A 125890-nucleotide genomic window follows, 5' to 3' on the forward strand; every position below is an offset into this window, starting at 1 on the left:
TTTAACCCTTTCTCTACCGGCACATTTTACGTGATTTTGGAGACCTTTTGACATAGCATTATCAAATTATTTCTAACCTTTTTATCCAAGGAGAAAGCTAGGCATAATGCATACCATTTTGTAGGGAATTCCTTAGAGATGATATTTCATGACTATTCAGATACCCAACAACTGACCTTATTAGTAGAAATGGAGGTCAAAGGTCAAATAAGTACAAAATTTTATGGAATTTTTCATTACTTTTTTATCTTCAAGCTAAAAATTAACAATGATGTATGTTGAAATAGGAAATTTGGAATATACTCACAAAAGAGCATTATACTGTACTACATGAATTACATAAACTTTTTTTTTCAATTCTGCATATATTGACTTTAAAGGGGTTGCTTAGCAACGGGGTATTTTTCAATTTTCGGACAGTAATTTTCGTTTTTTGCTCATCCTAGACACATTCATGCATTCCAGCACATTTTAAAGTCAGATATGAGGTCATAAAATTAAAAGGGATATACAGCAGATAAATGGTCTTAAAGTTTGACCTCATTAACACTATTTTTAGGAGGTCAAAGGTCAAATTAGTGCAAAAATTTCATCAACTTTTTCAACACTTTTCAATATTCTTGCTAAAATTTTACACAATGGATGCTGAAATAAAAAATTCTGAACATACTCTGAAGAAATCATCAGAACTGCAATATCCATACACCATTTCATTTCAAATATTTGTTAAATGACCTTTAAGTGGTTGCTTAGCAACAACATTTTTAATTTTTTGGCTGTATACATTGTATGTTTGTTATTGCTCATTCCAGACACTTTTTGTGTATTCCATGATATTATAAGTAAGATATAGGCCAAAATAATGTAAAGAACATTATTGATTTAAGTATTGATCTTGACACTTCTGTTCTTAGGGGGGGGGGGGGTCAAGGTCATATCAGTACAGAATTCTGCCTTAAATTGCAAGTATATATCAATTTTAAAATGCTGCAATCACTACTGATATATCATCTAATAGATGACGTAAACAAATTGTGAACAACAAAATCCTGAGAGAATTTTTTAAATGGCAAAAATCCATCTAAAATTTGTGAACTGAAATAAAATTTGTAAGATGTGATTGCATGTAATTCAACGTTAATGACACACATATTATAATAATAATATGGTAAAAAAAAAAAGAATTATCATAAATTTCTAATTTTTAACAGATTTCCTGTCTTTACTGAGTTACTTGTTAAAACAATTTTTTCATTTGATAAGCAGGAAGAAACCTCACAAGATGGACAATGGATGGAACTTGGAATCTCTTTTTCAAATGAGTGGCTTTTGAAATTACATTCCTTTCATTCATCTTATTTATGTGACATGCATTTGCTCATTTTTGCAAGCAAAGGATTCTGGTCTGCTATTCTTCTCATAAACCCTTAGCCTATCATGCTATCAAAAGTCAGGATTGTTTAAGTCACCTGATCTTGAATCACAGCTTGCACCATTCATAGAAATAAAGAGCATTTATAAAACGTGAAGTATCTGAAAAATAATTAACAAGCAGACATGTTTATTTGTTAGTAAGTTTGCAAGTCTTTATCTGCAATATAGGTTCCAGATTACATTATGTGCACATAATCTTCACGTTGGATGATATGCCATAGCAATTTCAAGAATGGAATGTTATCTTATGAATCATTGTTTACAAGGGTTTTTATTACTGAGACTAGAGAGTCAAGAAATATCCTGAATGAAGATATCGTCATTAACTATAGCACTTACTGACTGGTCAAATGATGTCAATAAACTCCAACCACAACTTGTGAAAATAATCCTGACTTTTGATAGCAAGATAGACCATGGGTTTGTGAGAAGAACAACAAATCCCTTCGCTGGTGAAGACGGCATTCACTGGCCATGTTTGATGAGAAACATTTGACTTGGTCTTTCAAGGCAATAATAAACTGACAATGCAAGTAATTAAAAATCAGGTTGTCAAAAATTTGAAGTACAATTTACAAGCAGGGTTTCTTGTGTTCTAAGTTTTTTAAAAAAAAATTCACAACCATAATATCAAGTAAATTAAAAAATAAACAGTACTTTCCACTAGTGCAACTTTGTTCCAATTTATGATGCATATTTACTAGCAAATTAAATTGACAGACCAACAGGTCCTATACATTTCATGAAAGATGTGGCTAATAAAGGTTTTTAAATTTTTTGCTCACTCCAAAAAAAAAATGGAAAAAAAAATGACAAAAAGGTCTGGCTAAACAGTGATGTAAAAATTACATAACAGTAACTACATATGTACAACATGTATACAATCTTTCTGTTAAACAAAAACAAATCCATTTTCTTGATGCCATTAAAAATACCCTATACTTCATTGATTTTCCCCCCGACTTTAAATTTAACAAGAAAAAATAAACTAATTGATTTCATTACAAGATTTTTCTGGTAACAGTGCTTAAGGGGTACAATAAAGACTTGACATGTCATCTTGGAGGAAAAAAATAATAATAGATGGCATTGGCAATATCTAATGCAAATTTAAACTGTTTAGTCAATAAGTTGAAAAAGTTCTGTTTTTATACAAATATACAAATCCAGAAATATTGCAAGCTGAATTCCAAATCAGACTGATTTAATCTTCCACAAAATGTTGAAGACCAGAGCACTTTTACTTTGTGGCCACCATTCTTTCATCAACTGTCATTTCTCTGAAAGACTGGAGGAATTTCTTTGACTTGTCTAAGACATGATCATTTTCTGTCAAGTACATGTAATCAGCTACTATCCTGTAAAAGATTTAAATATTTTGAAACAGATTATGTGAATTTACATATATAAAATTAGAATGCGACAATTAATACATTGATGTAATTTTCCTTTTAAAATCAAAAGTATATTTATGTGATTCATGTAGTTAAATGATTTGGTTAAGTCAATGTATCAGGACTGAAAAATCATCAGCCTAGTAATAAACCATCATGGTTGAATTATTGAACTAAAAGAAATAGCATACCTGGCTGTCAGGGTTGTTAAGAGAAAGGACACAATGGACTGAAAACTGTTACTTCAGGGCAAAATTCCTGGGGCAAGGCTGTTCATGTACATGGGAGTGTTGATATATAGCCATGCATCCAGTGAACATAGTTTGTCCATCCATGTATACATGTACATGATAATTCGAAAGTGACTGAAAAATTGAGAAAATGGAAATTCTAACCACATACTTTACTAGATTGAAATACCACAGCAGTCTATAAAAGACTGCTTGTTCCCTTTCTGGGCATAAATTTGAATAAATATTGTGTGTTTCAATAGTGTGTTTAAATGTATAATCATGAATCATAAATATCATGAGTATCACACACTTTTTTCAAAATATAAATCAAATTCTTATAAACTTGTGTGAATGCAATGTCAAGAGAATGCAATTAAAATTTCACTTTATTTAGAATTTTTAGAGATACAGACACTTTCACTAACAAAACAAAAATCCACCTGTTCGTTGGTCATAATAAGCACCTGTGTCCCCACATAATGATCTTTCTAGTGCATGGTCGGGTTAGCAATTGGGTCTTCACAGATGAAAGTACTAAAGCATTTGGTGCCAGTACCCTAAAAATTCAATGTGATAGTGTATGTACACACATACTGACAACAACTCTCCATTATTATGCCAACTTGATTTTACTTTGAAAGGGTGGTCGTCAAAAGTATACACTTCAAAAGCAACACAAAATTGGCTGAACTAGTTTCAATCTAAAATACGAGATTCAAACACTGAAACAGGGTAACGCCTAGATGACAGGAGTCAGCAGTTTTAACCATAAAACAATGTAAACACTAACCATTGAGCTTCGCGAGTGAGCTCGCTACGCTCGCGAAGCTCACTGGTTAGTGTTTACTTTGTTTTTTGGATAAAACTGCTGACTCCTGTGCCTAGATACATGAAGACCTAGTACATGTGTACATTTTGTTTTCATTTGAATGTGAATTAATGCGTTTTAAAGACAGTTTTAACTCTTCAGTCAATACTTACTCACCTCTAATACCAAAGGAAAGACCGTATTATTTGATGCATTGATGTGATGTTCTTCGTTGTAAAATAATCATGAAAACCTCATCATGTTGTAGTTTACTGCTACAGCGGAAACACGTGGTAATCTCAATTCGTATCAACTCTTACAGTGATGTGTCGTGAAAATGCGAGTTTTTGTGCTTGTTTCAAAGTTGTTAAATTCCGTGTCAGTATACATGGTATAGATCTAATTAAATTTCATATTAAGAAAATATATGACATACAGCAATATTAAATCTGATTTTTTTTTTTTTTTCGACGTAAAGACGTTTAGGGAATCTACATTTCGTATCAACATTACTGTACATGTAATATAGATAAATAAATTCATTATATTAAAAAATTAAACTTCACAAAAGATAGAAAGATAGTATATATGTTTTTCAAAACAATTATTTTGTATTTAGCATTTATTTCATTAAAAGTATATATTAAAATAATACTTATTATGTTATAAAACAATATTTTGTTCCGAGTAAGACGCAACAGAATCGACCTTGACGTTAAACATTGATTGTCCGTGATTTTTCTATAAAAATTATGCAAAGGTCACAAATTCAAACTATCGTTATAAAGAAAATACTGAGAGTAAGAAGATCAGTAAAGGCTTGTTGAAAAGGAAATTTTCTCTACTTTTACCAGTTTTATTTTGTTTTCCCTTTTTCAATACAGAAATACACGTAAACTTGAGCTTTGTTTAAATATTACTATTAAAAACGAGAAAAAACACATAAGTGCAAGAAAATTCTTGTTTTTACGAAATATTTTAAAGTAATAACAATAATTTTTACATATTTTAAAAGCAGAGAAAATATGCTTTGAGAATATATCACACTTTCTTTATTATGTTAATCAGGAAAAAAAATGTCAATCGTCGGGAAAATCGTCAATTGCTTTGGAAAATTGCGCCATTTTCAAAAAGTCATGTATGTCTTCAAAACGTAAAATCTATTTATTACCGACATTAAGACATAAATTTTCTACATAGTTTTAAAGTACAGAAAATGTCCAAAAAGATGATATATAGTTTATATACCTTTATGCTTTCATAAAATAAATACAGAGAATCTTATTTTCGCGAAGTCGTGTTTTAACGCGCCACCGGTCAAATTGACCGGTGTGGAAGTGAAGGAAATTTACCCCGTAAAGTCTTGCTAAGTTGTCAATATTTTCTCCATATATGTACATTTTTGTTTGTTTGTGACACTAGACCGTGTTTCCATTAGAAAATGCTGATTTTTTACATTCTTATCAATAAATATCTTATAAAACTGTGCTTTTTGTTAGATTTTGTCAATACCTAAAGGCAAAATGCCTAAAACAGAAAAAAAAAATTCTGTTTTGATTTTGGAATGCGTTATTTGCATTTTTTTTTTTTTTTTTTTTTTTTTTTGTTTTGTTTTGTTTTGTTTTGTTTTGTTTTGCATTAAATATTTTATTGATTAGAATTTTTCTCTGAGATTTACTGATATAATTGAAACAACCATTAAAATGTATAAAAATTGACACAGCGGATTCTACATCTAGAGCGTATTGCATCAATAATATGGTGTATATCGCTTTAAATTTTTATTACTTTTAAAGGAAAAATAAAATCATTAATACATCATTTTACTCAAATTATTAATTCATTTTTTTTTTTTTTTACATTTTCTCTTTTTTCTTCATTTTTCTTTGTTTTATATATAGCTGAACATTAATTTATCTAAAGCTGATTTTGCCACAGCAGTCTGTACCCCCAACTGCTGAAAAAATAATATGATGACAATGGTCTTTCCCCATAAATATGTTTTATGTGAGTTAGTTGAATAATGTTGGAAAAAAATTCTTTCAGAAATTAATCCGAGTATGGCTCTTACTTAAAATATATGTTTAAACGAATTTGTCTTTTTTCTTTTTTTTTTTTTTTTTTTTTTTTTTTTTTAAATAAAACGAACTTGTCTTTTTTTTCTCCTATATTTGTAACCTTGTACCTTTTTTGTCTAATTGTCTTTTTGTTTGTTTGTCGGATGTCCCAAAGACATATCAAATTCTTTTAATTGGATGTCGGTAACATTTCAAAAAAAGATGGGTGTCATGATTAAGAGGATCAATTGATATTGAATCTGTTTAACCTGGATGTTCATTTTTTGTTAAAGAGCCATAGCGCATTTTTGCCTGCTTAAGTAGAAATTTTAAGAAACATTTTTTATTTACAATACTTTCTTATACAATTTGAAGTTTATACTTCTGTAAACTCAACTTGCATAAAGTGATATATAATATAAATATTGCATGTAGTTGAGTGTAACATTGGAAAATTTCACTCCAAGAAAACCATTGTCAACCGAGGCACAGCCGAGGTTGACAATCGATTTCAAGGGGTGAAATTTTTCAATGCTACACTCAACTACAAGCAATATTTATTATATTATACTGAATGTTTTATCCAAATACATATAACAGTGAACTGTGCGGGTATAAATTCTGCGCAGTCACTTTTTTTTTTGGAATATCACCCGTCGTCAAGCATTGTTGACTGTTGCTACGCTGGAAGGCGTGGCTTCATCCATCATTCAGCTGGTAATAGTGTTTTTTAATAAATGTTTCTCGACGAATCAGATTCAACTAATCTACATGAAAGTATAATATTATTGTTTACCGTTCCATTATATGACGAATATGAAGATTGCCAATTTGTATGGAGTACATAGTAAATATTGAGACATTCACCTAAATAACGTTAAACTGATGCAAAAGACATCTTTTAACCAGAAAAATGAATTATTTTATTTTAATATGACTGCAATTCAGTAATTTAGATATTTTTGGTTAAAGGTGGTCATCTTTTTGAAAATGATGAAAATATATAATTGTCTTTCTCATATTGACATAAGATTTAGACTTTCCTCTTAAATTTATATTTTCAACATCAATGAAATTGCTGCTCTAGGGTTTAGCTGCTTGCCTTTCAGTGTACGTGTTTGAATTCAAGTTTGAGACAGGCATTTTCCACTCATGCCCTTTCTCCTCTTTTTCTTTCTGTATCGTATATTTTATGTTTTATAATTAACGCAATTTCAGAAAAGTTCTAATATACACGTTACGTTTTGAAAGTATCTCGGGAAAAGAAAGTTCAACGCAGCTAAGTTAAGGACTCCCATATATACCCTAACAAAAATACTATAGTAAACTATAGTTAACTATAGTACCAAAGTGAAAACTTTGGAAATTTGATTTACTATAGTGAAAACTTTGGAACTTTGATTTACTATAGTGAAAACTTTGAAACTTTGATTAAGTACGATAAATCCCATGGAATTATGTTTTTGATTCCCATTCTTTATATTTTATGATATTTCAAGTTTAAGATTCATAAAATCTTTACAGAACATTTTAAAAACCCGACCCTTCCCCAAAAAGAATAATGTACAAGATATGAATTTTAATGTAAAGGTTGTCGCTTGCGCCGATAAATAAGCAATATTTATTTCAATGTATTTAATTTAATGTTATGCAGATGTAACGTAAGTTTTATTTATGGAGAAAAAAATAATATATTATAAAAAAAAAATATGTCATTTAGAATCAAAATATCTGCTTCATCAGTTTCAGTCAACATGAATTTTTTTTAAATTTATAAATGTAAATATTACATTTGAATTAACTGCATTGTATATTTGAATAAAGATGTACAAAAAAAACCCCAGCCCCAACCAACCCCATACCCACCTCCTCCCCTACAAAGGCTAAATAATAATAATAAAATAATAAAAATACATAAAGTGTTAAACTAATGAAAAAAACTTTTAAACTTTGATTAAGTTTAGGGAAAACTTTGAAGCTTTAATTAACCATATCAAAAACTTTGGAACTTTGATTTGCTATGGTGAAAACTTTGGAACTTTGATTTACTATAGTAAAGACTTTGGAACTTTGATTTACTATAGTAAAAACTTCGGAACTTTGATTTACTATAGTGAAAACTTTGGAACTTTGATTTACTATAGTGAAAACTTTGGAACCTTGATTTACTATAGTGAAAACTTTGGAACTTTGATTTACTATAGTAAAAACTTTGGAACTTTGATTTACTATAGTGAAAACTTTGGAACTTTGATTTACTATAGTTAACTATAGTAAACTATAGTTAACTATAGTTTACTATAGAATTTTTTGTTAGGGTTCGTCAGCCATGCAGAGGGTCTTTTTAAAACACACTAAATACTTTCGTTTATCATAAATATTATAAAGATAAATGGATGTGCAACTTATCTTGCTTTAATAGCACTAAGCGTAACTATGTAGAATGAAAGCCAGCTTGATCTCGCTGTACCTACTGAGATGACGTCATTTCTTAGTTTGACACGCTGTTTCTCTGTACTTGAGGCGTGAATCAAGCTTTATCGTAGCTTGTAAAAATAAAAATAAATACGAAACTCGCGTAGTCGGACCAAAAGAGAGACATATTCTGAAATATATTAATCCACATTTTATTGTCAAACTAAATTGATAATGTGTAGACTTTATATAAAGCCATAGGGAGCACATTTGTACAGTAACGTGCTAGAATGACAGGTCCAGCCCCTCGAAAATATCAAAAGTTCAACGATATCCGCTTCACTATAAATTCTGAATTTTTAAACACGTGTAGCTATTATTCCTACTATTCTGAAAAGTGCTGGGAGCTGGTTGTGCATTGCTGATTTATTCCGTAATGTAACATTATTCCAATGCAAATTACATTTTTGACTGGAGTTTTTAGAAAGACGGCTAAGTTTTAAACAATTCCCGAGCATGATGAAATTGCTCCCAGCACTTTTCGTGTTAAGGAATTTGTCTCAAAGAAACAGAATAAATTTTATAGCGGAAAAACGCCCGTATATCGTTGAACTTTTACGATCTTTGTAGTAGTACATATATGTTCTAATTTTAAAACTGTCACGTGACAAACAGCTGATGTAAGCGATGTCGCTTTAGAAGTGCAAACACCACAAATCACATTTATCAAAACTAATGCTGTTAAAAAAATATTAAAATTGTATTCATTTTCCCTGAATATATTAAGGCGTATATTCCACGGGCGTCCTTAACCTAGATACGAACACTTTTTCAGTAAATTTTACAAATTCATATCTACTTCTTCCATTTTATTGATTTTCTAAACCTTTTTTTCCTCAAAATTTGAGTAATGAGCATGCAAGATGGTTATTATGTGATTAACTTGCACCCCCTATAAAAATATTACAAATATTATTATTAAATTTAGTCTCTGATAGATTTTGTTCTTTTTGTCTCTGGATAGACAATCAGTCTCTTCAAAAGAGATAATTATGTTTGCAGCCGTATGGTTTCATGACTGGCAGGGTTAAACTTACAGAGTGTCTTTTTAATGAAGCCAAAGTTTACAAGTGAAATCTTCCAGATTTATAAACTTATAATACAGTTAAAATTACTATAAAATATGTTTAATTCTTCAATTCAAAAAAAATCTTTAAATGAATGTTAGGCTAGGTACTTATATAGGGCTGTGTTGAGCAAAATATTTCAAAACGATACGATATGTTTTACGGCGATATGCTATATATTGGATTCTTTAACAAGTCTATCAAAAAAAGTCTTGTAAATCATTTATTGCATAAATTTGATAAAAACTGGGTGCTTTATTACCAAATTGGAAGTCCATGTCTCACTGTCTTTACAAAGTACACTTCAAAGTCAAACCTTTAATGACTGTAAAACTAACATGTTAAAATAAATTGTCTTTGTATTTTTAATAGTATTTAAGATGTGCTTTTTAATAGTATTTAAGATGTGCTTTCTCCTTAATGTTTATTTCATTATTGATCAGTTTTAATTCAAAACAGTTAAAAATAACCTTTGGTGACTGAATTTCCCAACCTTTTCACAGAATTATAAGAAACACTGCCTGCCCGATACGTATTGGAAGTTATTTTTTCAATACGATACTTTCCAGAATATCGATACGTATTGATTAATCGATATATTGACACAGCCCTAATAAAAATACAGCTATATATAGGTTATATAACTAGTACGAGTTAGTAGCCGAATTTTTCTCAAACTCGAGTTCCTTTTTTAACTTTCAAGAAGGACGAGGCTTGCCGAGTGCCTCTGGAAATTTGAGTTAAAAACTTAAGGAACTGGAGTTGGAGAAAACTGGTTATGGGACCTGTTCTCCAAAATTACAATTATGGACTTGACTGTTGTTTTAGTGAAATAGATATGGCGCAGAAGATCTAACCTATCCTGTCAGTATACGAGTAATTCCCTGAAAATATATATATATACTTCAATGATCTGTTAAAATGAAAGTACAAGGGAAATTTCAAAGAGTAAAATATTCCATCGTAGATGAGTACAATCATACTCTACACCTGCATTTTGTGCCAACATATCCATACACTTGGAGATGAAGTACCTGGAAAAGCAACCAATTAAAACCGCTCAGATAGGTAAATGACCCAGCTGTCATAGTAATTATAAATATGTCACGAAATTGTAGTACCGAGACTTTCCCGTATAAAAGATACACACGAGGAAATACAGTAAACTGTGATTTGCCATCAAAAATGATGAAATGAATTTTATTTATTTTTCTGCATGCATTGTCTGCCTCCTACTTCAATATTTACTGATTTCTACATCAGAAATATGCGAAGGGTAAGTATGAAAGAGAGTCTGAACTGTCTCCAGAATATAAAAAAAAAATAATGGACAATAAGACCTCGCTTGAAAGGGCATTATCAAATCGCATTAACCGTTTTTTAAACGAGGAATGTTTAGCAAAGACTTAAGAAAATGAATGGATGGAAAATACATAGTGTTTTTATTCAATTACTTTTTTGTTTATCTGCGATGAATTATGAACATATACTAATTGTTAATTACAATGTATCATACAGCTGGGTTCAAATATTTTATGCAAATATATTTAGGAAAAACGGGACACGTTGCTGCAGAGGATTTCGGTGGAATAAGACATTAAATAAATGCACACGTTTGTATCAAATATAGGATAAATACTATATTCTTGAATATCAATAACCTATAATTAGATTAAAACGAAAAAAAATGTCATTGCTGAACAGTCATGTATATGTACTAAATGATTGACTTGAATTTTCTTTACGTCTGTTTACAGCTTGCATGAACGGTTTTTTCGGTGAAGATTGCAGATATACTTGCCCTTTGCCACTATTCGGAAAGGGGTGCAAGTCTAAATGTTATTGTTCTAATGAAAGTTGCCTCCACGTGTTCGGTTGCAGAAGGAATTCATCATGTACCTAAGTATTTTGAATAGATTGCTTTGTTGGACGTAATTACCCATTGCAAAAAAAGGAAACTTATTTTTATATATTTATAGTTGGGTGTAAATCTGGAACAGTTGGTGCTAATTGTGAGCATCAGTGTCGATACCCAGGCTATGGAGAAGGATGCCAACTACACTGCAATTGTGCCAAAGAACATTGTAATCACATTAGTGGATGTGTAGGTATGATGCTGATATTCTCTAGGCATTATTTAGAATTGCACATATATACTGCTGAAATTAATATTTCTCATTTCAGTTTGCTTAGTATTAATTAGTTGAAGGAGCTCAAGTAATTGAATGCACATTACAAATTCCATTAAAATTTGATCCTTTGAATTTTAATTAAAGTTCACGATATTAAAGCATGAAGGATTACAAGCTTTGATTTTCCATTAATCATTAATATATACGTAGTATATCATAGCATCATTTTGCTACTCGGTAACATTGAAATAATGTCAGATTTTGTTTAATAATATTTTCTCTTTTAGGTTGAAGGTAGTATTCTTTCTGTCTTTTATTTTAAATTTAGAATCGACCTCTTCTTACTTTACCTCTCCAAAAGCATCTACAAGTTCCTTGTTAGAGAGAGCAGTATCAGAAAGAGCTTCTAAAGAGTCTAGATTGCGGACGAAGAATGAGGGTATTTATCAAACAGCGATTCATTTTTTAATGAGAAAATTTACCAACATTGCTTTTCATAAAAAAAAATCGACATATTTTAAATTGCAGAGGTAGATATTTAATATATGATATACCGTTCACGGTAGCTCAGTCGGTAGAGCGCTCGATCCGTGATCGGGAGGTCGTGAGTTCGAATCTCGGCCGCGACAGACCTAAGTCGATAAAAAATAGGTAGCAACTGTTCCTTCGCCATGCGCTCGGCACTTTGAAGTGAAAGTTGCGGGTTCTTCGGATGAGACCTTAAAAACCGAGGCCCCGTGTCACGGCAGGCGTTGGCACGATAAAGATCCCTCACTGCTCAATGGCCCTGAGTGCCGAGTAAAGGTCAAAATTTGAAGCCCTTCACCGGTATATGGTGACGTCTCTATATGAGTGAAAAATTCTCGAATGGGACGTAAAACAATATACAATCAATCAATTAATATATGATAACATTCCTGCATATCAAAAGAAACGATTTTTTAGAATCAAAGAAAATTGCTAAATATTTATTTTTTTAGTCACAGAAAATACCAATATTTCTATTATAGATGTCTCACAAAGAACAAGCGGTGGTAGTTTTTGTACAAAAGAAACAGGGCGTGTGAATCTCGACAATGTTGCATCTACCTTAATTTTCTGTATCGTTGGGCTTTTGATTGTGGCTGCTGTATTCTTATCAATACACATAAGCATTGTTTTATTTCAGCGCAGGATCCTTGTAATATGTAAAGATATAAGAATATGATATCAGCATATAATATTATGCATAAACTTTAGGCTTGCTTAATCTACGATACAAAATTTTTATTCATATTTGTGGTAAGGCTTGAAAATTATTTTTTTTATTGAAAATAGCTAATAAGGATACAAGTATTTTAGAACTCCTTATCTCACATTCACCTGTTATAAAATAAACACAGAGTTCTGCCTTTGTGTCTTATTTGAAACGAAAAAAAGTTGTTTTCAGCATGAATATGTTAGCACTCATTACATCAATTTCAACATTAGGTCTACGGTCCTTTGATATCATGATGCACGAAGAGCAATTTGATTTTATAAATTAAAATCTTGTTATTTCATATTGTTCTTTCAAAATAATTGGTTTTGTCACATGATTCAAAAATGACAATGATAACCATTTATGTCGTGTTACAAATATAACGAAGTCTTTAATACGCATTAATATAAGCATTGCAATCTAAGAACAGAATACCCAATCCAGTCCATGGACAATAACTACATGTACCAGGGTAATTGTTTTAAATTAATTTGTACATCGCTTTAAAAGTTCAATTAGAAACGTTTATGAAAATTTCATTTAGAAGTACCCTTGAAGTTATTTGAGCATCATACAACTCAAAAACTATTTCACATGACATGCTTTTGAAAACTATTTAAATGCACATTTTGAAAATAAATATATTGGCACTAACCAAAGGCGAAAACAAAATATTTAATGCGTTTTGTATTTGTAAATGTCTTTATAATTATAACTGAAATTTTTTTGATCACCTATTTGTACGAAAAATAGTTTTTGTGCACATAGGGTTGCAATTAGTTTCCACAGAACTTTATTTTTTTTTAAGAATTGAGCACCTTCTTTCTTGAGTACACTTTATATTATATATCTTTCAATCTATAAGTTGTTGGCATGTTTTGAGTAAAGTCGGGTCTTTTTTATTTCACTCACATGCTTTTACTTGGGATTGAATCGGGGATATTCCAATACAACGGAAGTATAGAAACAACCTTAGTCAGAAACGTCTTATCTTTCAATTTATCTTTATGAGCAAATAAGGGTTTCGCAAACGCAGTCAATTTCCTAAGTTGACTAAACCGGGAAACAATCCCGATTGAAACCCAAGATGAGAGATTTAGAGTGAAATTTACGATGGAATAATAAAACTTTGCTGAAAATAGAACATTAGGAATTCACTTCAACGGTTATAGTACTCAAATTCAAAAACGTTTACTCTGACAATGACTATTCATAGCAAACTTAATGACACGAAGACTTCCATTCGTGCAAAATGGTGGGGCAACTAAATACTGGAAAAGGAAATATCAGTCATGATAAAAAATTTTAATTTAGCAAAAATTGTCATATATTTTGTTTGCACCTTTGTTTAGTATCAATATATTTATTTCCAATAATGATGTGCATTTAATTACGTAATAGAATGATATCAGCTGTTTTTTTTTTTTTTTTTTTTTTTTTTTTACCTGTTTATTTTCTTGCATGCTAAATATCGAAACTTTATGACTTTGATAAATAAAACATGTATTACCTTCAAACGAATCAAAGTTTGGCAACCTTACTTTTCTGTAGCAATGCATCATATTTAATGTTAAATAATGAAATTTAAAAATCGCTATTCTTCAAGAATTCAAATAGAAAAAAAAATATTGGAATAATGTAACATAGAAAGAATATATGAACAATTTAATGAAACTTTTCAGGTTTTTAACACCATGACTTAACGCAATGATAAAGACAATGCTTTAATATTGTGTATATAAAAACATCAGCGATTAGCGTAAATAGCCAAGAAATGAGAAATTCGGAAAAACCTCAATAACGAATCATCTTCACGACTAACATTTGTGTACATTTTTTTTTTTCAAACCAGCCCCTGGGATATTAGATTATTTGTTTCTCATATATGTTACTTTCGTTTAAAAACTAAAATATAAGTATCTCCAGCAAATATAGAAAGTTCCTATGCATGCCTGTGACGAAATACGATACCAAGTTTGATGCACCAGATGCATATTTCGACAAATTATGTCGACAAATAAAAAAAAAATAAAAAAAATAAATAAATAAAAAACCTTTGAAGAGCTGGAAAAAAATCGTCAACCCAGAAAATCGTATCGGTGTTTTTCTAAAAATATTTTAATGTCCTTTGATCCAGTGAATCCTGATATACTGATCCAAATTACATTACTACAAGTTGAACCTACTTTAAATCTAGTTCGCGAAGTCCCAGCATTCATACAAGAGATGAGGATGACAAACAGCAATCAATTTCATAAATCCCATAAAAATGCAAGATTGTTTCTTTTTCATGGTCCTTTTTTCTCATTTTGAGACGCCGAATTACAAAACCACGTACTTCTGTGAACAGGGGGTGGGATAGCCTACTTACGAGGAGTTAGCTACCCCTATCGACCGGTCGCTGTGATCCCACTGTGTGATCAGATAGAGACTAAGCCGCAGAGCATTCCGAAGTAATAATAATTGATTAAATCATTAAATTGTGTAAAGCTTTGTTACATATAAATGTACTTTGTGGTAAATACAGGGTTTGCATTGGAAAAACGGCATTCTTAAGCTGTACCGCTTGCAGTGCTTATATGGATCGGACATAGCTGCTAGTGAATCTGATCTGCAGGGTTGATCAAAGGATGCAATGTGATGAAGTTTTTTTTTTTCAGAATCATTATGATGATGATGATGATGATGATGATGATTAAGGTCTTCCGACTTCCTTCGGAAGATCTTACTGTTTTTCTTCTGTTTCCTATTATTATTATTATTCCCTTTTCATAGTACATCGGAAACAAATCGACCAATTTCGAAGATTTTTTCAGGAATGATGCATTATTATAATATCTCCAGACATTTTTTTTTATATTTTTGAAAATTCAATTCCGGTCGCATTTTTTTTACGATTTTCATTTTTCAAATTGTCATTTTGTCCACGCTTTTTCTTAAAAACGGCTCAAGATAGAATCATGATTTTTTCAGAGGTGGTAGAACACCTCTTTGATTTGTTTTTGCCTCCGTCACTTCCGGTTAACAACGAAAGTGATATTTATTTCACGGATTTTTTTTTTTTAAAGAATTGAACAGTTTTGAATAAAGGCATAAAGAACTTAAGTTCAAATGTACAATTGACAACAAAAACCATCATTTAAAGTACTTTCGGTTTAAACCGGAAGTAGTTGAAAAATAAAGCTTTTCCTTTAAAATCTTTAGAAATGCTATAAAATGGTTTGTAATTGAATTTAAAGGTTTTTTTTATGGCTTTGAGACTTCCGACGTCAACCGGAAGTGACGTCATAACGGCCGGATAAGTCCGAATTGAAAGTTGAATTTTTTTGAAAAAATGATTTTTGGTCCTTTTATAGAAATATTTGCCTAAATTTTATCATTATTAGTATAAAAACTCTTTATATATTACTTTCGACGTCCGTTGTCCGTCGGAAGACCTACTCGTTGCTTTTCAACGAGCTTTGCTCTAGTTATTATTATTATTATTATTATGGCAACATGGCACTGATAATGATGTTTATAAAATGCAATAAATGATACAGTCCATTATTTGTTTTATTAAATTTCAAATCATATTCCTCAATTTTTATATCAGTAACCAAAAAATAAAAATAATGCATTCTAATGCAAAAACAGCACGTCAACCAAAGGTTCTTATGACAAAATTTGTCTTCTTACCCTACACTATAAAATATATTCTCCAGTGTATTGTACAGAGTAGAAGTGGTCGAGAAGAAAGAAGACAGATTGATTGTAATCAACAATATGAGAATCCCAAGAGAACAAATGTAACTCTAGTCAGGGTTAAAAAATCGTTCATATCTATTTATACAGAAATGTTCTCCATCCTTTGTCGTCATAAAACAAAAGTAGCTAATCTTTCTGCCTTTATTGCCAAGACTTAAAAACATTCATGACGTCTCCCTTTATTATTAATCTATGTATAATTTAACTATTTTAACTCGATCAACACTAGTTGGACATAAAAAGATACAACTGTCCACCAGTTGGATATCTAAATATCCAATTGCCCATATGTTGGATATTCAAATATCCAACTGCAATCGCAATTTCTTGAGTCTTTCCGACAAAGTGGAAACACTGCCTGAATGTGTTACGTAGGCGTCCATGACGGTACATGTCGTTCCGTAAGTAATGTCGCCGGCGACAACATGTACTTACCTTCACTGACCATACTGTAGTCCATCGGTATATATTGTCACTGGTGTCATTATGTTTTTTGGGGGGCATATTCATTTGGAGATTGCATGCTAACTTTTCTGTTCAATAGTAATAATTATCTAGATTATATTTTTGTGTGATTCCTGTATGTACCGAAATCACTGCTGCTGGGAAGAACATTATTTAAAAACCCTTTCATAAAATCTACTTCGTTAGATTTATATACATTTTAAATGCTTTTTCAGTCATATTGTGGAATTGGTGAAAACTTTTAGTGCACTGGGTATGTTCATATCAGAAGGGATTATTTTTTTTAACAGAAAGTGGGTGTTTGATTGAAGTTTCAGAGAGAGAGAGAGAAATAAATTTTTCTGATCCTTTTTATGAATTTATATTAATTATGTTATTTTCACTTTCTTCTCTTCAAAATATTACTTGTACTCATGTTTATTCAATTTAGCTGGAGTTGAAATAATGCCAACTAGACGATCTCATGAAAATTCAATGTGTACTTTTCGATAACATCATCATAATCATCATTGTCAACATCACCATCATCATTATCATCCATATTACAGTAAGTCTACCAGTGAGGCGACAATATTTGTAGTGAGGGTAGGTACACATTCTCGCCAGCAACAATACCATTACATTTCCTTGACCGGAGTTGAAATAATGCCAAAAAGCAAAATTTCATGTATAATTCTAATGCCATCATCTTTATTGTTAACATTATCACCATGATCCGTATCACCCGGTACTTAATTCTAACAGTGGTTCGCCGGAAACGATACGAACACTCGCAATCGCGCTGCAAGAAATAGCCTACAAGACGCCTCTGTTTGATTTACACACTAGGTACATTCCAAAAACTACCAAAAAATCCTAGCTGTGGGGTGACAATATTTTCAGTGAGGATGGACATGTAATGTCCACGTATAATTTTTCAGACGGCGATAGTATGTGTCGACAGACGGCAATGTATGCAGTGAAAATAGATGCATATTGTAGAAGACGACAATATATACCAAATAACAATAAGCACCGTCACAAACACCAATCGTGATGTTTAAAATGTACATCCAATGCACATGAATAATAATAATGCACACTATTAGAACTTTATCTTCAATAAAATATCCAATACGTTTTCAGTTTGTTTAGTTTTAATAAGATACTGGAGCTGAAGGAATAGAATATACATTACAATTCTTACCAAAAGTTGATACTGTGAATCTAAATTAAAGTTCCTTACATTAAATTATTATGGGCAGCACATTTTTAATTCTGCATTGTTTTTGTTTGACAATTAATTATTAATTAATTGATAAGTAGTATGTCTTTGAATCTTTATGCTACTCGGTAACATTAAAATAATGTTTAAGAAATTCAAAATAATATTTTATCTTTAAAGGGGAAGGTAGTATGTTTGTCTTTGATTTTATGTCTATAATCGACCTCTAAGCACTTTACCTTTTCAGAAGCATTTACAACTTCAGTATCTTGAACACGGATATCTCGAATACCACGGACATGTTGAAGTAATTGGGAAGTCCTTACAACGTATTTCTTAAGTATTTTTTCCTCGAAATCTCGAACATTCGGATATCTCTAAGTTTTTTTCTCGGTCCCATCGGGTTAGAGATAACCATCGTCAAATGACAATTAAATTGGAATTCTTTAAGAATAATAATTTCTTTTTTATTCAATGATGGAAAAATCTAAAACACATGATGAAAAAAAAAATAAATCCACTAAGATTTAAAATTTTGGTAAATCATTTAAAGAAAGCATGGTCACTGAGCTGAAAACTGTTTAAAAATGAAAATGAGAGCGTATATGAAAAGTGTACTTCATTGCATAAATTGCCGACAAACTCATATGTTGAAAGACTAGTCTTTAGGGCTAATTCTTTTCAGATGGGTTGAGAAATTCAAAAGTAAGAAAGGAGAGTAAATATATAGAATTCAAAGTGGTGGATCGAAATTCGTACCAATGATATCGATGCTTTGAGTAACATGTAATCTGAAAATGCCAACTTTGCATTGATAGACATTGCTAAGACACTAATCATTTCTTCATCATAAACGTTTATAGAGCTATGACAAAGGAAATGAATATAATATTATTTCTATCATATAGGTGTTTTAATTCTATACAAATGCCTAAAAGAAAACACGCGCTAAATGTGTAAATGGTCTATTTAAAAAGGAACCTTGCGTGATGAATGACAAAATATGGGTGCAATTCTTACAGCTGAAAAGAAAAAAAATTATAATCCTAAGTTGTGGAATAAGAGAGAAATCTGTCGTTCTATTATTGTAAAGAGAAGCAAGTACTCATAATTTTTTTTTTTATTATTATTACTTTTCCTTTTTTTCATGAGGTCAAGTTACAATTAAACATGTACATACACCCAAAGAAAGGGACCATCAATGGTAACATTTATGTTAAAATTCCACTAGGTCCCCAGGGTATTTTCCGGTACCTGACATTGCTCCTGCAAATAAGCATAAAGAAGTGAATGAAATTTTGAAGAAAGAAAGGTTTACAGAGCTTATCTGCCAAATTTGCTAAATCTCAGCCATTGTGAGATTTTTTTTTCCCAAAAACGCATGAAAACAATAAAAGAAGACTGCACAATTTCAGATATGTCATAGAAAGTGCTATCCATCAGTGTCTTTTGGCATTCCCAAAGATGAGTTTGCTGATTTTTTTTTTTTTTTTTTTTTTTTTTTTTTTTTTTTTTTTTTTTGGTCATGGGTACAAAGATTAAGACATGCGTTAAGAATAATAGGGGATGCTTTGGGGGATTGAAATTATTAAGAATGAGTTTTTACGTGCTTTTCTTATTTTTAGACGACCTTTTGTATATTTTATTGAAGGACCCTCGTACTTACTCGTTGTCCCCAATTTAAGTTCGATTCCTTATTTTATTTTATTTATTCTAAGAGATATTCGACTTGCTAAGTGTCCCTTAAAATTAAATAGATAAAGAACTCGATTTAGAAAATCTGATATACTAACTCGCACTGATTATGGAACATGTTTCTCCCTGTAAACAAACATGGATGTGTGTTTTGGGGGAAAACGGACATGGCACTCAGGAAGTTGCCTATCCTAACAGTATACAAATACTTCCCTGATAAAAAAAAATCAGTGATCTCAAAATAAAAATAATACTGGAAAAAAGTTCAATATTAGACCAATATTTACATATTGCACTGTCTACGGATTATTTCCGTTTTTCCCGATTATGACAAAGAGCACATTGAGAATGTGACCCGTCGGCAGAGGATTCTCACTCCTTCATGGCACCAGATCCCATCTCCGATGTTTTTGGAGGTCGTGTTTGCTCTAATCCCCATTTGTATTGTTTAAATAGACGTTGAGCTTACTGTTCTTTTTTTTTCCATATTTCATTCAAAGAATTAAAAAAAATAGTAGATGTGAACATTCGTTCATTGCATTTGCATTTTATGTCACCATAGTCAAAAAATTGGACATGAAGTCCCTGGAAAAGCAACCAATTAGAATCATTCTAGGTGTAAACATCAAAATCGTCTTAGGCTTTCTCTCAAAAATTAAAGAACACGGATGTGTTGATACTATAGCAGCAACAATAGAAATAAAGCATACATTAACCCATTAAATCCTATTTAAATAAGGTAAAGGACTCAGGGACACAGGGAAAAAACATGCCAAGGGGAGTGTAGTACAAATTTCAAAACATTTCCCTTATAACAGCTACACACGAGGAAATACAATATTCTGTGACCTGCCGTTAATATGTTTTAAATGGATCTTATATATTTATCTACGTGCATTGTGTGTTTTCTATTTCAATACTTTCTGATTTCTACATCAGAAATGTGCAAAGGGTAAATATGAAAAAGAGAACTTGAACTGTCTCCAAACGGAAACAGAAATACAAAGGACAGCAAGTCCTCGCTGAAAAGGGGAATGTTTAGCAAATACAAAGAAAGTAATATAATGATCAATATTAAGTTGTTTTTCTAAAATAATTTCTGTGCATCTGCGATGATTTAGGAACATATACTTAACGTTAATTATAGTGTATCACAAAGTTTGGCTCAACTATTTGATGTTAACATTTTTAGGAAAAACGGGACACTTTGCTGCAGAGGATTTTTGTGGAATAATACATTGAATGAATGCACACGTTTGTATCAAGTATAGAATACCACAATCTTGAAGTTCAATAACCTATAATAAGATATAAAGCAAAAAAATGTATTATTGCTAAGCAGTCAATAACATGTACGGAATCACTGCATTTTATTTGTTTACAGCTTGCATGAGTGTTTTTTTCGGTGAAGATTGCAGACATGTTTGCCCTCCACCACTATTTGGAAAGGAGTGCAAGTTTAAATGTAATTGCTCCGAAGAAAATTGTCACCACGTGTTCGGCTGCAAAATATTATCATCAGGTACTAAAGCATTTTGAAAAGATTGGATTGTTGAAATTAATTACACATTGTAAAAACAAAAAGAAATATATTAATGTATATCTAGCTCTTTAAGACGGCAGGTAGTATCCTTATTGTTTTCTTTTATATCTAGAATCGACATATTCACAATTTGCCTTTTCGAAAGCATTCACGAGTCCATTGACTAAACCAACAGCACCAGAAAAAGTTTCTACATCTTCTGGATCGCGGGAAAAAAATAAGGGTATAGTTCAAGTAAAGATTCATTTTTATGATAAAATTTACCTTTTGTGCATTTTATAAAACAAGAAATCTCCAAGTTTGAAATCGTGTTTTTATATATTTTATATATGATAACATTCTTGCATCTCAAGAAAAAAAAAAGATTTTTTTTTAAATATAACCAAAGAAACAAAATGCTAAATATCTATTTTTAAAGCAGAGAAAATGTTAACATTTTGATCTAATAGGTGTCTCACAAAGTATGAGCGTCGGTAATTTTTGTGCGAAGAAAACAGAATATGTGAAACTTGAAAATGCTGCATCATCCTTAATTTTCTGTATCGTCGGGCTTATGGTTGTGGCTGCAATATTCTTATTACTGTACATTTGCGTTGTTTTATTTCAACGCAGAGTTCTTGTGATATGTAAAGATATCAGAATATGATATTTCCCATGTAAGAATTATGCACAAAATTTTGTCTTGCATAATGCACGATACAGAATTCCTATTTTTATTGTCAGTAAAGCTTGATTTCTTTTTAATTTTGAAAAAAAGCCTATAAGAATATTTTAGAGATCTTTGTAATGATTCTGGAATTTTCAGGTTTGGAGGGCCAAACCAGTTAAGGCCTGCCACAGATGAGGCTGACCTCCAATATGGAGGCTAGCTATAGTTTTCTTTGTCTCGTCTGCATTGACTTACCAGTGCGTTCAGGCGGTTTTACTCATTGTCCGTCCTGAATAAGCCATCCTAAAATGAGCGTAGTGGTTGTAAGGCTACCACATATACTGTCCTGAATAAGGCATCCTAGAGTATATGCGGTAATCCGAGGGCGACTGGGCTCTTGTAGTAGGTTAGAACTACCAGTTTATTGTTGCTTGGCTCTGATTATTCCATTTGATTATAATTTACCTAGATAAGGTTAGGACGTATTTGTATATTTTGACAGATCACTAGCATTATACCAATAAGTTTTAATCAGTCACTATTGAACACCCCAGACCCTGAAATTTATTAGGTACATGTACGATCCCAGTGTTTTTATGTAAATACGTTTCGTCTTTATGCAATATTCACCTTTTATCATAAAGTAAACGCTGAGTTTCGCCTTTTGTTACGTTCGAAACAAAATAAATTGTTTTGAGCATGGCTGTTTTTGCATTCATTACATCAAATTCAATCTTAGGTGGCAATTCCATTGATATCATGATACAAGATGAATCAATGTTTTTATTTAAAATCTAGTTAATTTCACATTATCCTTTTAACAACATTGGATTTGCCTCGTCATGTCTAAATAGACAATAATATCCATTTTTATCGTGTAACTAACAGAATGCAGATTTTAATTCGCATTTGGCATTGCAATCTAACAACACAGACCTTATCCAGTTCATGGACAATAATTTAATGTATCAGGGCAATTCTTTTCATTGAATTTGTACAACAGTGTAAACCTTCAATCAGAAACTTGATATAACAAGAACAGATATGGGTTACTCCATATCAAAGATATTTGACTTTTAATTTACTTGAATTATCACTGCTCAGCTGACCTCTAAGGAAAAGACTGCACTTGTTATGAAACTGGTGTATATGTCCGTAGGAAATACTTTCACCAGTCTTGCGTCACTAGCAAACGTGCACACACCTGTGCTTGCAAGACCAAATAGCCTAGGTCTACACTTGTGCGATCAGAAATCTGTGCAGGTGTTGTGTAAACTACTCCGTCATTAAACAAAAAAAAATTAAACGCACACCCAATTAATTATAAACATTTCAGAAGAAATTGTATGATAATTAATGAACAATAATTATGAAAGTTATACGATTGATGAAAAATTGTCAATAGAAGAATGACCTACATATTTTCGTGAAAAAGATTGAGGAGGCAGCTAGCGTAAGAATATGAATACTTCTTATTTACATTCTGGGTAAAAAGTGATTTTCTTGAAAATATTTTGTTTTCTTCCACATATTACATACACATCAATATTCTAAACATTTGTTGTAATGTTGTATATTCTGATCATGAATGGAACTATAGTTTTTTTCAGAGCACCTGTGTGAAGAGTACCTGACTTTAGTAATATATCTTGAATAGATAGTATGCACTGATCGAATATATTAAAAATTTCAGTTAGATGTACCCTTGAAGGTATATGAGCACTACACGATTACAAAACTTTTAACCTGACATGCCTATGTAAACTAAATCTTTGAAGGATCCATCTGCAACAAAATCTCTTGAAAAAAGGACAAACAGTACTAGTATGTGCCAACAAGTTTATTGTAGTGCTCAAAAACAAAATACGATGAACACCTGCACACATGCACACACAACACGCACACCTACAGCACTTTTACAAATAAAAAAGCATTATAATAAAAATAATAATAATATATAATAATAATATATACTATAATAATAAGAATAGTGCCAATATAGTGATTAAAACATCGTTATACGCAACCCGAAAAACGTTTCATTAACATGTGCAAAGAATCCGAAGATCATGTGCAAATAATCCGACGAATTTTGTATAAATTTGAGCCATAAAGATAGGAAACACGGATTGGCGAGAACAAAGGGGTTAACCCAGGACGTTATCGTACTGTTTGCACACACATAGACGTTGGTTAGAGTTCATGTAACTACCGTTGCGACACTGTCTAATGTTCGTAATTCTCTCTAGCCGTCAACGACTTAGTACGTAGGGTTTCATCCAACGCTGCACAAATGTCACAGTATGCAATAATGCACACCTGCTACTTCAAACACACACATACACAGCTGGTCACCTATAATAACACATTATGTAAAGGTCGGGGTTTCCATAGTCGGTAATAAACGCATTCATACGGAATATTTGAATATGATATATATTCATATTTAATACATATGAAACGTTATAAAGTAATGATATAATAACTATGAAGTTCTCAAAATCACTGTACTGTCCACACAGGAATACTTCTCAAACACATATAAAACATTCAGGCCCAATGTACGAAGCTATTTTTCTCGCGACCACCACACATATTATACAACATTTTTACTTAGGAATGACACACCTTCTCACTTCTAATTCCTGCTCAAAACTAACTTACACGTAGACGAATTGTAAAAAAACAGGTCTGACAACCGTGACCAGCTATCCGTAACGACTACATGATGAGAATGAAACTATGATACACCATATCCAACATAATCAAATTGAACAACATTGTGACATAGGAATTAGTTGAACCACTATTTGCACGAATAATATCCTTTTTGCCATAAGGCATGCTATGAACTTGGTTTTAGAATTGAGCACCTTGTATCTTTTAATATTTCCATCGTTTGCACGATCACAAGGAGCACATGGCGCTTGTGACCGGTCGACAAGGGATGTTTACTTCTCCATGGCACCTGTTTTCACCTCTCCTGTCTTTAGAGTTGCATGCTTGCTCTTCTCCCGATTTGTTTTGTTACAATGATATTTTTAGCTTGATTACTGTTCTTTATTTCCGTAAGTTGTTAGCATGTTTTGATTAAAGCCCGGTCTTCTTTATTTGACCCACATGTTTTATTTGAATTTGATTGGTCCAAGGCAAGAAAAGTATATAAACTATTCTTCGTTTGAGAAACTCTCTCTTGCTTTTGGAGTTATAGTATGTTGCTGAAAAATACATACAAATTCTTTTTTTTTTCTGGGAAATTGAAAACAATGAAATCGAAAAGCGGAGCATCTTCCTGCACGGAGCATATCTATAAATCAAAACAGCATTAGAATTAAATTAATTACGAAACTTCCGTTTTGCACAAGGACAAACTAACACACACACACACACAAGCGCGTTACTATGCCCCCATTCCAAGCACACCTGGTTATTTATTATTAAATTTCTATTCATGGTCAAGAAAGAGTTTCGCAAAAGCAATCAATTTTCTACACTGATACATCCCGATTGAAATGTAGAGTAAAATTTGCAACTGAATAATAAACATTTAGTGAAAACGTGCCAACGGCTAAAAAGACATGAAGAATACACTTCAGCGGGTATGGTATTAGACTTTCATTATATATTTTGTTTGCACATTTATAATAAATAGCAATATTTCTTTCCAATAAGAACGTGCTTTTAATTACTTCGCAGAATGATGTTAGATAATATGTTGTTTGAGTTGTGTATGTACAAGTATGGAAATTATCGATACTTTATTTATCATTAAGTTAAATCTTTCTTATATATATAGAAAGTTGTTTGTTTTGTATACTACGTCATATATACATACATAAGTCACAAAGTAAATACACTTTTTTTTCTTTCGTGAATCAAACAATATCTAAGTTAAATGAACTTACATTGCAAAATGTACGCGCTGCCTTCAGTTTACTTTTATGCATGCCTGTGACTAAATGGAGTGTGATATGTTACAAAAAAAAACACTTTAGACTATTCTAAAACCAAATTTATTCCATATATCGAGATATTTTTTGTATTATCAGTGTAATTTCAATAACTATGTTATTTTTAACAAAAAAAACATTACTAGAGGCATTTCATTTTTATCAGCCCTGTAAACTAATAAGGTATTTGAAAATTCAGAGAAGTGAAATTTGTCTCTTCTCAAAAAATTGTATTACAAATAATATAAATTATTCATGATACTTTTTCATTGGTCATATTTGGAAATATTTCATTGTCAATATCAAAGTTTCTGATTGCAAAGCAACCATTTATAAAATATTGAATAAAATTTTTCTTAATATCCTTTTCGCTTTTTTTATGAATAACTCCATTTATTCTAAAAATACGAATGATAAATTGAAGTGTTATTTTAGTTTCTATGCGTAATATTTTTTTCCGCAAAGACTTTGTGTAAACGTAAATTTATATATTGTCAATCCAGGGAATCGTTTCCGTGCTCTTGATAGAGCATTTTCCGAAAAAAATAACAAAACATGTTTTGAATGATAGAGGCCGCAGCTTTAATAATTGTTACAATGTCAATAACGAATGTCAGACAAGCATTTAACAGTCATTGGGTGCCACACACCTAAATTGATGACGGGCGTTATGGCACCTTGCCTTCTAGGGTAATCCAAAGCAAGGCTAACAATTTGTATTAATCGACTCCTAGGGTACCCCTTAGAGTGTTAGCTGGGATATCAATGTAATTACCTCCTAGATGATTCCTTAGTGAGGCTATTGCCTGTTATACCGAACAGGTAAACCCACTATACCGAGTAAGGCAAACTAAAAACTACCCGTTATACCGAACGGGATACGATGTTACTGTTATACCAAACAGATCCCTCACACAAGCTCCCAGTGCACTCCATAACAAAAAATAATTTAGGCACGGCTTATGAGTAACAATTCCTACCAATACAGTGGAATCATTGTTCGTAGGGGTCAATGTTCGTGAATAACAAAATGTGACTGTTTCGTAGGGATGTAATATTTTATGCATATAAGAAATGCATATTTTGTTAGGATAAATAAATCAACTGTGCTAAAAGTATGTGTATCAATGTTCGCGGGGATATTAATTCATGGGTAAGGGTTTCCCACGAAATCAACGAACATTGGTCCCCCACGAACCATGATGGTTCCACAGTGAGCGAAATTGAAAACTCAGATCTGTAGAATCAAATGCACAGAGTATTTTGACAGGGAAAAGGTCAACCGTTTAGCAGAACAGAACTTCACCACAGGTGACACAATCGAAAGACTTTACGCCAAAATCCATCAATTTAGCACCAGTGTTTTCACCACTGAGGTCCCATAAGACATTGCTAAAATTTTTAACAATCATTTAGCATGTATATCTAACGAACTTCTCTTGCTGTGTAGATCGCACTCTGATTCTATAGTGGACCTCATGTCTTTTTACAAAGGGGGCATTAAGATAATTTTAGCTATACTAATTCATTGTGAATTTTCTAATCCAAAAAGTTTATAGATTTTCATTTTAATTAAGACTTTATTTTCAATTTCTACATTCTAGATTACAACGGATAATTCAAGGTGTATCTTTTTATCCCAAAAAGTAATAGTTTATATACAGTTATAGTACAGTTGAATTCAGGCATATTCTTTATTTCTGCATTATAGATCATAACGGATATACATATTTAAAGCTAATTCCATACTCTAACTTTTATAGGGCAGTTTGAAAACTACAATAATTTCCGTTGGGTATACTTTAAAACTATTGATAATCACAAAAACTGGTTAGTTCAGCACCCTTTTTAAAGAGTCTAAGATAAAAAAAAAAGAAGTATGTAATAACTCCCGATCATGACAAAGTGAACACTGATGGTGTGACCAGTCAACATGGCATGCTTATTCCTCCATGGCATCTGATCCGACCTCTGTGTACAGAAGTCCATGTTTGCCCTACTCACAATTTTGCTGTTTAATTGAACTTTTGAACACATGATTACTGTTTATCCCCACATTTTTTTGACAATTTACCACAGAAAGGTACGGAAACAGTATGTCTTGAACATTCTATGTGCTTGATAACTGACAGGAATCGCAGAATATGTTGTTATGAATATTTTTCTTCTACATGTATTTGGTTTTATATTTAGGAACGCTCATTTAATAATTTGTTGGGAATTGCCGTAATCCCCCGTGGGATAACTCTTACCTACCGTGTTTCTATCCAAACTACAGGGAATATTGTTGATCAGCATGAATTATGATAAACAGAACTGAGACCATGTGAAGGAATGCCATGTGATAATATGTTCAAAACAAGAAATGTATAACTTAACTTAACATGGTTAATCAATTCAAATATTACCTATGCATCACCAAACTAGTTAAAGTGAAATCCTTGCAGCTTCAACAGGAATATCAAATATTATTCAAGACAAGTTAATAAAAAATAGTATCAAATGGGAATATTTTGATGATGGAACCTATCGGAGATTAATTTTTTCACTTCCTCTGGCTTTTCACGATGTTCTTTGTTCAATTCCAGCAATTAAAATGGAAAGAATTTCTACCCTTCAGATTGCTACTGAACAACTTTTATATTTAACAAAACTGTGTATACTAAGGTTGTGATATATTCATTTGTACATGTACTTTATTTTTTGCAACTTTTTTTTCATTGGAAGTGCATTTTAATCAATAAAGGAAATGCTTAACAATAAGGCTCAGAAAATCTTATATTTTATTGAATTATATGCATTTCCTGAATGTTCAGAACATTGGATTTATATTATGCTTAATAAAATACATTAAATACCACTTATCTCCTCTAAGGGAATATAATGAAAAATTAATGAAATAATTATGAAATATCACTTTTGTATTTAAAAATTTGCAGAATTATGTTTTCTAGTCCCCTCAGACTTGAGCTGTAATAAAAATGGGATTTGAGACTAAAAAGTAAGATTACTTAAATCTCGACATTGCTAGCGCTTGATACTTTACTTTCAATAATGATATATTGATTTTTTTTGTTTCGTTTAATGTTCTGTATTTTATGAACTCATTGTTCTGTTCTTGCTTTTCAATTTGACCTCTACTAACAGATGTTTGGTGAAGCAGTCATCGGGAACAAACAAAATGCAATCTTCCGTACGGTATCAATGTAAATTTCCGTGCATTAATGGTAAAAGATCCAAACAGACTTCAAATTTTTTCCACCTTGGCAATTGAATTTCCAGGACAATGTAAGAATGGTAGTTTCTAAGTATAATATTCATAGTTTCACCATTTATCAACTATTTGTATAAAACTAATATAATCGAAATATAAGTCCCCTTATTTTTTTTATTTATAATCGATTCCAATTATTCTATCATCCTTGATATATCGCCAGCTTAACTTAAAGCTAGTGATATGCAACAAAAGTCCTCTTTAAAATGCACAGTGAACACTTAGATATCACAATATATCATCAAAAAATTGAAACACATTTTTGATTGTCATAGGCAAAATAAGATAATCAATCAAACTTGGGGGGGGGGGGGGATTTAGTAACATGTATATCAGGGCGTTGATACATCAAACAATTTTGTTATCAGAAAAAAAATTGCATGCATTTTTTTAGGAAGTCACTTAAGTTACTATGTATTATGATTTCAGTCGTGATATAGGTCATTCTATAATAAAAATAATAAACATTTGAGAGTAATTTTCTAGCTCCGATTCATTAACCTAAATGCTGGTTATCTTTTCTGCAATATATATATATATATATATATATATATATATATATATATATATATATATATATATATATATATATATATATATATATATATATATATATATATATATATATATATATATATATATCATTCAATGTATTTTTCATTTCAACGTTATGATCATTATATGATTTCCAGATTTACATATATACAGGAAGTTAAAATGTAAAATGTATGCATACCTCCAATATTTATAAGGAACATTCAATCATTTGCAGTTGTTATGGTTCTAAATTTAGCTTTAAAATCACTATTACACAAGGCAAAAATAGTGCAAAATGTATAAAGTATTATTCCTAACCTTTTCTTCATTATTGCTAGCTATTTTATTAGCTAAAATTACATGTTTGGAAAACCAAAAAAGTAAGTACATGTAGTTAATTGTTTTTTTGGTTAATAGGTTTTACTAGAAATTCTCAAACTTGTATCTTAGGTTGTCCTCTCTCTCTCTCTCTCTCTCTCTCTCTCTCTCTCTCTCTCTCTGTTGTGTGTGTTTGTGTAAGGTAGAATATGGGACCCTTCAGAATAAAAAAAAAATAAAGCTTCACATTTACTATAAGGATTATGTAGTGTAAAGAAATGTATGTTAATCAGTATATTTATTTTTTCCAAGCATGACAGAAATACGTCTCCTTATATAAGCACTGTGTTATAGAAGTGTGGCAAAAGTACATAATTGAAATGAAGTTAGCCCAGTAAATAATTAAAATTGAATAAATATAAGCATATCAATCCATAAAAGTTGAGATGTGTTTAGAATTATTCTTACTGTTTCATAATTTTGTTTCTTAGATTGCCGAATTGGATATATTGGTATTAATTGTACCCTACCCTGTCGCTACCCAAGCTATGGAGAGGATTGTCAGGCAAAATGTGATTGTGAAGAACAGTATTGTCATCACTCTAATGGGTGTCAGCTTGTCAGCCTTTGGGGTACCTATAGTCAATGTTTCCGTGATGCTTCACATTCTCATTGAATTGAAATCTTTCTTTAAAGCATAAAAACATTTCGTGATGTTTAAAATTCATTTGATAAATTACAAATTAAGAAAATCCAGTTAGAATTATTTTAAAATGCAATTGTTCAAGTCTGTCCTTTTTATTGATAAAAAGGGTAGCTATTATAATTCAAAGGACACTTCTGTACGTCAACAAAATGTAATGTGTATAAAATCATGAATTCCTTTTAAGGTAGCAATGAAAAACAGTTAAATATACCTATTATTAATTTTCCCTCATCATCATCTGTACGTTTAAGAATAGGAATAGTAGTTTCTGAGATCATGGAACGTACAGACAAGAAACATAAACACTAATGGTATGTTAATTATAGTAATTTTTTTGTAAAGATAATAAAGGATTTTTTTCATTCTCGTTTTTTCTCCAGCGTGTCCACCGGGTTACACAGGAAAGAAATGTCAACAAAACTGCACTTATCCGTCTTATGGTGTCAATTGTCAGTCAATATGTGACTGTATGGAAGAATGGTGTGATTATGTTACTGGTTGTGAAGGTGAGCAAAAAGAAAAGGGGCACTAATAAATCAAATAATGAGTTAATATGCACATGTAAAAAGGCACTTTATCTTTAGTATAACTCGATGGAGCGGACAAAATAATTTTCAAAAATGAGCTTTAGATTCATGACTCTCCTTTTCAATTTTAAAGACTTTTACTTTGAAAATTATTACGAATCAGCTGTAAAGCTATGTTATTCTTCGTACGAATAAACAATACAGACTAGTAAAAAATAAGTTTATGATGCAAGGGAATTTACTAGTAAAGTCAAATGTTGAATGCCATACAATTTGTTAGATCATTATTATCATACTAAATTGATTACGGATTTCCTCGTTAACGTGATCATGACTACGGGCACCCGGTGGGTGTTACTGTCGTTCGGGAATGTTTTCTATTTCATGGCTCCTTATCCCCCTCTGATATTTTCAGAGGTCAGTATTTGCTCAAAATTTGTATTGTTTCATTTTTTAGCAAGTTTTTCTTTTCGATCATTTTACATTTCATTTTATGCTCATTATTGCTCACTGAGTCACAGACATAATATTGTTTTTATTTAGAGTTAACATTTCTATCAAGCGTTTCTCTTATAGAAAGAATATTTTTAACGGAGGATAATATTATAATTTAACACTCATAGTTTCTTGCTGAATAGCTGGTGAAATTCTTTATTGGGGTGGGGAGGGGGTGGGGGTGTCGGGCTTCTATTTTACATACATATTAAAATATTTTCTTATTAGCAGGTTTGACGAAAAACTGTACATCAACAGGAGGCCTGAATAGAAGTTCAAACGCCATGCTATCTAGTACTGTAGCACTTGGTTTTATTGCATTCATTCAGTTTACCTTTTATCTGTATTTTTCAATTTTCTATAAACCCCGTTTGTTATTCATTACAAAGTTTTAATATGGAAAATATTTACATAACTCTATACATCAACTCTTCTTTGAACTTTAATATATTCAGGTAGAACGAATGTGCACCAGAAATAGGTCATTGCTATTTTTATACCAAGTATCTTTTTTTAGTTAAATTTTGAATACATTAAAAGCATGTAAATGATTGTGAAAATGGAACATGTGAATTATTCTTAATATTTAAGTCCATTTTTTATAATATTGATACAGCTGATACTTGCTAAATAGTAACTTTCAAACAAATAGTGCTGCTAGTGATAACACCAAAATTCTTATCGTTTCTTGATATATAATATATAATTTAAAGAAGAGAATATGTAAATGACAAAGTATAAAAGATTGAAATGTCTAATTTTGTGTAAAGATATCTGCTTTGCAGCTGGTACTTGGAAAATAGTTGATTCTAAGTAAACGGAAGTAATGACTGTTATCAAAATAGTATGAGTTCATACTTTGTTTGTTCTTGGATAATACATAAATATATTTAGAATAGGAAGAAATTTTTATCACAATATGTGATGCCCATATAATGCTTTCACGGAAAGGATCACTTCTGCATCAGATGCATCCACAGAGACAGTTCATCTATCGCAGAATTTATGCTGATTTACAGAAATGGTATCTTGCCTCTTTTATATACTTAATTATTGAACAATAAACCCAATGTATGCAGTTTATTTTTCAATAGACCTTACTCAATGTCGATTTGATTGAACAACTGTCAACTGAATAAAAGGACTGTTGTTTAAATTAAATTTGAAAGGAAATATAAATGATGAACATGCTTAATTTCTGGTATCACGAAGGCCTACATTTAATTAATTAGCATAATTACTTCCTGTAATTACATCGAGAAAAAAATATTTTTATCATTTTGAATGTAAAGAAAGAAATTGTTTTGTTTGGAGTATTTACTATCTGCTCTTGAGACACGTATTAAAATGCCTACAACGTTTTACAGGTCACCGTGGGATGTTGCTGAAAAGGGGATTTAATATTATTTAGTTTAAAGGAGGTCAGTTTAAAGATAACAAGTGTTTATAAATATGGGCACCGGTGGATGCATTACATCAAATATGCATTATGTTGAATCCCCAAAGCAAATTGATTTCTTTTCTTATTCATAATCCACATTTATAGAAAAAAAAAACTTTTTCTTGACAATATTGTTCTGATGATGAACTCGGTTTGAGTTTACATATATATGAAGCCCTGAAAGAGTATATCAACAACATAATTTTAGAAAATATTTCTGCAGAGTACAGTCTGGTATCAAAAGATTGAACTTACATACAAAGGGAGGGATGGCATAGCATAGAAGACAATTTATAAGCTTCATCCAATGACTTATATAACAGATAATGTGATTTGGTAAATATCTTCCTGCAGTTTCCTTTGTCCATGCCTCTTTAAACCTGGGACCTCCCACTAGCAGTAAATGACTAATTTTCGTAGGTCTCATTATTGGAGTTTGAGGGAAAACAGATTTGTGAGAAGTTTACGCAGTTAGAAGTTTGTGAAAAGTTTTGTTATTTAAAAGATAAACATGACTGCTACTTTCTGTACAAATTTTAACACTTTAAGACATGAATTTGTGAGTTTCTTTGTACTACAAAACAGCGAAAATTAAACCTCACAAATTTTACTGTAAACATGGACAATTTCGCCCCGTTTTATTTTCGCCCCTTTGCCCTTATTGCAATTGGGTGAAATTAAAACGGAGCAGGGGCTTATGGAAAGTGAGCACTGGGGTTATTGTTTTGTGCTAGCACTAACTTTCGTCATTGCATTCCAACCCATGACGTATAAATCAAGTCCCATCTCAGCAACTCAGATTACCTATGCTTTGGTGATTTCATACAAAATTCGCTCTTGTATATGCGTAAACTTATTTACGTGTGAACTGGTATAAGCCATTATTAACCAAGGAAGTCACCTAATTTTATATGTAAATACTAATAACTTGTGATATTGGTGGTAGAATAATAATTAAACATCTGATAACCACATTTAGTCTTTCAGTGTTTTCTCTATTAAATTTTCATTTTATACCTCATTCATAAGAAAATTGTCTTGCACCTTGCACTTTTTCATAAGTATATGTACTTTAACGAAGAGATTGCAAGGGTCCGTGAAAAAAAAATCCGCTCTATGAATTTTTCTCATTTTTACATATAATTTGTCTTACGTTAATGGTATCATAATATAAAATTCAACCATGATCATCAGGCTTATAAGGGTAATATGGTTGCAATGGTAACCACAGTTTTTCAATATTTTGATATTTATGTGGTGAAATTTTAAGTATGTCATACAGATATCAAAATTGAAACAAAATAAATAATTTCTACCAGATATTATATAATATGCTTTGTATTCTTTGAAAATAAAAATTGTACCGAAAACTATTGATAGATGAAGTAGTGCCACAGTTGCTTTTGGGAGTATTCATTGTAAATTTGCAGTAATATTTTCACCTCAAGAGCAGTTTTCAACGTCTCGAAAAAAATACCAAATGAATTTTCTAAAAACTAATATATTTTATACTAATTATTATTACTGACTTCTGGTCAAAATATGAAGTACGGTCATAACATTTGTTTTGATGCTACATGCATTTCAATACCCCCCCCCTTCCTAAAATATTAAAAGATTCCATAAATTTTCATATGATGGTTTGTTGCTGAAGCTTAAATATGCATAATCTGTTAAAAGACTATAAAATCATTATTTATAGATTAATAAATACTTTTTTCCTGAAAATCTTGCGGTTTTTATTCATTTTATATACAGAGAAGAATGATAAAAGTATATGTACACAAAAAATACCAACTTCCACATTTTTTTTTATTTTCCCATCTCGAAAACATTCATTTCATTATTATATCAATATAAATATATATATTCTAAACTAGTGCACAGTGGTCCATGGGCCAAACTGTTCATACACTCATCGAGGTCTCGATCTGCACTGTGACCTAGAATCGGGGGGGGGGGGGGGGGGAGGGGGTTTGTTAGACACTTGAACACGTTGAATGAATAGGGGCGAATTCATAGACTTGTATCGGCAATATCTATATAAAAATCCTATTACCTTATTTGGCAAATTATAATGACTTGCTATTTAATATTTATATTTGCAAATATTTTTCCTTCAGATTCATTGCAAATTAGAAAACGGTTTATTTTCTCATGAACTTGGTACATGGACGTGCAAGAATATCTAGAATTTCTCCATTGTGACATCATAATGCCACACCTGTTTCAAAAATAATCACTGAATGACATAAATTTGCGTTGCTTCATGCTTACGTGGTTCATGAAATATGCTGGCGTGAAGCATCTTTGTTCATGTCCTAGTGAATTTTCAACAATAAAATTCATTTTTCAAATATATTCCCATGAGCATGATGAGTTGATATGTATATGCTCAAAATGATTTTCCCTCTCTGGCATACCTCTGTAGTACCTCGATTGTCGGAGTAACCTCTCTTTATTTAGAGAAAATTAATATTTCGTGTGTCATTCTAGATCTTGCACGTGTATTTTTTGTTACCCGTATTTTTTTAAATTAAATTTGTGAAAACTTGCAGAAAATTTTTTTCTTTTCTGTCAGAAGAAATGTGTTGAGTTAATTTTTGACCAAATACGACACATAAAACATTTTACAATAAATGTTAACGCAATATATGCTCCGATGATTCAATGTTTACATGGTCGATGTAAGTGTTGAAAATTCTAGAGAAGACCTTACAAAGGAGAACAATTTCCTCAGCAATATTTTCAAAAAATACATTTATTACCAGCATGCAACCTCAAACTGGTCTATATACACGTATGTATCAAAACCGCATTCGTTCATCTCTGTTCATCCATATTCACGCCGCCGGTCTGATGCTTCTAAGAAATGAATATCTAGACATAGATGTAGATCCTATAAAAGAAACCGATTTCGAATAAAATTCTAACATTTTAATTAAAATTAGAGGACATAAAGATCCAGATGTAAATTAAATTCATTAAATTAAATGAAATAGATTTCAATTTTCAAAATTACGACAAAAGCTAGATTTGTCAAAACGCAAAACACGTGGATAAAAAAAATCATCAACACTCTGCAACGTCACATTTTATCTTATTCTTTCTCTGTTCTAGAAATATTACCACGAGGACCTTTTGTCATGGGCACAATCAAATGACTCTCCTAATTATTCCGGAGATGGTTACCGTAAACTTTCTTTTTTAAACATCACATGAGTCGATCACGTGACGCCTTGCAATCGCATCCTTCAGACATTCAGCATTTGGATTGAAGTAAATGAATACTGTTCGTTATCTTCAAATTTCATTCTATTATTTTCTCGTTTACACTTCATGTCCTCATTGAAAATATTTAATTTTCAGATTTCCAAATAAGAAGTAAATTAAATGTTTGCATAAAAAGCACTTAAGGATCCCATTTTTTACTGTGTAGAAACGGACTAGGGTAAAGTGCGTTACCCTAGTCTAAGATGGCGACAGGCAAATACGCTTCGATTATTTTGCACTTAGTTTACTTATTATGCAGGCTTACATTAAGAAATGGGTGGTTTTATTCTAAATATTTTAAACAGAAGTACGTAACTATTGCAAAAATTTTGCATAATCTGAGCTGATTAAAGCCAAATTGTATTCGTTCACAAGGTCGTTGTATCAACATTGGAATTTGCGAAATGTTGACTTTAAACGAGATGGTTGGAAAAAAAATTGTATTCAACCATTCAATAAATTTTAAATCTTAAAAAATCAGAACACTTAGGTTAAATCTCCTGAGCAACAAATTGAAATTCTTTTGTGATGGTAGTGTTTAGTTCGACTACAAAATTATATCATATCTGTCAAAGTCATTTTGTAAATAGATATTGATAGAGCTATGTCGTCATCATTGTACATTGTCAATACATTTACAGTAAAACTTGTCTAATCCGGCGACCAGTGGTTCCAAAATTTTTGGCCGGATTAGACAACATCCGGATTGGAGAAAATTGAACCGTTTAGCAAGTTAAACATTGCATAAATATTAACAAAGAGTGGTAAATAAATACTTGATCAATTGTGTCATTTTTTACGTTTCACTTGAAAAAAATCTTCAGAATTTTCATTTCTGTTTAAGTTTTTTTATTCAGTAACGGAATATAATATATATCTCTTGGTCATTTATTAAATTTGAAAATCGTTTAATGTTTTAAACACACTCCAAAACCTCATCGTAGCTGTAAAAATTATTTTGTTAGGGACAGATTCCTTGTTAATTTTTTTTTCTTTTAAAATTGATATGTTTGAATATTTAGACACTGTATTTTTGAATATCAAATGATATAGTGAATATTGGACCAAAATCTTCTGCCGTTGCAAACTAGCGACACAAAGGGAAGTAATTCGAATTCGTGCACGCAAAACGAAAGTAGAAAGGTCATGAATAAGTCTCCAATTTTTTCTACAGACATGCTACACGCAACCATCACTATCACTCGTTCTTTTGCGAGTTTTCTCGCCTTACTTGAGCCATTAATGTTTTTTTTTTCATCACGCTTGTTAAAATCTAAACTGTCGACACAGGATAGATCATTAACGGGACAATAATTACCCCATGCGAGACTTCTCTAATGACCAGCGGGCTCAGGTAAAAATAAATGGCCGGATTAGAGGATTAGAGGAGATAATTTGTACTAATTATGAGCAGTTAGTTCTTTAAATAGCGGCCGGCTTACAGAATAGGCAAGATCCGGATTGAACAACATTTTTTAAACATAAATTAAAGAGAAAATTCAAGGGACTAAAATATTACGCCGGACTGAACAACATGCCGGAATGCACAACATCCGGATTCAACAAGTTTTACTGTATATGTTTCGTTTTGTTTGCAGATTTAAGAGATTGATCAATGTTCGCTATCTTCACAATTTACCTTATAATACTTTAAAACAAAATCCGACACTTGTTTCTATGTTTGCGATCCAGTGTAAAAGAAGTCTCTTGCTGTTACCTTCACTTTTACAATTAGATATATTGATGATGTTTTGTCACTTAACAATACTCATTTTCATTCAATATTCGATAAGTCCCATTAAACTCAATAAAAGACACCACAGAGTCTGACACATTACATATTTGGATGTTTTACCCAAGAAAGACTTAGATAGTAAACTAACACCTAAGCTTAAAAGTTTACAATAAACGTGATGACTCATACTCTTCTATCATCAACTTTCTTTATTCATGTAGCAATATTTCATTTTCACCTGCATATACGGTTTATGACCATAGTGGATTCGATAAGCAAGAGCACGTTTTCGTACAGACAGTTTCTAAAACGGGACATACTGCTGACGCATAAGTTGACGACACAGGGGTATTAACATTTTTCGTTTAGAGCCAATATTTTGCAAATTCTATGGTCAGTGCAATGATCATGTTAGCAAACACATTATGTTGATAGCTCAAATGTTGACTTATTTCTCTCGTATAAATTGTTAGGTCATTATTTTCCGTTTTTACGATTAAAACAGAGAATATATGGCGGAAGTGACTGATCGAAAAATGATGCCTACTCCCCATGGACCTGACTCCGGGGGCATAAAACTTAGATGGGCTCATTTTTTATCTCAATCTCACTTTTAGAAAAGGAATATATAGAGGAAAAGTGAGACTGAGATCAAAAGTGAGCTCATCTAGGTTTTATGGCTCCGGAGCCAGATCTCACATCCGATGTTTTCAGAGATTCTTGTTTACTCTGCTCTCAATTTGTATCGTTTGATTCGAGTTTGATTACTGTTCGTTATTTTCGTATTTCAGTTGATAAAAGTTTATTTCAATTAACTGCAATGCAAATTTAACTTGGTCAAAATTCCGCTACTATCGAGTACTAACGATGCTACCAAAGCTATTTTCGATGATTTCGCAAAAAGTGGGGATTAAACGATATAAAGCAGATTTAGATTTATACAGGAAACAATTCGTAAAGATAAATCAAACAAATTGATCACATCATTTAAACATGTATAAAATAATATAACTGTACATGAAACTGAAAGTATAACGTTCATAATAAAATTAATATTTTGTATGAAAATTGTATTTATTAAAAAAAATGCAGTCGGCATGACCTTTTTGTGGAAGCAAAAGTTCAGGAAGACTTTTTCAACTATATTAATTGTATAAAGCAGTTAAAAAAAGTCAGTCAAATCGGGCACAATCGGGTTGTAGAATAAATAACTTTACCCTAGTCTCGAAAAAACTTTATCCTAATCGTAAATAAATAGTTCAGAAACTTTACCCTAATCTGCAGAAAAACTTTGACGTGCATTTTCTTTTTAATTGAATACAATCTCCAAGCGAGCATGTAAAACTGAAGCTGCCTGACAGATTAGTGCAAAATAAAGTAAAGCTTTACGCACGAAATCATCAATATTTGAAAATATGAAGCGTTCTTGACTATTGCCATCTTGGACTATTATAACGCACTTAACCCTAGTGCGTTTCTACACAGTGATTTTCTGTGACCATTTGCAGTTGTTATGGCTCTAGATTTAGTTATTTTAAAAATCACTATCAATCAAGGAACAATATACTAGAGCTATATGTGTCAAGTTTTATTCAGAGGCTCTGATTTATTATTAATACTTATTAGTTTAGCTGAAGTTGTATATTTCACAAAGCGAGCAGTAAGTGTCATTTTTGCTTCTCTCTCTCTCTCTCTCTCTCTCTCTCTCTCTCTCTCTCTCTCTCTCTCTCTCTTCAAAGATAGTGGTGGATATATTTAAATTAAAATAGTAAATCCTGGACGTAAATCAGTGATAATTCATTTTTGAAACAAGCAAAAACACCAATTATTTCATATCAGGCTGTGACTTAGGATATTTCGGTCTAAGATGAGAACTATCCCGTCGCTACCCAAACTATAGGAGGGAATGTCAGTCAGGGTGTAAATGTGACAAGCAGTACTGTGATCAAGTTAACAGATGTCGAAGTAAACTTATTCATTCCTTACAGATTGTATGGCTCGTTTTAAAAATAATAGAATCAGTGCAAAAATGTTCTGGAGGGGGGTTTTTAGTCGGTATTTCATTGACATTTCTCATTTTCACAGGAAATAAATTCCCTCGATTATATTCAACGTGAGTAAATTAACTAATAGATCAAACGAAATAAAGCTGTTTAAAATGCAACTCGACAGCTTTGAATTTTTCCAATGAAAGTGTGGATAATTCATTTTAAATGTCTTCTGCACATAAACAAAATATGATATATATAAAATTCATTTTTGGTACATATGAAAAACAGTAAAATACTAGTATAGGTTTGATTTATAATCTTACCATTGCATTATGTAAGTTAATCAACAGAAATAGTAATTTCAGAGTACTGGCAAGGCGCGGAGACAAGAAAAAAAACTTTTACGCAATATTGGTGTGTAAATCATATGTCAATTTTACTCAGGATCATTCATACGGAAAGAATGAAAGAACATTCTTTATTGTTGTTGTTTTTTTTTTGTTTTTTTTTTTTTTTTTTTTTTTTTTTTTGCCCATGAAGTTTTAAAACACTAGGATGTCAAACTGCACTTATCCAAACTATGGAGTCAATTGACATTCAATATGTGATTGTATGGAAGCAAATTTTAATTATGTTAAGGGTTGTGAAGATGAGCCGATAGAAATGGGGCACTTTCAATGCAGAATCATTGAATGACTTGATATATACGTGTTCACAAGACATTGAAACTGATTTACTCAGGGAGAGTTAAAAATAATGTTCAAAAAGTCTAATTTTAACTCTGATTACCACCTTCATTTTTCAATAATTTTAATTTGGAACATTTTATTCAATTGTCTGAGAGAGGGCTTACATGAAATCTAATATTACTTTCGTTTCATACATTAGGGAATCCAAAACTAAAAGAAAGTTAAGCAAAATAAAATTCATATCTCATACTGATTCTTGTTAGATGTTTATTTCCTTTGCAAAATTTTCCAGGAAACGCTTATCGTGTTGTAACGGATTTTTTAACAAAAGAAAATATAATTCAGTGTACACGATATATCATTCAAAATATTTTCTTAGAAATGGGTAGAACAGATACTTGTTCATCGACACAAAATAACAGAAGGTATTTAAATGCCATGATTTCCACCCTATTGCATTTATTTTTATTGCAATTATTCAATTTACTTTTTATCTGTACTTTTCAATTTTACACAAACCCCACTTGTACATTACAAAGTTTTGAAATGTTTTATTCGTAATTTGCTTGATTTATGTGTACAATATGTGCTCCAAATTTAACTCTACATATATATATATACAGACTTTTTTTAACAATCCTATTTAGATAAGAAGCAAGTGAGAAATGGATCATCACTATGATTAACGATTTTTATTCCAAGTTACTTTCAAAAATTTAAAAAGTGAATGGATTGTAATCATGAAAATATCAGGCCCCTAGCAAAGCTTTTGTGGGGCGGGGTAACCTCCAAGAAAATCTGACAAAATTAAAAAAATTAATAACCTAAAACAGTTCATAGTCAAAAATCCTAAAGGAGGAGGGAGAGGGGCTTTCTCTTACTTTTTGGCACATTTTTTTTTTTCGAATCCTGGAATTTGCCAGTACTTGATCTTCTTAAAACAACAAGAAGTAGGGGAACAACCAGCATCTAAAGGAAAATATACTATTTAATAGCAAAAGACTTTACTCAGTAGTAAAAGAAATGAAAAAAAAAAAAGTGGGGGCCGGACCATCCCTGACTCCACAAACCCCACTCCACCTGCTGATATATATACCTGTACTCGGCACTTACTGTCTTTGAGCAGTGTGGGATTTTTTTTATGCCAGCACCAACTGCAACATGGTACCTCGGTCTCACCCGAAGGACCTGTCTCCACGTTCGAACCCGCGACGTAAGGATCAAATCCTAACTCCGCGACTCTAGAGCAAACACTCTAACCACTGCGCCACGCGGGCGATGTTTGAAAAAATAAGATACAAGATAGTGTTACATGGTTTTTCCAAACTTATGCTTGCTTCAGATTGAATGTTATTATTTCTGTTTGGAAACCTATTGATAATTTCACTCTGTAAAATCTTATTAATACTTTAAAAAGAATAACTTGTTAGATTATTGATATATTTTCATTTTTATTTAAAGGAAGTTTATGAGTCCCGGGATTTGTCCTACACTTAAATATAATTTCCTGTATTTCATCGAAATATGTATCTTTATATGCTTTCTTTGCCAGGGTTAAGAGCTTTCAAGATCATATTGAGGAACTCATGATTTTTTAACAAAAGTAAATGTTATCAAGATACCCGTTCTTTTGTAAGTGTCCATGAAGTAGGGAATAATTATACTATATAAAGGAATTTCTTCATATGATAACCAAAACGAAAGTTGTTTTAGTCATTTTCAAATGACTGTTGTCTATATGGTGGAAATTCATTCAGTTTGGTTTCCTTTGCAAAACTAATGTAATACATGTGTATATATATATATATATATATATATATATATATATATATATATATATATATATATATATATATATATATATATATATATATATATATATATATATATATATATATATATATATATATATATATATATATATCATATATATATATATATCATATATATATATATATTTATGGAAGAACATAGATATGGCTTACGGATACTGTAAACAGTTTGTTATAATCCTTGTATTTATGTGTGCACGGGACGTTTTCAATCAACTATATCAACCGTAGGTGACATTTTCTGTTTTCCTTGTCTTAATATTTGTGTGTCATTTCCTGTCATACTTACCATTACGTCTCTCTCTCTCTCTCTCTCTCTCTCTCTCTCTCTCTCTCTCATATTGATATAATTTCATAGGATATGTTTGACTGTGATATCTTGTTTTATAAACCTACAATAAAGATTACTATGATTCTTTCTTTTCAGACTTTTCAGAATTCCTCACGGATATTGCATTTTTAGGATCGAGGGAGAATGTATTAGTATGTTCAAACAAATACGTCATTGAATGCGGCATATTAGTACATAAATTCATATTTGAGAAGGAATTATGTTTATGTAAAACAAAAACTTTAGAAAACCTGCATCTCTTTATTTGGTTACATCTTCAAGACCATTGAGAAAACATCTTGAATAATCATTATCTAATATTTGTGAATCGATAATTATTTTTAATCCTATACGAAAATGAAATCATATTTTAAGGTAGTCCGATCCCCCACGTTCTGAAAATCAGGCATTGAATAATTGAAAATGCTCACAAAAATGTCTCTGAATTCTCAAAGAAATGTGAATTTACCCGTGATAATTGTTCAAAGTTCATCATTAACGTTATCATATTATAAAGAAAAGAATAGTAAATCTCTAATAAATTTTCAAGAAATGCAAATAAAGACACCTACTATGCATTTTCTAATTGGAAATTGATCAACAAAAACATTTTAGAATAAAAAAAAAAATATAGGTATCCAGGCATTTGAAGAAAATTTCATGATTTTTATACTTATACAGTACTTGAGTTTCTTCTGTGTACTTCAATTATTTTATAATGCATAGTTTATAAAGTGTTTCCTATCATTGCAAAACACTTTTAATCATTTTTAATTTCATATCATGCTAATTAGCATTGGTATATAAGGTCAAATTAGTAAATGAAAAGTCGATTTCTTTAAATCTGTATTTTTAACATACTTATATAGGGTAAAAATATCAACTTTTTAAAAGACTCTTTCTAAAACTTAAAAGAACCTACCTTGAATCACATAGAGACACATAAAATGAAAATTGTTGCATGAAAATATTTCATATTTAAGCTTCATTTTGAGACTTTTTTGAATTGAATAATAAATTAAAGAGTTATATTTCCTGAATGAGGATCGGATATCCCTATAAATAATCTAAAGCATAGGATGACATTTTTCTTGAATGCATCAAATCTAAAGCTCTATTTAGAGTGTAAGAAGGGATACAAGGGCAGAAATTGTGATCGACCCTGCAGCTGTCCTACCTAAGGAAAGGATTGCCAATCAACGTGTTTTTGTGAAGAACAGGAAGAACAGTACTGCAATCATAGCACTGGATGTAAAGGTATGACAAGATAAAACAGTTAGTTATACTAATTCAGAATTTATGTACAATGTGTGTGTATAATGGTGAATGTGTATGTGCAACAAATCTACACTTTCCTGTTTCGAAATTAAATTATAAATTTCTGGTGAATATAATACTCTATTTCGAATAAAAATTGTTGCTTGATTCCTGTTGAATATCATACTGTTAACATTTTTATTCATGGTTACTAACAAATTTCAAATGAATTTTAAATAAAAGAAAAAACATCCTTCTTCTTATAAATAAAGTTGAAAAAAACATTCCTTATAGAGTGTGTGAAGGGATATAATGGTGACAATTGTGAACAACCCTGCAGCTACCCTACCTATGGAAAGGATTGTCAGTCAACGTGTTTTTGTGAAGAACAATTCTGCAACCATAGCACTGGATGTAAAGGTATGGCAAAATAGTTGGTAATGCAAACTTTGACAATATTAATTTTAGTTTTATATATCTATTTTTGTTTCTCTTATAAGGAACTACATTTATTTGTTTTATAAATATTGTGACACTCGGAAATGCCAAATATTGCGGTTGCCTACTTTCAAGTCGAAAGCAAATTAACAGACAATTAAATCGCCATAATTATCTTACTTTTTAAAACTTTTGATCAAACTATTTGATAATGCATCTTGTAAATGTTTAAAATCCACCAGCCTTTTGCGAATCTTCACTGGATCCATCGTTGAAGAGCCTCAATACAACTTAAAACACTCTTTCTCATTAAATGTCCATATTGTATCAAATGCGATAAGATATGCGTCAAATACACAAAAATGCAGGTAAAAAAGGTTCCACTGCAATTATTTTTTAAGAGTTTCTCTTTAGTGGTTGGAACAATCTCTCTCTCTCTCTCTCTCTCTCTTTCTCTCTCTCTATCTTGAATGATTATTGAAAAGTGTCTTTATCTTCTGTATATTCTTTCTTCCCATTTATACTATATGAAGATAAATATAGAAGAGACAATGCTATTCTTTATATTGAGGATACATTACGATACATTCTATTGCCGTTAAAACCAGTACAGTGAATCGCTTTTATATCAATTCATGCTTAAAGCAACATTTTTTACTCATTGCAAGAAAATAAAAACGAGTCGTTGGCTGGATATGATGAACTTGCTATTCAACGCGTTTTTCTCCATCTATCGTATTATCCAACGTATTGCACCAATGCGTATAGGAGGCTGTCCAATGCTTCGACCACAAGGACATCAAGATTCAAAGAGGTTCTTCGATGAAGATAGTGGGGGTTAATTGTGTCATCAGTGCCAATGAACACTGGTCTTCTGTATTGGTTTTCATTTTAATGTTATAAAGTAACGTACTACAATTTTTTTCTATGAAATTGAAAAAAATAAACTTAGTAATATATACATGTATTATGCAAATGATTGCATTGGAAAAGAATCGCTTTTATTTGCATAGAATGATTGCAAATTATTGATTGAATAAATGAAATTTAATGAAATTCGTGTACTTGATAAGTAAGCTGAAAGAGGTCCTAACATATTTTTTAATCATATTATTATTTATCTCAATTTTAATAATAAGTTTATGATAAATAATAATGCTACAACTACATGACCTTTGCTTGAGTGTTTTGCTGTTTTTCCATTTTGAAGGGAAATGACTGTTTTCAATTGAAAGAAAAAATCTTATTAGTACTTTTTTAAAATAACTTGCTTTCTTGCTTTATATATAATATATATTCATTTTGTTATTTAAGGAACTTATGTTCCTGAGCACCATTAAGCTCCTCTTGTCACACACACTTAAAACTTAATAATTTCTGTATTTCATAGAATTGAATAACCATATGTCTACTTCATCTTTTATTAGCAGGGTCAAACGCCCTGCAGACTATGGTTACAGGTTCCCTTGTAACTCTGACAATGAAATACAGAAACTGAATATATTTAGCATAATGTTGTTGTTGTTTTTTTTTTTTTTTCAGAAATGACCGCTATCATGATTTTCCATCATTCCGTAAGTCCATGAAATTGGAAATAAACAAATTATCTCAGAAAGTTTTTCATATATAATGAATTAAATGATATTCTTTTATAATTAACTATCGTCTACATTAAAGGAATCACAAGTTGTTTGCAGTCCTTTGCAAAATAAAAGATGTTTTACATATAGGAAAGAACATAGATATGGGTAACGAATACTGTCTGTCATGACCTTTTATAATATTTAAGGAAAGAAAGTTCCACTTACCAATCTGCAGTATCCACTGTAAGTGTCATTTTTTATTTTTCTTTATTTAGTTTTCATTCCCTTGTCCTCAGCATAATTTTGAGACAAATTAATTTATATTCCGATGATATGACTTCAACAATAAATGAGTACAAATTGCTTTTGAATTTGCTTTAAAAACTCTTTTTGAATGTTACTTTTATTGACCGAGAACAGCTGTACAAGTAAGTTGAAACAAATTGTTTTTTATACCTTTTATTTATGTGATCATATTTCCAAAAACACCGAATAGATAGTACTTTCGTAAACTTATTTTTCATTACATGAAACATGACTATAAATATTAAAGATTTGTAAGTCTTATGTAAGTTGTAGTCATTTTGATGGATTAAAATGAATTACTCGTAATGATTTCTCTCTCTCTCTCTATAATGTCCACCGGGTCTGAAAGGAAAAGGATGTCAACAGAACTGCACATATCCAAGTTGTGGTCTAAGGTGTCAATCCAAATGTGACTGCAGAGAAGAAAAGTATAATTATATCCATGACTTCCATATGATAAGAATGAAAATTTAAAACATATTGTTTCCCTCAGCTCCGTTATTTTTCAGTATGAATACAGAACCATGAATGAGTATTGTTGTAAATATGTCATTTATTAATGACACAAATGTAACACCTGAAATTCGGGAGATTCTATGACTCTACAATTTGTATCTACACCTGGTTTTTGGATCTCCCCAAAAATTAAAAGAACAGCATGGCAATACTAAAAACACAAATTTATCAAACACTTAAACTGAAAAATAAGTTGGCAACAAACAATAGGCCACCAAACAATTTGACAATTTAATCTCAAAATGTAAAACTACTACCAAAGGGTCGGTTGCACGGGGTGGCGGAGGGTATGTTTTCCTTACAAATTATGGCTTGCACAAAAACTTGCAGCATCTAACAGTGGTAGTGATCACGTGATATCTCCGTACGTTAACTATTGTCTAAACACCGCAATATCCTCGAAACCTGAGACAATGCATTACATATCATGGGATAACTCCGCAACCTGAGATGTACATTACATATTCTACAATAGCTAAATTCTAATTACAGAAATGGAAAAATACATATGAATACATAAAACATATTATTTCCAATGATATTAAATACTGCTTGTGGGGATGAAGATAAGAATATGTATCGTATATGTAACATTATCAAATGACATATTATGAACAAAAGAAATCTTTTCTGATTAACTGGAATGGGAGAGTTGTTGGGGGAGGGTAATTCACGTGATCATTTTATTGTTATTTTTTCAATTATAAAAATTATAATTAATATTATGAGGATTCATTTTTTTTTTTTTATTTTATAATTACAAATGATTGATTAGAATAATCTGCTATATATGAAATCCATCAGTATTTTGAGATTTAAGGCATAAGATCAGAACCAAAACGAAATGAACTAGCAAAAAACTTTCAGGCTTTCAGATTTTCATCATTTTTTGTACAGTCTTAAAGTTTGTTTACAAAAATTCTTAAAAAGTTGTATTTAAAAAACAGGAGAGATTTCTAAACAAAAGATTACATTTTGAAATATGCATAGCATTGCTTGGATAGAAGACTCCAAAATTATATCTTTGTTTTAAATTGACTGATGACTGCAATGATATAAGTTACATAGAAGAAAAATACTACGTCAATGTATGATAATATAATTTCAAAGCAAGCTAAACATACTTGATTATAAAAAACTGTAATAGAAAAAAAAATTGAATCATGTCATTCCATTGTTTAAAAAATGCAAATATTTATGCAGTGTAAAATGTAACCAAAATCAAGATGTAAATATTGCATTTGCATTTTCTTATGAAAGCTTGTTTCATATATTATACTTATTCCCAAAAATGAATCTTAATTTTTATAATGTGAAATTCTTATATCACATATGAACTACCCTACGTTTACCCAAGGTATGATGTCAAAGTCTGATGTTAAGAACAGTTTTGTGATCACGTTAACGAGTGTCAAGGTAATTTATTTTAATCATTTGTGATCTAAATAACATATCTTTCATGACCATTTCAGCAAACAAAGTATTCAAAAGAAAAATATCATTTATGTTATTCTAAGACATACAAGAAACAGCAGAATACAATTGTGCTCCGTTTGGTGGCGTACATGCACTTAAATTTAAAGAATTTTGCTGCCTTATCAACTGTGTTGCACAATAAAAAAATAAAACTATGTACATTGATTTGATGTTAAATGTTTTAGCATCAAAGGTAAATCATGGCTTTTTACTCTAATTTCGTGCTAAACGTTACATTTATAATTATTATTCTGTAACTTGTCCACCCAGAATAACACTGAAGCGTTCTACACTACATTTCTTTGAAAAATGTTAATTTTGCACTATATTTTCAAAGCAATATTTTCGGGGGTTTTATAGAATTGAGTATAATTTCGCTATGCAATGATGATGACAGAACATTGTTCATCATAGTTACACTCTTTACCTTTTTGTAACCAAATCCGAGCGATAAAAATACAATTTGGAGATAATGAACAGTATTGACGCTCAAAAGTCAAATTGAACAATACAAATTTGGAGCAAAGCAAACATGGTTCTCTAAAACATCAGAGTTGAGATCAGGTGATATCTAAGAGTAGCATTCTCCGTGCTTCTTCTCATGATCGGACAAACGGATATATCCGTAGACAATTCAGTGTGAAAATAACGAAACGTAAAATGTACGTTCTAAACAGCCTTTGATTTTCAATATCCATAATCCCAAATCCGATCCTGTATTCTGGTGTCGAAGAATCTAAATATGGATCTTCCTCTGTCTTTGCCTTTTCAAAAAGACCATTTGAAACTTTCAAAGGGACAGAGTAAAGTTGGTGCGAATGTGACAAACTGTTTATTTACAAAGGCAGTAGTGAATCAAATGGGACATCGTCTATAATTGGTTTATTGTGAGACCGATGTCCATGACTACTCTTACGTCTCTGCGCATTGCTAAAAAGTCCTATCACATTCACATTGCTACACTGTTGTCTTGAAAGACTCCCAATACTATTGACGTCATTATTGTTACCATTGGAGAGGTCATGCTTAGTTTCCTAATCCAGTATTCTTCTGGTGGTCGACGGAAAGGTGTACTCGGTGATGGGCTCTTAGAATAATGGTCAATATTTTCTATAATTCTTTGTCTCCTTGACAAAATATAAAGAATGATCAGATACTAGTGCTTGTAGAGAAGCTGCCCTACCCCCCCCCCCCATCATTGATTTGAAATGTTCGATATTCTTCTAAAACAAAACCTTTGTTTCTCCAACATAAATAAGCCCACAAAGGGTACTCGTGAATTCTTTTCAAGACGTAATTTTAAAACTTATTATTGAAACCTAATTTTTAACAAATAAGGAAACACTTTAACGATAGGTTTACCAAACCCTTTCACTTAATTGACTTAATTGACCAGAGTAACTATTTCCAGGAAGTGCAATTTGAAAATTTTATATTACATATATATGGGACAAGGAGAAAGAAAATGTTTTGCTTTTAAGGACACACGCAACGTAGTTTGAACTTTATTGTCTTTTTCCCTGGAGTTGAAGAGTTCCAATACTTAGAGGAACTGTGTGCTACTTTTTTGTCTAAATATGGTGTTGTACACTTCCTCTAAAACAAGTTTGGATAAACAAAACATCTAGAATATATGTTTAGCAATTTTTGTATACTTTTCTTTGAATTATACAAGAATTCTCATAAATTGATTTATTTTCAAAATCCCTGGTAATGCATGCTGATTTTTGTCTACGAACATCTGATGGTGCTATAACTTTGAATTAAGAATATCTTGAAGAATTATCAGTAGATAAGGTACGTTGCGTATGTCACTATACGGTTTTAATGAAAAAGCGACTCAGTATATTTTTTCTTTAAAAAAAAAAAGGGGAGGGGGAGCTTAAGATGACACGTGTTCGAAAGCATTGACATCATTTGATAAAAGCATTTAAAAAATTGGTACTTTTTATTCCCAAAGCAGGTTATACTGTTTGCATATTTATGGACTGTTTTTATAAAATCTTTTCTCTCACATTGCTGTTTTGATAACGAACTTGGTTCGAGTTTCTATATCTAGCCCTGAAAGGTTTCATCTTTGACACAAAAATTATAAATTAGTTCAGGTATCCTAATTGAAGAATAAGGTCTGCTTATACTTCCGATTTCTCTTTTTTATTATCTTTAGAAAATGATTCCTATATCATTCTATATTTTAAAAAGACTTTTGAATTGTAAAAAAAAAAAAAAAAGAAATTTCTAATGTTACACTGAGCGGTCAAAAAATTGGTATGGAATATATTTAAAATACGACCCAATGATGGGTTGTAATTGCTAACATGATATTTACAACGACCATATAACTTACTAAATGCTGACTTCAAAGGAGGTTGTCAAATTTCCTGTAACGTCAATTTATTTGTCAGTAGCCTGCCTTGGTTAAAAAATTGATCGTACTCAGAGTATCCTCTTGGGTATCAAATAAGTTGTGGTACATAAACACCAAATACATGTGATCGTGGAATATTACTAGAGAAATAAAGTTGACGATGGAAAATGAAGTAATCTTGCTTGTCATGCAGTTTAGTTGATAGTCAACCCTCATCATTTATAATTGTATATTATATATAGTCTAGAGTCGGTAAAATATCCAAAAATGAAACAGGTGCGGCACATTCTGCGGTGTATTTAGGATTTCACTCGGATATCTTGTTGACATATAAATGGAAGTAACTAGTGTCAATTGATAAAACTTAAAATTTATCAATTTGTGTATGAAAAATATAAGACAGTGACGAAACGAATCTGTAATTTTTTCCATAAGTCCATTCTATGTCTAATGCTTTATGTAACTTATGGTAATGCATTCTGCAAAACTATATATTCCACTTTTAAAAAATTATTATTAGGCAATTTTGCCGCTTCGATAGCCCGAGCTTAAATGAAAGGCTGATGAGGCTTTGCTGATACGAAATATTACTCGTTTTTTCATAAAACCTCAATATTTCTTCCTCTTACAATCTACTGAAAGAGACTGCTTTTGAAAGTATTGATTCACTTGTTCGCATTTTTCAAAAAGATTTTGTGCTATCAGTTGAAATATGCATTTTTTTTTTCAATATTATAGCTACTAAAATATGTTTGCTATATCACTGAACAAGTTCATTTGACCTATGATAATCCTTATCTTGTCATTTTGTAGATGTAATTCTCTTTATATAACTCATATTTTACAGTCAAGCATCTACAAAACACAAAAAAGCAAATTATCATAGGGATGTCTTGTTTAAATTACTGTAGCTTTGGAAAATTCCCTATTCTGAAGAAATGTGATGCCAAATTTCAGGAACTACATTGCATTTTTCGGGAATAAATTAAAAAAATGGAATATAATTTAAATTAATTAAATTTAACTAAAATTAACTTATCTACAAAAAACCTCAAAAATATCTTCCCTGCATGTATATTTTATCACTCATATTTTAATTAAAGATTATTTTCATTGTAAATATCACTGTTATATTCGTTATATCCCTTATATAGTCTCGGGAAATGAAAATCACTTTGCTGTAAACGACAATTCATTGTAAGCGTGTTTCCTATCAGCATCATTAACTGAACTGTGTAACGGAAAATTTAAGCAACCACCAAAATTAGGCATTCTTTGCGAATGTCAGGGCAACGGTAAAGGTAGATGTCACATATAATTCAGTCATAAATACAACAGGAGAAAGAGTTATCCCTAAAATCAGCAAAAATTGATTCAACTAGTAATTATATGTTTTTAATTATACTGTTCTGTGTAAATTTTAAGCAACCACCAAATTTTGGCATTCTTAGCTAGGTTAGGGCAACGGTAAAAGTAGATATCAAATATAATTAAGTCATAAGTACAACAGGAGAAAGAGTTATTCATAAAAGCATCAAAAATTATTTCCGCTAATAATGCCTCTGCATGAAATGTTGTTTACTTTATAAGATGGAATCGAGGGATTCCCTCAGGGGTATTTGGTGACAGAACCAAAATGTTCCAGAGGAGTGTTAATTCAGCAAATAGAAATAAAATTATGTTTGTTACAGTAAGCTATTTATATGGTTTTCAGATTATTCAAAATAAACAGGAAATTAAAATACATGCATAACGACAGCATATAAGGATCTCGAAATCATTTGCAGTTACTATGGTTCAGCTATAAATATTATTGTAATAAAAGGAACAGTGAGGGCAATATGTGTAAATTATTAATCAAAGGCTTTGATGTGTTATTGCAATTTATTTGTTTGGCTGAAGTCGTTTGTTTGAAAAACACACCTAACAGTAAGTAGCTTTATTGGTTGTTGTAGTTTCAATTTCTCTCTCTCTCTCTCTCTCTCTCTCGTAAATACAAATTTAATGATATGAAATATATATGTATGCAAATAAGTCATAACTTATTTTTGAAACAAGCCAAAAAATCTTTGCTTAAAATAAATGTCCTTTTGTAGAAATAGTGAAAAAAAATTGATTTGGTTAAACAAAGAACTGTAAATATACATGCAATTGACAATATTCTAGTATCTTAAAGGACATAGAATTAAATCGTGCATCCCATTCCATTAAAGTACTGTACATTGTATGTAACATATTTTTTTTATGAATTTACAAACTTTCATTTTAGATATCGAGTGTAACGTAGGATATTTCGGTAAAAATTGTGAACTACCCTGCCGCTACCCAAACTACGGGAAAGATTGTCAGACAATGTGCTATTGTGAAAAGGAATACTGTGATCACGTAAACGGATGTCAAGGTATGCTAATTCAAATACATGCAGTCTATATAACTTAACTAGGAATTTATATAATGAGAGAGAAGGAAAGGGTTCCATAGTAAAACAATTTCAGCGACGCTTCACATTTTCAATAAAGATGAAATTCCATCATTATAAATCCAGGGTACTAAATGATGTTCAACATGGGTAAATTAAATATTCGTGTATCGGGATGTTTAACGATAAAATTATTCACATTTGCACTTTCATGACTATCTATTAAAAGTATAAATATGTTTGAAAAATACCAATTGGTTAAATGTGGTCATTTGTACGGTGAAAATAAAGGAACTTATTCTTAGATGTTTTCTTCCATAGAGTGTCCACCGGGTTCCAGAGGAAAAGTATGTGAACACAATTGCACATATCCAAATTATGGTGTTAAATGTCAGTCAAAATGTAACTGTTTGGAAGAAAAGTGCCATTATATCACTGGTTGTGCAGGTGAGGGAAAAAATAGGGTAGTGCAAATGTAAGATTATAACAAAGGGGAAAATTTATCTATAACTCATCTTTTTTTCCGTAAAATATTAAGTTTTTTCTGACATTTACAAATATGATAATAAAACCTTCATTTCTTTATACTGATTCTGAAAATTTAATTGTTCTATTTTTACATTAAAATTATTTATCCTGAGAAGAAAGACTTTTTTTATTAACAGGAGGGACAGATAAATGTACCTCGACAACAGGTTACAGAAAAAGATCGAAAGCCAAGCTTTCCTGCACCATCGTACTTGGTTTTATTGCAGTCATTCAATTTACTTTTTATCTATATTTTTCAATTTTCTACAAACCCCGTCTTCTGTACATCACAAGGTTTTGATACAGATGAAATATAATTTATTTTAGATTCATGTGTATTTCAATTTGAATTCTTTTCATAAATTGTGCTTAAAAAAATTGTATCAGATAAGAATGATGTGCACCAAGCATAGGTAATCCTTATTATTACATGTGTTTATGATTATTTGCATGAATTGTATATGTGATGACATTCAAAACATGTAAATGTAAAAGAGAACATGTCTGAAGTAGCAGAAAAGCAATTTTAAGGTATACTTTTAAGTATAACATGTATTATAATCCTGGAATTGATAATTGTCACATACTTGATATCTAATAATTAGAAGTACTGCATGTGATACTATTGTATGAAGATATTTAAATCATGTGAAAAAAAAGAAATATTTTTTGAAAGGATTCCAATGGTTGTTTTCTGTAGTTGTTTCCTGAAAAAACAGAGATATGGGTTGCTGATAAAAGAGCATGAATGGAGTTGTTTGTAGATAAGCAATTTATAAATAGAACAGGAAAATATAATCAAAATACTTGCTGTCCGTATACAACATTTCCCTGAAAGAAACGCATATGACTGTGGCTTTTCACCGGGAGCTTATGACAGCTTCTATATTAGTTGTAGATTCACTTAAATGCTAGTTTGCTTCTTGAAGTGATGTATCCTATGTTTTCCTTCAAGTCAAGTCAATGCATACTTGAGCTGACATGACGGGGAAAGTGTCTTGACTTTTACATTCCTTTCACATGACATATAGAGTATTTTTTGCGTTGTTGTTTAATTCAAGTGTCTGGATTGTTCATTAAGCTCAAATCTGCTGTTATGATGTTGCATATTTGCAATTTAATAACGTTATTTCTTTTTTTTCCCTTCTCCCATAGGCACATATTCAAACTATAACATAGAATCAGATGTGAAACGTTCCCCCTTACACATCTGTAGACAGAGTTATAATTTATGAATCGAGTATATATTTGACCGGCACAAGTGATTAATGAGGATAAATTGAAGTTACTCTGTGTGAATCTACTAGAAAAGTATGTTCTCTAACTGAATTTTGTTGGGGTATTATAAGTAATTATTCATATTTTGTATAAATTGCCCTAAAGAGTGGAAAATACCCCCTTATATGTGGGTAAGTTAAATTTCTCGTAAAATATTTTCTTGAAAAGTAAAATTCAGACTTGTCCCCAGCCCTTTATACCAAATATCACGATGAATTGACTAATATAGCGAACTTCTCACAATAATTTTGTTTTGCACTTGTGCCGATGCGATTTTTGTGCAAAATTTAGGAATTTATAAGTGTCCGTCACGTGATCAACAGTCATGTGACATCACAATAATGCTTTATCATAATACCTGAATAAACTGTAAGCACAAGTTGACTGCAAATTCATACATAAATTACATACTGAAATTAAAATCTACCAAAAAATGAAATGTATATTTTTAATGCATATTAAGACTTCGGACAGTGTTAACATAACTGCGAAGCGTCTTTTGCTGTTCTGTGTAAAGTTTAAGCAACCACCAAATTTCGGCATTCTTAGCTAGGTCAGGGTAACGGTAAAAGTAGATGTCACATATAATTCAGTCATAAGTACAACAGGAGAAAGAGTTATCCCTAAAATCAGCAAAAATTGATTCCGCTAATAATGCCTTTGCATGAAATGTTGTTTACTATACAAGGTGGAATCGAGGGATTCCCTCAGGGATATTTGGTGACAGAACCGAAATGGTCCAGAGGAGTGTTGATTCAGCAAAACATGTATAGAAATTAAAGTATTTTTATTACAGTAAACTATTTATATGGTTTTTAGATTTCCAAATAAACAGGAAATTAAAATACATGCATAACAACAGCATATAAGGATCTCGAAACTATTTGCAGTTGCTATGGTTCAGCTATACATATTATTGTAATTAAAGGAACAGTGCAGGTAATATGTGTAAAGTATTATTCAAAAACGTTGATGTGTTATTGCAATTTATTTGTTTGGCTGAAGTTGTATGTTTGAAAAACACACCTAACAGTAAGTAGCGTTATTGTTGTTGCAGTTTCAATCTCTCTCTCTCTCTCTCTCTCTCTCTCTCAAATACAAATATAATGGTATGAAATATATATGTATGCAAATAAGTCATAACGTACTTTTCAACCAAGCCAGAAAATCTTTGCTTAAAATACATGTCCTTTTGTAGCAAAAAAATTGATTTGGTTAAACAAAGAACTGTAAATATATCTGCAGTTGACAATATGCTAGTAGCTTAAAGGACATAGAATTAAGACGTGCCTCCCATTTCATTAAAGTACGGTACATTGTATGTAACATATTTATTTTATGAATTGACAAACTTTAATTTTAGATATCGAGTGTAACGTAGGATATTTCGGTTAAAATTGTGAAATACCCTGAGCTACCAAGGCTACGGAAAAGATTGTCAGCCAATGTGCTATTGTAAAAGGAATAGTGTTATCACGTGAACGGGTGTCAAGGTATGCTAATTCAAATACATGCAGTTTATGTAACATAACCAACATGGCGGTAGGAACCGAAGCCAATAATTTTGCCGATATGTGGATCACATATATACATAAATACAATATGCTTATGTCCCCTCAATAAAAACGTCTGATGTGAACCCCCCTTTTTTGTTTGTCAAGGAATTTTTGATAGTTGATGACCTCTTTTTTGCTTGTCAGGAAACTTTTGGTAGTGCTCCCTCAACTGTCAACTGAAAAATGTATGACTGTGCCCCCCCCCTCCCCCCCCCCAAAAAAAATGAAATTGCTTCCGACGAGCCTGACCAAGTTTTATACTATGAGAAAGAAGGAATGAATTCTCTTGTCAACATTTTCAGCGACGCGTCACATTATAAAATTAATAAAGATGAAATTTCATCAGTATAAATCCAGGTAACTAAATGATGTTCAGCATGGGTAAATTAAATACTCATGTATCGGGATTTTTTAACGATACAATTATTCACATTAGCACTTTCATGTTTATCTATTAAAAGTGCAAATATATGTGAAAAATCATTCTTTTCGAAGAAAAATCGTAAATAGTGCGATATCATTTTCATGAATTTATTTTCCTTAACATCCCGCATGTTCAGGAACAGAATAGACTATAAGTGATCTTGAAACATGACCCTACATTGTTTCAATTATAAATTCAAGGCCAATGTGGGCATTTGTAGAAAATAAAAGAACTTAATCATAGATGTTTTCTTCCATATAGTGTCCACCGGGTTCTAGAGGAAAAGGATGTGAACATAATTGCACATATCCAAATTATGGTGTAAATTGTCAGTCAAAATGTATCTGTTTGGAAGAAAAGTGTGATTATATTTCTGGTTGTGAAGGCGAGGGGAAAAAATAGGGAACAGTAAATGTAAGATTATAAAAAGGGGAAAATTATATCTCATCTTTTTTTTTTCTTGAAATATTAAGTTTATTTGACAACAAACTAAAAATGCAAAATTTTTACATTTACAAATACAATACATAATCTTCATTCCTTTATATTGATTCTGAAACATATTATTGTCCTATTTTTACATTTATGAGAATTCATGATTAGAAAGACTTCTTATTAGCAGGTGGGACATACAACTGTACGTCGACTGAAGGAAACAGAAAAAGTTCGAACGCTTTCTAGCAATATCATACATGGTTTTATTGCAGTCATTCAGTTTACATTTTATTTATACTTTTCAATGTTCTACGAACCCCGTCTTCAGTACATCACAATTAAGGTTTTGATACAGATGATACGATATTTATTTTAGATTCATGTATGCTTCAATTGCAACTCTGTTCATAGATTGTTCTTCTAAGAATTGTATCATATAAAAAAAGGTATGCACCAAGAATAGGTCATACTTATCACATGTATTTATGATTATCTCAATTTTATAATGTCAAGAGAGATAGCTATTGTAATAATACCAAAATTGAATCCTCGCTAAAAATTCTGCTTAAACGGTATGTATGAATTAGCCGAAAAAGCAATTTTGAAGTAATATATAAAAGTATAACATGCATATTGATATCTAATAAATTAAAGTACTACATTTGATGATATTGCACGAAGACATTTAAAGCATTTAAAAAAAGAAATTATGTTAAAAGCATACCCAATGGATATTTTCTGAGTGTGAATACACAGCTATTTGTCAATAGGCATTTATAAATAGAACAGGAAAATGTAATCAAAATACGTGCTGTCCATATACAACATTTCCCGGAGAGAAACGCATATGACTGTGGCAAATCGTTCTTTATATCAGGAGTTTATGGAAGCTTCTGTATTTGTTGCAGGACTGAAACAGACATAAACTTCCATAAAGAGGTCTGTATCAAATTTTCTCATCTTTGTTGCAAGTACAATCGATAGAAAATATGATATAATTGATTTTAACAAAAATAAAGATGAATTACATGTTTCCATCTTTTTTGTTTTCTGTACTTGATTGAACAAGAGAAACTTAGTAATGCAAGTAGCATGGCCAACATGTTACAAGAATCGTTTGTTCCTTTCAAAGAATTACTGAATCAGGGTTTAAAAACATGTCTTCAATGCCCTTTTTCCTTGACCTTTTCATTGATCTGATTGAGGACTGAATGCAAATAGATACAACTCAAGGAAAACTAGTATATCATAAAAGCATTTTATAATAATTGTGTGCCCATTTGCACAAAAAAAGTAATGAAAACAAAATGAACAGTGTCCGTTTCGATTGTTCTAACATTACCTTTGTCGTAATAGACTAGAAGAGAATATCATATTTTTTCTCAAGAGTGTACGCCGGGTTTCAGCGTAAAAGGATGTCAACAGAAGTCCACAAATCTAAATTATGGTGTAAAATGTCAGTCTGAATGTAATTGCTTGGAAGAAAAGTGCGATTATGGTACTTGGTTGTGAAGGTCAGGTAAAGAAAATGGGGTATTGTAAATGAAGGACTGCCGAATAAGGCAAATAGGGTGTTGCAAATGAAGGACTATCGAATAAGGGAAATGTGTGGTGCTGTAAATGAAAGACTATCGAATGATTCAAAACGGAAGTACCGTGCGTGTAGTTCTAAGATTCGTAAAAACAATGTATAAAGAAAATAGGCGAACAAATCGAGCGAAAATGCGTAAAGTGCGACAAACATGAAGGGGAAAAATGAAATCTCAATTATAACAAAATTTTCTTTTATATTTCATCTAACATTAAAGTATACCTTTTGTAAAATTTCTACAATTAGCAAAATTCTCACAAAGATTGCAATTATTTGCCTATGAAATAGAATACACATACAAAAGAGGACAAAAGGGATCATTTTCTCATACTATAACAATTTTTTATATGAGTGGGTCTTCGCTCTAATTTATTATATATATATATAAATTTATCCTCGAGGTTTGCGAAAAAATTTTATTTATTTTTTATTTTTTTTATTTGGATGACAAAAATGGAGCAAAGACACAATTTACATTAAAATATAATTTTATGATACAGCATTCGCATTTTTCCCAGAAATACTTGAAGTTCATTTAGTCAAAGGTCATATCATAAACAAGATTTATTTGCCACTTTTCATCAGAAGTTGTGTTGCGTAGTGTTTAGCGTGTTTGTCAAAAGGAAAACGATACTCAGGATTTTTATTCCTAGGGTTTGAATACAATATTATTTTTTTAATAAGAGAATAGTTTTTGCAGAGTAACTTTTCCTCAGAAAAGGTAATATGTTTATCATAATTTCAAAAAAATTTCAATAATGAGAACTTTACTCTAAATACTAAATTCAAAAATTGAATATAATTTTTATTTATCTAAAGCTATAGGCATTGTGAACGCCTTGCTCACCCATCTCCTTTTAGAACTAGTAAATGTTAAATTAAAGTCTCATGAGAAGTCTTTAGTTCTGTGCGACTCTTTGACATCTGCGAAACACAAAATTAAAGATTGATTATATGTTGTTTTACGTCCCATTCGAGAATTTTTCACTCACATAGAGACGTCACCATATACTGGTGAAGAGCTTCAAATTTTGACCTTAACGCGGCACTCAGGGCCATTGAGCAGTGCGGGATCTTTATCGTGCCAACGCCGTAGTGACACGGGGCCTCGGTTTTTAAGGTCTCATCCGAAGGACCCGAATCTTTCACTTCGAAGTGCCGAGCGCATGGCGAAGGAACAGTTGCTACCTATTTTTTATCGACTTAGGTCAATCGTGGGCGAGATTCGAACTCACGACCTTCCGATCACGGAGCGAGCGCCCTACCGATTGAGCTACCGTAAACGGTCAAAAAAAGAAGAAAGATTAGCTTTTAAAAAGTTTCATATTTTGCTATTATTTCGTGATATTTTAAATTTTTGTTATGAACACACCTAAGATTGCACTAATTCATTCAAATATGGATGATGACAACATGCGATGCATATTATTAGATATTTGTTTATTTCTTGTAATATGATTTTAAAACATTTTAGTGATCTTCAGTTTTTTTTTTCCGAATGAATCTTAAGCATTGGAAAGATTTCTTTTTAGCAGATACATCTTATAATTTTACCTCGACCAAAGATTACAGAAGGATTTCAAAAGGCCATTCTTTACAGCACTGTTGCACTTGGTTTTGTAACAATCATCCAATTTATTTTATATCTATATTTAATATCTCGCTACAAACCCCGTTCCTTCTACATCACCAGCTCTGATGCAAAAGATTTACATCTTTCTTAATGTTCATGATGTATTCCAAAATGAACATTTATTGTTTGTAGAGATTTATCAACAGCAATGATATAAAGAAAGAAGGAAGTTAATTTACGTCATCACTATTATCCCTGAGTTTTGATGCAACGATAATTCAATCAAATAATGTTAATATCAATTTGAAAGTTATATAATAATCATTTCTGTAGCTTATACACCAAGATGAAGTATTTAAAGCAGAACACGACTCGTAAATGGGCGTACGCCATATTAGTTTTCCCATCTCCAATATCAGCAATGAAATATACCTTTAGCATTCGTTAGGTCCGACTGCCCTTTTCTCGCAGGTACCTGCGTGGAATAGACAACGCATTTTTCTATTGGTTGTCTTACACTACCGTTGTTTACATTGTATTGCAGTTGACATGTATTTGTGTTTGTTTGTACTGCACTTACCTACGCAACCAATGTAAGGTTATTTGGTAACTTTCTCTCCTGCCGTTGAAGAAACACATTTACTTTTGTCGCTATCGAGAGTTTCACAATAGCTATGTAGAATACGTCCATCCACACCTATGAAAACTTATTACACGCAATCGAGACCATTAAGTGAAAGGATGTACAGCTAACGGAAAATGCAGAATAATCTCCTTTTTACGAATTGTGTTCAGCTTTAAATTATTTTGATCCTGTTCTGATTCAATGCTGGGTATATTATGTCTATGCTATACCGAAAATAACATTTATGTTTGTAATGGTTCTGGAAGTACATGTACGTATATCAGTCATTCTACGATAAAAGGACTAATTCAGGGTATAAAATATGAAAAAAATAATTGTTTCAAATAGCAAAATGAACGTCATAATTCTTTAAAGGTACGAAAGCCCAGAAGGCTCATTCGAGATTCGAGTTTCGAAATACGAGATTCGAAATTCGAGATTCGAAATTCGAGTTTCGAGATCCAAGATCCAAACTAACCAATCAAAAGGCGGTTTGAGATTCAATTACTCCCCTTTGCTAAGTTTTGACCTTCAAGAAATCGTTGAATATATTCAAACCGAAGAGGTCATTTGATTATATTACAATGCAAGAAAGAGTTTTATATATATCAGAACGAAATAAAAAAAAAATTGGGTTTTTGGTCGGCAAAATATGCTTAAATTTATATTAAAACTTTTTGAATATTGTAATAGGTTTATATCAAAAATATTTATATCGTATTATCTACTTTGTTTATAGGTTTAATGTCATCATAATAAATATTATTAATGGGATGCAAAGATAAATGGGGGGGGGGGGTTAGTCGATGAGAATTATAAGTGTGCAATAAAACAAGTGACTAGTGATTAATAATACATGTAATTAATTAAGTACTACGGGTATCAAAGTGGATAGTTCGTGACAATGTATTAGAAAGTGACCAGTGACTAATACGGGTTTTCAAAGTTAAGTGTGCAATAAAACAAGTGACTAGCGATTAATGATAATTAGTAATACGGGTTTCAAAGGGTTCAACGGGTTTATCGGTAAAAATATAAGGGGAAGGAGGGGGGGGGGAGCACGAGCCCAGGGTCATATGGGTATGTTGTTTATTTTATTACAACGGTAGACAAATGGTCGGTTATCAACATTCAGTGTCAATCTTGCGATGCATGGGCAGAATAATTATATATTCGACAAGTTTGGCTTTCCAGAAAGCCTGACATATCATCTCTTTGGCTTCATGAATGTCACAGAATAAACAGTGGAATGTTATATCATTTTTTCAGCTTTTACAGGCAGTAGTATCGCTTTTGAAAAAAGGGGGGGGGGGAGAAAGAAAATCGACGACTTACCTGAACAATCTTTGACAAGGGGAAAAAGGGTCTGTCCAAACTCAACATTTTCATTTTTTGGAAGGGGGGATTACAACTTTTCCATCAAACATATTTTGTATTATAATTCATTCCCATGGGATGATTTGACGTACGATACTGCAACAAAAGATGGAAGATGGGGCAAGGGCGTGCCTTTCAATGAATATTTTCAATGTTTGGGAAAAAAAAGTGGAAGGGTCCGACCCTCCTGATGCTACGTGCCTGTATTATTTTACCTGTTGTAAATATGCTTTATTCATTTTAAATATTGTTTGTACAATGTCTGTAAAAATCTAACCACAGAGAAATATTCGTAAAAATTAGATAACAATTTTTCCGTATGAAGATGGATATAAAAACTTAGCCTTCCCTTTGACTTTAGTTCTTAGTCGTCTTAATGTAATCCGAACCTCAATTAATTTCCAAAGATTTTCCTTATTTTCCTTAATCGTATCCTCTGAAGTGACTTGGCCATCGAGCCACTGGGAATATCAAGGGAAAAATTGAGACTCTCCTGTCTCATACCCTTCTGCTGCCCATGTAGATTCATGTTTTAACGCTATATTATGTATAATACAAGTACGCGTACATGTATACGCTCCTGGGAAAATAGCATGCATAGAAAGGTTATAAAATTGAAAAGTTACCATTTAAAATTAAGCATTTGCACAATGAAAAGAACCCCAGTCTACCAACATCGATTTTATAGGCTGTTCCATGAGACACACATTTTATAATTTTGGCTTTATTTCAAGAATACGAGGAGTGACTTTTTTAATCTTTTCTATTAGCAAAAAAAAACGCAAATTAGAATTGCATAAAGATAATGATAAGTTGCTTTATTTTTTAATCCTTAAAAACTCTGAGCCAAGTAAAGAAAATTGTGTTTTTCCTAAAACTTTTCTGCAGGGGTAAATTTAAATAATCATAAAAAAGAATAGTGCAGACATCCGAGAAAATACTCGTAATAATTCTTAATTATCTTTATTCCAATGCCTGCAGCACTGAGTTACTTAAATCAGAGACATTTATGTTTCTGCTTAAATTGTGCTTTTAGGTAAAAAAAAATTTCTTCGAATTTTATTTTTTTGAATAAGTTCTGTTTTATTTTACATACAATGTATATACGGCAGTAATTATCGATTGACTATTAAGTACACATAAAAGTTAAGTTTTTGCCATTGTATATATGCATTTAACGTGAATGTTTTCACTGTTTTCTTCATTTTGATCCCCGCGCGCTGACCATCATTTTACACAATAGCCTAGATACAATGTTTATGTGTATTTTAAAGACCACCACCACCCAAGTGAATCTACCTCTATTACCCTTAATGAACTCTGTGTAGTTTTACTTTAAGATGGACCATTTTGTAATAATAAGACAGAACGCTCAATTTTGTTTACATCTCTATATCATCATCAGGTCATTTGCCAGACCACCTGCTTATCGATGGCAGCTTACACTAGGACTTCACTTCCGGATAACAAACTTAATGTGTCATCTCCCGAGGGAGATGACAATAATTACTTACTTATCGGGTCTCGCAAGATACATAACCAATCAATACACAAGTTCCAATACATGATTTAATGGCCATAGAGAAAAAAGATATAAAAGTATTTAATATAAATGATAAAAAAAAATTTTAACATAACAATGGACCCTCTATACACCTTTTTAGTGTATCCAGGGAATCTTAAAAGACATTGTAGTAGTGATAAAGAAAAATCGCGGACGTGCTTTTCCAATGGCGTATATATTCCATATGTTGCCTACACATCATTTTCTTGATGTAAAATAAATATTTATTTATACATGTATTTTGCTGAAAAATGGAGAAAGTTGATCATAAATCGTATTTATTTACCAGTTATTAGAATATTTTTTCATCAAATGCAATAAAAGTATTTTTAGCCATCCATACTTTTATGCCTTTCCAATTTTTACAGCATACAAAACTCCTGATATAAATCTAAAATTGAAACGTTACATTGACGTCGATATCAGACTATTAAAAATGACAGCAACCTGGAGTGTACGATTAGGACAGCGAAAAAAAAATTAGGAAATATGTTTGGGTTAATAGGAAGTTAAGCAAAAACACATTTTAAAAATTATATTTAGAATATTTAGATTAATCTGTAAAGAATAATCTGAAAAGAAGTTTCCATAATTTCCAAGCACTGTGAAAGGATTTTAATATATCTCAATTTTATTAAGAGTGGTCATGAAGATTTTAATTTCCGTATCATAAAAATATGTTTAAATGATTTATAATTATATTCACTGGGAAAATGAAAATGATAGATGTCTCCAAGATCGCAGAAAGTGGTCCTACGACTCCCTCCCTCCCCCCCTTCTATTGAGAGGGGCGACTCCCTCCTTGCCTATCCGCAATTCGGCAATGATGCGCTTTAGGTGAAATCTGTGACTTCACATTAGCCTACACATTAGCATAAAGGAATATACGCCACTGTTTCCCAATAGGAGAAATACATAAGAATTAAGTTTTCAATTACTTATCTCGGTCTAAGGCTTTGCATACTTGAATTAATTAAAAATTATATATATACAATACAGACTGGAATTTATTTTATTCGATATCAAATTGTAGATCAGTCTAACTGCACAAATACACACTTAAATGTAATGAATTGTATCCTTAATTAATATAGATTATTGAAATGAATATGAGATAATCTAATTTAATTGTTTGGATAGCATTAATCAATAAGACACAACTTGGTACAAGTTATCTAGTTCATGGGAAAGTCAGCTTCAGGATGAGTTAACTAGTATAGCAACTTCCTCTTCCTCTTCAACATCCAGTGAGTTTGGTCATTAGTAAAAGTTACAAACAAAAAATCCAGTCCAATCCTTAGCACTATGCCACCAAAAAGGAAGAGAGATATCAGAGGGGAGATGGTGTCGCCATCCAGGGGCAGAGGGCACAAAAAGCCTCGCCATTCTCCCAGGCTGCAAAGGTCTGGAGCGCAAAGGAACGATCATCCCCCCCCCCCACCATGCCGAACCAGAGACTGCAGGGAGTGATGCTTCACCTGACAGTGATTTGGGGGAATTCGCACCACCAATCATTGGTAATGTTGATTCAGATTTCTCCCTTGATGTAAATCTTTCTGATTTCACTCCTGTCCCAGACCTTAGCTGTTTTGATAATGTAGGTCAACACATCCCTTTGAAGTTAAAACAAAAAATTTGGGATGGACAGTTTATCGAGTTAGGTCTGCTGTTAAAAACAGCCAAAGAGATTAATGAGTTTGGGAGGACAAGGGGAAATTAAAATTAGAGATGGGAAATTTTGTATTGTCCGGTCAAAGGTTGGTTCATATTTGTCAATTGAAAAATGGACAAATGCTTTTATGATTTACATGAGTGTTATGTTAGAGAAATATCGCACTAGGGCCCAAGAGTTTTTAAAATACATGAGAGATATCAGACTAGCTGCCTCTAGATCACAGGGCTGGTTCAAATACGATGAACAATATCGGCTACGCAAAGCTAGCAATCCCGAATCCTCCTGGGGGGTTATAAGTCAAGAATTTTGGCTATTGTATGTGACCAACCAAAGTTCACATTCTTTTGGCAGTCAAAATCATTTCAACAATACTAAACAAAATTTAGATGAGAGCAGCACATCCGCTGCTACCCAGTATTGCTATCATTTCAATCATGGTAAAAAGTGCAATTTCTTCCCCAGATGCAGATTCAAGCACGTCTGCAGGAGGTGCGGAGGCAAGCATCCGGCCACAACCTGTTCCACCAAGTCAGCTGTATAAACTGGGCAAGACCCCAATTAAACTAGACAAAATTTTTTTCCATACACAAAATTATTCTGATCATCAATTCTTAAGGGAAGGTTTTCAACATGGTTTTAAATTACAGTATTTTGGCCCTAGATCACCCAGGTTTTCTAAGAATCTTACAAGTTTGGACAAACAATATCCAGTTGCAGAGCAAAAGATTTACAAAGAAGTCTCATTGGGGAGGGTTGCGGGTCCCTTCAAAGAACCACCTTTTCCAACATTACAAGTTTCTCCTTTAGGTCTTGTACCTAAAAAAGACGGTGACTACCGCCTAATTCACCATTTGTTGTATCCAGAATCTGCTTCAATAAATGATTTCATTGACACAGAACAGAGCTCAGTAACCTATTCAACCATAGATGATGCTGCCGCCATTATTGCAAAATTAGGTCGGGGGGCTTTTCTGGCGAAGTCGGACATTAAATCAGCCTTTAGGTTGCTACCAGTGAACAGCACTGATTTCGACTTGTTAGGTTATCACTTCAATGATGGTTTTTATTACGACAAGATACTACCTTTCGGTTGTAAAATAAGTTTTGCAATTTGGGACAGGTTTGCTGGCTTTCTGCATTGGCTTATACAGGATTGCTCAAAAAATGCCTCAATCCTGCATTATCTAGATGACTTTCTTTTCTGTGGCAAAGAACTTTCCATTTGCAAAAATACGTTAGACACTTTTCTTTATCTGTGCAACGATCTAGGGGTCCCTATTGCAAACGAGAAAACCGTATATCCAACGCAGGTTCTTACGTTCTTGGGCATTGAGTTTAATACGGTGGAAATGATCATGAGGTTACCGTTGGTAAAAATTGATGAAATCAAACAAAAGATTCTCGACATTATGGCACTTAAGAAGGTTACTCTTAAGCAACTTCAGTCTTTATTGGGTTTGCTAAATTTTGCATGTAGAGTTATAGTTCCAGGTAGAGCTTTCTGTCGACGTTTGATTGATGCAACAATTGGCCTTAACAAACCACATCACCATACCCGGGTAACTTTAGAAATGAAAGCAGACCTCAAAGTCTGGCTTGACTTCCTCCAATCATTTAATGGCATTTCAGTCATTACCGAAGGTATATGGGTGAATAATGAGACTCTACAACTCTACACTGATAGTGCAGGGGGGAGATACGGGGGGCTTTGGTATATATTTTGCAGGCCCATTTCCTGGTTTGTACAAGGCATAACCCGTGACATGACCTTTTTAGAGCTTTTCCCGGTCCATGTAGCTATTGAATTGTGGAAACATCAATTCTCCAACAATAGAATTTTGTTTTACATTGACAATATGGCGGTGGTACATGTCATCAACTCGACAACATCAAAGTCAGAAAGGGTCATGAAAATTGTAAGAAAACTGGTTCTCACTTGTCTCAAACACAATATTTTGATTAAAGCAAAATACATACCTTCAAAATCAAATTTTATTGCGGATTCTATCTCTCGTTCACAGTGGGGCAAATTCCGACGGCTAGCACCGGCAGCAGATCCATGGCCAACACCACTTCCCAAGAATATGTGGGAAATTTAACAAGGGACGCAAACAGACTTATACAGGGTTCACTATCAGCAAACACATACAAAGCTTACCAGGGGGCTCTCACTAACTTCAAAAAATTCCTGAATAATTGTGGGACCACATTGTATTTCCCCATTCCTGTTGATCTTTTGCTTAATTTCATTGCCCACCTTTCTATTTCAGGTACAGCTTATAGAACAGCTGCATTGTACATTAGCGCATTATCATATATACACAAATTAAGAGGCATACAAGATAACACTCAATCATTCATTGTCAAAAAAGCCTTGCAGGGTCTCCGCAAAAAAAGAGGTATCACTTTAGATTCTCGAATCCCATTAACTATATCCACCTTTGAGCGTGTAGTATCAGCATTGCCATCAGTATGTAGATCATCTTAAGAGGCAGTGTTAGTTTCCACAGTTTTCTCAATTGCATATCACGGCTTGCTTAGAGTAAGTGAAGTTTTGAATATCCATAGGGCACACATCACGTTTACTAGAAGCAAGGTCAGCATCTCAATTCCCAGGTCCAAAACTGACCAAATGGGAAATACGACAACATTGAATATTTCCAAACAGATAAATTCGGATATTTGCCCAGTACAGTGGGTACTCAAGTTTTTACGGCTGCGCCCTAATGAAGGTTCCCTTTTATGCTTTATTCATGTCGACAATAAGGGTGTAACAAGATACCAATTCAACTACGTGCTTCAAAAAGCTCTTCAATTCATGAACATTCAAGGACACTTTAGACCACATAGCTTTAGAATAGGCAGGGCTACAGATCTTGCTAAACAGGGGTTTCCAGATTCAGAAATAAAATCTTTGGACCGGTGGGAGTCAAAAGCTTTCAGAAACTACATAAGATTATAACATGTAAGCATTGTTAAATGGAATACAGGCTAATTTTGCCAAAGTATTCCAGGTTTCAAGACGATTTGGATAGTGGGATCTTCAACACCTTATTGGGCTGGTGAGGAGGCAGGGAGGAGACCGGGTGGAAAGAACCTTAATCTTGGGATGGACATCACTTGGAAGGGAATTAGAGGGCTGAAATGGGAAGATCTTGACAAAGTGTTAACAGATGAACTCAAACATCAACCACACCCAGATGTACTAGTCATTCACGCAGGGTCAAATGATTTAACAACGTCTGGCAATACTGCACTTAGATTTTCACATGAAATTCAATGTAGTTCGTATCGTTATAATGTATTGCTTCCTAAGACTTTGCTCATTTGGTCAACAATGCTTCCCCGTCTTTATTGGCATGGCGCACCTCTTGGCAAGGGTGGGGCTAAGATTGATTTAAAACGGCCTAAGGTGAATAAAGTCATTAGAAAATTCATTACATCCGAAGTTAATGGGGCTTGCATTTTTCATGACAAAAATATCAATGTTCATCAAAGCAGTTTATGTAGATATGATGGAACTCATTTATCTGAAAGGGGGAATAAGGCTTATTTAAATAATATCCAGGGTGGTTTGGAATTCATTTTAGGGGGAAAGGGCAAAATTTTCCCTCCTCAGTAATATCCTTTGTTTGTTTAGTCAGATTTCAGTTGCGATGACGCGATGACCTGTTATTTCCTAGTTTAGGATTGCTACATATATAAATATTAATTTTGGTGCAAATTGTTGTGGGGAACATCATATCGATGTTAGTGGCGGGGTCAAGGGAGACATCATCCTTGTGCATGCTTAACCTGTTTGTCTCTGCCCATCTGCATCAAAGCATGAGGGGGGTCTCATGGCTGTGTTTTAACATGGAAGTTAAATGCCATTGAGGAAATGTGTAGAATAAATGTAAATTGCTTGGGATCTGCAGCATTTCAGTGCTCAGACCCCCTCTACCTATATAAAAGTAGGAGAGGCTACAGGCTGGTTGGTGTTAAAATTCTAAACCAGGTAGCAAGCCAGAGGCAGGGTGTAAAAGCTGTGCAGCTTGTGTGCCTAGCCATCATGCGTGTGTCAGGCATGGGGTTCCATGGCACTCGCATCTAAGCGAGGCCACTAGTTTGCCCGTTTGTTTATCGTATCCTAGTTGTCTCCCTTGACTCCTACAAAATTTGCGGCCATTTCCATCCAACATTGTGTGTGTTGTATTATTATGATCTTGTTTCTCAATAAATTAGTAAAGTTATAATTGGTGTTTTCAATTCTCAGAGCTGTCTGGAAGACAGTTTCAGTATAATGGTATTGAAAAGGCAGAGAAAGCAAAGCAAGAATATCATGGGCTGCAATATTCAATTAAATTACTGTGCAGTGTATAGACGATCCTTAGTGTTTCATATCATTAATAATTTTCTCCCTTATCAATGAGCTTATCGAATAAATTATTGATCTACTAAATTTTTAATTCAACGATAAGGCCATATAATATTCTATATACGTATCTATTGTTTTCTTTAATGAGGAAAATAAGATTTTATACATATTTTTCAAAACGTTGCCCAGAACTCATTTTTAATTTGTTTTGAAACATATAACATTTTTTCTTGCATTATTATTTACATGTAAGCAAATGACACATTTGTTATAAATATATTCAATGATTTCTTGATAGTAAAAACTTAGTAAAGGGGAGTAATCATTTATTGAATCCGCCTTTTGATTGGTTAGTTTGGATCTTGAATCTCGAAACTCGAATTCTGAATCTCGAATATCGAATCTCGTATTTCGAAACTCGAATCCCGAATGAGCCTTCTGGGCTTTCGTATAAAGGACATATCAGTGAACTTGAAAAAAAGAATTGTCCTCAAATCTGGTATCACTAACTTTTTGCAATAATTTCAATATACCATTGATTTTAAGGTAATGTTACGGAAGTTAATGCTTGATCAAGTCTTATTCTTTTTTAAATAAAGCTGAATTTGACCACTTTTTCGTTTTCTGATGTTCAGTAAAGAAAGCTTAAGTATGATTTATGAAGTCTCACATAAATCCGATATTAAGTTAAATTTTCGGGAAAAAATATCGTTACGGAAATTAATCGTTACTGCAGTTAAATTCCAGCAATAAAAGTAAAAATTCTCGGCAATTGTTAACGTTTGTTTTAGGATGTTAAGCAAAACTATAAAGCATTTCGATCCAAATTGATAGAAAAATTTATACTTTAACGCAAAATCTTTCCTGAATTACCGTTATGGAAGTTAATTTTTTAGAGGGACAACTGTTTTTCTCTAATTCATTTTGTCATGTCGAAAATGTAATGGTCTAAAAAAGCTGACTCGCAACTCGAAGGTATTAGCTTCTATGGTCACTTTCCCATACGTCTCAGTTCTTTTTTGAAATCTTCATTCTATGTGTGAAATTTAAAACAAAATCGTTTACGGAAGTTAATTGATTTTTTTCATGCTATGATTTCGTATGAAAGAAGATCCATGCATTTCTTTGTGAGAAGTGTTTTGATTTCTTTTTATATAGGAAAAAAACTTTTTTTAACATTTGTTGCAATCTATTCGAGACGCTTTTACTGCTGAAAAATTTATGAATGGAGCGACATTGAGATTTGATCCAACATTACATTCTGTTCATATCGAAACTTTAACTCTTTAACTTCATAAATATCGGTAAATATATTTACAAAACCATGTGTGTATAGTAAGTCTAAAAGTTTTTTTTTCGTTAAGTTATAGTTAGATATTACAATAGTAAATTTGTAAGCGACATAATTATTTTTCTAATTAGGCATGTTTTTGTAGATAACTGATATTTAAATCAGGTTAAAATGTTAAGAAATGAAATCATAGCTAATAAGATCATTGTTTTACACTCATGTATAAGTAAATCTGTTTTCTTGATAATTATGAATAGCATGTAACTTATTTTACTAACATAATTTCTACTTGTATTTGAAGATTGCATTGAACAAATTTTAGCAACCAAATTTGCGTGTAATAAACATTAATTTTGACAAATGAGATTGAAGATTAAAAGAAAGAAACATAAATTCAACTACAGCAAAGCTCGTTGCAAAGCAACGAGTAGGTCTTCCTACGGACGACGGTCGTCGAAAGTAATATATTAAGAGTTTTATCCGAAAAATCATAAAATTTATGCAAATTTCTATAAAATGAACCGAAAAAATCATTTTTTTCAAAAACTTCGGCTTTCAATTCGAACTTTTCCAGCCGTTAGGATGTCACTTGTGGTTGACGTCGAAAGTCTCAAAGCCATAAAAAAAAACCCTTTAAACTCAATTACAAACCATTTTGTATCATTTCTAATGATTTAAAAGGAAAAGCTTTATTTTTCGATTACTTTCAGTTTAAACCGAAAGTACTTTCAATTGATGGTTTTTATTGTCGATTATACGAGGGTGTCCGTAAAGTTCGTGAACAACATTGATAATGACTGACAAACATTGATAAAATATATGAAACTATCATTTTCATAAAATTCATGTTTCAGTTTATTAATATGCAAGTTTTAATCACAAACAACGCACAAATAGTTATATTTTTATCAGATATAAAAAAGATACACACTCATACCCGGAGCACTAAAACGAAAATCCCTAACATTACTCGACGTCAAAAGCTAAATATATTTAACTTTTCTCAACGTAATCACCGTTTAACTCTACGCATTTCTTATGTTTCTTTAACCAGTCATCAAAAATGTGCACAAACTGTTCTGGTTTCATATGTGAAATAATATTTAACACTTCCTGTCTCAGATCCTGCAAATCATTAAACCTCTGTTCGTGTAAAAGAATTTTATGTACGGAAATACAGCAACGTCACTGTACGAACTTCATTTTTCACAGCACTGCAATCTCGGAAAGATGGTCTTCCTTCACGCATGTCATCCTGTAAACTGTCCCTTCGGTCCGAAAATCTTCTAAGCCACTTAAACACTAAAGAATGGAAAACTTTACTATGATTTAAGGAATTTATGGGTCTCTGTTAGTGTTTTCCGATGTCTACACAAAATTTTATCACTGCTCTCTGCTCCACCTTTTCCGAAAACGTCCCTTAGTCGAACAATGACGATCCTGTCTTAATAAACTCAGACCTCCATTTCTCTGCCATTTCGAAACTTTGAACGTTCAAATTTTATAGGTTTGACTTTATAACTTTTGTCAACCTCATAATGTGAAAGCCAAAGGGATAAATGACTTTTTAATTAAAACTTTGTTATGCTCCGGGTCACCATCCTGAGTCTAATGATAAAGTTATAATTGTAATTTTACATTTAAAATTGAATAAAATTTTACATTTTGTAATTTTAGCTTGTCCACGAACTTTACGGACAACCCTCGTACATTTTAACTTAAGTTCTACATGCCTTTATGCAAAACTGTTCTTTTTTTTTTTTAAATCCGTGAATTAAATATCACTTCTGTTGTCGACAGAAAGTGACGGATGCAAAAATAAAAGTCGTAATACACACCTTAGAGAGATGTTCTATCACCTCTGAAAAAATCATGATTCTATCTTGAGTCCCTTTTAAGAAAAAGCATGGACAAAATGATGCTCCTTTTCCATTCTTTAGGAATCCGTCCGACCTTCATGATACCATTGAATAGTCTGCAGATTTGATGGGTAACAGCGACATCGCCATATTTTTGATTTTCTGCTTGAATTCCGTCCACACCCGGCGCCTTGCGCAATTTGAGAGCATTATTAGCTTGAGATATTTCTGATTCCGAGATTTTAAAATCAAGACGTACATCATTTTCATTACAATATTTGATATTATCATACTCTGCATCCACTTGCGTTTTGTTTTCATCTTCTTATTTGCTATCAGTATGATTAGTGTAAATGTCTAAGTAATATGCTGCAGAAACATCAGCTACCGCGTTGGGTGTAGTTGCAATTATTCCTTTGTATAGTGTCTCAGGATAAATCTTATCGCGTCGAGGTTTTTCTCTCAAGTTATTCTCTCTCCTAATTCATAGTCCATGTCTATATAAATATCTTTTTCTTGAAAATATAATTCTGATGACAAACTTGTTTTTGAGATTCCGTATGAATACGCTTCATCCTATGCCTTATACATCAGATAGTGATTTTTTGTAAATATCTCTCGGCAGAGTTTTCTTTGTCAATGCCTCCTCAAACTTAGGACATCCTGCTTACTGTAGATAGACTTATTTTCGTGGGACAAACTTTCGGGGTTTGAAGAAAAACATATTCGTTTTAAGAAGTTAAATCGGTTGGAAGAAAAAATTGCATGATGACTTAAGTAGAAATTTTAACATTTTGTGGAAGATGTTATTTTGTGGGTCTTATCATTCTACGAAAAAAGGTAATTATGACTCACGAAAATAAGTGATTTCATAGTAAAGGGGAGCAATATTGAGAAATCATTAGTTTTCGAGGGGTTAGTTTTTCACTTGTAATAAAGATATCAACGAAATGGTTATTTACAAATAAATAACAATTAAGCACTACCTCATCCACGAAATCAAATTCCCATGATCTAATATATTTCCTCAAACAACGAAATTTTGACCCCACTAAAAATGTAATTTAACAGTATACAACAAGACAAGCAGTATATATTTTCCATAGAAAAAAAAGTACAAATTCGTAACGCATGTGCATTTTCCTGTTAAATTTTCTACAAAATGTAATAGAAAAGAATTTTTAAAAACCGATGGCAAAGTATGCTTGACTTTCATTCGTGCATTGAGTTTGTTTGCTTGCTTGCTTTTCTCCCTTCGAGAATATTTTTTTCATATGGGAATGCCACCAATTGCCAGGGGATGGCTACGAATTTAGATCTGCATTAGTAACTTATGGGCATTGAGCAATGAGGGATTTGTTTGTGCTAGCACCGACAGCGACACAGGACTTTGTTTATATGGTTTCATCCAAAAGACCAATCACTACATGTACCTCCCTGATTGGATTCCACCGCATGACGTAAAGAGCAACTCCCAACTCTGTAACTCTGTACCACTGCGCCACGCAAATGACCTGTGCATTGGTAATTTCATACAAATTTTCCCTCGTATATAAATTTGTACACATGAAAAATGAAATAGTGCATCCTTTAACCAAGGAAATAACTTAACTTTGTATGTAAGTGCTAACAAATTGTGATATTGGTGGTGTAATAATAATAAAGCATCTGATAACTACTTTTATAGTTTCCTCTATTTGATATTTTATTCTATACTGCCTTTATCAGACAATTACCTCACACCTTGCGACTTTTCACAAGTTCTTAAAAACATAAAATATTTTAAGTGAAGTAATGAATAACTTTTATTATTTTCCTCTTCACATTTTGTTTCCACTTAAAAATGAACTCTACGTCATTATAATAATTACTTGATTTTCAGATTTCCAAATAAGTAGGAAATTAACATCTGTGCATTACAAAAACACATAAGGATCCTATAACAAAATGCAGTTGTTATGGTTCTAAATTCATCTTTAAAAAATTACTATCAATCAAGGATCAGATGAAGCAACATGTGTAAACTTTTATTCGGAGGTTTTGCCCTATTATTGATACTTTTTTGTCTGGCTGAAATTGTATGTTTGAAAAACAATTTCAGAAGTACGTACGTACCTTCATATTTTACGTGTAGTTTTAATTCTCTTTCTCTCTCTCTCTCTCTCTCTCTCTCTCTCTCTCTCTCTCTCTCTCTCGTATATACGTATGCAATAAGTTATAATTTATTCAGAAAGAAACCAGAAAATCTTGCTTAAAATGCATGTCCTTTTGTAGAAATAGTGCACAAATATGATTTGATTTAACAAAGAGCTGTAAATATACATGCAAAAAATTGACAATATACTAGTATCTTAAATGACATTGAATTAAATCATGTGTCCCATTCCATGAAAGTACTGTATGTAAAATTTTTTTGTGAATTTACAAACTTTCATTTCAGATATCAAGTGTAACGTAGGATATTTTGGTAAAAATTGTGAACTACCATGCCGCTACCCAAGCTACGGGAAAGATTGTTAGTCAATGTGCTATTGTGAAAAGGAATACTGTGATCACGTGAACAGGTGTCAAGGTATGCTAATTCAAATACATACAGTCTATATAACATAACGAGGAATTTATATAATGAGAGAGAAGGAAAATGTTCCCTAGTCAACATTTTCAGCGACGCTTCACATTTTCAATAATTTTCAATCGATCAGTATAAATACAGGGTACTAAATGATGTTCAACAAGGGTTGATTAAAAATTCATGTATCGGAATGTTTATCGATAAAATTATTTACATTTGCACTTTCACTAAGGTCAATGTTGTGATTTGTACGGTGAAAATAAAAGAACTTATTCTTAGATATTTTCTTCCATAGAGTGCCCACCGGATTTCAAAGGGAAAGGATGTGAAAATAATTGCACATATCCAATTATGGTGTTATATGTCAGTCAAAATGTAACTGTTTGGAAGAAAAGTGCGATTATGTCACTGATTGTGAAGGTGAGGAAAAAAAATAGGGTGCTGTAAATGTAATTTTATATCAAAGGGGGAAATTTATATCTGATTTTTTTTCGTAAAATATTACGTTTATTTTGCAAAGCAAGAAAATGCTAACAGAATCAGAAGAGAATTCTAAAATTTCTCACATTAACTAATGTAACAATAAAACCTTCATTTCTTCATATTGATTCAAAAACATTTTATTGTTCTATTTTTACATTAAAAAGAATTTATCCTGAGAAGAAAAACTTTCTTATTAACAGGAGGGATAGATAAATGTACCTCGGCTGAAGGTTACAGAAAAAGATCGAATCACAAGCTTTTCTGCACCATCGTACTTGGTTTTATTGTAGTCATTCGGTTTACTTTTTATCTATATTTTTTCATTTTTCTACAAATCCCATTTGCTGAATATCACAAGGTATTGATACAGATCATATGTCAATTATTTTAGATTCATGTGTACTCCAATTTGAATTCTTTTCACAAATGGTTATTAAAAAAATTGCATCAAATAAGAATGATGTGCACCAAGGATAGGTCATCCTTATTACATGTATTTATGATTATTTGCAAGAATTAAACATGTGAGGGCATTCAAAACATGTGAATGTGAAAGAATTAGCAGAAACGCAATTTGAAAGTAATAATTTTAAGCATAACATGCATTATGATTTTGAAGTTGAAAATTGTTAAATACTCGATATATTATAATTAGAAGCACTGCATGTGATACTATTGTGTGAAGACATTTATAGCATGTGAAACAAGATGTGTTTGCGAAACACTGATGCCCGCGTATGGCAACTTATAGCGAAGGTTCAACTTTCTCAAATGCAAATCAAATTTGCTGGTACTCAAAGTTAGGTCTTGTACCGAGGAATATACCTGTGACATATGATAGCCCTAGCAGCAACCATTGAAAAATATGAAAAAAGTTTTTCAAAAGTAAGTCAAACATCAAGGTCAAGATCAAATGGTCAAAATTAATGGTGCCCAAGGAAAGGCCTTCTCACAAGAATACACAAGTGAAATATGAAATCCCTAGCACCAACCGTTCAAATGATATGGCCAATGTTAAAGTTTTTCAAAAGTAGGTCAAACTCCAAGGTCAAACGGTCAAAGTTGTTGGTATCCTAAGTAAGGTCTTGTCACAAGGATTGCATATGTGAAGTTTGAAAGCTCTAGAACCAACTGTTCAAAGAAATGGCCAAGGTTAAAGTTTTCCAAAAGAAGGTCATAGTATAGGTCATATTATTGGTCAAGGTCAATGGGCTATAATTGTTAATATTTAAAGGAAGGGCTTGTCACAAGGATTACACATGTGAAGAATGAAATCCCTAGCACCAACTATTCAAAAGGTATGGCCAAGGTTAAAGTTTTCCAAGAGTAGGTCAAACGTCAAGGTCAAAGGGTCAAAGTTGCTGGTATCTTAAGGACGGTCTTGTCACAAGGATTAAACTTGTAAAGAGTGATAGCCCTAGCACCAAGATATGGTATTCAAAAGATATGGCCAATGTTAAAGTTTTACAAAAGTAGGTCAAACTTGTAGGTCTATTTCAAAAGGTCAAAGTTGTTGGTATCCAAAGGAAGGTCTAGTCACAAGAATTACACATGTGAAGTATGAAATCCCTAGCATCAACCGTTCAAAAGTTATGGCTAAGGTTAAAGTTGGATAAAATTTTGTAAAACTGGGTCAAACTCCTAGGTCAAGGTTAAAATGTCAAATATGATGGTACCCTACTAAAGGTCGTGTCACAAGGAATACACATTTGAAATATGAAAGCCATAGCTCCAATCAATCAAAAGTCATGATCAATGTTAAAGTGTTTGCTAACAAACAGACAGACAGACGGACGGACAGGGCAAAACATATATACCCCCGAATCTTCGAAATGGGGGCATAAAAAGATATATTTTTGTAAGGTATCCAATGGTTATTTTCTGTAGTTGATTCCTGAAAAAAAACATAGGTAAGGGTTTCTGATAAAAGAGCATGAATGCAGTTGTTTGTAGATAGACAATTCATATGTAATGAAAATAATGTTCTTTATTTATACAGCATAGCACAATTAGTTTACAAAACTAGTTTACATTGTGGTCCTGAAAACATTTATTCAAACAGCAAAATTATGTACATAAGCGAATAAATATTGACAGAATAAGAAAAAGCGTGTAGTCTAATAAAAATAATATTTACAAATGATGTAATGTAAATCTTCGATAAAACTGTATATAATCAATGAGATGTTTGATACATTTTAGTGAGTTTGTAGACCAAAATAATTTCTGATATATATGCTGATTTAAAGGTATATGGACTTAGCTAGTTTGCTTCTTGAAATGATGTATCCTATGTTTTTCTTTAAAGAGTACCTAATATCGAGTTGATTAATTAACTGCTACAGGAAAAAGCATTGTTGCATCCACTATTACGACTCTACCCTGCACCCTGGATAATTATTTAAAAGAAAAAAACCTTAAATCTGCACAACCTGGTGATACTCGCATATTGATCTTATCATGAACCCGCTTTATCCCTGGAGGCTACGATTTCTTCAATTTAGAATCAACATTATCTCCAGGAGCTTTCAAATAAGCTCAGCTGTTCATGATTTTTTACCTTTTCTCGGTTTTCTTCTTTTGGAATGGGACAATACTCTTTTATATTCGTTCTTCCCTTTCTTAATGCATGATGATAAGAATAGAAGAGAAACTGCTATTTTTTATCCTGCAAGTACATTCAAGTACATTACGATACATTTTATTACAATTAAAATCAATAAAGTGAAGCGCTTTTATGATAATACATGCTTAAAGCAACATTTTCACTCAATGCGAAAGAAAAAACCGAGTCATTGACTGGATAAAATGAATTTGGTTTTGAACGCGGTTTTTTTTTTCTCCATCGATGGTATAAACGTATTGCACCAGTGTGTTCAGGAGGCTGTCCATTGCTTCTACCACAAGGATATCAAGATTCAAAAAGAGCCTTCTGTGAAGGTAGTGGGGAATAATAGTATCATTAGTGCCAGTATACACTAATCTTTCTACATTTTCATCTTAATGTTATAAAGTACAAGGATTTTTCTGTGGAATCGAGAAAAATAATAATAAATTTCAGTAATATATAAAATGCAATCGATTGCATTGGATGAGAATATCACTTTTATTTGCATAGATTATTGCGAACTATTGATTGAAAAATGAAATTCATTTAAATTTATGAAATTAACAAGTATGTTGAAAGAGGTTCTAACATTTTTTTTTATTATTATTATTTTTATTTATCTCAATTTTAAAATAAGATCACGATAAATAATGCTATTGCAACTACATGGCCTTTGCTTAGATGTTTATGTTGTTTTCCATTCTGAAGAAAATTGACTGTTTTAATTAAGAAAATCTCATTAGTACTTTTATCTGATTTTTTGCTTTTATTCATGTGTTCCTTAACACCATTAAGTGGTTCTTATCACACCCTCAATACTAAATAGTGCATGTTTGTATTTCATAGAATTAAATATTTATATGTCTACATTATCTTTAATTAACCAGGGTAAAATGCACCGCAGACTGTGGTGGCAGGGTCGTCTGTTCGTCTGTACCTCTGACGATGAAATCCAGGAACTGAATATATGTAGCACAATGTCATGCGGTTTTTCTTAAATGACCACTATCAATTATGAAATATAGTAACACACGCTTATAACGAAGTGCCAGGGACTGCCGATTTTGATTCTTGTAAGCGTAGTTCGTTATAACCGTAAAGTTCAGAATATATTTTAAAACCACGAGGAATGAAAATCACTTCGCTGTAAGGGTCAATTCATTATAAGCGTGTTTTATTATAAACAGATTATCTTTGAAAGATTTTCATACATAATGATTTAAAAGACATTCATTTTTAAATAACTATCATCTTCATTGAAGGTATCACAAATTGTTTGCAGTCCTTTGCAAAATTAATGATTTTTTTACATGTAGGAAATAACATAGATATGGGTAACGAATACTGTCTGTCATGATCTTTTATACTATTTGTGGAAAGGAAGTTCCATTTTCCTATCCGCAATATCCTCCGTAAGTGTCATTTTGTATTATTCTTTACTTTTTTATATTTATTTTCTCATCTTCATACAAACATACAATATTAATATGAACTTTTTTTTTGCTTTATTCACACCATTTGCTCACACTTTCTCTCTCAGACTCATTCATTTTGGTATGTGGAAGCATACCTGTTCATATATTTTAAAAGAAAGAGAGAGAGAGAAATACATCAATATAAATACACCTAAATAAGAAAAGCCTCACATGTTATAACTTATTAATATTATCAAATAAGCATTTCCATTTTTGCCAGGTATTATTAAACTTTTACATTTTTGTATTCTGGCTTGCAATATATTTTTCAACCTGTATTTATTGTATAAGTGAAAGAGAAGTTCCAGGAGGCTTGGCGGTCTACCTTTTTTTTAGACAAGAAAAAATATATTGTTTTGTATACAAGATCAGAAAATTCACAACTCTAAATATTATGTTTGGAAGAAGGAAGTTCACCTAATAAAATGTTAATTGCATTAAAACCAATTCATTTTGAAGTTGTTTGATAAATATGCAAGTTAAGACCACTCCACAGTGGGAATACCTTTTCACAGTCAATAAAAATATGTTGAATTGTCTCCATCTAGGATGATGAAAGACCTGACTTGAAAACTTTTTTGAGCCTATCCAAATTATTTTTGTTATAGAGCTTTTTACCTTTAAACCAGATATTTTTGAGAAACAAATATGGTGCTACAGGGTCGCGTTGTCTACACCCCCTCTCAATATCAATCTGATCAGATAAATACGGTACCCACTTTGTAACATTAAAGCCTTACTTTTTGTGTTAAGAATTTTGATCCGTTCAATTATATATTTGCCAAAGCGAAAAAAAATTTAATGCTTTATAGATAAAGGTCCAAGAAATTGAGTCAAAGGCTTTTTTCAAAATCAATTAACACCAGTAATCCTATATATTTTTACGATCAGTATATTCCATTAAATCATGAGTGAATCTTGTATTTTCTCCGATGTATTTTCGTTTTAAAAATCCTGGGTATCTGAAATAAGATAGTACAATATGAATTTTATTCTTCAACCTGAGGAAAATTTATATTAAAAAAAAATTTAATAGTGTAATAGTTACTTAAAATTTGTCTAGGCCCATCACTTCCTGTGATTTATCGTTTTTCATATTTTTTAAAACTTTAAAGATTTTATTTTTAGATATATATTTTTCTACTGTTTTGAAATGTGTTTTGGAATGTCATGATTTTGAATAATATTTTCAAGATCTAAGTCTCTCCCTCAAGTTCAATTTTTTAAAGAGTTTTTTTTTTCTATTCTAATGAATATTTTTTTTTTCATATTTTTTTCTGAAAAAAAAAAATCACGTATTATTTATTATTATGATCATATTTCCAAGATCATCGAATTAATTGTACATTTGTAAATTGTATTGTCATTATATCGAATTAATAGTACATTCGTAAACTGAATTTTCATTACATGAATATCAATTTATTGGCATATTAATTACTTTAATATCAGGGGAAAATGCATGTATTTTTTCAGACAGTCAATTAAACAGTTATGTAAAAGCAAAATAGTTTCAGGCGTGCCATTGTCAGAGTTGTAAATTATTATACATCTGAGAACTGCATTGATAGTTTCCTCATTTTGTTTCACTCTGTACCAGAGCAGACCACACTCTTATTAGTTGGGCACCTGTGCAGAAACTCTGATTGCAGATAAAGAAATATGAAGTTAATGAACAATAATCTTGCTGCTCAAAAGTCTAATTAATAAAGATAAATTGTGAGTAGAGCAAACACGGACCTCTGAAGACAGAGATGGGGTCAGATGCTCATGAAGGAGTAAGCATCCCCTGTAGACCGTTCACAACTGCAGTGTGTTTCTTGTCGTGATCGGGTAACGGGAAAATCCGTAAGCACTTGTTTGTCGTAATGATTAATATCTCTTAATTCCTCCTTTTCATCATCTTTATTTATAAAAATGAAATATGTAATAGTTTAATACCATTTACAGTGCTAAATGAAAACAGGAAATTAAAATAGATGTATGACAACATTATATAAGAACCCCGTAACCATTAGCATCTGTTATGTTTCTAAAGTTGGCTTTTACAAAATCAATTTCATTTTAGAAACAGATAAAGCAACATGTTTAAAGGATATTTTAAAACCTTTAACATATTATTGTTCCTTATTTGTTTGGCAGAAATTGTTTGTTAAAGAAACAATAGAAAAAGTAAGTACTTTTGAATGGATTGTTTGGTGTACTCTCTCTCTCTCTCTCTCTCTCTCTCTCTCTCTCTCTCACACACACACACACACACACACACACACACACACCCTCCCTCACACACACACACACACAATTGATCGATCAATGGATGGATCGATGACTCAATGAGGATATTTTGAAGGCAGGGAAAATACAATTCAGGGCCACATGAGTAATAAATTGAAATGCAATTCATGTATAGATGAATCAAAAGGTGTCTTCAATAACATTCCTTAAAAGTATATAGAATATTCTATGAAAATAGGTAAAACAGATATTTTTCAAACATGTCTGAAATCAAGTATTTCCTAATAGAGGCACTGGGTTATAGAAGTGTGACAAAAGTATAACCTTGGATTGGAGTTATTCATATAAATAACTTTTGAATCAATCCATGCATTTCAGTTTATAAAAGATAACATATGTTTATGTTTAATCTTACTATTTCATAATTTTGTATCTCAGATTGTTAAACTGGATATAATGCTGTATATATTGGATATAAATGGATATATAGAGGATATTCAATGTTTTGTAGATGAATATGGAATTTATTTCACGAGTGGGACAGGATTTTTTTTTATTTTGCACGAGTGAAAATATCAAAAAATCCTGTCTCATCCAATTGTCACGGTAGCTCAGTGGGTAGAGGGCTTAGATTGTGGGTTCAAGCTCCGGTATAACGACGAAAAGTGACCCCCACCTTTAACTTATTGGCACCCAGATGTCGAATTAATGTCAAAAATACAGGTCTCTTGATCAGGGATGGGGTTATTGAAAAACGTAATTGTAGTTGACTGTAATTAATTACATTTTTGGAAGTAATTGGAAGTAATTGCATTTTTTTCAATACTTGTAATTGTAATTTAATTAATTACACTGAAAAAATACCATGTAATTTCAAATACTTTTTCAACTACATTCAATTACTTTATATAATACACATTCATGATATATTTATGATATATTGTCACCACTACCTCCCCATTTTACTGTTGTTGTTTTTTTCTTGTAAAACATATCCTCAATCCTTCAATTTAACAAAATCTTAAGTTAATGTTTACAAACAAGTAATTAAATGATTGGCTTGATAATAATAATCTAGTCTCTTTCTAATCATTATGTAAATTTTGAATTTTTTTTATTTATGTTTATAAATCTGAATTTTGAACCACCCTCTTTAGGTTTATTCAGCTATGAAATACACATTTATTATATTTCAATCTGTGTTCTTTTTTTATCAAATAGAAAGAAAAAGAAGGTGTGTGTAATTAATTAAGTTCTCTTTTGTTGGGAAGAGATAATTGCCCTCCAGATCACAGCTGTAAATTACAATCAAAACAAATCAACTCCTCTAAAGAGATACATGTATTCATTCCATGATTTAGAAGACAAAGCCGATTAAGATAATTATTTCAATTTGAAATGCACCGCTACCTTAGAAAAGAAAAACTTCCGATTTGATGATTATTTTAACATCTAAACAGATTTTTATGAATGAATTTTCTACCTGTGCAAGTATTATTTATGAAGTGAAATTGTTCAACATAAATAGCAATTTAGGATGTTCAAGTTACCTTCAAAGGAAATATTTAATTTGAGGGCTTAGAGTTGTGACTCATTTTACTCTATTAAAATACCCACTTTTAATCAAATATCATAAGCCATGCAATTTGTGTACATATAGGTTTTGTGTGGTGGAAACTGCATCAAACTGATCTCGGATAGTTCTTTAAGACAGTCTTAAATGATTTGTAAATAAATGTTATAAATTTAACAACAATGATACACAATACCTATAGCATATCGTTTCTTGTACTGTTTGTGCAGAGGCTGAGCTTATATACAAATAAATGATGTTCTGTATATTCATTGACAAAAAAAATTTAAAATGTAATTTGTAATTTAATTAATTACTTTTGCAAAGTAATTGTAAATTCATTAATTACATGTCTTAGAAAGCCTGTAATTTAACTGTAATTTAATTGAAGAAAAAGTGAAAGTAATTGTAATTTGATTAATTACTTTTTAAAGTAATTGACCTCATCCCTGCTCCTGATGGATGTTTTAAGATAATTTTTCAATATCCTCTACATGTAGGGTACATATTTTGCCTATAGTTAAGTATGACATTTATAGCATTAAGCTCTTTTGGATGTTATAATTTGTTGTGTGGAAAAATTCGATTTAGCAAGAGTTGCCTTTTTATTTATGCATACATAATCTACTTATTGATTATCATTTTTTTCTATACATTGTAAAAGGTTATAAGGAATTTTTATATCAAGAAAAAAAATTAAGGGTACATAAAAATAATACAATGTTACGTGTACGTCTCTGCCATTTTTCACCAATAAAACATGAATTTATTTAATATTATTTATATTTAAACAGATATTGTATATACACGTACTAAAAAGTGGTTTCTGATACATTTGTAAATTGCGACATGTAAAATCTTAAATAAAAGCTTGTTAATATACAATTTAATTGTATCAAAAAAAAAAAAAAAAAAAAAAAAAAAAAAAAAAAAAACATCAAACCACCGTTTTTCTTTAACTCTGAGAAAATCTCAATAAAAACGTGTGATTAAACAACAGAGTAAAAGACAAAAATAAAAGCGGGGAAAAGTATAGCTATAAGTTTTCAATGTATACAATAAACTGATATACTTATAAGAGTTTGTTGTACGACCTATAAGCAGTAGTACATGTAATTTTTCTTTAAAAATGATATTCCTTGATTTCTTTAATTTAATCAGCCATCCAAGACATATCCATTATACTTTTTTCCTAAAAGTAGACGTTATATGCGTGCATTTGCCTACATTTTGAATGTTCCTTGATTGTTCTTGATTGTCGACGTCTGGAAAGCTAAAATGTGATTGTAGCAACGAATTGGTATATCAGTGAAATTGAAATTTATTGAAATAATAAAAGCTATAGCATGTAATGAATTGGAATTTGGCGCTGACTTTTCTATGTAAAACGTTTTAATTTTTATTAGCAAATTAACGTACGTTGTGCATATTCAAGGAATGTCTTTAAAGTTTTATGGTTTTGTAACAAATTTTGTAGTCAAGGTTGAGAAAAAGGTACATTTTTTAAAAGAGGCCAGAAAAGTACAAACAGTAATTCTTTGCTAAGTGATGATTATATTTAGGGAAGTTTATCATGCACCAATTTTATGCAAATCAATTGATTTAAATTGCAATATATATATATATATATATATATATATATATATATATATATATATATATATATATATATAGATAGATAGATAGATAGATAGATAGATAGATAGATAGATAGATAGATAGATAGATAGATAGATAGATATAACCTCTTTTAATTACAGTTGAATTTTCTGAACAGCTTTTAACTTTTTTTAAATGGGGTTATCGTCAGGGTTGTTACATAGAAACCTACTCATGAACATATATGTATTTTTTTATAATTTTTTTAATGAGGAACTTGTTTTCTATCTCTTTATGTCAGGTTCGCTAATACTTAAATAGTTTGGAAGAAATAGTCGATGAATAATTTTAGGAAATACAAGATTTGGACTTAATCTTGGTAATTAAGAATATAAGTAATACATTGTATTAACTGCATCGATTCCTTTTTTGGAAAATTTAAGATTAAGGAACATTCATGTTACTTGGGCAGTATTCCCATCCATAAAAACTTGGCAGTTGAAACGGCCATTTTCAAGATCCATAATCATCAAATCCAAGCCTATATTCTGGTATAGAAGAATCTAAATATGCATTATCCTTTGCCTTTTTAGGTAGACCATTTAAAACTATCAAAGGGGCACAGTAAATTTTGTTGCGACTCTGATGAAGATTTAACTGTTCTTTTACATAAAGTAGTAACTAGTGCATCAAAAGAGACTTCGTATAAAATAGGTTTATTGTATTACCAATGTATACGAATACGCTTACGCTTACGCTCACGCTCTGTGTTGATAAAAAAAAAGTCTCATCACACTCATATTGTTATACTGTGGACTTCAAAGTTTTGACATTGTCATTGCTACCATAAGGATAAGCCGTTCCTAGTTTCCTAATCCAGTAACATTTTTGTTGTGTACGGAAAGGTGTACTCAGTGATGGGCTATAAGTATGACGATAAATCTTTTCTATATTAATTTTAACTTTCATTAACAAAAAAGAATGATTAATAAATTAAAGTGCTTATAGAGAAGCTGATGGTACCCATTGTTGAAATATATGCCCCGATATTCTTAATTGAGTGGAATCTTGGTTTCATCAATATAAATAGAGCCACAGCGGGTACTCATGTATTCTATTAAGATACAATTTCATACTTTTATTATAAAAGCGTATTTTTAACAAATAAGGAAAAGCTAAACATTTTGGATAGCAAACACCTTCATTTAATTGACTAGAATAATTACTTCCTGTAAATACAACTTGAGAAAGGTTAATTTAACATGTGTACGGAACATGAAGGAAAATAATTTTTTTAAGTAAATGTCAAGTTATACTATTTCCTAATTTAAAGACTGTTTATATAAAATCTTTTCTCTTGCAATGTTGTTTTCATAACGAAGTTGATTCGAGTTTTATATCTAGCCCTTCTAGATTTCATCCTTGTCACAAAAATTACAAATTAGTTCAGGTACCCAAATTGACATTACAGCGGAATGTAACAGTATAGAATGATTGATTTTATGTAGTTTTACGTCCCATTCGAGAGTTTTTCACTCATATAAAGACGTCACCAAATACTGGCGAAGGACTCAAATTTAGACCTTTACTCGGCACTCAGGGCCATTGAGCAGTGAGGGATCTTTATCGTGCCAACGCCTGTCGTGACACGGGGCCTCGGTTTTTAAGGTCTCATCCAAACGCAACTTTCACTTCAAAGTACCGAGCGCACTAGATTAGATTAGATGTCAGACCTGCAACTTCACATATTAAACTTTTTTTATGAAACTCTAAAATTTTTATCATACAATAATGGAGACAAAGAGGTCTTTGACACCAAGTGGAATCAATGGAATCAATTGTTTTTTATAAATCTGTTATAAGATAAGAATCAGTCTTATTCATGTATTAAATGAAGTATGTGATAACATGCCAACTCTCTCTCTCTCTCTCTCTCTCTCTCTCTCTCTCTCTCTCTCTCTTTAAAACCACAGTCTGTAAAAATGTTAAACTTTGTATTATGACATAACAGATTGTGTATTAAATAAAGAAAAAAAGTGCCGAGCGCTTAGCGAAGGAACAGTTGCTTCCTATTTTTATCCACTTAGGTCAGTCGCGACCGAGATGCGAACTCACGACCTTCCGATCACGGAGCGAGTTCTCTATTTTTGCTCTACCGACTGAGCTACCGTGACGGTTTGTAATTGTGTCTTCTATAGTCCGAAACATCATGCTAATTGAAGATGACTTTTACCTTTTATTTTTTTTTTCCATGACAGTCTCAAGAAGTATATAGGGTTGATCAATCTAATAGACGGCGAGGCAGATCATAATGTGAGAGACGCAAACACAAGACAGGCCCGTAGCGACATTCATCAAAGAGGGCTGCAGCTACACGCACGCTAAAAAAAATCATAAGCTAAAAAAAAACATTTAATGCTAACACTCGTCTCGAGGGCGTTAAAAAAAACGAACAAATAGATAAAAATTTCTTCTCTACAGTACAGGAAAGTATGTGATGATTGTTATGTTATTGTAATAATCCATATCTCTAATACTGTGTAAGAGAAATTTTAAGCAACCATCTAATTTCTTTGCAATGATCATATCCACGGTAAAAGTAGATGTAACATATAATTCAATCACAATTACAACATAAGACTAAGTTTTCCTTTAAATTATCAAAAATTGATAACGCTAATAATCCCTTTGCAAGAATTGTATTTTTACTATTTAAGATGGAATTGAGAGACTCTCCACATGGATATGCGGTGGTAGAACCTAAATGGCTCAGAGGGGTGTTTATTATGCCAAAAGGAATAAAATCTAGTTTGTTACATTATATTAATCATGTGGTTTTTCAGATTTCCAGATGTACAGGAAATTAAAATGTTTGTTTAACAACATATAACAACCTATAAGGATCTCGTCATCATTTGCAGTTGTTATGGTTCTAGATATAGCTTTGAATATTAAAAGAACAGAAAGGGCAATATGTGTGAAGTATTATTTAGAAGCTGTTATATATTATTGAGATTTATCTATTTGGCTGAAATTGTTTGTTTGAAAAACACATCTAACAGTAAGTAGCTTTGTTGGTAGTTGTAGTTCCAAGATCTCTCGATCTCTCTCTCTCTCTCTCTCTCTCTCTCTCTCAACAATTTTTAATGATATAGAGTATAAATGTATTCATATATAAGTAATAATTTATTTTTGAAAAAGGACAAAAATTCATTGCTTAAGATAAATGTCATTTTGTAAAAATAGTGCAAAAAAATGTCTAATGATTAAATCAAGTATTGTAAGTATACATGCAGCTGAAATATCTCTAAGAAAACATAAAATAAAACCTCATCTCATGAAAGTGTGGAATGTAACATATTTTTAATAAACTCACAAACATTCATTTTAGATATCAATTGTAACGTAGGATATATAGATGGACGTTGTGATTTACCCTGTCGTTACCCAGACTACGGAAAGTATTGTCAGTCAATGTGCTATTGTGAAAAGGAATACTGTGATCACGTGAACGGGTGTCGAGGTATGCAAATTCAAATATATGCAGTTTATATAATATAACAAAGAATTTATTAAATGAGAGAGGAGAAGGGGTTCCCAGGTCACCATTCTTGATGATTATGTATTACACTTGATTTATACTGATGGAATTTCATCTTCATTAAGAATGTGAAAGGTCGCTAAAATGTTGACAAAGGAACACATTTTTTTCTCTCTCAATCGTGCAAATGGCCACCTTGACTTTACAACTGTAACTATGTAAGTTTGGTCATGTTTCAATATCCATTATGTTCTATCCTGAACATGTGGGACAGTGGGATGTCAATGAAAGAAAATTAATGAAAATGATGTTGCACTGTTTACTATTTTCCTCCCAAGAGAATGATTTAAAGTGCATATATTAGTAATCATGAGTATCCTATTTAAATTTCATTTTAATTTTCCTAATTCTCCATTTTCAGGATAGAACATAAAGAATCTTGAAACATGATTCTACATTGTTGCAATTTTAAAGTCAAGGTCAATGTGGTCATTTGAACGGAGAAAATAAAGAACTTTTTCATACATACAGAATGTCCACCGGGTTCCAGAGGGAAAGAATGTGAACATAATTGCACATATTCAAATTATGGTGTTAAATGTCAATCAAAATGTAACTGTTCGGAAGAAAAGTGTGATTATATCACTGGTTGTGAAGGTGAGAAAAAGAAAATAGGGTACAGTAAATGTAAGTTTATAACAAAGGAAAAAATTATATTTCGTCTTTTTCCGTAATATTACGTATAATTTGCAATACTTATTAATGTCAACGTAATCAGAAGAGATTTCTAAGCAAAATATTTAAACATTTTACAATTTAAAAAAAAATATAATAATAGGATTTCACCACTAAAGATTAAATCCATTTATCAAACTGAAAAACTATTAATTTTCGCAAAACACGGTTATTTGGGATGTTTTATTTTGGTCCTCCGTCAGTTAATCTATACCTCAACACATTTTGTTTACGTCATAAGTGCACAGATTCATCTTCAGTCGAAGCAGAAGCTTTCAAATGTAAAGACAGAATTTCCGACGGTGGTAATTTTTCGATTGTTTTTAGTTAATACGTTTACTTTTGTCAAAAAATTGTTGAAATAAATTTTAAACGCTATTTTATTGCATATTTATTCAAATTTAATCATCGATGCCAACAATTTTCTTATATATTTTTCTTATTTTAACAGACCTGCATGTATATATGCTAGGTACACACGTGCATTCAAAGTAATCATATTACATTAACGTTTGATGACAGCCCATGATAAACAAATTTTTCCTTTGTTTATATTTCGAGATTCGAAATGCCTAAGTGAAAGACGGCGAGTCAGACCCAGGCTCAGCCACGAAAACGAGCAGGGAGACGAGGCCTTGTCTGGAGACTACTTCCGAATTTCCTCTGTAGGTGAGCATCACGGACGGAACAGTCCAGCCTATCAGTTGCCCTCTGATGCTCTAGATGTACAGGCTTCTACACCCTCAATAATGCCTACCAACGTTATGCCATCCTACCAACTTCAGGATCTGGCTCAATACATTTCCACAATTTTGAGTGAGCGAGAAGACCCAGCCCCACTTCAGGGAACAGAAGGTACACCTTCAACAGATGAGACCATAAGAATTTCTAGCTATGACAATGATTTGAAGCGCACTGTACCCAAAAACATTAAACTCAAAATTCCCAATGGCGAATGTGTTAATTTAGCGTCATTGATCAACATTAAGCTTGAAACTGACCCGTATGATGATACTAGATATTTCTCACAGCAAAATGGCAATTTAGCTTTATCATCAAAATCTAAATTAAAACCCATTTCTGACATTCAAATGTGGACAGATGCATTTCTTATCTATGCAGCTATTTATGTGCTGGCTCGCCCCATGGAAAACGCTGCACTGTTTAAATATGTCTATACAATACTTCTCGGGGCAAGTCAGGTTAACGGTCTGGGTTGGCATGACTACGCAGCTATGTTAAGGCTGTCCGAAGGCTTAATATGCATTAGATGTATACTATTTTATTTTGAGCTATGTTTTGATTTCAATTTGTAATCTATGTATACATACACAGATAAGTTGTAAAGAGAGTTGAATAATGTATTATAAAAAAGCATTTCTGTGACGTCACATGACTGTGCTGATCACGTGACGGACACTTATAGATTTTCTTAAATGTTGCACAAAAATCGCATCGGTACAAGTGAAAAACAAAATTATTGTGAACGGCTTGTTACATAAATCAATTCAACGTATTCTTGGGTATATGTAAAGTGCTGGGGGCAAGTCTGAATTTTATTTCATCAGAAAATATTTCACGAGAAATTCAACTAATCCACATACAAGGGGTCATTTTCCACTCTTCATCGCAATTTATACAAAATGGGATAAATTACATACAATCCCCCAGCAAAATTCAGTTAGAGGACATATTTCTCTAGTAGATTCACACAGAATATCATCAATTAATCCTCATTATTCACTTGTGCCAGTCTAATATATACACGATTTATAAATTCTCACTCTGTCTACAGACGCGTAAGGGGGAGCGTTTCACATTTTTTTTGTAATTGTTTGTATACATACATGTTTGACAAGAAAAAGGAATAACGATATTATACTGCAAATATTCACCATTATAACAGCCTTAAAACAACAATCCAGACACATGAATTAAACATCAACGTAAAAAAATTCTACATATGATGTGAAAGGAATGTAAAAGTTATGACACTTTCCCCGTCATGTCTGCTCAAATTTGCAGTGACTTGACGTCATATGCCATTATGACGTCATATCTAGCGCAGTGGTTAGAGCGTTCGCTCTAGAGTCGCGGTGTAAAGAGTTGATCCTTACGTCGCGGGTTCGAATCCCACTGTGGAACGTGGAGACCGGTCCTTCGGATGAGACCGTATAAACCGAGGTTCCGTGTCGCAGTAGGTGCTGGCACGAAAAAGATCCCTCACTGCTCAATGGCCGTAAGTGCCGAGTATAGGACAAAATTTGCAGCTCTCCACCGGCAAGTGGTGGCGTCTCCATAGGAGTGAAAAATTCTCGAGAGGGACGTTAAACAACATACAAACAAACAAAAACGTCATATCTAGGTAGTTCAGTGATGTTACTGCGGCTGATACACTGTGACATTCTTCGGACAGCCTTATCCTAGCCGCGTATGACATTCAATCCATATTAATAATAATAATAATAATAATAATAATAATAATAAAACTTTATTTAAAGAAGGTAGCCTGGTTAGTGCATGCACTATTCTTCCCCAGGGCCTTCTATATATCAATTACAAATATAAACAAGTACACATGTAAATAAAACAGATATAGTCTTAAGGAATTACAATCACAAAATTATGAATAGAGTGTCCATGTCTGGTAATATGTACATACAACTAACAATCACATTGTAGATAGGATATCAAAATCTTACATATTGAAGAAAGAGTGCAACCCTTCAATGTCATTTGTGTCAGTTGATCAGGAACTTTGGCTCCTTTATATGTATAACAATACCCCTCACCGACAGCCTTCCATTCAGACATCCCAGCCCTTGAAATGTTATGATTTCAATTACAAGGGTTATTGTTCAAGGCAAAACTGCCAATATAGGCACTGGTGCATTCTATGCTCACAACCTAATCCCTTCTCAATGTGTAGAAGCACTACTAGAAATTCATTGAATTTTAGATCTGGGAACTCTCAGTCAACCTGGCATGCTCAATCAACAGTCAAACCAGCCAGTAGCAGTTACAGAGCCCCCGCCTCAACGCCAGTTAAACATCAGTAGTATTGCGTACAGTCACATCAAGAATTCATTTTTATCAGAATATTTGACTAATTATCCAGACAAGAAAAATGCACATGAACTATTGCAAGGGTTTTATTTTGGTTTTGAATTAAATTATCAAGGTCCTAGACTGCCATATGACTGTAAAAATCTTAAGTCTTTGAATTCACTTACTACAGAAGCCATACAGTTAGTCAATAAAGAAATAAGATTAGGTCAGGTGGCTGGTCCCTTTTTCTACTCTCCATTTCTAAACCTTAGACTGTCCCCCATAGGTATGGTACCTAAAAAGGTATTACTTTTCGTATTATTCATCATTTGTCCCACTCAGTTTGTAATAGTGTGAATGATTTCATTGATCCTCAGTATTGTTCAGTTAAACACACACTATTCGATGAAGCTTTGAAAATGTTCGAGACGTTTGTCCGGGAATTTTTATGGCTTATCTATATATTAAGAATGTTTTTCGTTTGCTACCAGTTCATCCTTCTGATTTTGAGTTGCTGGGGTACAAAATTAACAACAATATTTATATTGACAAGTGTATGCTATTTGGCTGTTTTGTGAGTTGTGCTAAATTCGAAAAGTTTGCTTCCTTTTTGGAGTGGTGTTTAAAACACAAGAGTCTATCTGTTAATGTAGTCCACTATTTGGATGATTTTTTTACTAGCAGATGCGTCTGGAATGACGCAATGTCATTATTTAGTCTCAACATTCACCAATCTATGCAACGATTTGGGGTCCCATTAACCGACGACAAAATCTTAGACCCTACAACAAAATTTCTAAAAACAAAATTTTTAGGTTTGGAAATTGATACAGTCACAGGGACTTTAGTATCCCATCAGAGATGCTGCGTCAGCTTTATGATCACCTCAATTATTTTCTACATCGTAAAAACGTTGCACTTAAGGAAATTCAGTCCCTTACAGGACATGTACATTCTGGTACCGAAGAATCTAAATATCCATTATCCTTTGCCTTTTTATGTAGACAATTTAAAACTATCAAAGGGACACAAAAAACTTTGTTGCGACTCTGATGAAGATTTATCTGTTCTTTTACATAAAGTAGTAACTATAGTGCATCAAAAGCGGGATATAATTGTATAAATTGATTGATTGTATGTAGTTTTACGTCCCATTCGAGAAATTTTCACTCATACATAGACGTCACCATATACCAGTGAAGGGTTTCAAATTTAGACCTTTACTCGGCACTCATGATCAGGGCCATTGAGCAGTGAGGGATCTTTATCGTGCCAACGCCTGTCGTGACAGGGGGCCTCGGTTTTTAAGGTCACATTTGAAGGTCCTGCATCTTTCAATTCAAAGTGCCGAGCGCTTGGTGAAGGAACAGTTGCTTCCTATTTTTTATCGACTTAGGTCAGTCGCAGCCGAGATGCGAACTCACGACCTTCCAATCACGGAGCGAGCGCTTACCGGCTGAGCTAACGCAACGGTATGTACTTGCATAGAAGATATCTCTGAAAGCTTGAACCAATGCCTGTACATGTAGTACATCAGCCACTTGTAGTAACTATTTGTAAATAATTCTCTACACAGATTTTTTTGTGTGTATCCTATAGTCCGAAACATCATGCTAATTGTAAGATGACTTTTACTTTTTAGTTTTTTCTCCCTGACTGTCTAAAGAAGTATATAGGGTTGATCAATCTAATAGATGGCGAGGCAGATCATAGTGTGAGAGACACTAACACAAGACAGGTCCGTAGCAACATTTATCAAAGGGGACAGCACACACGCCAAAAAAGCTTAAAAGACATTAAATGCTAACACTCGTCTCGAGGGCGTTAAACAAACCAACAAACAAATAAATAAAAATTTCTTCTCTACAGTACAGGAAAGTATGTGATGATTGTTATGTTATTGTAATAATCCATATCTCTAATACTCTGTAAGAGAAATTTTAAGCAACCATCTAATTTCTTTGCAATGATCATATCCACGGTAAAAGTAGATGTAACATATAATTCAATCACAATTATAACAGAAGACTAAGTTTTCCTTTAAATTATCAAAAATTGATAACGCTAATAATCCCTTTGCAAAAATTGATGTTTACTATACAAGAGAGGTTCCATATGGATATGCGGTGACAGAACCTAAGTGGTGCAGATGGGTGTTTATTAAGCAAAAAGGAATAAAATCTAATTTGTTGTAATTACATTATATTAATTATATGGTTTTTCAGATTTCCAGTTTAAGAGGAAATTAAAATGTTTGCCTAACAACATATAACAACCTATAAGGATCTCGTCATCATTTGCAGTTGTTATGGTTCTAGATGTAGAACAGAAAGGGAAATATGTGTAAAGTATTATTTAGAAGATGTTATATATTATTGCGATTTATATATTTGGCTGAACTTGTTTGTTTGAAAAACACATCTAACAGTAAGTAGCTTTACTGGTAGTTGTAGTTTCAAGATCTCTCTCTCTCTCTCTCTCTCTCTCTCTCTCTCAACAATTTTGAATGATATAGAGTATATATGTATTCATATAAGTAATGATTTATTTTTGAAAAAGGACAAAAATTACATGCAGCTGACAAATATAGTTAAGAAAACCTAAAATTAAACTAAACTTCATCTCATGAAAGTGTGGTATACAACATATTTTAATGAACTCATAAACATTCATTTTAGTCATCGATTGTAACGTAGGATATATGGGTGTTAGTTGTGAATTACCCTGTCGTTACCCAAGCTACGGAAAGTCTTGTCAGTTATGGTGCTTTTGTGGAAAGGAATACTGTGATCAAATTAACGGATGTCGAGGTATGCTAATTCAAACACATGCAGTCTATATAACATAACCAGGAATTTACATAATGAGAGAGAAGGAAAGGGTTCCCTAGTCAGCATTCTTGATGATTATGTAGTACACTGGATTTCTACTGATGGAATGTCACCTTCATTAAGAATGTGAAAGATCGCTAAAATGTTGACAAGGGAACCCTTTTTTTCTCTCTCAATCGTACAAATGACCACCTTGACTTACAATTCTAACTATATAAGTTTGGTCACGTTTCAAGATCCATTATGTTCTATCCTGAAATGTGGGAGAGTGGGATGTCAAGGAAAGAAAATTAATGAAAATGATATTGCACTGTTTACTATTTTCTTCCCAAGAGAATGATTTAAAATGTATATATTGTTTATCATAATTATCCTATTTAAATTTCGCTTTAATTTTCCTTCCTTGACATTCCACATTTTCTGCTGGAGAGAACATAAAGGATATTGAAACATGATTCTACATGGTTGCAATTTTACAGTCAAGGTGAATGTTGTCATTTGAACGGAGAAAATAAAGATCTTTTTCATACATATAGAGTGTCCACTGGGTTCCAGAGGAAAAGGATGTGAACATAATTGCACATATCCAAATTATGGTGTTAAATGTCAATCAAAATGTAACTGTTTGGAAGAAAAGTGTGATTATATCACTGGTTGTGAAGGTGAGAGAAAGAAAATAGGGTACAGTAAATGTAAGTTTATAACAAAGGAAAAAATTATATTTCGTCTTTTTCCGTAAATATTACGTATAATTTGCAATACTTATAAATGTCAATATAATCAGAAGAGATTTCTAAGCAAAATATTTTAACATGTACAATAAAAAATTATAGTAATAGGATTTCACCACTAAAGGTTAAATCCATTCATCAAAGAGAAAAACTATTAATTTTCGCAAAATACGGTTATTTGTGATGTTTTATTTTGGTCCTGCGTCAGTTAGTCTATACATCAACACATTTTGTTTACGTCATAAGTGCACAGATTCATCTTCAGTCGAAGCAGAAGTTTTCAAAGGTAAGGACAGAATTCCACACGGTGGTAATTTTTTGATTGTTTTTATTTAACACGTTTACTTTTGTCAAAAAATTGTTGTACTGAAATTTTAAACGCTATTTTATTGCATATTTATTCAAATTTAATGATCGATGCCAACTATTTTCGTAGAATTTTTTTTAATTTTAAAAGACCTGCACGTGCATTCAAAGTGGTCGAAATACATTACTGTTTGATGACAGCCCATGATAAACATTTTATTTCTTTGTTTATATTTCGAGATTCGAAATGCTTATATGAAAGACGGCGAGTCAGACTCAGGCTCCACCATGAAAACGAGCAGGGAGACGACGCAGTACAGTTAATGTGCTCAATGGAAATATGGGCAATTTTTCGGATTAAAAATACATTCTTAATCAGGATGGCGATTCTTTTCAGTACTTTATTGATATCCGACAAATGTAATAATGGTTAATAACTACACATTGAGGATGATGAGATTTTATATTTAGACTTTTCACGTGATGTGGCAGTCACGTGATTTAACACATATACTCGCAGTATTGATGTCACCTAAAAATTTCACCAATGCAAGGGCATAATCAAGATAAAATTCTAAATTTAGAGTATAAATATTTCTAACACGCATCCTAGTTTCTGAAAAGTTCTGCGATCCTCCATAGATTCTGCTATTTTATTGTTAAAATCAAATTTATATGACCGCATTCTGTATATTTTGCTGGTCAACGACATTAAATATAGATATAATTAATTCATTTTCAAGATTTCACCAGGATCGCAGCACTTTTCAGATACCTTAATACTTCTAGCATTTATATGTAAAAGCTTACTGTGATCCATTGAGTGTATGTCCTTGCACTAGATCGATTTATTAAGACCCTTACATTACCCTCCGATGTACTTGCATACAAATATACGCCAGTATCAACTAAATAGGAAATATACGGAATATATATGACTAAAATTATAATGAAGACATTGCATCCAAGTTAATGGCCTCTTAAATATCTTTAATTAATGTTTTAATTAATTATAGAATACATTTTTCGTTGTGAAAAAATTTATTGATCCGCCTCTCACTGCATACAAACTGCGTCAGGTATTACGAAACGACGTCACATCGACAAGTGCATCACGATCAGTGACTTGTTTATACCTTGCTATGTGGAATTTAACTAAAGACAAAACGGCATGTTATAAAAGTTTAAGTGTAGTTTGATGGTTTCCAATAGTTTAAAGTAGCAAATCATTTCATTTTGTAGTATTTTTTAAGAATTGTTGGTTTTGTATGATGTCATAGTTAACATTTCCCGTACAAATTAGGCTCCGCCCCCTTTTTTTAGCCTTAACTGTGTTGCGGAGAGCCTCGTCTGGAGACTACTTCGAATTTCCTCCGTCGGCGAGCATCACGGACTGAATGCTTTTGCTTCCTTTTGGAATGGTGTTTAAAACACAAGAGTCTATCTGATAATTTAGTCCACTATTTGGATGATTTTATTACTAGCAGGTGGATCTGGGACGAAGCAATGTCGTTATTTAGTCTCAACATTTACCAATCTATGCAAAGATATGGGGTCACATTAACCCTCGACAAAACCTTAGGCCCTACAACAAAGTTGGAATTTTAAGGTTTGGAAATTGATATAGTCACAGAGACTGTTAGGATTCCATTAGAGAAGCTGCGTCAGCGTTATGATCACCTCAGTTATTTCCTATATCGTAAAAAGGTTACACTTAATAAATTCAGTCACTTACAGGACATGTATATTCTTGTATCGAAGAATTTAAATATGCATCATCCTTTGGCTTTTTATGTAGACCATTTCAAAGTATCAAAGGGGCACAGTAAATTTTGTTGCGACTCTGATGAAGATCTAAGTCTTCTTTTACATAAAGTAGTAACTATAGTGTATTAAAAGCGGAATGTAATTGTATAGATTGATTGATTGTATGTAGTTTTACGTCCCATTCGAGAAATGTTCACTCATACAAAGACGTCACAATATACCCGCGAAGGGCTTCAAATTTAGACCTTTATTCGGCACTCAGGGCCATTGAGCAGTGAAGGATCTTTATCGTGCCAACGCCTGCCGTGACAGGGGGCCTCGGTTTTAAGGTCTCATCCGAAGGACCCGCATCTTTCACTTCAAAGTACCGAGCGCTTGGTTAAGGAACAGTTGCTTCCTATTTTTTATCGACTTACGTCAGTTGCAGCCGAGATTCGAACTCACGACCTTCCAATCACGGAGCGAGTGCTCTACCGACTGAGCTACCGTGACGGTATGTACTTGTATAGAAGATATCTCTATAAGCTTGAACCTATGGCTGTAGTACATCAGCCACATGTAGTAACTATATGTAAATAATTCTCTACACAGATTTTTTTTTGTGTCTCCTATAGTCCGTAACATCATACTAATTATAAGATGACTTTTACTTTTTAGTTTTTTTCCCTGACTGTCTAAAGAAGTAAATAAGATTGATCAATCTAATAGATGGCGAGGCAGATCATGATGTGAGAGACACAAACACAAGAAAGGCCCGTAACAATATTTATCAAAGGGAGTTGTAGCTACACTCCACAAAAAATAACAAGCTGAAAAGACATTAAATACAAATAGTCTTCTCGAGGGCGTTAAACAAACAAACAAACAAATAAATGAAAATGTCCTCTCTACAGTACAGGTTCCAGTATAAGTATATGATGATTGTTTATGCTATGCTAATAATCCATATCTCTAATACAGTATAACGGGTATTTTAAGCAACAATCTAATTTCTTTGCAATGATCATGGCCACGGTAAAAGTAGATGTATAATTCAATCAGAAGTACACATAAGACAAAGTTTTCCCTTAAATTATCAAAAATTGATTACGCTAAAAACGTCTTTGCAAGAATTGTCGTTACCATATGAGATGGAACTGAGACTCTTCACATGGATATGCGGTGATAGAACCTAAGTGGCAAAGAGGGGTGTTTATTAAGCAAAAAGGAATAAAATCTAGCTTGTTACATTATATTAATTGTATGGTATTTCAGATTTCCAGATGAACAGGAAATTGAAATGTTTGTCTAACAACATATAACAACCTATAAGGATCATTTGCAGTTGTTATGGTTCTAGAAATAGCTTTGAAAATTAAAAGAACAGAAAGGGCAATATGTGTAAAGTATTATTTAGAAGCTGTTATATATTATTGCGATTTTTTTATTTGGCTGAACTTGTTTGTTTGAAAACCACATCTAACAGTAAGTAGCTTTATTGGTAGTTGTAGTTTCAAGACCTCTTTTAAGAAAATTAAGTTTGATAATTTATCAAAGTCGCCGATAAAACGTTAGCTATGATTAATTACTGGATAAAGACAACAGAGTTTCTGAGGCCAAGAAGTGCACCACCACGACGTCATCACGTGACTGCTATTAATAGCAAAATATTCCTTAATTAAAAAAGTTAACAGTACAACACTACCCCATGGTTTATTGATTTCTTTGAGTAAATAGTATAGTTGAAAAACATCTCTTATGCCTAAAAAGTGCTGCTAAAATCCCATTGTCCGGTCGGGAAAATAATTATTCCACATATTTGCATGAAACCTTACCCAATGTTCTTCATTACATACATATAACCCGAGATATGTCTTCGAACCATGTCTACCTCACGATTCTAGCAGCACTTTCCAAGTATAATAGAGTGTTTGCAAGTGTTTTGAAGTATCCAGCTTAGTGTTCTTTTGCATTATTTGCACAGAGGAAATGCCGACCGAGACACGTAAATAGCTGACTGTTGAATGACTGTCTTCAACAGACGATATTATCGATGAAAAAACAATTAGCATACCTGTTTAACAAAATTTAATTTCACATGAATCACAAACATTTTCAAGGTATTTGCTTCTTATCTACATTTACGACACGTTATTATTATTATTATTATTATTTTTTTTTTTTTTTTTTTTTTTTTTTTTTTTTTTTTTTTAAAGATACAGGAAAAAAATTATCTTGTGAAAACAAGATATTATGTCGTGAAAACGACTTATTTTCTAGTGAAAACGACATATTATCTTGTGAAAACGACATATTATCTCGTCAAAACGACATATTATCTTGTGAAAACGACATATTATCTCGTCAAAACGACATATTTTTTCGACTTTAAATTTTGCTACACACATTAAACAACCTGATTTTTTATATTGCTTATCGTTGTCAAATATGGATGAAGAGTGTACAAGAGAGGATGTCGTTAAGGAATGCTTTCATTTTGGTTTCGAAGATCATCAATATTTAGAAATATCCGAATACAAAACTAAGCTCAGGTATAGGGGAAATGTTGGTTTTAAATTGCACAGGGTTATACAATATAATATAATGTAACTGTGAATGTGTGGATTTTTTTTTTCAAAATCAATTAACACCAGTAATCCTAGTATATTTTAAGGTCAGTATATTCCATTAAATCATGAATGAATCTTGTATTTTCTCCATTGTAACTTCCTTTTAAAAATCCTGAGTATCTGAAATAAGATAGTCCAATGTGGATTTGATTCTAAAACTTAGACAACCTGAGATTAATTTGTATACAAAAAAAAAAATAAAAAAAAAAATTTAATAGTGTAATAGGTGGCCAGTGTCTAGGTTTGCCTCCCTTTGGCAAACATTAGATAATTCCCAATCGCTGAGAAATCGGGAGCTCCTTTTCGGAGAAAATAATTTATTGACTGACATATAATTTATTTCAGATATCTCCAAAACCATTTTAAAAATTCAACTGTATACCTATCACTTCCTGTGATTTATTGATTTTATATATTTTAAAACTTTAAAGATTTCTTCTTCACATATACTTCTTTCTATTGATTCTTAATGTGTTTATCTAATTGTGGATTGTCATGATTTTGAATAATATTTTCAAGATCTAAGTCTCGTCCTCAAGTTCATTTTTCAAAAGAGTTTTATTTAAATTTACGCTTTTCCAAGTTGCAAAAATACCTTGTGGTATCTAACAACATCCATTTTTTCTTCTTTTTTCTTTCTTTTCTAATGTTTTCTAATATCAATCTTTTTTGTTCTGTTAGGTACAATTTTTTATCAGAGTTTCTATTCTACTGAAAAAAGTATTTTTTTCATATTTTTTATGAAAAAAAACAACACGTATTATTTATTATTATGATCATATTTCGAAGATCATCGAATTAATAGTACATGTGTAAACTGAATTGTTATAACATCGAAAAAATAGTACATTCGTAAACTGAATTTTCATTAGATAAATATCAATTTCTTGGCATATTAATTACTTTAATATCAGGGGAAAATGCATTTATTATTTCAGACAGTCAATTGAACGGATATGTAAAAGCAAAATAGTTTCAGTTGTGCAATTGTCAGAGTTGTAAATTATTATACATTTGAGAACTGCATTGATAGTTTCCTTATTTTATTTCACTCTGTACCAGAAAAGACCACAGTCTTAATCCCTGGGCATCTGTGCAGTTACTCTGATTGCAGATAAAGAAATATGAAGTTAATGAACAGTAATCTTGCTCAAAAGTCTAATTGATTAGGACAAATTGTGAGAAGAGCAAACACGGACCTCTAAAAACAGAGAAGGGAAAAGATGCTCATGAAGAAGTAAGCATCCCCTGTCGACCGTTCACACCTGTCGTGTGTCTCTTGTAGTGATCGGGTAACGGGAAAACCCGTAAGCACTTGTTTGTCATAATGATTAATATATCTTATTTCCAGCTTTTCATTATCTTAATTTATAAAAAAGAAACGCAGCACTGTTAAGGCGTACTTCGAAGAAATCAACAGAATATAAACGTTCATAAATACATACCTTTTTAAACTGAATTTATTTTTGTAAAGGTACTATATTATCTTAATGACTTTAACATTCTTTGAAATAACATTGTATACCCCGCTCTGTACTGAATTTGGTTTGGTCACGTTATTTGACAGTCACGTGATAAATGCATGTAATGTGTACTGTATTTAGGTCACAAACAAATTTCAATATCGCAAGGGCATACCCTAGTTAAAATCAAAAAATTAAAGTAATAGATTGTTTCTACATAACTTCTAGTTAATGGAAAGTGCTGCTGCTTTTAATAGAATTCGCATTTTATTAGTTTAAATTTCAAGTTATCTGGCTAATGTCGAAATATGTGTGACCCTTACCAAGTATTTTATGTATTTATTAAGTTATGCTATCGATTTCAGGAAAGCAGCAGCACTTTTTATGTTAAGGAATATGTCCGTTATGTGTATTCAAAAAATGGTCCCGATCTATTAAGTGCATGCCCTTGCGAAAAGGCGATTTAATGAGGCACCTCGGCGTGAAACATGCACACCCTGTAGACAAAAACACGGTAGAATTAATTCAATACATTCTCTCGATATTTTTTAAATAATGGCACTAAACAAACGTTTCAGATTTGTATTAATGGTCTACCTAAGATTTGCAAGTAATATTCTGTTAAATAATAAAATGCATTTTTCACTGTGAAAAAATTACTTGATCCGCCTCTCACTGCACATAAAATGCGTCAAACTTTCAATGATGACGTCATGTCGACAAGTGCATTGCGATCAGTGACTTGTTTATATCTCGCTGTGTGGGATTTAACTAGCGACAAAAATGAATGCAGTGGTAAGTTTTGATGTAGTTCATTACTCTTATGTAGTTTAGATTCGCAAACTATTTCATTTTCTGTTATTGTGAGGAATTGCTATATTTGTGTGATGTCACAGTAAACTTTTCCCGTGTAAATTAGGCCCCGCCCCCTTTATGCAGCCTTAACAGAGCTGCGAATTTGTAATAGTTTGATACCATTTACAGTGCTAAATGAAAACAGGAAATTAAAATAGATGTATAACAACATTATATAAGAACACCGTAACCATTAGCACCTGTCATCTTTCTAAAGTTCGCTTTTACAAAATCAATCTCATTTCAGAAATAAAGCAACATGTTTAAATGACATTTCAAAACCTTTGGCATATTATTGTTCCTAATTTGTTTGGCAGAAATTGTTTGTTTAAGAAACAATAGAAAAAGTAAGTACCTTTGAATGGATTGTTTGGTGTACTCTCTCTCTCTCTCTCTCTCTCTCTCTCTCTCTCTCTCTCTCTCTCTCTCAATTGATCGATCAATGGATGGATCGATGACTCGATGAGGACATTTTGAAGGCGGGGAGAACACAATTCAGGGCCACATGAGTTATAAATTGAAATGCAATTCATGTATAGATGAATCTAAAGATGTCTTCAATAACATTCCTTAAAAGTATATAGAATACTCTATGGAAATAGGTAAAATCGATATTTTTCAAACATGTCTGAAATCAAGCATTTCCTAATAGAGGTACTGCGTTATAGAAATGTGACAAAAGGATATCCTTGGATTGGAGTTATTCATATAAATAAATAACATTGAATCAATCTAAGCATTTCAGTTCATAAAAGATAACATATATTTATGTTTATTCTTATTATTTCATAATTTTGTATCTCAGATTGTCAAACTGGATATAGTGGATTATATCAATTGATTTAAATTGCAATTTATAATATTTTTTTACTTTCTTTAATTTCAGTTGAATTTTCTGAATAGTTTTTAACTTTTTTAAATGGGGTTATCTTCAGGGTTGTTACATAGAAACCTACTCATGAACATATTTTTTTTAATGAAGAACTTGTCCTCTGTCTCTTGTACCTACTTTATTTTATTTTTTTTTTATTATCTTTATATCAGGTTCACTAATACTTAAAACGATTTTGGAAGAAATAGTCGATGAATAATTATAAGAAATAATTGTAAGAAATACTTTGGACTTAAACTTGGTGATTAAGAATATAAGTAATATTAACTGCATCGATTCCTTTTTTGGAAAATTTAAGTTTAAGGAACATTCATGTTACTTGAGACTTCGTATGAAATAGGTTTATTGTATTACCGATGTATATGAATACGCTTAACTCGAGCTCTCTGCGTGAGTCGCCTGCGTGGCGCAGTGATTAGAGCGTCTGCTCCAGAGTCGATCCAGAGATAAAATATGAGTGAAAAATTCTCGAGAGGGACTTTAAACAACAAATAAACAAAACCTCTCTGCGTGTTGATAAAAAAAAAAGTCTCATCACATTCATATTGTTACACTGTGGACTTTAAAGTTTTGACATTTTCATTGCACCATAAGGATAAACTGTTCCTAGTTTCCTTACCCAGTAATAGTTTTGTTGTCTACGGAAAGATGTACTCAATGATGGGCTATAAGTATGGCGGTATATCTTTCTATAAAATTTTAACTTTCATTAACAAAAAGGAATGATTAATAAATCAAAGTGGTTATTGAGAAGCTGATGGTTCCCATTGTTAAAATATATGCCCCGATATTCTTTATTGAGTGGAATCTTGGTTTCAACAATACAAGTAGAGACACAACGGGTACTCATTTATTCTTTTAAGATACAATTTTATACTTTTATTATAAAAAGCGTATTTTTAACAAATAAGGAAAAGCTGAACGTTTGGGATAGAAAACGCCTTCATTTCATTGACTAGAATAATTACTTCCTGTAAATACAACTTGAGAAAGGTTAATATTACATGTGTACGGAACATGAGGGAAAATAATTGTTTTAAGTAAAGGTCAAGTTATACTATTTCCAAATTTAAAGACTGTTTATATAAAATCTTTTCTCTGGCAATGTTGTTTTCATAAAGTTTTTTCGAGTTTTATATCTAGCCCTTCTAGAGTTTATCCTTGTCACAAAAATTATAAATTAGTTCAGGTACCCAAATTAACATTACAGCGGAATGTAACTGTATAGATTGATTGATTTTATGTAGATTTACGTCCCATTCGAGAGTTTTTCACTCATATATAGACATCACCAAATACTGGTGAAGGACTCAAATTTAGACCTTTACTCGGCACTCAGGGCCATTGAGCAGTGAGGGATCCTTATCGTGCCAACGCCTGTCGTGACACGGGGCCTCGGTTTTTAAGGTCTCATCCAAACTCACCTTTCACTTCAAAGTGCTGAGCGCAGTAGATTAGATTAGATGTCAGACCTGAAACCTCACATATTAAACTTTTTTTATGAAACTTTTGAAACTCAAAAATTTTATCATACAAAAATGGAGAGAAAGAGGTATTTGACACCAACTGACTGGAATCAATGGAATCAATTGTTTTTTATAAATCTGTTATAAGATAAGAATCGGTCTTATACATGTATTAATGAAATATGTGATAAGATGCCAACTCTCTCTCTCTCTCTCTCTCTCTCTCTCTCTCTCTCTCTCTCTCTCTCTCTCTCTCTCAAAAATCTCAGTGTAAAAATATTCAACTTTGTATTATGACATAACAGATTGTGTATCAAATAAAGAAAAGAAGTGCCGAGCGCTTAGCGAAGGAACAGTTGCTACCTAAGTCTATCGACTTAGGTCAATCGCGACCGAGATGCGAACTCAAGACCTTCCGATCAGGGAGCGAGTGCTCATTTTTTGCTCTACCGACTGAGCTTCCGTGACGGTTTGTAATTGTAATGAAGATATCTGTATAAGCTTGATCCAATGTCTGAAGTACATCAGCCACATTTAGTAACTATGTAAATAATTCTCTACACATATTTTTTTTGTGTCTCCTATAATCCGAAATATCATGCTAATTGTACGATGACTTTTACCTTTTAGTTTTTTCCCTGACTGTCTAAAGAAGTATATAGGGTTGATCAATCTAATAGACGGCGAGGCAGATCAAAATGTGAGAGACACAAACACAAGACAGGCCCGTAGCAACATTTATGAAAGGGGGCAGCAGCTACACACACGCCAAAAAAAGCTAAAAAAAAAAAAATAAATGCTTCCACTCGTCTCAAGGGCGGTAAACAAACCAACAAACAAATAAATAAAAATTTCCTCTCTACAGTACAGGAAAGTATGTGATGATTGTTGTGCTATTTTAATAATCCATATCTCTAATACTGTGTAAGAGAAATTTTAAGCAACCACCTAATTTCTTTGCAATGATCATGGCCACGGTAAAAGTAGATGTAACATAGAATTCAATCACAAGTACAACATAAGACTAAGTTTTCCTTTAAATTATCAAAAATTGTTTACGCTAATAACGCCTTTGCACGAATTGTTGTTTACTATATAAGAGAGACTCCACATGGATATGCGGTGACAGAACCTAAGTGGTGCAGATGGGTGTTTATTAAGCAAAAAGGAATAAAATCTAATTTGTTATAAATACATTATGTTAATTATATGGTTTTTCAGATTTCCAGATAAAGAGGAAATTAAAATGTTTGTCTAACAAAATATAACAACCTATAAGGATCTCGTCATCATTTGCAGTTGTTATGGTTCTAGATATAGCTTTGAATATTAAAGAACAGAAAGGGCAATATGTGTAAAGTATTATTTAGAAGTTGCTGTATATCATCGCGATTTATTTTTTGACTGAACTCATTTGTTTGAAAAACACATCGAACAGTGAGGAGCTTTATTGGTAGTTGTAGTTTCAAGATTTCTCTCTCTCTCTCTCTCTCTCTCTCTCTCTCTCTCTCTCAACAATTTTAATGATATAGAGTATATATGTATTCATATAAGTTGTAATTTATTTTTGAGAAAGGACAAAAATTCACTGTTTAGGAAAAATGTCTTTTTCTAGAAATAGTGCAAAATGTCTATTGATTAAATCAAGAATTGTAAGTATACATGCAGCTGACAATATAGCTAAGAAAACAAAATTAAACCTCATCTCATGAAAGTATGGTTATGTAACATATTTTTAATGAACTCATAAACATTCATTTTAGATATCGATTGTAAAGTAGGATACATGGATGAAAGTTGTGAATTACCCTGTCGTTACCCAAGCTACGGAAAGTATTATCAGTCAAAGTGCTGTTGTGAAAAGGAATACTATGATCACGTGAACGGGTGTCGAGGTATGCTAATTCAATTACATGCAGTCTATATAGTATAACAAAGAATTAATTTAATGAAAGAGAAGGAAGGGGTTCCCTAGTCAGCATTCTTGATGATCATGTAGTACACTGGATTTATACTGACGGAATTTCATCTTCATTAAGAATGTGAAAGGTCGCTAAAAATGTTGACAAAGGAACACTTTTTTTCTCTCTCAATCGTACAAATAACCACCTTGACTGTACAGTTGCAACTATGTATGTTTGGTAATGTTTCAAAATCCATTATGTTCTATCCTAAACATGTTAGACAGTGGGATGTCAAGGAAAGAAAATTAATGAGAATGATATTGCACTGTTTATTATTTTCCTCCCAAGAGAATGATTTAAAATGCATATATTATTAATCATGAGTACCCTACTTAAATTTTATTTTAATTTTCTTTCCTTCGCGGGTATGTTCAGGAAGCATACAAATCAAAATAATTGATTATGAATATCTGAATGCTGACAAAAAAGGAAAATTGACATTTACTTCACGTGCTGATACCCTGGATTTGTGACGTGATAATGCCCTTCAATTTTGTGAAAGAAGCGCAGAAAAAATGTTTCATTGTGTCACTTGCAACTGCAGTGTATTTAAAGCAAAATCCAGTTCTTATTCCAATTTATTAATTATTTTAGCCACTGTATAATTCATACCCGGAAACGCAACCCGGAAACTCAACAGACTTTGTTTTTATATCTTACGCATGCTCATGTTGGGTAGCAACTCATGAAACATTTATTGTAAAATCATTAAATTAATAGATATCTGTAGAGAAATGAAAAAAAAAACATATTGTAACATAATAACAACCAAAAAGACTTAGTATTAAGACAAATTTTAAAACTTTTCTTCATAACTTTTATGTATGTTATCAATCAGAAATTTTTCCAATGAAGCAATGAAGAAAAAAAATAACGTCTCATTTCCCCATGTGCACATTCTGACACAACCACAAATAGATCGGCCGCTGCTGAGGCCGATAATAATAATCGATGAAAAAACAATTAGCATACCTGTTTAACAAAATTTAACTTCCCATGAATCACAAACATTTTCACGGTATTTGCTCCTAAACCTATGGTGGTGCAGTTAGGACACATTATTATTTTTTTTAATATGCAGGAAAAAAATTATCTTGTGAAAACGAGATATTATCTCGTGAAAACGACTTATTTTCTTGTGAAAACGACATATTATCTCATGAAAACGACTTTTTTTCGTGAAAACGACATATTATCTTGTGAAAACGACATATTATATCTTGAAAACGACATATTATATCTTGAAAACGACATATTATGTGCTGAAAACGACTTATTATCTCGTCAAAACGACATATTTTTTCGACTTTAAGTTTGGTTACATACAGTAAACAACCTGATTTATTATTTTGCTATTCGTTGTCATATATGGATGGAGAGTGTACAAGAGAGGATGTCAATAAGGAATGCTTTCATCTTGGTTTCAGAGATCATTAAGAAAATATTTAGAAATTTCAGAATACAAAAACTACTGCTCTTTGATCAAAACATGTCGCATTAAGAAGACTAGATCCCAACCAACGTTGATATTCAGCAAATATATATTATATAAAACAGTTTGAAAAAATGGCAAACATCGCCATAACTATTTTTAATTTGGTCAACAGGAATGAAACTCAAACTTTATATGTATCTTAAGCTCAGGTATAGTGGAAATGTTGGTTTAAATTGCACAGGGTTATAAATATAATATATAATTATAATGTAACTGTGGATGTGTAACGCTTTTTTTTAAATCAATTATCACCAGTAATCCTTGTATTTTTTTAAGGTCGGTATATTCCATTAAATCATGAATGAATCTTGTATTTTCTCCAATGTAACTTCCTTTTAAAAATCCTGGGTATCTGAAATAAGATAGTTCAATGTGGATTTTATTCTAAAACATAGACAACCTGAGATTAATTTGTAAAAAAAAAAAAAAAAAAAAAAAAAAAAAGAATTAATGCTGTAATAGGTCGCCAGTTTCTTAAAACTTTTCTAGGTTTGTCTCCCTTTGGCAAACATGAGATAATTCCCAATCGCTGAGAAATAGGGAGCTCCTTTTTGGAAATATGAAATATATGGACATAACGAACAGTATTCAAGCTCAAAAGTCCATTAAACAGTACAAAATAGGAGCAGAGCAAAAACGGACCTCCAAAACATCAGAGGTGGGATAAGGTGCCATGGAGGAGTGAGCATCCCCTGCCGACCGGTCACACCTGCCGTGTGCTCCTTGACGGGAAATAATGGAAAAATCCGTCGACAATTCAGTGTGTAAATAATGGCCTAACAATTAGTATGAAAAACGTCGGTCAGCGTTTGACTCAATGATAAATTGTATTTGCTGACAAGGTCATTGTATCGACCATAGAACTTACGAAATTATGACTTTAAACGAGACAGCTGATATTCTTGTTTCATCAACTTATTTGTCAATAATTTAACTCGTTTTAGAAATTGTACTTTCCTAGAGCATGTTCTTGCGTATTGAATCAACTGAGAGATATAAACCCCGAATACAGGTGATGAAGGTAAATTTGCTGCATAAGTAAGAGAAGTTGACGATTGAAAAGTTAAAGTCATTATGTTTATCATAACGTCTTTTTCAAGTAAAATATCCAAATATGAAACAGATGTTTCAGACTCTGTAGGATCTTTTATCTCAAGCTCACCGGCATATATCGTATCGACATAAGAATGGGAGTAACCACTGTTAATTGACAATACGTCCTCCATATATCTAAATGTCGAGTTGAAGGCCACAGAAAGTGTTTTCTCCTTTTTACGTATAAGATTTTGGACAAATTGTGCTTCATATGAATACAAAAAAGGTTTGCTAATAACGGGGCGCAAATGAAGTAAATAATTTATTGAATGATATATAATTTGTTTCAGATATCTCCAAAAAAAAATTTAAAAATTCAACTGTATACCCATCTCTTCTTATGATTTATGATTTTTCATATTTTTTAAACCTTTAAAGATTTCATCTTCACTTATATTTTTTTCTATTGATTCTGAAATGTGTTTATTTAATTGTGAATTGTCATGATTTTGAATAACAATTTCAATTTTTTAAAGAGTTTTATTTGAAAAATTACGCTTTTCCAAGTTGCAAAAAATACCTTATGGGATTCTCCCCTTCCTCCAGCCATCTATCTCTTGATCTTACAATATCCATTTTTTCTTTTTTTTTTCTTTTTCTTTCTTTTCTTATGTTTTCTAATATCAATCTTTTTTTGTTCTATTAGGTACAAATTTTTTATCAGATTCTCTATTCTAAAGAAAAAAAAAATTTTCATTTTTTTTTTCTGAAAAAAATCACGTATTATTTATCATTATGCTCATATTTCAAAGATCATCAAATTAATAGTACATTCGTGAATTGAATTGCTATAACATCAAAAAAATAGTACATTCGTAAACTGAATTTTCATTACATGAATATCAATTTATTAGCATATTAATTACTTTAATATCAGGGGAAAATGCATGTATTTTTCCAGCCAGTCAATTATACTGATATGTAAAAGCAAAATAGTTTCAGTTGTGCCATTGTCAGAGTGTAAATAATTATACATCTCAGAACTGAATTGATAGTTTCCTCATTTTGTTTCACTCTGTACCATAAAATGCCACACTTTTATTCCTTGGGCGTCTGTGCAGTTACTCTGATTGCAGATAAAGATATGTGAAGTTAATGAACAGTAATATTGCTCAGAAGTCTAATTCAACAAGACAAATTGTGAGAAGAGCAAATATGAACCTCTGAAAACAGAGATGGGATCAGATGCTCATGAAGGAGTGAGCATCCCCTGTCGACAGTTCACACCTGTCATGTGTCTCTTGTCGTGATCGGGTAACGGTAAAATCCGTAAGCATTTGAAAATGAAATATGTAATAGTTTAATACAATTTACAGTGCTAAATGAAAACAGGAAATTGAAATAGATATATAACAACATTAAATAAGGACCCCGTAATCATTAGCACCTGTTATTTTTCTAAAGTTCGCGTTAACAAAATCCATCTCATTTCAGAAACAGATAAAGCAACATGTTTAAGGGATATTTCAAAACCTTTGAAATATAAGTGTCTCTAATTTGTTTGGCAGAAATCGTTTGTATTAGAAACAGGAAAAAGTATATACCTTTGAATGGACTTGTTGGTGCTCTCTCTCTCTCTCTCTCTCTCTCTCAATGGATCGATCGATGACTCGATGAGGACAATTTGAAGACGGGGAGAACACAATTCAGGGCCACATGAGTTATAAATTGAAATGAAATTTATGTATAGATGAATCTAAAGGTGTTTACAGTAACATTCCTTAAAAGTATATCGAATATTATATTAAAATAGGTAAAATAGATATTTTTTAAACATGTCTGAAATCAAACATTTCCTAATAGAGGCACTGCGTTATAGAAGTATGGTAAATGGCTATCTTTGTATTGGAGTTATTCATGTAAAAAAATAACATAATAAATTGAATCAATCTAAGCATTTCATGTCATAAAAGATAGCATATATTTATGTTTATTCTTATTATTTCATAATTTTGTATCTCAGATTGTCAAACTTTATATAATGCTGTATATATTGGATATAATTGGATATTATGCTGTATATATTGTATATATTGGATATAACTGGATATAATGCTGTATATATTGGATATAACTGGATATAATGCCGTATATATTGTATATATTGGATATAACTGGATATAATACTGTATATATTGGATGTAATTGGATATATTGGTGATAATTGTACCCTACCCTGTCGTTACCCATTCTATAGGGAGGACTATCAAGTTAAATGTGATTGAGAAGAACAGTACTATCATCACTCTAACGGGTGTCAACGTATGTTTATTCAAATGCTATAACGACAGTATTATTCTTATTATTTTTGAAAAAAAAAAAAGAGATACAATGCTGTTAATCAAGTGAAAAACGAATGATTCGTCCTCTTGATCATTGCATATTTCTGAATAAATGGTATTTGTTGATATTCAATTTGGGCGAACTTTGAGTCAATCATAACAGAGGAAAGAAAGCCATATATATATATATATATATATATATATATATATATATATATATATATATATATATATATATATATATATATATATATATATATATATATATATATATATATATATATATATATATATATATATATATATATATATATATATATATATATATATATATATATATATATAAATATAAATATATATATATATATATATATATATATATATATATATATATATATATATATATATATATATATATATATATATATATATATATATATATATATATATATATATATATATATATATATATATATATATATATATATATATATATATATATATATATATATATATATATATATATATATATATATATATATATATATATATATATATATATATATATATATATGCTATTGGAAGTGGGGTTTCTTGCTTGTCAGCAAAATATAGACGTATCCTTAAAAATTGTTATATTGCTGAGAATTCAGTTTTGACGATATTTCAACATAACAGGAAACTAAAATATACTAAAATATATTTTGTTACTTAGTACTACAGTTTCATTAAAGCACATTTAAAGGACTATATGTTTCTATTATCTTTTAAATTCAATTGTTACAGTAGCTCAGTGGTTAGAGTGCTTAGATCGTGGGTTCAAGCTCAGGTGAAACGACGAAAAGTGACGCCACTTATTGGCACCCACATGTTGAATTAATGTCAAAAATACAGGTCTCTTGATGGTCGTTTTAAGATAATTTTTCAATATTCTCTACATGTAGGGTACTTTTTTGCCTATGGTTAAGTATGACATTGATAGCATTAAACTCTTTTGGATATTATAATTTCTTGTGTGGCAAAAATTCGTGTAAAAATCATACAAAAGTGATATTTAAGTGATACACCGAGGTTCTCAGAATTTGATGATTTTCCACACATAGATTTCTCTTGCACTATGATCCACGTATGTAAAATGAAAAATATTTTGGATCATGGTTACTATGGAAACATGGTCAAAGTAGTTTCCTTAGCAACCAGCCAATTTTTCCATGTGAAGGGACAAAATTTCACTTATTTTTAAAGATTGAAATTATATATAAAAACTTTAACAATTATTCTTATTTACTAGTATGATAAAGACACACACATTAGGTGTTTAAACAACTCAAGACATTGATATTTTGTTTAAAGCTAGTACAATGGTAGACATAAGTATATATACATGTTTTTGCATTTTTGCTGATTCAGTATTTTCCTTGATTTTGACAATATTCAAAGTCAAATTAAAATAAATACCAAGCTAATATAGCTGTTGCGTGTATTTCACAAAAAAGGAGAAAACTCCCTCCTTTAGAGTTTAACTTCAAAAACGCGGGTTTTTTGAAAAATCCTATCCGTTGCCTAGCAACAAAATTGGATGTTTTCATCAATGATAAGTGAGAAATGGTAAAGGGTTGGATCAAAAATTGTACAAATTGTTATCTTTTAGTTCCAGATACAATTTTTCAAGTAAAAGAAAGTAAATCATATTTATTTTAAAAATGAATCAATAATTTATAATATCTATCTCCATGGCAACAACAAATTTTCCATAGCAACACTGCAAAAAGAGTTATTTTTGGCATCTTTGTATAGAGCCATAATAGAAACAAATAGATAATTTTTTCTTAAAAATGCAATTGGGCAAAACTGTCAATTTAATATGGGTTTGATAAAGTATTTGTTGTACTTTATTAACCCATGGCAACAATTCTGAACACTTAACAACCACTTTTGTAACAACAATATCCTTTTACATTCAGGCATTTTTTTAGCTAGATTTTAAGGGCTGAAATGAGATTCAACAAAAGACGTTCTTAATGAAAACGTAAAAATTAATATTTAAAAAATACTACAACATTACATTCTAGAAACATTTCAATGGTGCATTAATGCTTTTCTGATAACATTTTGTTTGGTATCTGCCTGTCTGTTTGTCAGTAAACTTCTTACTTTTGTAACGTCTTATGTATCTTCTTAAGAACCATTTCACACAAACTTCCCAAAAATATCATTGGATAAAGGGTAATCAAATTTGGTATAATGAAGGGCCACGCCCTCTTCAAGGGGGAGATAATCAAAAAAAATAAAAATTTAATGTCATCATTTAAGGATCCTCTCTACACTGCACCCTAAATTCAGGGTAATTTTGTGTAGTTAGACAGATCCACCATGGCATAAAACAGAATAAATGGTAATCTGCACTATATGTCAAAATCGGGAAACAGCGCACTTTTTAATGCGCAATAAATATAAACTTTTTTCAATGGGTGGCACTGTAGCTCTCTGGTCGTCCAACCTAATTTTTTTCAGACCAGCGAGCTACAGATCTGCAGCGAGGTCACAGGAAAGTGCATGATCAAAAGTTTTTGATGCAGTTGAATAGCTCCCACTGATACGTATCAGCATATTATGTTTAATAAAAATATCTTGAATGGTTAATTTAAAACTGAATTAAACACTAATCTAAGAAAAGAGAGGTCAAGGTCAAAGAAAAGGTTGAGGTCCAAAAATGTTGATGCAGTTTAAAAGCTTACATCAGTATGTATCAGCATATGACGTTTGATAAAAATATTTAAAACTGAGCTAAACACTAATTTAAAACAAGTAAGGTCAAGGTCAAAGGAAAGGTCAAGGTCAAAAAATATTGAGGCATTTGAATAGTTTACGTCAGTATGTATCAACATATGAAATTTGATCAGACTATATTGAATGGTATCTTTAAAACTGAGCTAAACACTAATTCAAGAAAAAGTGAGGTCAAAGGAAAGGTCAAGGTCAAAAAATGTTGATGCATTTGAATAGATTACATTAGTATATATATCAACATATGAATTTTGATTATACTATCTTGAATGGTATCTTTGAAACTGAGCTAAAAACGTACCTAAGTAAAATGAGGTCAAGGTCAAAGAAAGGTCAAGGTAAAAAAATGTTGATGCATTTGAATAGCGTTCATCAGTGTGTATCAACATATGAAGTTTGATCACACTGTCTTGAATGGTATCTTTTAAACTGAGATAACACAAAGTTAAGAAAAGTGAGGTCAAGGTCAAAGAAAGGTCAAGGTCAAAAATGTTGAAGCATTTGAATAGATTACATCAGTACATATCAACATATGAAGTTTGATTACACAATCTTGAATGGTATCTTTAAAACTGAATATTTAAAACACAATATAAGAATTGTAAGGTCGAGGTCAAAGGAAAGGTCAAGGTCAAAAAACATTAATGAGTTGCATAGCTCTTATCAACATCTATCAGCATATGAAGTTTGATAAAAATATCTTGAATAGTTTCTTTGAAACTTAGCTTTGAACTGAGCAAAACGCAAAGTGCGACGGAAAGACAAACAGAAGGACGGAAGGATGGAAGGACGGAAGGATGGAAGACGGACATGACAAACACTATATGCCCCGGCCATATCCATGGCAGGGCATAAAAAAATCTGTGATTATCCTCATTCACATGTAGACTGACTTAATGCCTCAAGATATAATGAGCCAAGAAAGAAAATCCCATCTTCACCGCAATGTAATTTCAAATACTTCTGAACAACGTGAAGAAAAATAGTATTTTTAGCAAATTCCCTAACGCCGTAACCAATCATTGATTAATGCATTATACTTTGACATTTACAATCGTGCTTGCAATTACACAAACATAGGATGAGAACAGTTTAGGAAGTCAAGGACGTCCTAAGTTCATTTTTAGGATGACTTAAAATGATTTAACTTTAGTACATATCTCATTATTATGAGTTTAAAAATATTCGATGGTCTAACATACAATTAAGATACTCCCAGTATCTCTTACGATACGTTTTAGTCCTGATATCATATCCATAACCGGGAGGCCCGTGTTCGCTTCTCGTTCACTGCACTGCTAAAAACCTAAAACGCAAACATACGCAGTGACTCTCTCTTCGACAAGCACCCGTCACTAGAAGTGAAGTCACAGGTCCTTCAGATCTGACCTTAAATGTTAAATTAATAAAAATTTCCTCTCTACAGTACAAGTTCCAGTATAAGTATATGATGATTGTGAATGCTATGCTAATAATCCATATCTCTAATACAGTGTAACGGATATTTTAAGCAACCATCTAATTTCTTTGCAATGATCATGGCCACGGTAAAAGTAGATGTAACATATAATTCAATCACAAGTACAACATCAGACAAAGATTCCCTTAAATTATAATAAATTGATTACGCTAATAACGCCTTTGCAAGAATTGTTGTTTACCATATAAAATGGAATTGAGAGACTCTTCACATGGATATGCAGTGATAGAACCTAACTGGCACAGAGGGGTGTTTATTAAGGAAAAAAGAATAAAATCTAGCTTGTTACTTTATATTAATTTTATGTTTTTTTTAGATTTCCAGATGAAGAGGAAATTAAAATGTTTGTCTAACAACATATAACAACCTATAAGGATCTGGTCATCATTTGCAGTTGTTATGGTTCTAGATGTAACTTTGAATATTAAAAGAACAGAAAGGGCAATATGTGTAAAGTATTATTTAGAAGCTGTAATAAATTATTGCGATTTATTTTTTTGGCTGAACTTGTTGTTTGAAAACCACATCTAACAGTAAGTAGCTTTATTGGTTGTTGCAGTTTCAATCTCTCTCTCTCTCTCTCTCTCTCTCTCTCTCTCTCTCTCTCTCTCTCTCTCTCAACAATTTTAATGATATAGAGTATATATGTATTCATATAAGTAATAAATTAGTTTTGAAAATGGACAAAAATTCATTGCTTAAGATAAATATCTTTTTGTAGAAAGAGTGCAAAAATGGCTATTGATTAATTCAAGAATTGTAAGTATACATGCAGCTGACAATATAGGTAAGAAAACATAAAATTAAACCTCATCTCACTAAAGTATGGAATGTAACATATTTTTAATGAACTCACAAACATTCATTTTAGATATCGATTGTAAAGTAGGATATATAGGTGGACGTTGTGAATTACCCTGTCGTTACCCAAGTCTACGGAAAGTATTGTGAGTCAAGTTGCTATTGTGAAAAGGAATACTGTGATCACGTGAACGGGTGTCGAGGTATGATAATTAAAATACATGCAGTTTATATAGTACAACAAAGAATTTATTAAATGAGAGAGAAGGAAGGGATTCCCTAATCAGCATTCTTGATGATCATGTAGTACACTGGATTTATTCGCTCAAAATGTTGACAAATGCACCCATTCTTTCTCTCTCAATCGTACAAAAGATCACCTTAACTTTACATTTGTCACTATGAATGTAGGGTCCTGTTTTAAGATCCATTATGTTCTATCCTGAACATGTGGGACAGTGGGATGTCAAGGAAAGAAAATTAATGAAAATGATATTGCACTGTTTACTATTTTTCTCCCAAGAGAATGATTTAAAATGCATATATTATTAATCATGAGTATCCTACATGTATTTAAATTTCATTTTATTTTTTTCCTTGACATTCCACATTTTAGGATAGAACAAAATGGATCTTGAAACATGATTCTACATTGTTGCAATTGTAATGTCAAGGTCAATGTGGTCATTTGAACGGAGAAAAAAGAATTTTTTCATACATACAGAGTGTCCACTTGGTTCCAGAAGAAAAGGATGTGAACATAATTGCACGTATCCAAATTATGGTGTAATATGTCAGTCAAAATGTGACTGCTTGGAAGAAAAGTGTGATTATATCACGGGTTGTGAAGGTAAAGAAAAGAAAATAGGTACAGTAAATGTAAGATTATAACAAAGAAAAAAAAATATATATATATATATATATATATATATATATATATATATATATATATATATATATCGTCTTTTTCCGTAAATATTACGTATAATTTGCAGTACAAGTCAATGTCAATAGAATCAGAAGAGATTTCTAAGCAAAATATATTTTACATTTGATAATAATGATAATGATAATAATAAAACTATTATAATAAAATCTTCTTTCTTTATCTTTTAATTTATTTCATCTATTTTTATATTAAAATTAAAAAGAATTAATGCTGATAAGAAAAAAACCTTTCTTATTAGCAGTGGTACAGATATCTGTACCTCGACAGAAGGAAGATAAAGTTCGAATGTTTTGCTTTCTATCACTATTGTTCTTGGTTTTATTGCAATCATTCAGTTAACCTTTTAACTATATTTTTCAATTTTCCACAAATCCCGTTTTTTTTTGTACATCACAAAGTTTTGAAACAGATATGTCATTTATTTTAGATTCATGAGTACTGCAATTAGAACTCTGTTCATAAATTTTCTTTAAAAATTGTATCAGATAAAAAATGATCTGCACCAATAAAAAGTCATCATTATTACATGCATTAATGATAATCTGCAAAATTGAAGAATATGAAGGCATTCAAAACATGTAAATGTGAAAAAAACAGTTATATATTTAATTGATATCTAATAATTAGATCACTAGATTTAATGATATTGTAAAAGGACATTTTAAGCATGTTGGAAAAAAAAAAGGAAAGTATGTTACTGTATTTCTGTAGTTGATTCCTGAAATCACGGAAGAAATTGTTTTTGTTAAATATCTTGAATACACAGCTGTTTGTCGATAGGCATTCATTAAAAGAAATGGAAATTGTAACCAAAGTACGTGCTGTCTATATACTACATTTCCCGGAAAGAGACACACATGACAGTGGGGAATGGTTCATTACAGACTTCTCAGTTTATGACAGCTTCTTTATTAGTTGCAGAGACTGAAACAAACTTGGATTTTTTTTTTTCTATATAAGCATTTATGCTGAATTACTTGAAGTGATGGATTATATTTTTGTTCGTTGAAAAATAGATTATATTATGCTATCTTATTTTTTTTCTTTCAAAAGCTTACGCAATGTCGAGTTGATTGATTAATTTCTACAGGAAAAGGCATTGTTCCATCTACCCTGCTTATTATTGAAACTAAAGAATTGGATAAGAATACTAGTATCGCTTTTATTTGCATTTATTATAGATTTCTGTAGATGATTTTTTTTTTTTTCATTATTGAATTAATTTAACTAAAGAAAGTTTCTTTGATCTTGTTTTTCACAATTTTATTGGATCTTTATGACTAAGTAACAATCAATGTATACTACCATTTGAGTTGGCACTTAAGAACTAAACAAATGGTTGTAAATTATTAATTGAAAAATGAAAGAGCAAGGGCCACTTAGGGCCTTTTTTGGCCCTGTAAATTTTTGAAAAATAAAAACTTCTCAGTTTTGGATGACAATGCAGTATTCATCATTTGGACTCTTGGTGAGCATGTTTCTACTGAACATGACGTAATTTTCTCTCTAGTCAATGCATCATGACGTCATGAAATATGTCATTTTTGACTATATCCTTAAAATTCCTTTAAAATGGCCAAAAGTTGAATTATTTTTTCAATATTTCATATAAAGCACAACCTCTGATCCAAAATATGCAATAACATAATGAAAGATCTGTTTCTGAAGATCATAAAACATGTTTTAATTTTTGGATTGAGGGATGTTCTCATATTTCAATTCTTTGCTGAAGTTAGTCAAATACGCCTGTTTTCTGTAAAATTCAAGAACATTGCTTTTGTACAAAGCCTGCTTTCCAATACCTGGATTTTCAAAAGGAAATTTTGCTGTAGGAAATGAGAGCACTAAGTCTCTACTTTATTTTGATATTTGAAATGGGACTGACGGTGAAAGCCAATTAATTGAAATAAAAACAGTGTCATTTTATGCATAAAGTGAACCTAGTTCTTTATGTATTGAAATGTATGTATTTGATAAGTTCTGAAAGAGATCTTCATATATTTCTTATAACATTATCTTTAACATTATTTATCTCTATTTTAGAAATAAGTTAATGATAAATAATAATGTTACAACCACGTGTCCTTTGTTTAAGTGTCTATGTTGATATCCGTTTGGAAGGATATTGGTGGTTTTACGTTGGAAAATCTTATTAGTACTTTATAAGAATAACTTGATTCATTTTATTTGTAATATATATATTCATTTTGATATTTGAGGAACTCATGTTCGGGCGCACCATTAGGTGACGTTTTTCACACATTTGATACTGAATAGATTCTTGAAATTCATACATATAAAATCTTGCAGGGTTCATTGTCCGATATGATTTTTTTTTAGAACAGGTAGTGTGTTTTTGAAAACGCACAATGAGTTGGATGAAAAAATTTCATATCTAACCACAAACCATGGGAGATTCTGTTTGTTCACATGTTTTACATATAGCTATTTCATGTACACTGATTCATATAATTCCACAATGCTGGACTTGATCAAATTCATTAGCATGCCTGAGGAAGCAAAACGATAAATTTTACAGAAATTTCTTATTGTAAATTTTAAAGAACCCTGCCTTTATGGCATTTTCCAAACATACCCGAAATCGTACATTTCCATATAGAAGCGCTGTGTTATGGAAATGTGGCAAACGAACATTGTTGAATTGCAGTCAGCCTTGTAAATAACATTGAATAAATCTAGCATATCGATTCATGATAGATTATGTATCTTTATTCTTACTATTTCGTAATTTTGTCTTAGATTGTCGAACTGGGTATATTGGAAACGATTTTACCCAACATTTACCCTAATCCAAGCTACTGAGAAGACTCTCGGGCTAAATATTAATGTGATTGCGTAGAACAGTACTTTCATCACTCCAAGGGCTGTCAACGTATGCTTATCCAAATACCTTTACGAGTGTATTATTCTTTCTTTTAAAAAAAGATAAAAGAGAGATATGCTGGCACTCAAGTAAACAGATAACAGTTTATTCCCTCGATCGATGCAAACTTTTATCATTACAAATAAAGTGTATTGGTTGATATTCAATCTGGGTAAACTTTGATTCAAACTGGATTTGATAAACAGTAAAAATCCACATGGTTTGTATTTTTAAGTCACTAAAAGTGCAGATATTCTATTGGACAAGGGGTTTCATACTTGTCGGCAAAATATAGGAGTATCCCTTTAAATTACGAACAATTTCTTAAACGAGGTAAGTTATTGACAAACAAGTTGATGAAACAAGAATATCACCAGTCTCGTTTAAAATCGTCATTTCGTGGTTCTTTGGTCGATGCAATGACCTTGTCAGCCAATACAATTTATCATTAAGTCATATGTTCATACTACTTGTTAGGCCATTATTTACACACTGAATTGTTGACATATCTATCCGTTATTTCCCGATCATAACAAGAAGCACACCGCGGATGTGACCGGTCGGCAGGGGATGCTTACTCCCCCAGGACACCTGATCTCACCTATGATGTTTTAGAGGTCCGTGTTTGCTCTGTTCCAAAATTTGTATTTTTTAATGGACTTTTGAGCTTGAATACTGTTCGTTACCTCCATATATTTCATTGTTACCTTGATAAGAATGGAGTGTACGCATTTAACAAAACAGGAAATCTAAATATATTTTTTTTTTCACTTAAAACCACACTTTCAGTTAAAGCACAATTTATAGGCAAAGTTTTTACTTTTGATTTCAGTTTTTTAATGTCTTTATTAAAAGTTCAATCGTCATGGTAACTCAGTGGGTAAAGTGCTCACTCGGTGATCGGAAGGTTTTGGGTTCAGGATCCGGCAGCGACAGACCTAAGTCGATTAAAAAATAGGTAGGAACAGTTCCTTCGCCAATCTGTAGGCACTTTAAAGTGAAAATTGTGAATGTTTCGAATGAGACCTTAAACACCAATGCCCCTTATCACGGTAGGCGTTGACACGATAAATTACAGATCCCTCAATGCGGGATGTCAAAAATGCCTAGTAAAGGTCTAAATTTGAAGCCCTGCACCGGTATATAGTGATATCTCTATATGAGTGAAAAATGTGGAATGGGAATTCAAACAATAATTAATCAATCTTCATAAATGTTTATATTGTTTGACACAATAGAAGACGATGTAGGTATCATAAATATGGGAGCTTTATTTTTGTAGTAAATGGTGGCATTATAAATAAATAGCTTTAATCCTTTTGTCACGATTTTGACATAGAGAATGATGTATATATAGCATTTGTGTTTAATTATTATAAATACAGTTATAGAAATTGTTTGATCAATTATAAAGTGATGTTATTGAGTAATGATGTCATATGATTTCTACATGTGATATAGAAGCTTAGTGTTCTTTGCATTTTTGCTATAACAAGTGCAAAACTGGTTGTATTTACATGGAATTTGTATGCATGTGTGTACATAGTTTTGATACTTTCTCTCATGATTTGTAGATCGCTGTACATATCTGTATAGTAATAAGCTGTATTTGTTGTAAATATCGTTTCAAAATCTGTAACTTTATTTATAGATACCGCCATCATGGTGTATACTTTGCATTATATTCCATCCCGATTTTAATTGTAATTCCTCTGCACTGAGTATTTTATCGAAATTTGATGTTTATTGGAAATTGTTACATTGTATGAAATTCTTATATTCTTGTTTGTTATATTTATGTACATTATTTATTGTTATTGTTAAACATATGTTGACTATGGTTATTGCCGGTGACTGCCGATGATACCGGAGATCTGCCGATCATCCCTAGGGAAGCGCGTGGATTTCCGGGGGGACTCTCAGGAGGTATATATAGGGGAGATAAGCAGTACCGGTGGACTCGGGGTTTAGCATCTAAGGTGATTCTCTGATTTTTCCAGTAGGAATTTAGAAACTTTTAAAGTAATTTATTTTTTTTTTAATTGGTGATTACGGGTTAATCTCGTATCACTAATAATTATAAGTAATTATCCTAGGACGTTTATATCGGGTTAATCTCGATATCTACGATTAAATAATTTTGCTACGGTTTGACTGAAAGTTATTCTTGAAGTCTTTCCGTGTAAATAATTGATTATCGTTGATAGTTCATCGAAATTTAATCAATTTAAAGTGATAATTTATTTACGGTAGGAATATTCACGCAGGAATTAATACTAGGATTTAATACAGAGATTACAGAGCTAATTATTTTGCTTTAGATAATTTGGTAGATTGTATAGATTCGTAAATAAGAAATACTTTGGTGATTCTAAGGTATTTCTAGATTTTAATACTCACTAATCGGGTCATTTTCGTTTAGTGCCCCCCCCCCTTTATCGTATTAACGTAATACGAAGGTTGTGTTATTTATTATACTATCTCACTGTGTGTTTGGGTGATTCCCGACTACCAGTGAATTAATTGTAATTGAATATTAATTAATATACTTAATATACATCTTGTTACTTTTATTTATTGAATAAATCTGTGTAAACTTTAATTAAGGCTTATCTTTAAATTCCTCCGTAATTTTAATTTACGAGTCCAAACACAGGTAATTCTTGTGTTAATCTAGGAGTTCTATATTTACGGGTTATTCTCGCAAATTATCAGAGTGCTTCATGGGTTATTCCCGTGTAGGCATTTAACAAGTACTTGTGCGTGAGGTGACAAGCAACTCAGGTCCGTTACACTTTCAATTTTTGTATTCCCATTAATCATTGGAAAATTAAGATTAATTTAAAATGCATTTTAAATCAGGAAAAAAAGTTTTACAAACTTAACAAGTCTTTTTTGTTATCGGGTTCGACCGATCACAGTTGCTTCAGTACGAGGTACCCGGCAAGTTTAGTCATTTCCGAATACATGACGCAACGGACAACTTTTTTTTTATAAAGCACTGAAAGCTTCATGTAATTTTATCGTGTTAAGTTAAGGAACTTTTTAATGCATTTACGTTTAGATGCATACATTTACACAGTGACATGGTGAATAAACCGTTTCCTCTTTGTGCGTAAGAATGTCCTTCACTTTTAAAACGGAAGTACACCATTTCTCTGTAAAGATTATTTGTTCATATGGGTTTCGAGATAGTCTTACTCATACATTAGTTTATTCGTTTAATAGGAAACTGGTTGCTCTTCATATTCTTTGCATTTTGCAGGCCACAATTTTGACATCTAAGCATAACATTTTCAGAAGATACTTGTTTTAATTTATACCTCTCTTGATGGCCATTTTAGATGCACCACCCATCTACATAATTTCATGATTAGATAATACCATAATTTATTATCACTGTATAAATGCCTAATAAACCCTACTTCAATTGATGTCAAATTGTTAATCTACACAATAATATAAGCATATCATGTAGAACACGTGTGTGGAAATATCGTTAAATTATATAAAACATGAAATCATGGAGGAAATAAATTCAGGTTAAAAATTATTCTACAATATATTCAAAATTTGTAAACACCATTCACTTTTATAGAAATGTGTCAAAAAAGCGAGATGAGACG

General features: G+C 31.8%; 1 protein-coding gene, 1 long non-coding RNA gene, 1 other non-coding gene and 1 pseudogene across 3 annotated transcripts; 3 read left to right on the forward strand and 1 right to left on the reverse strand.

Annotated features, from left to right (window-relative positions):
- Positions 1-2701: 2701 nt before the first annotated feature.
- On the reverse strand, positions 2702-3127 carry LOC133204026 (uncharacterized). Its single transcript, XR_009723517.1, has 2 exons — positions 3020-3127; positions 2702-2792 (listed from the first exon to the last, which is right to left on the reverse strand). It is a non-coding gene; the product is annotated as an uncharacterized LOC133204026 (long non-coding RNA).
- Positions 3128-10735: 7608 nt separating this feature from the next.
- On the forward strand, positions 10736-68330 carry LOC133204281 (uncharacterized). The gene is made up of 8 exons (XM_061340019.1): positions 10736-10744; positions 11448-11572; positions 11888-11894; positions 30714-30854; positions 31309-31434; positions 65827-66073; positions 66694-68147; positions 68253-68330. Exons 1-8 carry the CDS (start codon positions 10736-10738, stop codon positions 68328-68330), a joined length of 2187 nt encoding a protein of 728 aa, XP_061196003.1.
- Trnat-cgu (transfer RNA threonine (anticodon CGU)) lies at positions 12156-12229 on the forward strand. The gene has a single exon. It is a non-coding gene; the product is annotated as a tRNA-Thr (tRNA).
- Positions 68331-91127: 22797 nt separating the features above from the next.
- On the forward strand, positions 91128-93618 carry LOC133204282 (uncharacterized; annotated as a pseudogene).
- Positions 93619-125890: the final 32272 nt, after the last annotated feature.

This window comes from Saccostrea echinata, unplaced genomic scaffold, assembly GCF_033153115.1.
Source record: "Saccostrea echinata isolate AGI-Se365-2 ecotype Australia unplaced genomic scaffold, CSIRO_AGI_Sech_v1 ptg000052l, whole genome shotgun sequence".
NCBI lineage: Eukaryota > Metazoa > Mollusca > Bivalvia > Ostreida > Ostreidae > Saccostrea > Saccostrea echinata.

Bases quoted from the DNA above. Each gene is read 5' to 3' on its own strand.
- LOC133204281 (XM_061340019.1), top strand. The intron at 31,435-65,826 runs GTGAGCAAAAAG...CATTAGTAAAAG, and splicing joins TTATGTTACTGGTTGTGAAG to TTACAAACAAAAAATCCAGT. The intron at 66,074-66,693 runs GTAATGTTGATT...TTTCTTCCCCAG, and splicing joins ATTCGCACCACCAATCATTG to ATGCAGATTCAAGCACGTCT.